The following is a 142,402-nucleotide window of genomic DNA, read 5'->3' as shown; positions in this document are numbered from 1 at the left end:
AATATGAGGAACCTGCAGTCAAAGTGTAAACTTGTTGTAGTGGGTGTTAGAGCTGGGGTTGGGGGGTCAGGCTGGGGAGACTATGGTATGGGGAAGAATACCCACTCCCCGGAGAAATAGCAATAGTAGGGCTTTGATGGATGAGGAGGAGTCTGGAGAGTCTGTATTTAGGGCCTGGGGGGTTTGGGGTAACGGAGGGGGATAGCTTGAGTGGGTAGTGACAAGTCCCTTTTTAAAAAGCATCTATAGGCTTCTTTTTCCACATCCAAGATACAGCTTGAATCTGTAAGGTAGAGCTCATAACTCCCATTATACAGATGGGGACACTGAAGCACACTGTGTTCATCCCGCGAATGCTCATTCTGATACCAGGTGGTCAGGGGCTCAGGGCTGAGAGGGAGGGAAGGAAATGTTCGTGGATTCATTTGAGCTGATGGGAATGTTTTCAAGGGCAGTGGAGGGAAGCAATCAAGGGGACAGATGTGAGAAAGCTTCTATAGAGGCACCCAGTGCTACTGTTACTGGAGAAATGCTGTTGTCGTTATTAACAAGGCAAATGAAGATGTGTAAGGTCCACGTAGGAGCAGCTCAGGGTCACAAGATCCTGGCTGAGATAGGGAAGGAGCCTCCGCTTCCGCCTACCAGTGAGAGTTGAGGTGAGTAGAAGGACGAGGAAGTTGTCTTTTGCTTCTCCCCATTCCAGGTGGGCCCTTTTTCTGCCTCCATCATCCTGTTTGTGGGCCGAGCCTGGGATGCCATCACAGACCCCCTGGTGGGCTTCTGCATCAGCAAATCCTCCTGGACCTGCCTGGGTCGCCTTATGCCTTGGTGAGTAGAAGATGTTCCTTTGAGGTGGCACAAGACAGGACTTCCAGCATATCCTCTCTTTGTTCCTTCTCTCTGTCTTGTCACAGGCTGGGGGGTGAGGAGAAGGAGTTAAAAGTCCAAGGGTGTCGAAACCCCATCCGAGGCATCAGCTACCCTGAGCATGGACACTGGCATGCTCAGCCAGTCCATTTCCAGGCCAGCCAAAGTGCTAGGCTGGGCAGCTCAGGCCTCATTCCTTCCCAGGGTCTACCCATTCCCCTTGGTGAAGCTGGAATTCTGAATTCTCCCACTCTATCACTTCCCACAGTGGCCGAGGTAGTACTTCAGAGTGGTTAAGCAGTTGTACTCTGGAGCCAGCCTGCCTGGGCTTATTTTATTTTCTCTCTTTCTTTCTCTCTCTCTCTCTCTCTCTCTCTCTCTCTCTCTCTCTTTCTCTCTTTCTGTTTTTCTTGAGACAGGATCTCCCTCTGTCACCCAGGCTGGAGTGCAGTGGTGTGATCATAACTCACTGTAGCCTAGAGCTCCTGGGCTCAAGTGATCCTCCCACCTCAGCCTCTCGAGTAGATGGGACTACAGGCATGTGCCACTACACCTGGTTAATCTTTTAAAATTATTAGTGTAAAGACAGCGTCCCACTATGTTGCCTAGGCTGGGCTTGCATTCCTGGGCTCAAGGTGTCCTCCCACCTCAGCCTCCCAAAGTGTTAGGATTACAGGTATGAGCCACTATGCCTGGCCCCTGCCTGGCTTTAAATCCCAATTTCCCTACTTAGAGCTGAGCCACTTCACATCTCTGAGTACCAAGTTTCTTCATCTATAAAATGGGGATATTAATTATGTTTATTTCACAGAGTTGTGCTGAATTATTATTATTATTATTATTATTATTATTATTATTGACATTCTTAGAACAGTACCTGGCTTAATTCTACTTCATAAGGTTGATGTAATTTTGAGACTTAAATAAGTTGATATTAAAATACCAAGCAGTGCTTGGGACGCTAAGCGCTATGATGACCACATCAGGGATGCTCAACAGGAGAGCTGGCATGTGGTCCCTAGTACAGGCCACACCAGGCGAACTGCGGAATCCTGGGCTGGGAGTTAGACTTCAGGCCCAGCCTGCTGCATCTCTGCCTCCCTGTGGCACCGTCCAATAGCACAGTGATATATAATTTGGCCTCCTTCAGGGTGGCTCCTGGCAGAGCAGGGGATGGGGTAATACCTGGAATGGGGTAGCAAACCCATAACCTTTGGCACCTTGGATGACGTAAATTACCTTTTCCCTTGGTACAAAGCCTGTGCTACTCAGTTTCAGGCTGTGGGGCAAAGTAGGGGGAGGTGGTGCCATGGATCAGACGGCAGGGGAGCCGTACAGGATAGGCTGTCAGGCGGGGACTCTGGTTCCCTCCAGGACATCCTGCTTCAGGGCGTGGGGGGGCATACCCCTTTCATCTCCAGCCCATCCAGGCTTAAGTGGGCGCCTTCCTGCCCCAGGGGCGCCCATACCTGGCCTCCGGCCTTCAAAGCTCTTCCCGCAACCCCTTCCCCCACTACAGCTTCCTTTCCCACGAGGCCCCCCACCCACCCCAATCCTGCCAGTCCCTGGCTAAGGCCCAGGTTGGAGCCTTTGATCCAGTCTTCAGGGCCGGGGGCAGGACAGCCTGCCTTACCTGTGTGGGCTGCTCAGGGCTCCCCCGGCGCCAGCCCAGGAGACTTGGCCCTGTGCCCGCCTCCCTGGCAGCCAGTAGAAGGCGAGGCTCTACTGCCACATCGCCTCATGAGGCCCAGCCAATGGGAGGCGGCTACTCCCAGGCATGGTGGCTGAAGGCCGGGTTACTCCCAGTCACACTGGGTTCCTCAGCAGCAGCTGCTCAGCTGCCTATAAGCAGAGGATGGAGTGTTTGACAAAGGCTGATGAGGAGCTCTTGTTCCCTGAGGAGACAGATTCAGGAGAGGTGGAGGTGGGCAGGCCCTCCCTGTGGCGTGTAGGAACTGAGCGACTCTTGCTGGGCAGGTGTGGCAGCCAGCTTGGGGAAGTTGCTGGGGGCCCTTCAGGCCGGTTTCCGATCTAGCAGCTACCTTTGTGCGTGTGCTTCTGTGTCTGGTGGTGCCTGTGTATGCGTGCACGTGGGATGGCTTGTGGGCTGAAGGCTGGTGTGCAAACTTTTTTTCCTTTTTGTGGAGAATGGGGTCTAGCTATGTTGCTCAGGCTAGTCTCAAACTCCTGGGCTCAAGCTATTCTCCTGTCTCTGCCTCCCTAAGTGCTGGAATTAAAGGCAGGAGCCACGATGCCTGGCCAGACCTCCCCATCCATACCACCTGACCCCTCCTCAGGCCAGGCCTGGAGACCTGGAACCCCCTTTCCTTTCAGTATAGGAAGAAACTGGGTCTGTCAGGATTTGTGAGCCATGTAGCCCTCTCTCCTTCTGGGCCTCAGGGCAGCCCTTGTTCTGAGTCTCCATTTAAATCCTCTTCTTGAAACCAGGAAGACTTTTCTTTTCCTTTTCTTTTTTCGAGTTGGAGTCTCGCTCTGTTGCCCAGGCTGGAGTGCAGTGGTGCGATCTCAGCTCACTGCAAGCTCCACCTCGCGGATTCACACCATTCTCCTGCCTCAGCCTCCTGAGTAGCTGGGACTGCAGATACCCACCACCATGTCTGGCTAATTTTTTTACTTTTAATAGAGACGGGGTTTCACCGTGTTAGCCAGGATGGTCTTGATCTCCTGACCTCGTGATCTGCCTGCCTCGGCCTCCCAAAGTGCTGGGATTACAGGCATGAGCCACTGTGCCCGGCCCTTTTCCTTTTTTTTTAAATTAAAACACACACACATGTATAGAGATGGGGTCTTGCTATGTTGCCCAGGCTGGTCTTAAACTCCCAGCCTCAAGCAATATTCCTGCCTCAGCCTCCTGAAGTGCTGGGATTACAGGTGTGAGCCACCATTCCTGGCCAAATCAGAAAGACTTTGACAGTCACTTTCTCTGGAGTTCTCAAGGCCACTGTGTGAGAGACTAGGTGTCAAGCAACAGTTGGGCCTGAGGTCTCCTCCCCAGCCCAGGGCTTTCCGCAGCTCCCCTGGTGTGGCCTGCATTAGTTACACATGCCAACTCTCCTGCTGGGCTTCCCTGATGTGATCATTATAGCACTTAGTGTCCCAAACACTGTTTGACATTTTAGTATCAATCAAGTCTCAAAGTTACTTCGATCCTGTGAACTAAAGCCAAGGCACCTACAATGGCCTTTTGGGAGTTCCATTTCCACTCCCGCCTCATCTCCTAATTCTATCTCCCCGTTCTCTTCACTCCAGCCCTCCTGGCCTTGCTCTTCCTCAGACCTGCTGATACGTACCTATCCGAAGGCCTTTGCACTGACTATTCCCTTTGCCTGGCCCACTCTTGCCTCAGATGTCTAAAAGGCCAATTCTCTCCTTTCATTCTGGCCTTGGCATGGATGCCAACTTCTCAGTAAGGCCTACCCTGTCCATCCAGTTGTGAACTGCATCCTTACTCCAAGCCCCTGGAGCCAGCTTTATTTCTTTTCTTCATAGCACTCATCTCCCAACATGTTATATAACACTTTTGTAAAACTATGATAAAGTATATGTAACATAAAATTTACCATAACCTTAAAAAAATGTTTACGAGACAGAGTCTTGCTATGTTGCACAGGCTGGACTCAAACTCCTGGGGAAAAGCAATCCTCTAGCCTCAGTTTCCCAAGTAGCTGGGACAACAGGCATGTGCCACTGCCATTATAGCCATTTTAAGTGTATAGTTCAGTGGCATTAAGTACATTCATTTCGGTTTTTTGTTTTTGTTTTTGGTACAGCGAGGATACTAACCTGTCGGTTCTCTAATATTTCTTTTTTGGGCAGTGCAGTTTTAACATTCCACATTAAGGATGTAATGATCAAGGAGTTTGTTTGTTTGAGACAGGGCCTCACTCTGTCACCAGGCTGGAGTGCAGTGGCGCGATCTTGGCTCACTGTAACCTCTGCCTCCCAGGTTCAGGTGATTCTCCTGCTTTAGCCTCCTGAGGAGCTGGGACTACAGGTGTGTGCCACCACGCCCGGCTAATTTTTAGTATTTTTAGTAGAGACGGGGGTTTCGCCATGTTGGGCAGGCTGGTCTGGAACTCCTGACCTCAGGTGATCCACTCGCCTCGGTCTCCCAAAGTGCTGGGATTACAGGCATGAGCCACTGCACCCAGCCTAAGTACATTCACTTTGTGACCACCATCCATCCATTACATCCTTCCAAAGTGAAGCTCTGTACCTATTAGACACTAACTCCCCACTCCCCTCTCCCTACATCCCCTAGCAACCACTATTCAACTTTCTTCATGAATTTGACCACTCTAGGTACCTCATGAGTGAAATTATACAATATTTATCTTTTTGTGTCTGGCTGATTTTCCTTGGCTTAATGTCCTCAAGGTTCATCTATGTTGTAGCGTGTGTCAGAATTTTATTCCTTATGAAGGTTGAATGATATATATAACTTTTAAATTATGTTAAATTTCTGTTTGCCAACTAGTATGTAAGTTCCACAAGGGCAATAATTTTATATCTGTTCTCTGGTTATCCTGAGTAATTAGAATAGCGCCCAGCCCATAGTTGGAACTTCTGAGGAAATGAGGCAAGCTTCAGATAATTTAAATAACTCCCAAGACTGAGTTTTATAGTTAGTTGGTGGAGCTAGAATGGAATCCCTGAAGAGTGGCTCAAAGGCCTTTCTCTTTACCATGGCCTGTGCTGCCTTGCTATACTGATGCCATGAAGTTAGTCCATCCTGCGGTCTAACCCCTTGTGATGGTGTGGAACTCACACAGGGAAGACAGACGTTTGCCCACCTAGGACTTCAGTTCTCCTTTGCTTGGAGCTGGCCTCTCCCCATCATGCCAGCTTCCCTGTGTGTGTGTGTGTGTGTGTGTGTGTGTGTGTGTGTGTGTGAATGGGGTACGTGTGTGTGAATGGGTGTGTGTGTGAATGGGGGTGTGTGTAAATGGGGGGTGTGTGTGAGAATGGGATGGGTGTGTGTGTGAATGGGTGTGTGTGTGAATGGGGGTGTGTGCGAATGGGGTGTGTGTGTGAATGTGGGGTGTGTGTGTGAATGTGGGGTGTGTGTGTGAATGTGGGGTGTGTGTTTGAATGATGGGTGTGTGTGAATGGGGTGTGTGTGAGAGAATGGGGTATGGGTGTGTGTGAATGGGGGTGTGTGTGAATGATGGGTGTGTGTGAATGGGGTGTGTGTGTGAATGGGTGTGTGTGTGAATGGGGTATGTGTGTGAATGGGTGTGTGGGTGAATGTGGGGTGTGTGTGAATGTGGGGTGTGTGTGTGAATGGGGTATGTGTGTGAATGGGTGTGTGTGTGAATGTGGGGTGTGTGTGTGAATGATGGGTGTGTGTGAATGGGGGTGTGTGTTTGAATGATGGGTGTGTGTGAATGGGTGTGTGTGAATGGGGTATGTGTGTGAATGGGTGTGTGTGTGAATGTGGGGTGTGTGTGTGAATGTGGGGTGTGTGTTTGAATGATGGGTGTGTGTGAATGGGGGTGTGTGTTTGAATGATGGGTGTGTGTGAATGGGGTATGTGTGAGAGAATGGGGTATGGGTGTGTGTGAATGGGGTGTGTGTGTGTGAATGGGGGTGTGTGTGAATGGGGGGTGTGTGTGTGAATGGGGGTGTGTGTGAATGTGGGGTGTGTGTGAATGTGGGGTATGTGTGTGAATGGGGGTGCGTATTTGAATGATGGGTGTGTGTGAATGGGGTGTGTGTGAGAGAATGGGGTATGGGTGTGTGTGAATGCGGTGTGTGTGTGTGAATGGGGTGTGTGTGTGCGGTTGATGAGTATCTGTGTGAGAACACGGGGGATGGGGCTGTTCCTTCTCTCTGCCTCCTTGCCCAGCCACCTGAGGTCTTGGACTCCCGTCCTACCTCTCAGCCCATTAGATGCTGGTGCCTCTGGAGTAGACTCAGGGTCTGACCTCACACTCCATGCCTAGGATTTTGGTCTGGGGGCCCAAGTTACCATCTGCCATTCTAGGCTTGGCCATCAGCGTCTTCCCAGGATGGGTGGATGGCAGGAGTATGGGGAAGGAAGGAAGAGCACCTTCCTTCCCTGTGGGGACCCTGTGAGGCACAGCAGTCTGGGCTGGCCCTGGCTCCTGGGCTCCAGCCTCCAGCCTCCAGCCTCCAGCCTTTAGCCTCACTCACACCCTCCTCTTCCTCAGGATCATCTTCTCCACGCCCCTGGCCGTCATCTCCTACTTCCTCATCTGGTTCGTGCCCGACTTCCCACACGGCCAGACCTATTGGTACCTGCTTTTCTATTGCCTCTTTGAGACGATGGTCACGGTGAGTGTGGGTACCTCCTCTGGGTGTCTCTGGGGGCCAGGAGGAGGGTGGTACTTGGGGCCCCCAGGGTTGGTACCGGAAGCTACACCGGTGTGTCCCACCTGCCTGACTGCCAATGGCCTGTCTTCCACGCCAGTGTTTCCATGTTCCCTACTCGGCTCTCACCATGTTCATCAGCACCGAGCAGACTGAGCGGGATTCTGCCACCGCCTATCGTGAGTCTCCCCAGCCCACCTGACCCCACCCTCCAGGGACCCTCCAGCCACACTTCTTCCCTTGCGGGTCCAGCTCTTTGCTCTGCTCTAGAGTGTGGGTGTGAAACCATCTTAAAAACAACTCAATCTGCTTATTGCTCAGATGAGACCTGGAGAGGTGCATATGCGTTCGGACCCAGATGTCACCTACTCCACTACCTCTACCCACCCTGCCTGGAGCTACAGCTAGGCTCCCACCCATTTGACCTTCCTCCCTGGGCCCACGACCCATGAGGACCCTCCGAAACACCTCCTTTTCTCCTGCCAGGGATGACTGTGGAAGTGCTGGGCACAGTGCTGGGCACGGCGATCCAGGGGCAAATCGTGGGCCAAGCAGACACGCCTTGTTTCCAGGACCTCAATGGCTCTACAGTGGCTTCACAAAGTGCCAACCATACACATGGCACCACCTCACACAGAGAAACGGTGAGGCCCTGGGCAGGGCAGGGATTTGGGGAGATAAGGAGCAATGAGGTGGTTTGTAGTCATCCTAAAGATAGTAACAGCTAGTGTTTATTAAGTAAATGTTGGGCATTTGATATACATAACAATTGATAGACCCAATATACCTACTTTGCAGAACAGGAAACTGAAGCTTAGAGAGGCTGAATCAGTTGCCCAGAGTCTTAAAGTTGGTGAATTGCAGAGATTTGGGAAGATTTGAATTCTGGGCTGTCAGACTCTGCAGCCTGGTTTCTTTTTTATTATTATTTGTAGAGTTGCCCAGGCTGGTCTCAAACTCCTGGGATTACAGGTGTGAGGGCCGCACTCCACCAGCCTGGTTTCTGAGCATGTTGTGAATCCTAACTGTCCAGTCTTGGGAAGCAACAGCAGGCCTGGGGTGATCCTCCCGTTTCACACATGGAGACAGGAGGCTCCCAGAGGGGAGGGGACTGGCTACTGGCCCAAGATCACTGAATGGGGCTGCTGGAACTGGGGTGCTGGGATGAGCTCAAACTGACCATCCTTGTATGTCGCCTTCACCTCCTTATAGCAAAAGGCATACCTGCTGGCAGCGGGGGTTATTGTCTGTATCTATGTAATCTGTGCTGTCATCCTGACCCTGGGCGTGCGGGAGCAGAGAGGTAAGGGGGTGCCTGGGAAGGCGTGCAGGCCTCAGCATGGACAACTGTGTCTTTCTGCCTGGCCCTCAGGCTTTTGGGAGGGGCCTCTGCTCCTTCCTTACTGTCCCCTCTGGCCCCCAGAACCCTATGAAGCCCAGCAGGCTGAGCCAATCGCCTACTTCCAGGGCCTACGGCTGGTCATGAGCCATGGCCCATACGTCAAGCTTATTACCGGCTTCCTCTTCACCTCCTTGGCTTTCATGGTGAGTGGGGGTGTGACAGGCTTAGCCTGAGAAGGGGTTGTAATGGGAATGGGGTGAGCAGAGGTCTCTGGAGCATGGGGGATGTCTTGGGGAGGCTCAGCCCCAACATCACCTCCTTCCTTGCATTTCCTTCCCTACCTTTCCCCATTCCCAGCTGGTGGAGGGGAACTTTGTCTTGTTTTGCACCTACACCTTGGGCTTCCGCAATGAATTCCAGAATCTACTCCTGGCCATCATGGTGAGTGTGGGACCTGAACAAGGGCAGGCAGCCTGGGCTGAAGTGGCATAGACTGTGGAATGGTTCTTGGAATAGGCAGAGGATGTTTCTCAGGCTGGCCCAAGGTCATGAAAGGATGAGGGAGGCTTCTCAGGATATTTGGTTGGACCTTGCGTAGGTAGGACTGTGAAATAAAGAGTTTAAGGTTAGATGTTTGAATAGCGAGCACAGCAAAAGCAAGGGTGAGGACACCAGGAACTTGGCTCAGAGGTTTCAGAGGGCAGCAGACGAGGTAGGCCTGGACCAGCTCTGAGCTCCCCTGGGGAGCCATCGAAGGTGCCTGTCATCTTGTTGCTGCCCATATGATGTCATCTGGCTGCTCTTGGGCAGGGCCAGGAGCCCCTTTGGGGTTCTGGGAAGGGCAGGAAGGGCTCTGTGGCTCTAAAGCACCTCCCTTTAACCCTCTTTGTCTGCCCACAGCTCTCAGCCACTTTCACCATTCCCATCTGGCAGTGGTTCCTGACCCGGTTTGGCAAGAAGACAGCTGTATATATTGGGATCTCAGTGAGTGGGGTTGAAGAGCAGAGCCTGGGTTGAGTTGGGGATGTCTGGGGGGAACCTCCCAGCTGAGTCATCTTCCTGCACCCCCTTCCCTAGTCAGCAGTGCCATTTCTCGTCTTGGTGGCCCTCATGGAGAGTAACCTCATCATCACATATGTGGTAGCTGTGGCAGCTGGCATCAGTGTGGCAGCTGCCTTCTTACTACCCTGGTAGGTATATACAGGCCCCCTCCTCGGTTATCTCCAGCCCCTAGTCCCCAGTTTTGAAGCTCCTTGGGGAGAGTTCTATGGGGTGTTCTCCCACAGGCCATTCTGTGGGTCTAGGTTAGGAGTGAGGGAGGTCTGTCCTGTACAGTTGTACAGGTAGTGAGCTTTGCAAGAACACCTAGTCAGAGTGAAAAATGGGGGCTATAATATGGCAGGCGCTCCACTTGCCACGCTGAGCACCTCCAGGCAGGGCTACTTCCTCTTAGAGCAAGAGGCCTTTTCTTATTCATGTGAAGGTGCGATCTCCTCACTGAGCTGTGTAGCCATGGTACTGAAGCTTCCAGAAGCTTCCTCTTCTCATTAACACAGAGGCCCGTTAGGTGGGTCGGTCCTCACGGCTGTCACTGCTCTGCGCAGGTCCATGCTGCCTGACGTCATTGACGACTTCCATCTGAAGCAGCCTCACTTCCACGGAACCGAGCCCATCTTCTTCTCCTTCTATGTCTTCTTCACCAAGTTTGCCTCTGGAGTGTCACTGGGCATTTCCACCCTCAGTCTGGAGTGAGTGGGGTGGGGACCTGGGGCGGGACTGGACGGGGCCAGGCCCCAGGTGCCCCATCTTCACCGTTCTCCTGCCCCCTGGGTCCCATAGCTTTGCAGGGTACCAGACCCGTGGCTGCTCGCAGCCAGAACGTGTCAAGTTTACACTGAACATGCTCGTGACCATGGCTCCCATAGTTCTCATCCTGCTGGGCCTGCTGCTCTTCAAACTGTACCCCATCGATGAGGAGAGGCGGCGGCAGAATAAGAAGGCCCTGCAGGCACTGAGGTGAGTGGGGAGAGGACGGGATGCTGGAGGAGGGGACATGGTTGCCTCTAAACCCTCAATTTGTGTCTCCTGTGGCCAAGTCCAGACTCACCCCCCACACATCTTCTCTGGACAGCTCTAACACTTAAGTAAGCACCAGGCACTGTGTTAAGTGGTCTTACCTTTATCCAACGAATGCATACTGGCTGCCTACTATGTGCTAGGCATTGATTGCTCTAGTGAACAAGACAAAAATCTCTGCCCTTAAGGAGCTTGTTATAGGACGCGTGCATCCATGACCTCCCATATCCCTCCAACAACCCTAAATATCAGGTTCTTAGGGTTCCCCCTCTGTAGGTGAAGAAGCTGAGGTTTCAGCAGGAAGAGTGGCTGACCCAGCTGAAAGGGGCAGAGATGGGGTTTGAGCCTCAGCATTCCAACTCCAGAGATTGCACTCTTCATCAGCCTCCTGGCACATAGGACCTCGAGTGTGGCCTGAACCCTGCATCTGGGGAAACCAGAGGGCAGGGTGGAGGGAGTCATGCCAGCCCGTCAACCAGCCCAGGCGAGAGTGTAGTTCTGGGATTTGCAGTACCCTGTGTGCAGCAAGGACAGTAAACAGACCAACCAACAGTTGAAAGTGGGAGTGAGCAAACTGTCCTGTGGTTCACTTTAGTCCGACAGTAGGGCCAAGATCACGTGAGGAAGGAAGCAAGCAGGTGGGGCTGGGGAGGGGTAAGGATGGATGCTTCCTCCAACCCATCTCCTCTGGCTCTTGCAGGGACGAGGCCAGCAGCTCTGGCTGCTCAGAAACAGACTCCACAGAGCTGGCTAGCATCCTCTAGGGCTCGCCACGTTGCCCGAAGCCACAATGCGGAAGGCCACAGGAGGGATCAGGACCTGTCTGCCGGCTTGCTCAGCAGCTGGACTGCAGGTGCTAGGAAGGGAACTGAAGACTCAAGGAGGCGGCCCAGGACCCTTGCTGTGCTCACCGTGGGGCTGGCTGCTCTGTGGCCTCCTGCCTCCCCTCTGCCCGCCCGTGAGGCAAAGCCCTGGGGCTGCCACTGTGAATATGCCAAGGACTGATCGGGCCTAGCCCGGAACACTAATGTAGAAACCTTTTTTTACAGAGCCTAATTAATAACTTAATGACTGTGTACATAGCAATGTGTGTGTATGTATATGTCTGTGAGCTATTAATGTTATTAATTTTCATAAAAGCTGGAAAGCAGCTGCCTGTTTCTGTGTCCTCAGCCACTCACTGAGCCCTTCTGCCTTAAGACTCTGTTAGAGAACACATGGAGCCCCAGGTGCTACTGGGTGGGGGCAAACATGTCTGAAGTTGTGGCTGGAGTGCAGTGGCGCAATTTCGGCTCAGGCAATCCTTCTTTCTGCTTCACCCTCCTGAGTAGCTGGGACTACAGGCATGCACCACCACGCCTGGCTGATTTGTAGATTTTTTTCTAGAGATGGAGTTCTCACTATATTGCCCAGGCCAGTCCTTCCCACTGGACTCAAGCAATCCTCCTGCATTAGCCTCCCAAAGTAGTGGGATTACAGGTGTGAGTCACTGCACCTGGCCTCTTGCTAAGAACACCCTAGTGTAGAGAGGGATTTAGCTAAAGTCACACAGCCTTGAGTGACCTAACTGGAATTTTATCCCAACTCTGTAAAGACTCCAATACCGTAATCACCACCGTCTACTTCCCTGTGTCTGAGAATGACCAGGGGATCGGCAGGCAGACGCTTGCTCTGGGTGTGCCTGTACACTGTGCTTCCTGCCTGGTGCATGCCTGAGCCCGCAGGGCTGGCAGGGCTGGAGGCCTGTGGGGTCCCTGGAGACCTGTGGTTCTTTCTCCACAACTGTTACTGATGGTATTCAAAGGTGAGAATGTACCTGCTGGATGTGTGTATCTGATGAGGGAGGATTCGACCACAGAGGCACTGGTGACAAAAAACAAACACCTCCAGTAGGAAACAGGGTGGTGGGGAAGGCCTAGTTGGGAACGCCTGGCTGACGTCCATGGTATGAATAACTCCTACCATAGCCAATTTCAAGTTATCCATGGTTGTTCTACTTTGAACATTCCCTAAACATTTAGCGGTTGGCTTTTCCAAGCCGGTAGGAGCTTGCCTAACACACCACTGGGTCTCACACTTAGGCCAAGCCCCCGAAATCACAAGAAGGCAAAGTTGGAAGGATTAGGAGCTACCTGTCAAATCTCCTGATTTTACTACTAGATAAATGAGGCCCAGACAAGAGAAGCTCTTAGGCTATTCAGGCTTGGTTCTTTTTTTTTTTTTTTTTTTTTTTTTTTTTTTTTTTTTTTTTTTTTTTGAGACGGAGTCTCGCTCTGTCACCCGGGCTGGAGTGCAGTGGCCGGATCTCAGCTCACTACTACAAGCTCCGCCTCCCGGGTTTACGCCATTCTCCTGCCTCAGCCTCCCGAATAGCTGGGACTACAGGCGCCCGCCAACTCACCCGGCTAGTTTTTTGTATTTTTTAGTAGAGACGGGGTTTCACTGTGTTAGCCAGGATGGTCTCGATCTCCTGACCTTGTGATCCACCCGTCTCGGCCTCCCAAAGTGCTGGGATTACAGGCTTGAGCCACCGCGCCCAGCCGCCAGGCTTGGTTCTTGCCTTGAGTGTGGGGCTCTATTTTGGGTGGGAGGCGGGTCCTCCATTTTTACTGATGAAGTTCTGCCAGGTTACTTTGATAAGTTACATTAAGCATTACTAACAGGCATGGTTGCAGGTGCGTAATAAGTTTGAATTCAGTTAGTCTTCAGATAGTTGTCAGAACTTCCCTATGAGGAAGGTATTATTGTCATCCTCATGTTAGAGATAAGGAAACTGACGCAGGGAAAAGTTAAGTAACCTGCTCAAGGTCATTGGACAGTCACTGGAAGAGCTGATACTTGAATTGAGGTTGGCTATAGTGCCTGTGCTCTTAACCACCACTTAAGGCTGTTAGGTGACCCAGTGGTTTTGTCAACACCAAGGCAAGTCCCATACTGTCTTTCCATCAGCCATCTCATGTCAGGCTGTCTGGGCAAAGCAGGAGCCTAGGGTCTGATCTGGCCTCTGGAGCTAGCCTAATCAGAGACTCTGAGATAATGTTTATAGAAGCCCACTTATACCTTCTCTCTCCCTCCACTCTAACCAGTAACCACCAAGTCCTGTCTTTAAAAAAAATTAAAGTTTTCGGCCAGGCGCAGTGGCTCATGCCTGTAATCCCAGCACTTTGGGAGGCCAAGGCGGGCAGATCACCTGAGATCAGGAGTTCAAGACCAGCCTGGCCAACATGGTGAAACCCCATCTCTACTAAAAATACAAAAATTAGCCAGGTGTGTTGGCGCATGCCTATAAACCCAGCTACTCGGGAGGCAGAGGCAGGAGAATCGCTTGAACCCGGGAGGCAGCAGTTGCAGTGAGCTGAGATTGCGCCACTGCATTCCAACCTGGGGGACAGAAAGAACCCGTCTCAAAAAAATAAAATAAATAAAAGCAAACAAAAAACAAACAAAAACAAAAACTATCCGGGCGTGGTGGCACATGCCTATGATCCCAGCTACTTGGGAGGCTGAGGGCAGGAGAATGGCTTGAACCTGGGAGGCGGAGGTTGCAAAGAGCCGAGACCATGCCATTGCACTCCAGCCTGGGCAACAGAGCAAGACTGCCTCAAAAAAAAAAAAAAAAAAAAAAGTTTTCCAAACCACTCAAGCTTGTTTCTTTCCTGTCCCTACCATTACTTCTCAGGCATTATGCTCTCTTACCTGGGTGAATAGACCAGCATCCTGTCTGGTCTCCTTGACTTTAATTTGATCTCCTCACTTTCTTTCTGCAAACTGTCCAAGATAACTCAGTAGCTCGCCTGTTTAGAAACATTTCTGTAAGCTGGATGTAATGGCTCTGCCTGTAATCCCAGCTACTGGGGAGACTGAAGTGTGAGGATTACGAGGCCAGAAGTTCAAGACCAGCCTGGGCAACATAGTGAGACCCCGACTCTATAAAAGAAAAAACAATTAGTCAGGTGTGGTGGCTTGCAACTTGTAGTTCCAGCTACCCAGGCAGCTGAAGCAGGAGGATCTCTTGCCAGGAATCTGAGGCTGCAGTGACCTATGATTATGCTACTGCACTCCAGCCTGGGGAACAGAGGAAAGAAGACCCTGTCTCAAACAAAACAAAAAGTTTCCTAGAAATCCTGTGAGTTCCTGTCTGAGACCCCTACTGACCTTCCCACACCCAGATCTAGATGCAGCTCTTTTTGCAGGCCATCTACCTGGCCCTAGGACACACCTGTTGCAGCTCCACCTGGCAGACACCCATCCAATGTGTCTTGACTCCAGCAAGCCCCTCTGAAGCAGTCCCTACCCCTCTGCCTTTGGGACATCCCTAAGGGTTCGTCTCTTTCATGGTGGTCTCCCACACTGAGCGGAGGGCCAGGCATGGTGGGGTGGGGCAGGCACGTGGAGCTGAGTGAATGGGAGCTGGGACCAGAGCAGGCTTTGGCTGGGCGTCAGACCCAACTCCCACTGACCCACTGTGACACCTCTCTCCAGGTCACAGTTTCCCCTAAACATCCTATGGGGATTTAGACTTGAACACCCTTGCTTCTCTCCAGTTTCACACTCACAGAAAATTGCTGTCCTCTTCCAAGATCCCCTGTTGAATTCCTGGGGGCTGCTTTGGGGGTGGGACGGGTGAAGAGGGGAAGCAATGTCTCTTGGGTCATTGGCTACTCTAGGTCCCTTCTGGACAGATCATACCTAGTTATTCTTTGGGAGAAGAGCCATATTGACTTCCTCTATGCTTGAATCCAGCATTACTACAACAAACCCTGTCTCTCCCTCTTCACTCGGCCCTGCTGCCCTGTCTTGCCAACCTCACAGCCCATCCACACCTCCGCTAAGGACCAGGTACAGCTTTGGCGCCACCTGCTGGAAGAAAGGAGCAGCACCTCCACATTTCAAAGAAGAAATTCCAGATCCGCCATCGATTCCATGGATCCGAACAGATATTTACAATGGAGTCTACTATATGCCATACACCAACTAGGCTCTGAGGATAAAGTGGTGAACAAAATAGAGCTTACATTCTCGGTGGAGATCAATGATAAATAAATAATTTATATCGTAATAAGCATCATGAAAGAAGCGAGGAGATGTGATGGAGGGAACTGGTACGGAGCTGCTTTTAAGTGCTCAGGAAAGAATGTCCTGAGAAAGTAACATTTGACTGGGCACAGTGGCTCGTGCCTGTAATCCTAGCACTTTGGGAGCCTGAGGTGGAAGGATCACTTGAGCTCAGGAGTTCGAGACCAGCCTAGGCAACATAGCGAGACCTCATCTCTACTAAAAATAAAAAATTAAAAAAAAAAAAAAGAAAGAAAAAGAAAGTGACCTTCATTAAAGATGAGAATTAGCCAAATGTGAAGAGAGCTTAGAGAGAAAGCATTGCAAGTAGAGGACACAACGCAGACCCCAAGGCCTCAAAGAGCTTGGAATATTGGAAGGACAGGAAGGAGACCAGTGTGGCCAGAGTGTAGTGAATGAGGCCAGGCACAATTGCTCACACCTGTAATCCCAGCACTTTGGGAAGCTGAGGGAGATGGATCCCCTGAGGTCAGGAGTTTAAGACCAGCCTGACCAACATGGTGAAACTCCATCTCTACAAAAAATACAAAATTAGCCAGGCCTGGTGGTGCATGCCTGTAATCCTAGCTACTTGGCCAAGAGAATTGCTTGAACCCGGGAGGCGGAGGTTGCAGTGAGCCGAGATCATGCCATTGCACTCCAGCCTGGGCAACAAGAGTGAAATTCTGTTTCAAAAAAAAAAAAAAAGAAAAGAAAAGAGAGAGAGTATTTCAGGGAGAAGGAACAGCATGTGCTAAAGCCCAGAGGCCAGGGAGATCATGGTGGAGTCAAGGAACAGAAAGGCCAGTGTGGCTGGAGCACAAAGATTGAAGGAATGGGATGCAAGATGAGGCTGAGGATGAAGGCAGAGGCAGATGGTCCACAACATGGCTTTGTGGGTTGTGTTAAGCATTTTTGTCCTTATCCTAAGAGGAGAAGGAGGTCTTTGAAGAGTTTTAAGTAGGGAAGCCATATGATAGCTCAAGAGTTTAGAAAGACCTAACAGCTGGCCGGGCGCGGTGGCTCAAGCCTGTAATCCCAGCACTTTGGGAGGCCGAGACAGGCGGATCACGAGGTCAGGAGATCGAGACCATCCTGGCTAACACGGTGAAACCCCAGCTCTACTAAAAAATACAAAAAACTAGCCGGGCAAGGTGACAGGCTACTGCACTCCAGCCTGGGGGACAGAGCGAGACTCCGTCTCAAAAAAAAAAAAAAAAAAAAAAAGAAAGACCTATCAGCTGCTCTGAGGGAGAATTGAAGAAGGTGAAAGGGGAAGCTGGAAGACTAATGAAGAGGCTGTTCATGTAATGTTCCAAGAATGAATGGTACTGATGAGTACAAGATTAGTGGAGGCAGTGGAGATAGAAAAGGACTGATCTGGCAGCTGGTAGGACTGGATATAATTGAGATGGAGAGGGAGACGGGGAGAGAATATGAAAGTGATGTCTATATTTCTTTTTCTTTTCTTTTTTTTTCTTTTCTTTTTTTTTTCTTTTCTCAGCTGGAGTCTCACTCTGTCGTCAGGCTAGAGTGCAGTGGCACAGTCTTGGCTCACTGCAACCTCTGCCTCTTGGGATCAAGCGATTATCCTGCCTCAGCCTCCCAAGTAGCTGGGACTACAAGCGCGTGCCACCATGCTCAGCTAATTTTTGTATTTTTAGTAGAGAAGATGTTTCACCATGTTGGCCAAGATAATCTCTATCTCTTGACCTTGTGATCCACCCGCCTTGGCCTCCCAAAGTGCTGGGATTACAGGCGTGAGCCACTGCACCCAGCCTATATTTATTTTTCATTTGTTCGTTTTTGAGAAAACGTCTCACTGTCGCCCAGGCAGGAGTGTGGTGGCACGATCATGGCTCACTGCAGCCTACACCTCCTGAGCTTCAGCGATCCTCCTGTCTCATTTTTTAATTTTGTTGTAGAGACGAGGTCTCGCTATGTTGCCAAGACTGGTCTCGAACTCCTAGGCTCAAGTGATCCTTCCTCCTCAGCCTCCCAAAATGCTGGGATTACAGGTGTGAGCCACAGAGCCCGGCAATGTCTAGATTTCTATCTTGGGAAACAGTGAGTGCAACTTCTAAACACAGCAAACATGAGCAAGCCTGGGGGCCAAAAAAATTCATTTGCCCCTTGTTTGTAACATTTTCATATAAATAGGGAAGAAATCACACTTAGGAATTCCACTGTCAGGGACAAGCCTACACACTATCACCACTACTACTATACAACATTTCTTTTTTTTTTGAGATTGGAGTTTTGTTCTTGTTGTCCAGGCTGAAGGGCAGTGGTGAGCAATCTCGGCTCACTGCAACCTCCACCTCCTGGGTTCAAGCGATTCTCCTGCCTCAGCCTCCCAGGTAGCTGGGATTACAGGCATGTACCACCATGCCTGGCTAATTTTGTATTTTTAATAGAGATGAGGTTTTTCCATGTTGGTCAGGCTGGTCTCGAACTCCTGACCTCAGGTGATCTGCCCGCCTTGGCCTCCCAAAGTGCTGGGATTACAGGCATGAGCCACCATGCGCAGCCATTATACATTTCATTGGCCGATATAAACAAGCAATATAAATTGCATTAGATAATGTAATTAGACAAGAAAAAGAAATAAAAATTGGAAAGATATATGTAAAATTTTAAATTTAATTTTTAAATTTATATATATATATATATATATATATATATATATATATATTTTTTTTTTTTTTTTTTAAACAGAGTTTCACCGTGTTGCCCAGGTTGGCCTTGAATTGCTGGACTCAAGGGATCCGCCTGCCTTAGCCTCCCCAAAGGCTGGGATTATAAGAGTAAGCCACTGAACCCGGCCTGGTAAAATTATCTTTATTTGTCGATGACATGTTTGTATTCCAAGAGAACCCAAGTGAATCAACTGAAAAACTACTAAAAACAATGAGAAGTCTCAGTAAGGAAAAGGGTATAAAATTATTACACAAAAATCAATCCCCTTTATATATATATATATAAACTACAGTAAGCTGAATTGTTGGGAATAATGTTCAAAATCCTAAGGAAATTGAACACTCAAACAAAGGATTCTTTTTTTTTTTTTTTTGAGACGGAGTCTTGCTCTGTCGCCCAGGCTAGAGTGCAGTGGCCGGATCTCAGCTCACTGCAAGCTCCGCCTCCCGGGTTCACGCCATTCTCCTGCCTCAGCCTCCCGAGTAGCTGGGACTACAGGCGCCCGCCACCACGCCCGGCTAGTTTTTTGTATTTTTTAGTAGAGACGGGTTTCACCGTGTTAGCCAGGATGGTCTCGATCTCCTGACCTTGTGATCCACCTGTCTCGGCCTCCCAAAGTGCTGGGATTACAGGCTTGAGCCACTGCGCCCGGCCTACAAACAAAGGCTTCTTAGCAAAGCAATTTTACTTCTGCACAGAGGGGTGCTTCTCCCTGGTCAGTCACCATGAGAACACACCTGAACAAAGGGGCATGAGAGCCTTTATTCCTGAAGCAAGTCCTGCCCTTGTACCCTTTCCCCATTGGCCAGGGTCGGTTGTACACTCTAATCCCGGTTGGCTAAACATTTGAACTTTTTTTTAGATAAGGTGGGCACGTAAGGGAGAGAGGGGAAAGGGGGAGGAGTATCTGCAATGAGCTAGAGAGCTAGTCTTTTTTCCAAATAAGGAAAGGAATGTGAGCTGGTACTTATAACGCCTGGTACTGTGGCATGTCTGGGCATGTAACAAAGGCAGAAAGGAAGAAAAAAAGAGAAAAAGAAAAAAGGGGTTGGGTGTGGGGTACTATGAATTAAAGAATAAAGGATTGATCAGGCTATTTGAAGAGAAACCTCATCATATCCCACATAATTGAAATCAAATAAATTTAAAAATCAATTCCTCAATCACGCTTATCACATTTTAAAGTCTCATCACCACATATGACTATTGGTTACTTACAGAATTAAGTAACTAATTGGTTACTTACAGAATATGCTGTATCAGAACATTTCAATCATTGTAGAAAGTTCTGTTGTTCAGTGATGACTTAGAAGATACAGTGAAAGAGGTGACCTCATGTATGAGGACAACAAAATGCTTCTGAATAAGAAGGAAATAATTATTTGTCAAACCACATAACTTAGTTTTTGGTCACGGGCCCCCTGCGTGGACCTCCCTGTATTTCAGGACATAGCTAAAGTATTATCTCTCTGGGAGTCTTTCTTGATGCTTCCAACCTGAGTCAAAGATTCCTCCAGGATCTCCTAGAGCAAAACACAGTTAATCTTCATTATTCACAGATTCCATATTTATGAATTTGTCTACTTGCTAACATTTATTTGTGACCCCCATATTTTTTTCATTGCTAGTGTATAGAAATACAATTAATTTTTTTTATTATGAACTTTTTTTTTTTTTTTTTGAGATGGAGTCTCACTCTGTCACCCAGGCTGGAGTTCAGTGGCGTGATCTCAGCTCCCTGCAACCTTCACCTGCCGGGTTCAAGCAATTCTTCTGCCTCAGCCTCCCGAGTAGCTGGGATTACAGGTGCCTGCCACCACGCCTGGATAATTTTTGTGTTTTTAGTAGAGACAGAGTTTCGCTATGTTGGCCAGGCTGGTCTCGAACTCCTGACCTCAAGTTATCCGCCCACCTTGGCCTCCCAAAGTGCTGGGACTATAGGCGTGAGCCACCACGCCTGGCCTGAACTTTTATTTTATTTTATTTTGTTTTATTTTATTTATTTCAGTAGGTTTTTGGGGAACAGATGGTGTTTACATGAATAAGTTCTTTAGTGGTGATTTTAGTGAGATTTTTGTGCACCCATCACCCGAGCAGTGTACACTGTTTCCAATGTGTAGCTTTTATCCCTCACTCCCCTCCCACCCTTTCCCATGAATCCCCAAAGTCCACTGGATTATTCTTATGCCTTTGTGTCCTCATAGCTTAGCTCCCAACTCCCATATTAATACTCATGGTCATTCATAGATATGCACAGAGTGACAAAAATTTCAAGTTGTCTAATGTGCATGTTCCCAGCTGAGGCTGAACAAGGTGATGCCCTTCTTTTTTTCACTTGGTATTGTTAACAAGTGTCCTTTTTGTGGTCTATTTAGAGCCATGTTTTTTCATTTTCATACTTTTTCTTGCCCCAAACAGAGTGCTGAAGTGTTGTCTAGTGTTCCTAAGCACAAGAAGGCTGTTGCTGTGGTTTGAATGTGTCCCCCAAATTTCACATGCTGGAAATTTAGTCTCCAAATTCATATGTTGATTGGAGATGGAGCCTTTGGGATGTAATTGGAATTAGATAAGATAATCGGGATGGGACCTCTATGATGGGACTGGTGGTTTTACATGGAGGGGAGGAGCGACCTGACTCAATACTTTTGCTCTTGCCCTCTTGCATGTGACGTCTTCCACCACGATATGATGTAGCAAGAAGGCCCTCACCAGATGCTGACACTATGCTCCTGGACTTTGCAGTCTCTAGAACTATAAGAAAGAAATTTCTTTTCTCGATAAATTATCCAGTCTCAGGTATTCTGTTATAGCAACAGAAAATAGACTAAGACAGCTGTGATGTGCCTTACAGAGAAAATATGTGTGTTAGATAAGCTTCATTCAGGCATGAGTTATAATGAGTTGAATGTCAACAAATCAACAATACCAATTAAATAAGGTGTCTTTAAACAGAAGCACATGTAAAACATGGTTATGTATTGATCATTTAATAAAAGCGTTGTGATCAAGCCAGGTGCGATGGCTCATGCCTGTAATCCCAGCACTTTGGGAGGCCAAAGCGGGCAGATCAGTTGAGGTCACGAGTTTGAGACTAGCCTGGCCAACATGGCGAAACCCCATCTCCACTAAAAATACAAAATTTAAGCCAGGCATGGTGGCACGCGCCTGTAATAACAACTACTCAGGAGGCTGAGGCAAGAGTATTGCTTGAACCTGGGAGGTGGAGGTTGCAGTGAGCCAGGATTGCATCACTGTGGTAGGAGTTATTAAGAAGTTATTTTAGGCAGACGGAGAGGAAAAGGGGTCCTGGGAGAGTTTTCATTTTTAAAGCAGCTCCAAAAACATTCCTTATCTAGCATGAAAGCCCTGGCTCTTAGACCTGGGCGGCAACCTTTGATATGCACATGCAGGTCATTAGAAGTTGGGTCCACTTCCATCCTGGCTAACACGGTGAAACCCCGTCTCTACTAAAAATACAAAAAACTAGCCGGGCGAGGTGGCGGGCGCCTGTAGTCCCAGCTACTTGGGAAGCTGAGGCAGGAGAATGGCGTGAACCCGGGAGGCAGAGCTTGCAGTGAGCTGAGATCCGGCCACTGCACTCCAGCCTGGGTGACAGAGCGAGACTCCGTCTCAAAAAAAAAAAAAAAAAAAAAAAAAAAAGAAGTTGGGTCCACCCAAACATGGGGATTCCTGCCCTCTGCTTCTAGCCCTTGCCCCATATGTGCCTGGCAAAATAGCCTCCCCCACATATCCCCAAGTGTGTAGAACATCATGGTGCTCTGTATCTGCATATTGAAAAGGCTAGGGTGGGAGGGCCAGTTTTTTTTGTTGGCTACATGAATGACATGAATAATCTCCTGAGCCCTCTGCAAATCAAACACCACCTCCTCCAGCCTCTTCATATACCTGGCTGGTGTCCGTGGCACGTGGAGTCTCCTCTCTCAGCTTTGGAGCCTCCCTCTGTCTCTGTACAGGACAGCTTCTGTCTTCTTTCTTCTCCCTTCCTTCTTGCCTATTAAACCCTCCATATGTGTCCATGTCATTTTATCTAAACTGGCATGAGGACCAAGAGCCCTGGTGTTCTTCCACTCATTGGAGCTGTATCATCACTGCACTCTAGCCTGAGCAACAGAGCGAGACTCCATCTTAAAAAAAAAAAAGTATTATGATCAGAGGCTCTTAGGAACCTAATTTTGTATTTTCCATTTCCCCTAGGAAAAATGGTCTAGTATTTGCTAATTCAGTTTTCACGGTGACTATATGGAATATAACAATTACAAGTCATAAGAACCAACTGTACATGTCTATGTCTTTCCTAGGCTTCGAGTTCCTAGGGCAGGACCCACTTTGGATCACAAGTCTTTGTATACCTAGGATCTAACACAGTGCCTAGCACAAAGTAGGAGTCATAAATATGTTGAAAAGAATGGAGACAGGGAAGAGAGGAGAAGAAAGAGGCAGTGATGACAGGAGGTAGCAGTCAGAGAAGGTTTAGGACTGGGTGTGTTGGATAAAATCTAGAGCCTACTTTTCTCCTCCAGGGCAGCTGGGCAGGGTTGGGTGGGGCTTATATCTCCGGGGCAATCTAGGAAGTCCCTGATTGCTGTGGCTTAAGGCTCTTTCTGGGGTGAGGCCCAAGTCCTAACGAGGCCCAGCCCTGCCTGCTCACCATCCAGGAAATTGTCCTTTGTCTGGCAGAAATCCTGTTAAATTAGCCTGGGCTGAGTGGACTGGATTCCTGCCCCAAGGTGATCCAAGGTGGCCTGGGTGGCTTAGGAGGAGTCTGGGATGTCCTAGGGCTATTGAGGGTCAGAGAAATAGGAAAGGGCAGGACAGTTTGCCCTTACTGTGTTTCATAAGAGATGGGGAATGAGTTCTAAAGTCTCTCTTTTTCCTGTCTGCCACTACAGTTACCACAGTCACTCATCCCAGTACCTTCCCCTTCAGTGACTCCCATCTGGCCCAGGTGGCCATCCGTGTGGCCTCAAAGGATGCCAGTACTAGAGAAGGCCCAAGAACTACCCAGCCTAGCCCCCAGACTCAGAGAGGACAAGGGAGTTGCACAAGGTCACACAGTCAGCCACAGGCAGAAGGAGAGAATCTGTCTTACTCCTAGCTCAGAGTTATTTTTGTTTTCCAACCAATTTTTTTTTTTGAGACAAGTCTCGCTCTGTCGCCCAGGCTGGAGTGCAATGGTAGGATCTCGGCTCACTGCAACCTCAGCCTCCGGGTTCAAGCAATTTCCTGCCTCAGTCTCCCAAGTAGCTGGGATTACAGGTGCGTGCCACCACGCCCGGCTAATTTTTGTATTTTTAATATTGATGGGGTTTTGTCATGTTGGTCAGGCTGGTCTTGAACTCCTGACCTCAGGTAATCTGCCTGTCTTGGCCTCCCAAAGTGCTGGGATTACATGTGTGAGCCACCGCGCCTGGCCATTTTTCCCACCAAATTTATCAGTTTCCTTCCTTCCTTCCTTCCTTCCTTCCTCCCTCCTTCCCTCCCTTCCTCCCTTCCTCTCTTCTTTCTCTCTTTCTTTCTTTCTTTCCTTCTCTTTTTCTTCTCTCTTGGTTTCACTGTCCCCCAGGCTGGAGTACAATAGTGTGATCATGGCTCACTGCAACCTGGAACTCCTGCACTCAACAAATCCTCCTGCCTCAGCCTCCTGAGTAGCTGGGACTAGAGGCGCACCACCTTGCCCAGCTAATTATTTTATTTTTTGTAAAGACAGGGTCTCCCTATGTTGTCCAGGTTGGTCTTAACTCCTGAGCTCAAGTGATCCTCCCTCCTTGGCCTCCCAAAGTGCTGGGATTACAGACGTGAACCACCTTGCTTGGCCTGTCAGTTTCTTAAGAACCAAGACTTTTGTCCTGTGTCCTTCCCTCCCTTTTCACTGCCATCAGGGCTCAGACTCCAGAGCTAGTCCCGCAGCAATCTATGGCTTTCAGCAGATGGACTTGGCCATTTCTGTTAACACAAAGGGACAACTCACAGTGTGGGAGGGGCTGTTCTACTCCTTGCTGTTCCTTGAAGGAGTAGCAGAGGCAGAGGACTAGACCTAGGCTGTCTAATCCAACCCCACCTGATGTGTGGGATTCCTGTGGCTGCCTTCTGCTTGCTCATGCCCTTGGCAGCCAGCTCATTTTGGCTCGAGGCAGCCTGTTTCATTTGTGAAGGGCATAAAAAAAGGTTTCCTTCATCTTGAAAGCTATCTCCTTGTGGCTTGTCCCCACAGATTCTAGATCCTCTCTTTGGCATCTGCACAATACAACCCTTCTCTTTGTCCCATCGAAGATCTGCATAAATTTGAAGACAGATCTTGTCCCTAGAAATGAGATCAAGGCCTGTCATTCTTATTCAGGTCTATGATCCACTCAAATTAATTGTTATGTATAGTGTGAGTTGAGGGTCAGAGTTTATTTTTCTCTGTACTTATCCAATTATTCTGGCACCTTTTAGTAAAAGGATATCCCTCCCCTACTTCATTACAGTGACGTAAATCAAGAGAACCTGTATGTATAGGTCCATTTTTGGACTCTAATTTTTTTTTTTTTTTTTTTTTGAGACAGAATCTTGCTGTCGCCCAAGCTATAGTGCAATGGGGTGATCTCGGCTCACTGCAACCTCCGCCTCCCAGGTTCAAGTGATTCTCCTGCCTCAGCCTCCCGAGTAGCTGAGATTACAGGTACACACCACCACATCTGGCTAATTTTTGTATTTTTAGTAGAGATGGGGTTTCACCATGTTGGTCAGGCTAGTCTCAAACTTCTGACTTCAGGTGATCCACCTGGCTCAGCCCCCCAAAGTGCTGGGATTACAGGCATGAGCCATCGCGGCTGGCCCTGGACTCTTTATTCTGTTCAAGTGATCTACTCAGCTATCCTTACTCCAAGAATCCCCTGTCTTAATTACCATAGATTTATATAGTAAATCTTGAAATCTGGTAGTGTAAGTCTTTCAACTTCAAGGTTTTGTTTTGTCTTGTTTTTGAGATGGAGTCTCACTCTCTCACCCAGGCTGAAGTGCAATGGCGTGATCTTGGCTTATTCCAACCTCCACCTCCCAGGTTCAAGCGATTCTCCTGCCTCAGCCTCCCAAGTAGTTGGGACTACAGATGCACGCCACCACACCCAGCTAATTTTTTTGTACTTTAAGTAGATATGGGGTTTCAGCATGTTGGCTAGGCTGGTCTTGAACCCTGACCTCAGGTGATCTGCCCGCCTTGGCCTCCCAAAGTGCTGGGATTATAGGTGTGAGTCACCACGCCCAGCCAAACTTCAAGGTTTTTTGATTGTCCATACGTATTTTGGAATCAGCTTGTCCATGTTTGCGCATGCACGCACACACACACGCGCGCACACATGCACAGAATGTGCTGGGAATTTGATTGAATTGCACTGAATCTATGGACTAATTTGGAAAAAACTGATATCTTAACAGTATTGAGTCTTCTAATTTATGAACATGAAATATCTGTCCATTTATTTAGGTCATTTTTTTTTTTTTTTTTTTTTTTTTTTGAGGCAGAGTCTCACTCTGTCGCCCAGGCTGGAGTGCAATGGCGTGATCTCAGCTCACTGCAAACTCCACCTCCCAGGTTCACGCCACTCTCCCGCCTCAGCCTCCTGAGTAGCTGGGACTACAGGCGCCCACCACCATACCCGGCTTAATTTTTTGTATTTTTAGTATAGACAGGGTTTCACTGTGTTAGCCAGGATGGTCTCGATCTCCTGACCTCGTGATTCACCCGCCTTGGCCTCCCAAAGTGCAGGGATTACAGGCGTGAGCCACCACGCCTGGCCTAGGTCATGTTTAATTTATCTCAAGAATGTTTTATAGAAACAGGCATGGTGGTGCATGCCCTTAGTCCCAGCTACTTGGGAGGCTGAGGCAGGAAGATCCCCTGAGCCAAGGAGTTTGAGACCAGCCTGGCCAAAATAGTGAGACACTGTCGCTTAAAAAAGAGAGAGAGAATGTTTCAGGTTGAGGTCTTTTTTTTTTTTCTTTGAACATTTATTATGATTCTTTTTACGTTTTTTGTAGAGGTGGTGTCTTGCTCTGTTGCCAGGCTGGTCTCCAACTCCTGGGCTCAAGCAACTCTCCCATCTCAGACTCCCAAAGTGCTGGGATTATAGGCATGAGCCACCACTCCTGGCCACAGGTTGAAATTTCGAACATCTTTCAATAGATTTATTCCTAAGCATTCGATATTTTTGATACTGTTGTAAATAACATTGTTTTTTAAATTTCATTTTCTAATTTTTTGTTGCTAGTATAAACAAATACATGTGTATGTTGATCTCATATCCAGTAGTCTTGCTAAGTTCACATATTAATTCTATGAAACCTCTACATTTTAAATTTTGAAAATATTTGCATTGATCTTGAAGTTCAAGAAGTATTTTGATTATTTTAAAACATCCTAGGCCGATGGGCGCAGTGGCTGATGACTGTTAATTCCAGTGCTTTGGGAGGCCAAGGCAAGAGGACTGCTTGAGTTCGGGAGTTTGAGACCAGCTTGGGCAACATATTGAAACCCCATCTCCACAAAAATACAAAAATTAGCCAGGCATGGTGGTGCATGCCTGTGGTCCCAGTTACCCGGGAGGCTGATGCGGGAGGATTGCTTGAGCTCATGATTGCACCACTGCACTCCAGCCTGAGCGACAGAGTAAGATCCTGTTTCAGAAAAACAAAAACAAAAACATCCTGTTCTTTGACCATCACCTTTTATCTTTCTGGCTCACTCTCTCTAATACTCTGAATCCAATAATTTGTCAACCTCTTCATGACATCCAACCCATTGACCCTATCACCTTTTCATTGCCTTTTAACTTGTCATCTTACATATCTTAGATTCCATAGTCTCATCAGTATTACTTTCTTGTTCCCTTTCCGCGCCACAGATCTCGCCTAGATTCACTCGAGTTTAAATCCAGAGCTCAGGCTCAATCTGATTGCTTTAGTCTATTCAGGCTGCTATAACAAAATGCCAAAGACTGGGTGGCTTAAACAACAAGTATTTACTTTTCAAAGTCCTGAAGGCTGGGAAGTCCAGGATCAAATGCTGGCAGATTTTGTTCCTAGTGAGGACCCCTCTGCCTTGCGTGCAGATGGCCAACTTCTCTCTCTGTCCACACATACTGAAGAAAGAGCACACTCTGGTCTCTCTTACTCTTCTTATGAGGACACTAATACCGTCATAGGGACCCTATCCTCATAATCTCATCTAAACCTCATTACCTCCAAAAAGCCCTGCCTCTAAATACCATTATAATGATGATTAGGGCTTCAGCGTATGAATTTGGGGGGTTCTTAATCCAGTCCATACCAATGGTTGAAAAAAATACATAATATCGACTAGTTTTATCTAAATGGGCCAGTAATGCTGCTCATTTCCCTGATCCGTAGCCAACTCCCACTCTCTTAGTCAACTAGTTCACTCTTACCTCCTCAAGCCCCCAAAGTCGCCTCCCTATTCTCACTCTCAACTGATGATTTGCTTCTTATTTCATTAGAAAAGCAATCAGAAAAGAACCTCTACCATTCTCCCACCACATCTACCTACTCCTGGCGTCTGTGCCCACATGTTCTGTTTTCCTGCTTTTAATAAGAGAGAACTGCCCTGTTTTCATTTAAGGCCAAACCTTCCACCAGTGCACCAGATCCCATTTCCTCTCCTCCATCCAAGCACTTTCCTTCCACAATTATTTATTTATTTTTTCGAGACAGAGTCTTGCTCTGTGGCCCAGGCCGGTGTGCAGTGGCACAATCTCGCCTCACTGCAAACTCTGCCTCCTGTGTTCAAGCGATTCTCCTGCCTCAGCCTCCCAAGTAGCTAAGATTATAGGCGTGCACCACCACACCTGGCTAATTTTTGTATTTTTAGTAGAGACAGGGTTTCACCATGTTGGCCAGGCTGGTCTTGAACTCCTGACCTCATGATCTGCCCATGTCAGCCTCCCAAAGTGCTGAGATTACAGGTGTGAGCCATCGTGCCAGGCCAATTATTTTATTTCTCTCAAATCTTCCATCTTTCCCTCTCTACTGATGCAGTCTTGGGAACTTACAAACATGCTATGATATTTCCTGTCTTAAAGACCAAACCAATCTACACCCTTCCCTTGATAGCACACTCTTTTCTAGATACCATCCCATTTCTATAATCCACTTTAAGAGCAAAACATCTCAAAAGGTTGACTCTATCCTGTCCCCATTTCTTCTTTCTCTCTCTCTCTTTCTCTTTCTTTCTTGACAGGGTTTGGCTCTGTCACCTAGGCCGGAGTGCAATTGCACGATGTGGGCTCACTGCAACCTCTGCCTCCCCATCTCAAGTGATCCTCCCGCCTCAACCTTCCAAGTACGTAGGAGTACAGGTGTGCGCCACCATGCCTGGCTAATTTTTGTATTTCTGGTAGAGACAGGGTTTTGCCATATTGCCCAGGCTGGTCTCAAACTCCTGGACTCAAGCAATCCTCCCGCCTGGGCCTCCCAAAGTTCTGGGATTACAGGCATGAGCCACTGTGCCCAGCTCTGTCTCCACTTTTTCTACTCCCATTCTCCCTTGAGCCCACTCCAATCCACTTACCCTAACCACAGGGAGTGCTGTAAAAGAGAGCGGAGAAATGGGACAGTACCCATAGAGGTTGTATCTGAGAGATTGAGCTCAAACACAAGGAGGTTTGGCCCCCACCATTACATTAAAACTGCTCTTATTGGCTGGGTGTGGTGGCTTATGCCTGTAATCCCTGCAATTTGGGAGGCCGAGGCGGGTGGATCGCTTGAGGTCAGGAGTTCCAGACCAGCCTGGCCAACATAGCAAAACCCCATCTCTACTAAAAATACAAAAAATTAGCTGGGCGTGGTGGCACGTGCCTGTAATCCCAGCTACTTAGGAGTCTGAGGCAGGAAAATCGCTTGAACCTGGGAGGCAGAGGTTGCAGTGAGCTGAGATTGCGTCACTGCACTTCAGCCTAGGTGACAGAGTGCAATTCTGTCTCAAAAAAAGAAAAAAAGAAAAAAGACATGGACCATTTTCTTGCATATCCACAAGGCCATGATTATATCTAATAGAATGTGAAATTGTTTTTTGGTGCTATTTAATACCCAGTCTGTAGTTATACTTTCCCTAATTCTCAGGTATGTCTTATTACAGTGGGTTTATTCAAATTTGGATACAAAAAAGATCTACACATCACATTTTGTTGTGTCCTTAAAACCTTTTTAATCACAAGCAGTTCTCCTCCCCACCCTTTATTTTTTATACCATTGACTTATTGCAGAGACAAGCTCAATTGTCCTGTAGAATGTTCCACATTCTGGATTTACTCTCTTTTTATAACGAAGCTTTTGTAACTTGGCCCTTTCCTGTCCTGAAATGAGATTCGGAGATAATATAACTACTGTGATTGTTAGAGCCTGGCAGGAAACAGATGGAATACTTAAACCAAGTCCAATTGAGGCCAGTTTAATGAAGGGATTATTGCCAAGATGTGGGTAAAGTAAAGGGAACCAACAAGGAACTGTGGAGCACTGGAGAGAGTATCTGCCACCCTTAGGCCTGAGGGGCCAACATGAGGGAATGGTATCTCGCCTTGGCTGAACCCAGCGGGAAGCCACTGGGCAAGACAGCTGGTTGATGCCATCTGTAACAGTCTCCTGGGTCAGGAAGCAAGGTATGGAAGAGCAGAGTGGATCTGGAGGGGCAAATGGAGAATACCCCCTCACAATTATCTGCATACGTAATTTCCCTTTTTTTTTTGGAACAGAGTTTTGCTCTGTTGCCCAGGCTGGAGTGCAATGGTACGATCTTGGCTCATTTCAACCTCTGCTTCCGGGGTTCAAGTGATTCTCCTGCCTCAACCTCTCGAGTAGCTGGGATTACAGACATACGCCATGACGCCCAGTTAATTTTTGTATTTTTAGTAGAGAAGAGGTTTCACCATGTTGGCCCAGCTGGTCTTGAACTCCGGATGTCAGGCGATCCACCTGCCTCAGCCTCCCAAAGTGCTAGGATTACAGACATGAGCCACCACACCCGGTCTACATACATAATTTCAAACAAATGAATTTAATTTCCTAAATGCAATGCAAAGAAAAATAAGAGGAAATTAATGCATACAAATATGTTTGAACATGTAAAAATTACGCACAACTTTATCAGAAGCCCCAGTGTAAACATCAGATACTTGTAGTCATTCCTAGAATCAGTGCGCCTGTCAAAGTTGCTACATGCAGACCAGTCCAGGAGAACTGGACTGGCAGCTTCAGCAAGCAGTGTGTTGTTGATTTTCTGAACAAAACAAAGCACACTCTTTCATCAATTACATGGAAATGGTGTTCCTGGGAAACCCAGTGTATATTAAAACCATACAGAAAATACTTTGGTTCATGTGGAAAACAGAGTTAGATTCTAGGTTGAGATAAATAATAAACATCTTTTTCACCAAATGAATGTCTGATAGGACAATTGAGAGTCATACGGAATGTGAGTCAATTTCTGTAGTGCAGGGTTGCCCTGTGTATTGCAGGATGTTTAGCAGCCCTGGCCCCACCCACTGAACCCCCGTGTAGAGCTCCTTACGCTAATCATCATGACATCCTCCCCCGTCAATGTTGTGCCACATTTCCAGAATTTTCTCTAACGAGTAGGTCATACCAGTAGAGAATCATTGATCTAGGTGATCTCCTCTGGTCCTGCGGATTTATTAATACATTCACTGTCTTCCAAACTATTTATTCAGGCTCATCCTCTCTGCTGAATATACACAGTTATACTTGATGTCTCTATTTACACCACTAACTGGCATCTCAAAATTTATTTATTTATTTTTATTTATTTATTTATTTATTTTTCGAGATGGAATCTTGCTCTGTCGCCTAGGCTGGAGTACAGTGGCGTGATCTCGGCTCACTGCAACCTCAGCCTCCTGGGCTCAAGCGATTCTCCTGTCTCAGCCTCCTGAGTAGCTGAGATTACAGGCATGGGCCACCATGCCCAGCTAATTTTTGTATTTTTAGTAGAGATGGGGCCACTGTGCCCGGCCCTTTATTGTATACATTAACCAAATTTTTTTTTTATTGTATACATTAACCAAATTTTTCCTTTTCTCTTTCTTCACTATCTTAAACAGGAAGTATTGGTAGTGGTTAATTTTGGGATTTAGTCTTCCACTCACAGGATATTGAGGTAGGGTTGTGACTCAATTAGAAGACTTAATAACTACCCTGAGAAGGAACCAGTAACTATGGGGAGAGGGTGCATACCTGCCTCAGTTTGCAAGGGCTGCTGTAATAAAATACCACAGGCCGGGAGCAGTGGCTCACGCCTGTAATCCTAACACTTTGGGAGGCCGAGGCGGGTGGATCACGAGGTCAGGAGTTCAAGACCAGCCTGGCCAAGATGGTGAAACCCCGTCTCTACTAAAAATACAAAAAAATTAGCCAGGCGTGGTGGCACGCACCTGTAATCCCAGCTACTCCAGAGGCTGAGGCAGAGAATTGCTTAAACCTGGAGGGGCGGAGGTTGCAGTGAGCCGAGATCGTGCCACTGCACTCCAGCCTGGGCAACAGAGCGAGACTCCATCTCAAAAAATAAAATAAAATAAAAATAAAATAAAATACCACAGACTGGACCAGGCGTGGTGGCTCACACCTGTAATCCCAGCACTTTGGCAGGCCAAGACAGGCAGATCACTTGAGGTCAGGAGTTCGAGACCAGCCTGGCCAACATGAAATCTCGTCTCTACTAAAAATACAAAAATTAGCTGGGCATGGTGGCACATGCCTGTCATCCCCCCTACTTGGGAGGCTGAGGCAGGAGAATTGCTTGAACCTCGGAGGCAGAGGTTGCAGTGAGTCGAGATCACGCCACTGCACTCCAGCCTGGGCGACAGAGTGAGACTCTATCTCAAAAACAAACAAAAATACCACAGACTGGGTGGTTTAAACAACAGAAATTTATTTCCTCACAGTTCTGGAAACTGGAAGTCTAGGATCAAGGTATCAGCAGGTTTGGTTTGCTCCCAAGGCCTCTCCTCTTGGTCTCAACTTCCTCATCTCAAGTGATCCGCCCGCTTTGGCCTCCCAAAGTGCGGTGATTACAGGTGTAAGTCACTGCACCAAACCCAAATTTCCTCTTCTTACAAGGACACCAGTCAGATTGGGTTAGAGCCCATCATAATGGGCTCATTTTAACATAATCACCTCTTAAAGGCCCTATCTCCAAATATAGTCTGACTCTGAGGAACTGGGGAACTGGGGGTTAGGGCTTCAACATAGGAATTTGGAGGGAATGCAGTTCAGCCGTAACAACACCTTTATTTATATGAGGAATAGACATTCCCAGGTCAAATCAAGGGAAGGGCTGCTTATTCTCATGGCCCAATAACGAGATGCAGATAAACTAGGAAAGGAGGGAGTGGATTTCTGTAACTGGGTACAGGGGAAAGGTCTGGAAAATATCACCAGACCAACTTAAAATTACAGTTTCCAGAGCGTATGTGCCTTCTAAGCTATATGTCTATGTATAACTGTGCATTCATCTAAAGACATAAGTAACTAACTTCTCCTATAACTGAGATCTGAGTCCTGAGGAACTTCCACTGGAGTCTCGGTAAATTTATTTAATCCAAATGGCTCCAGGTGCTGGGGTAATTACCCTTATCTTGTCTTCTGCTAAGTCATGGAGGTTTGGGGAGTTCCTTCAGACTCTCAGTAAACTTATTCGTGGAGGTCTGGGGAGTTTCTTCAGACCCCTAATGAAACTTATTTAATCCTAAATGAGTCCTGTTGAGAATTGCTTCATTATCTTGTCATGATTCAAGGCCCATGAAAGGCCTGGGCAAAGCTCCTGGTGAGCTTTTGTTACATTCCAGCCTTTGTATAAGGACACTGCCTCTATCAGCTTTTAATATGTAACTCAACCCCTCAGTCAGTCAGTGCTGAGACAGTTGTTATGGAGGCCTGGGTTAGTGAGACCTGGTCTGCCACATAGGTGCATCATATTAGCTAGAGTCATTAATACTGTTGTTTGAAAGTTAAACATAGATAAAAGAGTGTATATGAATTTCACCGACTAGCCAAAGGTATAGACCAGGAGTGTCCAATCTTTTAGCTTCCCTGGGCCACATTGGTAGAAGAAGTATCTTGAGCCACATGTAAAATATACTAACACTAATCATAGCTGACGAGCTAAAAAAAAAAAAAAAAAAAAAAAAAAAAAAAATCTCATAATGTTATAAGAAAGTTTACAAATTTGTGTTGGGCCACATTCAAAGCCATCCTGGGCTGCTTGTGGCCCATGGGCCATGGGATAGACAAGCTTGGTGTACACCATACCAGATTGTTGGCATCTCTGCCTCATTCTCACTTCCTCCTATGCTTTCTCCTATATTTTGGGAGCTAGAAGCCTCAGAACTATATTTCTTAGCCTCCCCAAACAGGGTTCTAGCCTATGCTGCAAATGAGAGGTGCTCGTGTGAAATTTGGATGGCAGAAGGAAAGGAGAGGCCATTATAATTCTGTTGGTGGTGAGTAGGCCTGGGGCTTCAGCAGATAGAGGATGAGAGCTTGGGGTGCAGCTTCCAGACATCCTCCTGTGAATCACCCACTTTGATGCCTTTGGCAGGTGGCAGAAGAAACCACCACCATTTGGTGGTGGTTTCTTGTGATTTCTGCACTTCCTCATTTCCTAAACATTAGCAGATATATATTTTTTGCTACAGGATTCTTTGCAAAATACTTCTCAAAATCAAATATTATCACTACTAAGCCTTCTTCCTCTTCATCAATTACATAGGTGTGGAAGCCCCACTGGACAGGCCAAGTTGGAATAGCCTGGTTCCCCAACCAGAAGTAGAGACATGGAGCAGGTTTCCTTTTTTTACTTTTTTTTTTTTTTTTTGAGATGGAGTATTTGCTCTTGTTGCCCAGGCTGGAGTGCAATGGCGTGATCTCGGCTCACCGCAACCTCCGCCTCCCGGGTTCAAGTGATTCTCCTGCCTCAGCTTCCTGAGTAGCTGGGATTACAGGCATGCGCCACTATGCCTAGCTAAGTTTGTATTTTTAGTAAAGACAGGGTTTTTCCATGTTGGTCAGGCTGGTCTTGAACTCTCGACTTCAGGTGATCCACCCGCCTCAGCCTCCCAAAGTGCTGGGATTACAGGTGTTAGCCACCACACCCAGCCCGGAGCAGTTTTCATAATACCCTCTGGGCTTAGGTTTTCACACTCTTCCCAAGGAAACTGCAACTGGTGGTTGGTTGCAGGACATATAGGGTGATAGAACAAGCATTGAACTTAGGATCAGAAGACCTTAGTTCCAGGACCTACTATGTAATTGCTACCTCAAGGATAACACTTTGACTTGTTGGGTCTTGGCCATGTGACCTGATACAGAAATACACTTTTACAACTGTGTATGTTTTCCTCTTTTCTTTCCTTTCTTTCTTTTTTTTTGAGACAGAGTTTTGCTCTTGTTGCCCAGGCTGGAGTGCAATGGCACAATCTCGGCTCACTGCAACCTCTGCCTCCCAGGTTCAAGCGATTCTCCTGCCTCAGCCTCCCGAGTAGCTGGGATTACAGGCATACACCACAATGCCCAGCTAATTTTTTATTTTTTAGTAGAGATAGGGTTTCTCCATGTTGGCCAGGCTGATCTTGAACTCCTGACCTCAGGTGATCTGCCCGCCTCAGCCTCCTAAAGTGTTGGGATTACAGGCGTGAGCCACTGTGCCTGGTCGATTTTCCTCCTTTCTTTGTTGTGTATATGTTTGCATATATTAACCAAAATTTTGCCTCTCCTTTTCTTCACTACCTTATACAGGAAGTATTGGTAGTGGTTAACTTTGTGACATATGAAATAGGAGCAAGGAGGAGAAAACAAATGTGAATAATAGATAACATTTATATACTGCATTCTATGTTTGAGTCATTATTCTGAGACAGATCCACTAATTTAATCATCACAAAAACTGTATGAGAAAGCTACTATTCAGTATTATATTCCTGTCTTTTTTTTTTTTTTTTTTTTTTTTGAAGATGGAGTCTTGCTCTGTCACCCAGGCTTGAGTGCAATGGTGTGATCTTGGCTCACTGCAACCTCCGCCTCTGTTTCAAACAGTTTTCCTGCCTCAGCCTCCTGAGTAGCTGGGACTACAGGTGCCAGCCACCACACCTGGCTAATTTTTGTATTGTTAGTAGAGACGGGGTTTCGCCATGTTGGTCAGACTGGTCTCTAACTCCTGACCTCAAGATCAGCCCGCCTCGGCCCCCTCCAAAGTGGTGGGATTACAGACATGAGCCACCGTGCCCAGCCTATATTCTTGTCTTATAGTTCGGGAAACAGATACTGATAAACTTTCCCTGCTCACCCAAGCAGTCCATGTCCTCATTGGGGCTTTTAATCATTAATCTAACTGGACATGGTGGCTCACGCCTGTAATCTCAGCACTTTGGGAAGCCAAGGCAGGTGGATCACTTGATGTCAGGAGTTTGAGACTAGCCTAGTCAATATGACAAAACCCCATCTCTACTAAAAATACAAAAAGTTAGCTGGGCGTGGTGGCATGCACTTGTAATCCCAGCTACTCGGAGGCTGAGATAGGAGAATAGCTTGAACCCGGGGTAAGGAGGTTGCAGTGTACCGAGATCATGGCACTGCACTCCAGCCTGGGTGACAAAAAAAAATCATTAATCTATATGGCCTCTTGTTACATGAAAACATGTGATAAATTGGTATTGACTTATAGTTTGGAAATGGTTGATTTGGGATGTATTGCTCTCTGTTCCAAGTTCTGTGACTCCCCAAATGAAGTAGAAACCCGGTGGGACCGGGAACTAAAGATATCAGGAATCCCGTCATATTTCCTCCTCTCATAAGTGGTTCTTCCCCTCTCTGCACACCACCACTCAGCTGCTCGTTCCACATGGCAGGTAGAACAGGCCAACCCACAGCTCCCAGGTATGTATCTCCTCTGTTCAACCTTCCCAGATTGAATTGGATACTCCTGATTCTAATTACAGATGTGTGTGTGTGTGTGTGTGTGTGTGAGAGAGAGAGAGAGAGAGAGAGAGAGAGATCACAAGAGTGAGAGTGATATTGCTGGTCCAATCCACTGTGGCAGAGTCATCGAACACACACTTGGTATGTAAGACTGCCCACCTGGGAGTGAAGTGGGCAGACACCTCAGGAGTTGGGTGTTTTGGGTACTTACTTTAACTCTCTTGATTGTAGAAATATTTAGGTCCTATACCATTGTTTTCACCCGCTGAGGGACAGTAATATGTCTCCCCTGAAGGGAAAACATCTTTCTACTCCAGGCTCGGTGGCTAGCTCAGCTATAGCAGGAGGGCCCTACTACACTTGCAGCATGAAGTCCTGGGATTAACTTCCAGTTCGCAATGCACTGGCTGTGTGACTTCAGGCGATCTTTATAACCTCCCTGAGTCTCTGTGTACTGATTTCAGAAGAATCAGAAAATGCAAACAATTGCAACTAGAAAAAGGAAAACACACTCTTGGCTGGGCGCAGTGGCTCACGCCTGTAATCCCAGCACTTTGGGAGGCCTAAGTGGGTGGATCATGAGGTCGGGAGTTCGAGACCAGTCAGGCCAACATAGTGAAACTCCCGTCTCTACTAAAAATACAAAAATTAGCCTATAGTCCCAGCTACTCAGGAGGCTGAGGCAGGAGAATCACTTGAACCCGGGAGGCAGAGGCTGTGGTGAGCTGAGAACCTGCCACTGCACTCCAGCCTGGGCAACAGAGTGAGCCTCTGTCTCAAAACATAAATAAATAAATTAAATAAAAAGGAAACCTCGCTCTGCGTCCCCTTCTTTCTCCCTTTCTCTAGGCTCCTTTTTATGTAGTACACACAAGCACAGACTGCAGGAGTCTAGGTTTAGTTTCAAAGCTTTGGCAGTGCCTTTATGTCTTTGTGTAGAAAAGGGAGAAGCCATTTAAGAGGTACCTGACTCTTCAATAGGCTTGCTTATTATCCCCAGCAGGCCTAAGAGAGCACAGTTTTGAAAGGCCAAGGATCAAAGAAATAAATACAACTTGTTCTGTATTGCAAAAAGAAGTCCCAACTCCATGGTGAGGGAGGCAGCTTTGCAAATTACAGGGGTAGAGGGAGTGAGGTCGCTAGGGCAGGAACAATTTGTAAAACCCAAGGGTAGAGAACTGTTGTAAACCTCCAGGGGAAGGTAGGTGAGGAGGTGTTACAAAGGACCGGTGTGGGAGGGGTAAGTTCCCCTTCCTGTTCTGACAGCTGGAGGCAGCAGGGCTACCTCTATCTCACAGGGCCCCTTGGTGCAAGTTATAAACAGGTGCCCCCTCTCTGAGTGGCGCAGCTCACAGTTTTGATGAGAGGAGTGTCGGCCAGGCACCATGTGCATTGCATGACTCCCAAGGCTATGCCCCATGGCCTGAGTGGCAGGCCTTATTGCGAATCAGTGGGCTGCAGAGGAACATCTGCCAACAGACACGGACCCAAATGGAGATGGAACAAGGGCAGTGCCCAGGACTCTCCCCATCTCCAGACATGCCTTGTAGAATGAGAAAAGGAGAGACAACCACACAGGTTTTATGTGTGGCCCAGCTCTCTACCCTCTGAGATTACTTAAAATTGCTGGTAACCTCCAATCTCAGACCCCATGAAGGAAGCCCATACCCTTTTTAAGGATCCCATGAATTCCCATGGATTCCATTCTCACATGATCCCTCTGCTTTTGGGATTCCTTCCACATATATGATCTCATTGCTTTCTCCAAGTTGTACAAATACTACTCATACTAAGCCTCCATATGGGTAGCATGTATTATGAAAGATTTGGAGGTGGAGGACAGGGAGATGATGAAGGAAGTGTTTAAATTGAAGTGATGTACACTTAAACTTTGCATAAGGATCAACTCAAATCTTAATTTTTTTTTCAGTTGTCCTACTATTCTAAGGGTTTCTCACTAACCTTTAACTCTGTATCTTTTACAATGTTCCTGGCTTCATTCTCTCCCCCTCCCATTTCCTCTTTCCTCTAGAACTACCCTCTGTCCCCCAAAGCTGTTTTCCTCTATTATGCCGAGTAATTTTGCTCTCTCCAGTTCTGAATCTCCAACTTCAATATTTGAACCCATCAGGTAGGGTCTTACATTTAATGGAATCCATCCTCTGTAATACATATGATACAGCTATACAAACCTAAGGAAAAAAAGTTGGCTTTATTTAACCATGCAACTTGCCAGGGAACCTCCTCAGTTATGTGATTTTTTTTTCTTTCTTTCTTTTTTTTTTTTGAGATGGAGACTCGCTCTGTCACCCAGGCTGGAGTGCAGTGGTGCGATCTTGGCTCACTGCAGCCTCTGCCTCTTGGGTTCAAGAGATTCTTCTGCCTCAGCCTCCCAAGTAGCTGGGACTACAGGTGCACGCCACCACACCCAGTTAATTTTTATATTTTTACCAGAGATGGGGTTTCACCATGTTGGCTAGGCTGGTCTCAAACTTCTGACCTCTCAGGTGATTTGCTTGCCTTGGCCTCCCAAAGTGCTGGAATTACAGGTGAGAGCCATCGTGCCCAGCCAGTTATGTGATAATTAATAAGTAGGAGGGAAGCACAGAATATTAGGTAAAATTAGAAGACGAGTGACTTTTAGCCAGACTGGAAACTTGAGTTATCACATTGACTTCCACACTGCTGGGAAACATATAATGTTCTGTGTACCTGTTTAATCACTAATATATTGATATTTTATTAACTTGATCTGTAAGTAGAAACTTCGTAAGCCAGGCGCGATGGCTCATGCCTGTAATCCCAGCACTTTGGGAAGCTGAGGTGGGTGGATCGCGAGATCAAGAGTTCAAGACCAGCCTGGCCAAGATGGTGAAACCCCATCTCTACTAAAAATAAAAATAAAAAAATTAGCCGGGCGCAGTGGCAGGCACCTGTAATCCCAGCTACTTGGAAGGCTAAGGCAGGAGAATTGCTTGAACCTGGAGGGCAGAGCTTGCAGTGAGCCAAGATCGTGCCACTGCGCTCCAGCCTGGGCGACAGAGTGAGACTCTGTCTCAAAAAAAAAAAAAAAGAAATTTTACAAAATCTTCAGTTTGCCAGTCTCTGAAGTATGGAGGAGATGAAGTCGAATTTTGTGCATCTGAAGATTATATCATTTTGGCAGGTGCTTCTTTATGGTGAGTCTTAAACATTAGAAAATTTACTGAAGACATACCTCAGTAAATCTTTAAGGTCCTGCTTTAGAGATGATGAAGGGGAAGCCACTGTTAGCACCTTCGGTGCTAATGCTGGTTAAGTCACTTTGTACAATTTTGCCTAAGAATGGAACTACCTAAGTAACTACAAATCCTGGGATTACAGGCACGTGCCACCACGCCCAGCTAATTTTTTGTATTTTTAGTAGAGACGGGGTTTCACCAGGTTAGCCAGGATGGTCTCGATCTCCTGACGTCGTGATCTGCCCGCCTTGGCCTGCCAAAGTGTTGGGATTACAGGCGTGATCCCCCATGCCCAGCCTTTCTTTCTTTCTTTTTTTTTTTTTAAGACAGAGTTTCACTCTGTTGCCCAGGTTGGAGTGCAGTGGTGCGATCTTGGTTCACTGCAACCTCTCCCTCCCGGGTTCAAGAGATTCTCCTGCCTCAGCCTCCCCTAGTAGCTGGGATTACAGGTACGTGCCACCATGCCTGGCTAATTTTTGTATTTTTAGTACAGACGGAGTTTCACCATGTTGGCCAGGATGGCCTTGAACTCCTGACCTCAGGTGATATGTCTGCCTTGGCCTCCCAAAGTGCTGGGATTACAGGTGTGAGCCACCATACCTGGTCAGTTTTTTGTTTGTTTTGAAATGCAGTCTTGCTCTGTCGCCCTGGCTGGAGTGCAGTGGTGCAATCTCAGTTCACTGGTGCAACCTCCACCTCCCGGGCTCAAGCAATTCTCCTTCCTGCCTCAGCCTCTCAAGTAGCTGGGATTACAGGTGCCTGACACCATGCTCGGGTAATTTTTTGTATTTTTAGTAGAGATGGGGTTTTGTCATTTTGGCCAGTCTTTTCTCAAACTCCTGATCCCAAGTGATCTGCCCACCTTGGCCTCCCAAAGTGCTGGGGTTACAGGCACGGCACCATGCCCCGCCACTTCTAGTTAAGTTCAATAAGCCAAGTTCAGTTTAATAAGCTGCATTTCAAGAAGTTGAAACGCATCATGCCCAGACTTCAGTGGTTCACAGCCCATATCTTCAGTGGCAGAGAGACAAGGCCAAGTGGAACTATCTATTGCAAACTGGTCTCTGTACTGTTCTGTGAAGAAGAGATGATCAAGCGAACATGGAGTTTCACCATCAAGATATTTAGGAAACTCTTTCCCAATGGGGTTTTGCTGATGCGAAACCATGCATTACCATGCAGCTCGTAATCTGTTAGAATTCTTAGGAAGTACTAAGAGCAGTGTTTGCTGTGTTAACGGTATGAATGCTGAGGCTCATGCTTGTAATCCAAGCACTTTGGGAGGCTGAGGTGGGCGGATCACCTGAGGTCAGGAGTTTGAGACCAGCCTGGCCAACATGGTGAAAACCCGTCTCTACTAAAAACACAAAAATTAGCCAGGCGTGGTGGTGCATGCCTGTAATCCCTAGGCAGAGGTTGCAGTGAGCTGAGATGGCGCCACTGCACTCCAGCCTGGGCAACACAGTGAGACTCTCTCTCAAAAAAAAAGGAGTATGGATGCTGATGACATGGGATGGTTAGGACAGAAGATTTCTCATCCCGTCAGCAACCTGATAACCTCATGCCAGCAGAATGGAAGACCATAGGAGCTTTGCATTTGCTGCTCTCCTCCCCCAGTTCTTCATGTCTCCTATTCCTGGTAGTTGTCATAAAACCTAGGAAGAGGAACTGAAAGCTTGCTTTCAAACAGGTGGAGTCCTTTAAGAAAAAGCATATGATCAGTCGCGGTGGCTCATGCCTATAATCCCAGCACTTTGGGAGGCCGAGGCAGGTGGATCATCTGAGGTCAGGAGTTCAAGACCAGCCTAGCCAACATGGTGAAACCCCGTCTCTACTAAAAAATACAAAAATTAGCCAGGCATGGTGGCAGGCGCCTTTATCCCAGCTACTTGGGAGGCAGAGACAGGAGAATCATTTGAACTCGGGAGGCGGAGTTTGCAGTGAGCTGAGATACAGCCATTGCACTCAAACCTGGGGGACAAGAGCAAGAGTTCTCTCAAAAAAAAAAAAAAAAAAAAAAGAAATATGAATATAAAATTAGGTACAAGTCCTTGGAAGGCTGTTTTGCAAGTAAGGGTTCCTAAATTTTAAACTTCCTTAGCTTCATGGTAAATTTGCCTCTAAGCCTGTCTGAGATTTGGGAAACTTCTTTCTGCCTGCTTTATTTCTGGCTGTCATTCCTTCTGGAAGGCAATGTGGAAAAGGACCAAATTCCACCGTATTCATTACTGCTGAATGGGTGGCATAACAGCAGAGCAGGAAGCCTGGATCATCACAGAAACCAGCCTTTCACTAGCTCATTAAAGGTCAACTTTGAAATGAGAGAAACAAGTAGAAATAGCAAGAATCTATCCGGAAAACATCTGGGTTATTATGACTATTTTCTCAGCATTATGCTGATTGTTCAGAGGTTGTTTGCACTGCATTATGAAGTGTGGAAAAGAGCCAAGATGATTAGGCCATGCTCTGCTATTTATAAGTTCCTTTGGCAGTAAGATCTCCCTCCTTTTAAAAAAAAAAAATTAATTTGCTAGGGATGGAATATCACACCATTTTTAATGAGATGGGCCCTGGCTTCCTACAGTATAGCCAGGGATGACACAGAGGCTATGTTTTCCAGCCGTCTTTTTTTTTTGAGACAGAGTTTCACTCTGTCACCCAGGCTAGGTTGCAGTGGCTGATCTTGGCTCACTGCAACCTCGGCCTCCAGGGTTTAAGGGATTCTTCTGTCTCAGCCTCCCGAGTAGCTGGGATTACAGGTGCTTGCCATCACACATAGCTACATTTCATATTTTTAGTAGTGACGAGGTTTTGCCATGTTGGACAGGCTGGAAGCTGTCTTTTAAATTGACCTGTGACTATATATCTGATGTGATCTGATTTGTATTTTGAAAAGTTCTCTCTAGCTGTTGTGTGGAGAGCTGATAGTGGGGACAAGAGTAAAAGCAGGCAAATGAATTAAGGGGGTATTGCAGTGGTATAGGCAGGAGATGATGTGGGTTTAGTGTTGGTAGGTGGGACTTCTGAGAAGTGGTTGGATCCTGGATATCTTTTGAAGGGAGAGACAAGAGGACTGCTAAAGAATTGAACGTGGGGTGGGTGAGGTGGGAGTTGAGAGATGGGAGGAAAAGAGGATTGAAGTTTGCTTCCTAGAGTTTGACCTGACCTAGTAGATGAAATTACAGAAAAAAGAGAGATGACTGGGCGCAGTGGCTCATGCCTGTGATCCCAGCCCTTCGGGAGGCCGAAACGGGAGGATCTCTTGAGGTCAGGAGTTCGAGACCAGCCTGGCCAACATGGCGAAACCCCATCTTTACTAAAAATGCAAAAAATTAGCTGGGTGTGGTGGCACACGCCTGTAATCCTAGCTACTCGGGAGGCTGAGGTAGGAGAATTGCTTGAACCCAGGAGGTGGAGGTTGCAGTGAGCCGAGATTGTGTCACTGCACTCTAGCCTGGGTGACAAGAGCAAAACTCTGTCTCAAAAAAAAAAAAAAAAAAAAAGACAGAAATAAAGAAAAAAGGAAGATGAGGGTAAACACATGTTTGAAAAAAGACAATTGAGAATTCTTTTTTTTTTTTTTAAAGACAGTGAAATAGTTTACTAAATTGAGTCTAATTCAATAACTCTTTTTTGATCATGAAATTGACCAGGGCTATGACTCCACAGTCTAAGGGATACCTATTCTAAACAATGTAAATTTTCAAGTCAATCACTAAAATAGTCATCAATTAAATATTTATCTCTATAAATGCCAATGCAAATAATATATTCACGGAAATAAATTTTATTTATATTACCAGGACATAGAGCAAGCCATGTCTAGTCAGTGTTATAACTAGGTCAGCATAGCCAAATTCCATTTCCTCTGGAGACTTTCAAGGCTTAAAAATAACATATAAGAAGAAGTAAAACACAAATAACCACTGAATTTGTAGGCCAAGCAATAATATGTAAAAGGCAACTCTTGAGGTTTCATTATCAACAGGAGACAATTCTGAAAGAGAATCTTAAATGGGCAAGTCTGATATATCTTCATTAATCAGTTAATTTCTTTATTTTTGTAACTATCTCACATGCAAGCAAAAAATGCACTCAACTCCTTCCAAAAGGAGACAATTCATGTCTGGTTATGGCATTCCTTCCCTGGTTACATTCATTCATTCAACACGTATGTAACAAATGCCTACTAAGTACCAGGCACAGTGCTAGTTTACTTGAGCACGATTATGAGCAAGACAATCTCTATGAAGCTCGTAGTCTTGTTGGAGAGACAGAAAAGTAAACACACAGAACATTCAATTCAGCATCTGCTGACTAGATAATCTGAAGATGTTCTTGTGATAAGTATTTAGAAATGCTGGCCAGGCTGGGCACAGTGGCTCACGTCTGTAATCTCAATACTTGGGGAGGCCAAGGCAGGTGGATCGCCTGAGGTCAGGAGTTTGAGACCAGCCTGGCCAACATGGCAAAACCCCTTCTCTACTAAAAATACAAAAATTAGCCGGATGTGGTGGTGGGTGCCTGTAATCCCAGCTACTTGGGAGGCTGAGGCAGGAGAATTGGTTGAACCTGGGAGGCGGAGGTTGTGGTGAGCCAAGATGGCGCTGCTGCACTCCAGCCTGGGCTACAAGAGTGAGACTCCACCTCAAAAAAAAAAAAAAAAAAAAAAAAAAAAAAGAAATGCTGGCCAAAATTTAAAGAAATGTAGAATGAAGTTGAAAGAAAAAAAAAAAAAAAAAACATCTCCAGGGTCCAAAGTGAAGAAAGAGCCGAAACCAGACAGACAAATAGTTTACCAAAGCGATAGAAACTGATCAATTTAGAGCTGAAAATGTAGCTATGCTGGGGAAGGGCTATAATTCCAACAATGTAAAATATTCTAGGATATACCTAATACGGGAAGGGACTACACAAAGGCATGGACCAAGAGGTGAGAGTCATTTGGTGCTACCTTGAAGGCTGAGTGCCACAACCTACCTGGCAAAGCACTAAACCAACTGATGTGCTGGCCAATCAATGGCAAGAGAATGTAACTGGGTGGGGGATGAGAGAGGTCATAAATACCATGATCAGTTCCATGAATGAGGCCTGTAGCTTCTACCAGTATTCCTTCCTTGCTGCGTCATGGATATTTTTTCTCTTTTATTGAGGTATAACTTACTTATAGTAATATGCCTAAAGTCAGATATATTTTTAAAGTAATTTTCTTTCTCTTTTCTCTTAGAATCGTGTGTGGTGTGGGTTGATGATGGTTAAATTTGTAATTTTGTCCACAAATTGCAAACTATAGAGAGGGGTTGTGATGGAACTTGGAAAGAAATAAATGAACATGGGTTGTCTGCTTTTAGAAGGAGTTGAGTGTATCTTTTGTTTGCATCTGAGATAGTTATGTCAGGCAGAGGCATTTAAAAAATTGTATGTGGTATTTTTAAAAAGTGGGAAGACATTGCTTGGCAACCCATGGTTGGAATGCAGAGGACATCTGTTGTTTTTCTCTATCATCATTCTACCTCTTTCTTTGGAGAACACCCCCTCCCCGACTACACACTGGTTTGGTGGGGCTGTCAATCATCATTCAATGCCCTTCCCTAGTCAGGGGATGATATCCAATCCTAGCTAGATTGGAAGTGATTTCTCTGGAAGAAAATTTTAGTGGGAGACAGGAAGACAGAGAACTTGAAGCTGATTCATTTTGGGGCAGTATCCTGAAGGGATTTTCAATGCATTTCTGTTACCTACATGTCCAGAACTGCCGTGATTCCTGTACATCTTGATACTTGGCTGTTCACACTGTTCTTTCTTTTTTCTTTTCTTTTTTTTTTTTTCCAAATTGTCTTTTGACTCTGTGAATTTTCACATTTTCTTTCAGTAAATTCCTTTATGTTCTTTTTCAAGTTCATCAGAGTTGGCTTCTGTTGCTTGTGGCCAAATAATTTTAATTAGTACTTAATCTCTTGGCATTAACTCAATTAAGAGGGTCCCATTGCAAAGAGGACCCAGAAATGAGATAATATTTAGTGATTCAGTATTTTCAACAAATGCATATTACAATTTTCTCCCCAGGCATAACTCCACAGTATCTGCATTGGAAAAGGTTTTAGGAAGGGTACCAGTAATTCCTGACACATTGTATTCAGGACCACTATCTGAGGTATGGCCTTACAGGCTGTGCACTACAAAAAACTCCTGGAAGGGAAACTTACACAGGTTATGGTGTGAATGGTGCTATTGCTACTGTGCAGTGTAGTGTGCTGTTACAGTTAGTCCCTATTGCTGAATTTGGCTTTTTGTGCTAGCCTCATTCAGCTTCCTCCTCTTGAATTTTCTCTCAAACCCACAGTTGAGTTCCCTGTGATCAGTCAGGGCTGTACCAACCCATCAGATCAGTTTGTATGTGTCTTAATCAGATGGTGGACAGAGATCAGGACTTTGTTTCTTAAGAAGTTCTGAGAAAATCAGTGGATACACTGAATGTTTGTGTACTTCCCAAATTCATATGTCGAAACTGTAACCCACAGTGGTGGTATATGGAGATGAGGCCTCTAAGGAAGTAACTAAGGTTAAATGAAGTCATAAGTATGGGACCCTATCTGATAGGATTAGCGTCCTTATAAGAGACACCAGAGGACTACCCCCACTCCTATTCATGCATGCATTGAGGAATGGCCATGTAAGAACGTAAAGGTGGCTGTCTGCAAGCCAGAAAATGAGCCCCTACCAGGAACCAAATTGGTTGGCACCTTGATCTTAGGGTTTCAAGCCTCTAGAACTATAGGAAAATACCTTTCTGCTGTTTAAACTATTCATTCTGCATTATTTTGTCATGGCAGCTCAAGCAGACTAGATAGATTTAAATAGATATGTAGAGGTGGAGAGAAGGGTATTACTGGATTCACTCATCAAAAGCACTGACTCTCAAGTTATGTTCAATCTAGCCATCTTGCTACATAAAGAAGCGGAAATTAATTGAGGCATTTGTCGAGGGAAGGATAGACAGATGAATGAGAGATATGGAACAGGAAAGAACTGACTTTTTCTGTATTTTATGTTTTTTTTAAACATATAATCCATTACTATCTTGTCATTGAAGCAAGGTAATTATTACACCACCAGCACACACACACATACATAAACACACAAGTATTAAAGTCATTAGGGAAACACAAATTAAAACCACAATGAAATGTCACCCCACACCCACTAAGATGGCTATAATTAAAAAAAAAAAAACAAACAAGAGAGATTGTGGAGAACTTGAAACCCTGATACGCTGATGGTAGGGATGTAAAATGGTGCAGCCACTGTGGAAAATAGTTTGACACTTCCTCAAAAAGTTAAACATAGAATTTCCGTAAGGCCCGTATGACTCAGTCTTTCTTTCTTTTCTTTCTTTCTTTCTTTCCTTCCTTCCTTCCTTCCTTCCTTCCTTCCTTCCTTCCTTCCTTCCTTCCTTCCTTCCTTCCTTCCTTCCTTCTTTCTTTCTTTCTTTCTTTCTTTCTTTCTTTCTTTCTTTCTTTCTTTCTTTCTTTCTTTTTCTTTCTTTCTTTCTCTTCCTTCCTTCCTTCCTTCCTTCCTTCCTTTCTTTCCTTTCTTTCTTTCTTTCTTTCTCTTTCTTTCTTTCTTTCTTTCTTTCTTTCTTTCTTTCTTTCTTTCTTTCTTTCTTTCTTTCTTTCTTTCTTTCTTTCTCTCTTTTTCTTTCTTTCTTTTTCTTTCATTTTTCAGACACGGTTTCCCTCTGTCACCTAGGCTGGAGTGCAGTGGTGTGATCTCAGCTCACTGCGACCTCTGCCACCCAGAGGTTCATGCAATTCTCATGCCTCAGCCTCCCGTGTAGCCAGGATTTCAGGCAAGCACCACCATGCCCAGCTAATTTTAGTATTTTTAGTAGAGATGGGTTTTGCCATATTGGCCAGGCTGGTCTCGAACTCTTGACCTCAAGTGATCTGCCCACCTCAGCCCCCCCAAAGTACTGGGTTTACAGGCATGAGTCACTGCCCCGGCCATGACCCAGTCATTTTACTTCTAGGTATATACTCAAGAAGACTGAAAACAAATGTTCATGCAAAAGCTTATGTACAATATTTGCAAACTATTCATCCAACAAGTGATTAATATCTAGAATATACAAGGAACTCAAACAGCTCAACAATAAAAAACAAATAATCCCATTAAAAAGTGGGTTAAGGATATAAATAGATATTTCAAAAGAAGACATACAAATGACCAACAGGTATATGATATAAATGCTCAGCATCACTAAGCGTCAAGGAAATGCAAATCAAAACCAGAATGGGATATCATTTTATCCAAAAAGGAATGATTGTCATTATGATTATGATTATTATTGGTATTCTAAGAGTCACGGTCTTGCTCCATTGCACAGGCTAGAGTCAATGGCATGACCATAGCTCACTGTAGCCTTTAACTCCTGATTTCAAGCAATCCTCCCACCTCAGCCGCCCCAGTAGCTAGGACTACAGGCATGCACTACCACATCTGGCCAATATTTTAAAATTTTTTCTAGTGATGGGATCTTGCTATGTTGCCCAGCTGCTCTCCAACTTTTGGCCTCAAGTGATCCTCCTGCCTCAGCCTCCCAAAGCACTGGGATTACAGGCATGAGCCACTGCGCCCAGCCGAGACTCCATCTCTACAAAAACATTAAAAATTAGCCAGGTGTGGTGGCTCATGCCCGTAGTCCCAGCTACTTGGGAGGCTAAGGTGGGAGAATCACTTGAGCCAGGGAGGTCAAGGCTGCTGTGAGCTGTGATTGTGCCACTGCACTTCAGCCTGGATGACAGAGCAAGACCCTATCTCAAAAAATAAAATAAAATAAAATAATAGCCATTCTCAGGCATGGTGGCTCACATGTGTAATCCCATGCTTTGGGGGGCTGAGGCAGGAGCATTGCTTGAGGCCAAAAGTTGGAGAGCAGCTGGGCAACATAGCAAGATCCCATCACTAGAAAAAATTTTAAAATATTGTCCAGTTGTGGTCGTGCATGCCTGTAGTCCTAGCTACTGGGGCGGCTGAGGTGGGAGGATTGCTTGAACTATAGTGAGCTATGGTCATGCCATTGACTCTAGCCTGGGAAATAGAGCAAGACCCTGACTCTTAGAATAACAACAATACTTATAATCATAATGACAATCATTCTTTTTTGGATAAAATGATATCTCATTCTGGTTTTGATTTGCATTTCCTTGACGCTTAGTGATGCTGAGCATTTATTTCATGTACCTGTTGGTCATTTGTATGTCTTCTTTTGAAATACCTATTTATATCCTTAGCCCACTTTTTAATGGGATTATTTGTTTTTTATTGTTGAGTTGTTTGAGTTCCTCATGTATTCTGGATATTAATCCCTTGTTGGATGACTGGTTTGCAAATATTGTATATAAACTTTTGTATAGAAGTTTGTTTTCAATTTTCTTGAGTATACACCTAGAAGTAAAATGGCTGGGTCACAGCCGGGGCGGTTGCTCATGCCTATAATCCCACACTTTGGGGGGGTCGAGGTGGGCGGATCACTTGAGGTCAAGAGTTTGAGACCAGCCTGGCCAACATGGCAAAACCCCATCTCTACTAAAAATACTAAAATTAGCTGGGCATGGTGGTTCTTGCCTGAAATCCTGGCTACATGGGAGGCTGAGGCATGAGAATTGCTTGAACCTCTGGGCGGCAGAAGTTGCAGTGAGCTGAGATCACATCACTTCCCTCCAGCCTGGGCGACAGAGGGAAACTCTCAAAAAATAAGAATAATAAAATAATAATAAAGAATGACTGGGTCGTATGGGCCTTATGGAAATTCTATGTTTAACTTTTTGAGGAAGTGCCAAACTATTTTTCACAGTGGCTGCACCATTTTACATCCCTACAATCAACGTATCAGGGTTTCAAGTTCTCCACAATCTCTCCAACACTTGCTATGGTCTGTTTTTTTTAAATTATAACCATCATAGTGGGTATGGGGTGACATTTCACTGTGGTTTTAATTTGCATTTCCCTAATGACTTTAATGCTTGTGTGTTTATGTATGTGTGTGTGTGCTGGTGGTGTAATAATTACGTTGATTCAATAACAAGATATTAATGGATTATATGTTAAAGAAAACATAAAATACAGAAAAAGTCAGTTATTTCCTGTCCCATATCTTTCATTAATCTGTCTATCCTTCCCTCAACAAATTCCCAATCAATTAATTTCCACTTCTTTATGTAACCTATATTTTTAAAATTTTTGTAGAGATGGGATCTTACTATGTTGCCCAGCTTCTCTCCAACTTTTGGCTTCAAGTGATCCTCCTGCCTCAGCCTCCCAAAGCACTGGGATTACAGACGTGGGATTACAGACGGGAGCCACCATGCCTGAGAATGGCTATTTTTTTTTTTTTAATTAAAAAAAAAAGGTTTTTTTAAAGACAGGGTCTCCCACTGTCACCTGGGCTGGACAGTAATGATGTGATCTCGGCTCACTGCAACCTCCACCTCCCGGGCAACTGTCCTGCCTCAGCCTCCTGAGTAACTGGGATTACAGGCAAGTGCCACCAGGCCCGGCGAATTTTTTGTATTTTTTAGTAGAGATGGGGTTTCACCATGTTGGTCATGCTGGTCTTGAACTCCTGACCTCGTGATTTGCCTGACCTCCTGATCCGCCTGCCTCGGCCTCCCAACATACTGGGATTATAGGCGTGAGCCACCGTGCCTCGCCTATTTTTTATTTTATTTTATTTTTTGAGATAGGGTCTCGCTCTGTCACCCAGGCTGAAGTGCAGTGGCACAGTCATAGCTCACAGCAGCCTTGACCTCCTTGGCTGAAGTGATTCTCCTACCTTAGCCTCCCAAGTAGCTGGGACTACAGGTATGAGCCACCACACCTGGCTAATTTTTAATGTTTTTGTAGAGATGGAGTCTCGGCTGGGCGTGGTGGCTCACTCCTGTAATCCCAGCACTTTGGGAGGCCAAGGTGGGCAGATCACCTGAGGTCAGGAGTTCAAGACCAGCCTGGCCAACATGGTGAAACCCCATCTCTACGGAAAATACAAAAAATTAGCCGGGTGTTGTGGCACGTGCCTGTAATCTCAGCTACTTGGGAGGCCAAGGCAGGAGAATTGCTTGAACCTGAGAGATGGAGGTTGTAGTGAGTTGAGATCACACCATTGCACACCAGCCGGGGTGACAGAGTGAGACTCCATCTCAAAACAACAACAACAAAAAGAGATGGAGTCTCGCTGTGTTACCCAGGCTGGTCTCAAAATCCTGGGCTCAAGTGATTCTCTCACCTCAGCCTCCAAATATGCTGGGATTATAGACATGAGCCACCTCGTCTGGCCTATAATGGCTACTATAAAAAGATAAAAAACAATAGATGCTGGCCAAAATATGGAGAAAAGGGATCTCTTATGTAAATTAGTACCACAATTAATGAAAATAGTATGGACATTTCTCAAAAAACTAAAAATATAACTACCATATAATCCAGAAATCACACTACTGGGTATTTATTCAAAGGAAAAGAAATCAGTATATCAAAGGAATACCTGCACTTGCATACTTATTGCAGGACTACTCACAATAGACAAGATACAGAATCAACCTAAGTGTCCATCAGTGGACAACTAGATTTTTAAAAATGGCATATGTACACAATGGAATACTGTATGGCCATAAAAAAGAATGAAATTGTGTCATTTGCAGCAACATGGGTGGAACTGGAGGTTATGATGTTAAACGAAATAGACCAGGCATGGAAAGATAGATGCCACAGGCTCTCGCTCGTATGTGGGAGCTAAAAAATTGGTCTCGGGCGGGCGCGGTGGCTCACGCCTGTAATCCCAGCACTTTGGGAGGCCGAGATGGGTGGATCACGAGGTCAGAAGATCGAGACCATCCTGGCTAACCCAGTGAAACCTCGTCTCTATTGAAAATACAAAAAATTAGCCGGGCGCGGTGGCGGGCGCCTGTAGTCCCAGCTACTCGGGAGGCTGAGACAGGAGAATGGCGTGAACCCGGGAGGCGGAGCTTGCAGTGAGCCGAGATCGTGCCACTGCACTCCAGCCTGGGCTACAGAGCAAGACTCTGTCTCAAAAAAAATAAAATAAAAAAAATTTAAAAAATAAAAAATTGGTCTCAAGGAGATAGGGAATAGAATGATAGATACTAGAGGCTGGGAAGGGTATGTGGGTGGGAAGGGGGAATAAAGAGACATTGATTAGTGGGTGCAAGCATACAGTTAGATAGAACAAATAAGTCCCAATATTTAATAGCAGAATAGGGTGACTATAGTTAGCAACACTGTATAGTGTATCTCAAAGTAGTTAGAAGAGAGGACTTGAAATGTTATCAACACATAGAAATGATAAATGATAAAAGTCAAAGTGATACCTGCCCCCAATACCTTGCCTTGATCATTACATGTTCTTTTTTTTCTTTTTTTTTTTTTGAGACGGAGTCTCGCTCTGTCGCCCAGGCTGGAGTACAGTGTCACGATCTTGGCTCAGTGCAACCCCCACCTCCCGGGTTCAAGCAATTCTCCTGCCTCAGCGTCCCCAGTAACTGGGACTACAGGCGTGTACCACCACGCGCAGCTAATCATAACATGTTCTATGTATGTAACAAATGCTCACATGTACCCCATAAATACATAAGATATTTTGTATCAATAAAAAGCAAACGATCATCTTTTTTTTTTTTCTTTTTCTTTTTTTTTTTTAATTTTATTTGAGATGGAGTCTGGCTCTGTCGCCCAGGCTGGAGTGGGGTGGCGAGATCTCGGCTCACTGCGAGCTCCGCCTCCCGGGTGCATGCCATTCTCCTGTTTCAGCCTCCCCAGCAACTGGGACTACAGGTGCCCGCAGCCACACCCTGCTAATCTTTTGTATTTTTAGTAGAGACGGGGTTTCACTGTGTTAGTCAGGATGGTCTCGATCTCCTGCCCTCGTGATCCACCCGCCTCGGCCTCCCGAAGTGCTGGGGATTACAGGCCTGAGCCACCACGCCCGGCCTACAATCATCTTAAAAAAAAAAAAAAAAGTCTTGTTAAGAATATTCAGGCTGGGTGTAGTGGCTCACGCCTGTAATCCCAGCACTTTGACAAGCCGAGGAGGACAGATCACCTGAGGTCAGGAGTTTAAGACAAGCCGGGCCAACATGGTGAAACCCTGTTTCTACTAAAAATACAAAAATTAGCCGGGTATGGTGGCATGCGTCTGTAATCCCAGCTACTTGGGAGACTGAGGCAAGAGAATCGCTGGAACCTGGGAGAAGGAGATTGCAGTGGGGCCGAGATTGTGCCACTGCACTCCAGCCTGGGCAACAGCAGGATCCCATCTCAAAAAAAAAAAAAGAATGTGCATAGCAGGTTGGGTGCAGTGGCTCACCCCTGTAATCCTAGCACTTTGGAAGGTGGAGGTGTGCAGATAACTTAGGCTCAGGAGTTCAAACCAGCCCGGCCAACATGGCGAAACCCTGTCTCTACTAAAAGCACAAAAATTAGCCAGGCGTGGTGGTGCAAGCTTAATCCCAGTTACTCAGGAGGCTGAGGCATGAAAATCACATGAGCCTGGGAGGTGGAGGTTACAGTGAGCCAAGATGGCACCACTGCACTCCAGTCTGGGCAGCAGAGCAAGACTCTGTCTCAAAGAAAATCAAAGATTATGTAAAAAAAAAAGTTCATAGCAGCATTATTCATAAAACAACCCAAATGTCTATCAACTGATAAATGGATAAACAAAATGTGGTATATCCATAAATAAAATTTTATGCAACCAAAAAGAGAGTACTGATATATGCTGCACCATGAATGAAAGTTGAAGACATTATGCTTAGTGAAAAAGCCAAACACAAAAGGCCACCTTTGAATGATTCCACGTATATGAAATGTACAAAGTGGGCTAACTCATAGAGACAGAAAGTAGATCAGTGCTTGCCAAGTGTGGGGTGAGAGGAACAGGGAATGACTGCTAATGACTATGGATCTTCTTTTTGGGGTAATGAAAAATTTCTGGAATTGGATAGTGGTGATATTTGCACAATCTTGTAAATATACTAAAAACCACTGAATTGTACACTGAAAGGGTGAATTTTATAGTATGAGAATGATAGTTCAATAAAAAACCCAGAAATGATAGCAAATTGATTTCTATATTTACAGACCTTGGGCAACAAGCCTTTTGGTAACACCACCCAGCTTTGCATTTTCCACCAAAATGTTAAGCAAAAGAATTACTCAGAGAACAAGGAGAAAGAGCTGGCTATAAATTTTGAAACACAAACTTTAAAAATCTATATTGCATACAATGCTGATTATAAATGCAATGTAAAGCTCTGCAAAATGCAAACAATATGTAAATGTAAAATGTAGAAAGTTGCAGTTTCCTATAACTCTAATGTAGGGGTTAATGTAATGTTAGCAGTTTAACAGATCAATCCTAACATCTCAAATGCCTAATAAGATAAGATTTTATCTTTTACCAGTGAAATCTAAAACAGAATTTTGCCCCTGTCAACCTAAAAGAATCAAAAGGATCAGAACGCTTTTTTTTTTTTTTTTTGAGACGGACTCTGTCGCCCAGGCTGGAGTGCAGTGGCGCGATCTCGGCTCACTGCAAGCTCCGCCTCCCGGGTTCACGCCATTCTTCTACCTCAGCCTCCTGAGTAGCTGGGACTACAGGCGCCCACCACCATGCCCGGCTAATTTTTGTATTTTTAGTAGAGATGGGGTTTCACCGTGTTAGCCAGGATGGTCTCGATCTCCTGACCTCGTGATCCACCCACCTTGGCCTCCCAAAGTGCTGGGATTACAGGCGTGAGCCACCGTGCCCGGCCCAGAACCCATTTTTAAAGAGTTTATTCAGGCTGGGCACAGTCGCTCACACCTGTAATCCCAGCACTGTGGCAGACCAAGAAGGAGAATTGCTTAAAGCCAGGAGTTCAAGACCAGACTGGGCAAAAAAGTGAGACTCAGTTTCTAAAAAAAAATTTTTTTAAGGCGTTTATTCAGTGAAAATCTGGAAATATCCATTCAGGAAACACAGACTCCAGAGAAATGGGGTCAGTACTCTGAAGTCAAAAGTTAAGGTCTTGTTTATAAAGGAAGAAAACAAAGAAATTTAACAGGAGCATTTTTCATACAAAGCTGGTTTATGAATTAAAACAATTCAATCACTTATTTTTTTTTTTTTTTTTTGAGATGGAGTTTCACTCTTGTTGCCCAGGCTGGAGTACAATGGTGTGAACTTGGCTCACCACAACCTCCGCCTCCCACGTTCAAGTGATTCTCCTACCTCACCCTCCCTAGTAGCTGGGATTATAGGATGTGCCACCACGCCCAGCTAATTTTGTATTTTTAGTAGAGACAGGGTTTCTCCATGTTGGTCAGGCTGGTCTCGAACTCCCAACATCAGGTGATCCTCCCAAAGTGCTGGGATTACAGGTGTGAGCCACCACGCCCGGCCAGTTAATTTGTTTTCTTTTCCTTGTGGCTTGGTTTCATTTATTTTCTAATTGAAAAGAGTATATAATGTGACAGTCATGAAGGTTTTGTGTGACAGAGGTAGGAGGGAAGTTAATCTACAATGAAGATCAACTGTGAAGTGGGACTAAAGGGAAGTACAAGGGAAGTACCTTTAGTCATTTACAACATTTTACAAAATTATGTAGATAATTACATAAGATAATTATGTAATACATTATATAAGATTAACTTCTATCCATAATTTTTAAAAATTTTATAAAATTTTATAAGGTTCCTTCTATCTTCTGTCTTCATCTTGAACACACAGCTTTCAAAGTTGCCACAGAAGGAGAAGGAGCTTAGAGAATTGTCCACAATTCCACTGGCCGGATTTCAGGCACATGGCCATAGTTAACTGCAACAGAGACAGAGAAATGTAAGCTGATGAGTGGCCAGGCAGAAGAGGAAAGAGATTTGTTGAACTTTTGGCCACACACAAAATTTTTTAAAATTTTATAAAATTTGATAAAATTATGTATAGAAGTTAATCTATAATGAAGAGCAACAGTGATGTGGGACTAAAGGGAAGTACCCTTTAGTCATTTACAACATTTTACAAAATTATGTACATAAGAAGACTAATCTATAATCAGAAAAAAAATGTTTACAGCTACCTAGGTTACAGCTGCCTGTCACATGACTCAAGCCTCATAAACACCTTTCTTTTTTTTTTTTTTTTTTTTTTGAGACGGAGTCTCGCTCTGTCACCCAGGCTGGAGTGCAGTGGCCGGATCTCAGCTCACTGCAAGCTCCGCCTCCCGGGTTCACGCCATTCTCCTGCCTCAGCCTCCCGAATAGCTGGGACTACAGGTGCCTGCCACCTCGCCCGGCTAAGTTTTTGTATTTTTAGTAGAGACGGGGTTTCACTGTGTTACCCAGGATGGTCTCGATCTCCTGACCTCGTGATCCGCCCGTCTCGGCCTCCCAAAGTGCTGGGATTACAGGCTTGAGCCACCGCGCCCGGCCAACACCTTTCTTTAAAGCTCAAAATAATTTAATGTTCCAACAGCTTAGATTTTTTCTTTCTTTCTTTCTTTCTTTTTTTTTTGAGACAGTCTTGCTCTCTTGTCCAGGCTGGAATGCAGTGGCGCAATCTTGACTCACTGCAACTTCTGCCTCCTGGGCTTAAGCGTTTCTCGTGCCCCAGCCTCCCAAATAGCTGGGGCTACAGGCATGTACCAGCATGCCTGGCTAATTTTTTTATTTTTTAAATTTTATTTATTTTATTTTTAGTAGCAACAGGGTTTCACTCAGTTGGCCAGGCTGGTCTCGAACTCCTGACCTCAAATGATCCACCTGCCTTGGTCTCCCAAAGTGCTGGGATTACAGGCGTGAGCCACTGCGCCCGGCCCAATAGCTTAGATTTTGAATTACTTATTTTCACACCACTGATCAAATTGCTCTTCTCCAAGCAATGATTCAGAGACCCAGGTTCCTTCTATCTTCTGTCTTCATCTTGAACACACAGCTTTCAAAGTTGCCACAGAAGGAGAAAGAGCTCGGAGAATTGTCCACAATTCCATTGGCCAGATTTCAGGCACATGGCCATAGTTGTCTGCAAGAGAGACTGAGAAATGTAAGCTGATGAGTGGCCAGGCAGAAGAGGAAAGAGATTTGTTGAACTTTTGGCCAGTCTCTGCCACACACATCTCACCAATAACTCTATCAATAGATTATAGCAAAGTCCTCCACCTTTTTTTGGTATGCATATACTAATATATAATAACATTTTTAGGGAATCATGCTATGTATATTGGATACTATGGACTGGGTAGGCTGATTCAGATATGACCTGCGCTTATTTAGTCATCACCCATATACATTCAGAATTTAGAGTACACTGATTCAAACCTTGGTAACTTCAAGGGGGCATTACACACTGTTATTCAGATGTTTCTCATACTGACTCAGATGCTACTCAGCACACTCTTACATGTAAGCCTGTGGAGATGGCCAGTCCCAAGTCTGAAGAATTGAGGAGGGTTTCATAGCCCTGCTGAGGTTTATCTCCCTATAAAGTTGCTTTATTCCTTCAAAAAAAAAATTCATATTCTCTGGCTTTTTATATTATATGTTGTTTTTATTTTAACCTCAGATGTGATTAATCATTGTCTGCATTCCATGGCACATTACCGCCATTGGTTCATGCAATTCTTCCACTTCTCCCTCTCTCTCATATATGTATATATGAGAATTGGGCTATGGAATGAAGGGAATATATATATATATATATAAAATATATACACACACACACGGGGGGGGGGGGAGAGAGAGAGAGAGAGAGAGAAAATAACTGAAACCAATGATGCTGCAATGAAGATTCTAGTTCTTTTCTTTCTTTCTCTGCCTGCCTGCCTGCCTTCCTTCCTTCCTTCCTTCCTTCCTTCCTTCCTTCCTTCCTTCCCTCCCTCCCTCCTTCCCTCTCTCTCTCTTTCTCTCTTTCTTTCTTTCTTTCTTTCTGATGGCATTTTGCTCTTTTTTGCCCAGGCTGGAGTACAATGGCATGATCTTGGCTCACTGCAACCTCTGCCTCCCGGGTTGAAGTGATTCTCCTGTCTCAACCTCCCAAGTAGCTGGGATTACATGTGCATGCCACCAAGTCCGGCTAATTTTGTACTTTTAGTAGAGATGGGGTTTCACCATGTTGGCCAGGCTGGTCTTGAACTCCTGACTTCAGGTCATCCATTGCCTCAGCCTCCCAAAGTGCTGGGATTACAGGATTCTAGTTCATGAACTTTTATGGACTTGGGTAGGAATTTCATTGAGATATTGACTCGGAAGCCAATTTGCTTGACCATTAAGTATACAGACACACTATTTGACTATGTACCACCATACTGCCCTCTAAAGTAGTTGCACCAGTCTTTTTTTTTTTTTTTTTTTTTTGAGACGGAGTCTCGCTGTGTCTCCCAGGCTGGAGTGCAGTGGCGTGATCTCGGCTCACTGCAAGCTCCGCCTCCCGGGTTCACGCCATTCTCCCACCTCAGCCTCCCAAGTAGCTGAGACTACAGGTGCCCGCCACCACGCCCGGCTAGTTTTTTGTATTTTTAGTAGAGACGGGGTTTCACTGTGTTACCCAGGATGGTCTCGATCTCCTGACCTCGTGATCCACCCGCCTCGGCCTCCCAAAGTGCTGGGATTACAGGCTTGAGCCACAGCGCCCGGCCAACACCAGTCTTTATGTCTACTATGGAGTTCCTCTCTCCCCAACAAATCTCACTGTCATATCTCTAATTTTTGCTCTCAGATTAGATCGTTAATTTACATTTTTTTGATTGTAATTGCATTTAAGAATCTCTTCACTTGCTTATTATCCTTCTGAGTTTCCTCTTCTGTGTATTGCCTACTCACGTACCTTTCTATGTTTTTTCTTTTTTGTAATTGGGGTTGCTCTATTTTTCTGCTGTATTATTGGGGTTGATATGCAGAACTTCCTTTTCTTTCTTAGATCAGGGACCAGCAAGCTATGGCCCCCTAGATTAAACCTGGCCTGCCTCCAGTTTTTGTAAATCAAGTTTTATTAGAACACAATCACACCCAGCTAGGCTCCGTGGTTCATGCCTGTAATCCCAGCGCTTTGGGAGGCTGAGGCAGGAGGATCACTTGAGGTTAGGAGTTTGAGACCAGCTTGGCCAACATGGTGAAACCCTGTCTCTACTAAACATACAAAAATTAGGCCGGGTGTGGTGGCTCACGCCTGTAATCCCAGCACTTTGGGAGGCCAAGGTGGGCGGATCATGAGGTCAAGAGATTGAGACCATCCTGGCCAACATGGTGAAACCCCGTCTCTACTAAAAAATACAAAAATTAGCTGGGTGTGGTGGCGCGTGCCTGTAGTCCCAGCTACTCTGGAGGCTGAGGCAGGAGACTCACTTGAACCCAGGAGGTGGAGGTTGCAGTGAGCAGGATTGGGTCCCAATCAAGGACACGGAAATGTGCGTGTGACTGGGATTTCAGAATTACTATGGAACACTGACTGTTATGTACCTCTTCTTCATCCCTTTTGAATGGGAGCATGTATTAGTTTTCCATCCTCATATGACTATTGGATGTTGTGTTTGTGTTACAGATGACTTGACTGTATTTCACAGGTCTTCATATCAAGAGGAACCCACACTCAAGGAGGTACACCTGAAGAGCTTCATCTGCACCTAGACCTCATTTAGGTAATGAGAGCGAACTTCAAGCTGATACCATGTGGGATGAGATTTTGGGGGTCCTGGGAGGTGAGTGAATATATTTTGCACATGGGATGGACATGAATGGTGTTGGCCAGAGGGCAGGCTGGGGTAGACAGTCTTTAAATATGTACATCATAAGTCTCTGCCATACTTGTAGTATGTCCTCTTTTTTACTTCTGTTTTTTTTTTTTTTTTTTGTGTGTGTGTGTGTGTGTGTGTGTGTGTGTGTGTGTGTGTGTGTTCTTTTCTTCATCATTTCACCAGTGGTTTGTCTATTTCATCACTTTTCTCAAAGAACCAACATTTGGTTACATCAATCTCTTTTATCACATATATTTGTTTTCTGCTTAGTTTCTCCTATTGTTTTTTCTCCTCTTGTTTTTATTATCTCATTACTTCTACCTTCTTTCTTTTTTTTTTTTTTTTTTTTTGGTTTTATTTATTTATTTATTTAGAGATGGGTTCTTGCTCTGTTGCCAGGCTAGAGTGCAGTGATGTGATGACGGCTCACTTCAGACTTGATCTCCTGGGCTCAAGTGATCCTCTTGCTTCAGTCTCCTGAGTAGTGGAGACTGAGACACCATGCCTGGCTAATTTTAAATTTTTTTCTAGAGATGGGGGGGGTCTCATTATACTGCCCAGGCTGGTCTCGAACTCCCGGTCTCAAGCAGTTCTCCCGCCTTGGCCTCCAAAGTGGTGAGATTACAGGTGTGAGCCACTGTGCCCTGCCACTTCTGCTTTCTTTGTTGTTTTTTTGTCTAACATCTTGACTTTAAAGATTAGCTCTTTAAATTTCAGCCTATCTTTTTTTCTAATATAAGCACTTAAGGCTATGCATTTCTCCTTAAGTACATCCTATACATTTCAACATAGTGTTCTTAAAATCATTCTAAGTATTTTCTGATACGTTTCTTGTATGGTGTCTTCTTTGATCACTTTAGCAGTAAGTATATTTAAAATTTTTCCAACATACAGGGTATATTAAGGTGTTGCTGTTACTGTTGTTATTATCCTCCAATTATAATGAGACACCCCGTGTGGTAAGTATACTGATTCTTTGGTGTTTGAGACTCATTTTGTAACCTGGAGCACAGTCAACATTTATAAAAGCTCCGTGGAAATTCTTGACAAAAATATATATTTTCTAATATTGGGTAACATTTTCTAAGTATAACCTATTAAGTCAAACCTGTTTTGTTTTGTTTTGTTTTAAACTGCTTCCCTGTCTTGGATCTGCCTGTCAGAATTACATACTATCTGTGACATCTTTGGCAACAGTAACCCAATTTTTCCTTTCTTTGTTAATGTGACCTGAAATATTTGAAAATTCTATGATGCAAGTAGCATGCTTCATATTAAGCTGAATTTGGGGAAGTTTTACACTTAATAGTTTGTTAATATTTTAGGATATTGGTATTTTATATCCTCTTTACATGAACAAATTGACTCTAAATTTTAAGCTGGAAAACCATTGCAAAATCATGTAGAAAATAGGCCAGGCGCGGTGACTCATGCCTGTAATCCCAGCACTTTGGAAGGCCAAGGCAGGTGGATCGCCTGAGGTCAGGAGTGGTCAAGACCAGCCTGGCCAGCGGAGTGAAACCCCACGTCTCCTAAAAATATAAAAATTAGCTGGGTGTGGTGGTGCACGCCTTTAATCTTAGCTCAGTCACTGTAGTTAAAACTCCATTGGTTTGGTCTATTAGGCTGAGTGCAGGAACCTAGTCCAAATCAATGGCCTCCCATAAATTTTAATTAATTTATTTATTTATTGAGATGGAGTCTCACTCTGTTGCCCAGGCTGGAGTGCAGTGGTGCAGTCTCAGCTCACTGCAACCTCTGTCCCCCAGGTTCAAGCGATTCTCGTGTCTCAGCCTCCCAAGTAGCTGGGATTACAGATGCCTGCCACCATGCCCGGCTAATTTTTGTATTTTCAGTAGAGACAGGGTTTCATCATATTGGCCAGGGTGGTCTTGAACTCCTGACCTCAGGTGATCCGCCTGTCTTAGCCTCCCAAAATGCTGGGATTACAGGCGCGAGCCACATGCCACATCTCAAGGTCCTTCCAGCCTCAGTCAGCCAGGTGGTTTCAAAGCCAATTCCACATTTTAGGCTTTCATTATGGTAGCACCCATATCAAACTTTTCCTTAGAAACAGCTAAAAGCTGCATAAATTTGAGTCCTCTCACGAGTTCAAGGCAGATAGTTACTCAAGAGATTGAGGTTGAGGACGGGAGGTGGCTTGAGCCCAGGAGTTCGAGGTTCCGATGAGATATAATCGAGCCACTGCACTCCAGCCTAGGTGACAGAGTGAGGCCCTGTCTCTAAAAAAGAAAAAAGTTCAAGGGGAAAATGACTGTGAAAAGATAAGAAGAAGCAGGAATAGACAGGGAGAATCTTCAGGCCATAGTGCAGGACTGACACCCATGAAAGGAGAGAAGGAAAGAAGGAGAATTGGATAGGAAGAGGCTCCGAGTGTTAGTGCAGCTCTGAAAAAACTCTTGGCCAGGCTGATTGCCCAGTAAAGGAGTCCCACATAAGGCAGAAATGGCCCAGCTGTAGTATGCCCTGGGGCTCGGTCATTGGCTGGGATGAATCCAGGGAAAGCGTGCCTTGGCAAGAATGCTGTGGCAAATCCCAGAGGTATGGCAGTTATCTCCACGCCTCACAGCAGATTCTCTTTGTGAAGGTGGATGTAAGAGGTTGTGCACACTGTCCACCCCTTGCTCACATAGCCCATCCCTTGCACTGCCAAGATCCATCTGCCATACATCATTGGAGAGAAGTTCCTCTACAGCTCTCACAGGCCTCTCTTCCTGAGGAGAAACTTGAATGAGTGAGGTCAGTGGGATGAATCATAGCCCCTATTGTTGCAGATGGTTGAGTTGTCTTTGTTTTTAAAAAATCAATTTATAGGACTGGGTACAGTGGCTCACACCTATAATCCTAGCACTTTGAGAGGCTAAGGTGGGAGGATTGGTTGAGACCAAGACCAGCCGGGGCAACAGTAAGGCCTCATCTCTACAGATAATTAAAAAAATTAGCTGGGTAGGTGAGCCACTGTGCCTGACCATAAATTTTATTTAACATATGAAATGCCCAGAATAGGCAAATCTATAGAGACAAAAGTAGATCAGTGATTGCCTATGGCTGGGCAGGGAGGGTTGTGGGATGCTGTGGTCTGAATGTGTCCCCAAGATTCCTATGTTGATATTGAATCACCAGTGTAATAGTATTAAGAGGTGGGGCCTTTAGGAGATAATTAATAAGGGCCGAGCCCTCATGGATGGCATTAGGGCCCTTATAAAAGGCCTTGAGTTAGTGGGTTCCATCTCTTCTGCCATGTGAGAAGGCCCTCACCTGATGCCAAACACCAGTGCTTTGATCTTGGACTTCCAAGCCTCCAGAACTGTGAGAAATGTCTATTATTTATAAATTATTCAGTCTCATGTATTTTGTTGTAGCAGCACAAACAGAGTAAGACAGAGGTGGCAGGGGCGAGGGGGGACAGAGTATGATCATTAATGGGTACCAGGTCCCTTTTTGGTGTGATAAAAATGTTCTAAGATTGATCATGGAAAAAGTTGTACAACTCTGTGAATATACTAAAAACATTGAACTGTATGTTTTAAATGGGAGACTTTTATGGTATGTGGATTATATCTCAATAAAGCTAAGAGAGATATATATCTAGGACCAGGACTTACTTGGCTTGAACGTAAAACTGTTTTCACTGTCAGCCTCTCCAGATGGCAAATGATTCTAAAATTAAGAAATGGATCTGGGCAGAAGTAAAATCCAAGAAACCGTCAGGAAAATATTATCTAGAAAATAAGTTAAAGGTTAAGACCTTTATCGAATGCTTTATAGGATGCTTTATAGAATTCATCTGATAGAAAAAAGTCTCTCCAAAGGTCTTAAGGACGTTTTGGAGCAGTTTCTCAAGGGAAGGAAGTGCTTGTCTCAAAGAGATTTATGAGAGTAGCTTTGTTGGAGTGGATAATAAATTGATGCATAAGGAACCCACAAAGCTTCTATGAGAATTACTCTGGCAGAAGCATCTATCAGCTAGGACTAATTGGGACATAGACAATACAAAATGGGAAGATGCCCTTTATAGGGAGGAAGCAGGCTGAGAAGGCTACTCATATACAATACAAACTCAATTTTCTTGTAGAAAAGGAAGGATGATTCAGAGAGTGTAAAGAGCCCAGACACTGGAGCTGAAACCACAATGAACAACTCCCTGGCAATTGGACTAAGCTCTAATCAACCTAAATCAGTTGGATTTCAGAGTTGTCTCTGCTGTATGCCTCCCATTTTCCCTTGTTTTGAAGGGGAGCCACTCTAGACCAACTCTAGCAATGGGAGCAACTCTAGAGCAACTCTAGCCTTTCCCACCATTGTATTTAGGATAAGTTCCCTCGTTAGTTCATATATTTGCTATGTAGGAAATGAATGGCAGAGAGAGATCAATTAGATAAATTGAGAGGCTCTTAAGATAGTCCAGGCAAGAGATGATGGTGGCTTGGAGTAGGGAGCAGTGAAGAAAATGAGTAAGTGGAGAGATTCAGAATATATTTTGAAATTAGAGCCAATGGGCTTTGCTGATATATTGGAAAGGGGACATAAGAGGAATAGAAGAGTCAAATCAAATTCAACTCTTCAATCTTTAGCTTGAAGAGCTGGGTTAATAAGTCTCCCTTCAACCCCTTTTGTTTGTCCACTCTCAGAGGAAAATTTTTAAGCGTAACCTACATGCTCTCCCCATTTTCTCACCTCCCACTTCCCATTACACTTTATCTAGTCTCTGCCTACTACCAGTCTGCAAAAAATGCTTCTGAAAATATCACCAAAGGCACCATGTCTTAAAATCCAAGGGATACTTTTTAATCCTTTTTATGTGATCACTCTATTTCATTTAGTACAGGTATCCACTGCCTTTTTGAAATGTTTCTTCCCTTGGCTTTTTTGGACCATGTAGTTTTCTGACTTTCTGCTAACTCTCTAATTGCTCCTTTTCCATCTTCTTTTCTGGCTTCTAACTCTTCATGTAGCTCTGTGAGTAGCTCTGGCTGACCCTTTTCTTGCCTCACTCTGTACTCTTTCAATCTTAGAACTCCACGGCCAGGTGCAGTGCCTCACGCCTGTAATCCCAGCACTTTGGGAGGCCAAGGTGGGCAGATCACTTGAGACCAGGAGTTCAAGACCAGCCTGGCCAACACGGTGAAACCCCGTCTCTACTAAAAATACAAAAATTAGGGCTGGGCGCAGTGGCGGGTGCCTGTAATCCTAGCTACTTGGGAGGCTGAGGCAGGAGAATCGCTTGAATCCAGGAGGCGAAGGTTGCAGTGAGCCAAGATTGCACCACTGCACTGAAGCCTGGGCAATAGGGCAAGACTACATCTCAAAAAAAAAAAAAAAAAAAGGCTGGGCATGATGGCATGCACCTGTAATCCCAGCTCCTGGGGGTGGGAATGGGGCAGCAAAGGCCTGAGAACCACTTGAACCCAGGAAGCAGAGGTTGCAGTGATCCAAGATTGTGCCACTGAACTCCAGTCTGGGTGACAGAGCAAGTCTCTGTCTCAAAAAAAATAAATAAATCTTAGAACTCTTAAGTCTACACCTCCTAGCCAGACTTGCCTTCTGAGCTTCAGTCCTGAATATTCAGGAAATCTCACAGACACCTCAACTTGAACATGTCTTAAACATAACTTACCACCTTTTCCCATCAACTTCCTCATCCTCTAGTGCTCCCAGTGTCTGTAAGGAAATACCATCCACCCAGCTGCTCAAGCCGGAAAACTGAAAGTCCACTTGACTACTCCCTCTTTCTCACATACACACACACACCCATAAAAGATCAGTCACTAGCTTCCGTCATTTCTACCTCCTAGATCACTCACTCTCAAATCTGTCCACTTCTTTTCATCCCGACTGCTGCTACTGCAGTCCAAGCCATCATTAGCTCTTGCCTGGACTTCTTCAACAGCTAAATTCTCTGGCCTCCTTGCATTCACTTTGGCCCTTCTTCATGCTATGGCTAGAATGTTCTTGTTCAAACACAAATAGGACCATGCATGTTCTCAGTTTAAAGTCCTTCAGTGACTTCCCTTGGAATAGATTCCAAAATCTTTAATATAACACACAGGTTGTGCATGATCTGGACCCTGCTAATTTATTTTGCCTCAGTTTCATCTCATTTCCCTTTATTCTCTGTGCTCAATCACACTAATCTTTTCTCAATTCCTTGAACCTACTATGCTGTCTCTCACCTTTGGAACTTATTTTTTCTCTCTGCCCTGTTCTACTGTCTGGCTAATTCATACTCACCCATCAGATCTCATATTAAATAGCATTTCCTCAGGGCATCCTGCCCTAATCCTTCCAGATTAAATCCGCTCACCCTGTCATGTGTTTCCTTATCCTTCTGAACTTCTGTTTGGCAGCACTTTGCTTATGATTCTTGTAATTATTTAGTACAGTATTTGGTGTCTGTCTTCGTTACTAGATTGTTAGCTCCAAGATGACAAACTGTGCCTATTTTATTCACCATTGTATCCATAGTGTTCAGTAGTGCCTGGCTTGCAGTTAGATGCTTACTAAATATTTGCGGTCTTAGGGCACAGCGAGGGAAGACTTAAGTAGCATTAGACTTTGGTCACAGGCTAGAACTGTTTGTGACCACACCCGCCTCCCTGCTCCCCTAAGAAAACTTGTAAGAGTCAGGGGAAGTGGAATTACTTTATGATTTCATGTACTGCCTATGGCAACATAACATATTCATTATAATTTTACTTATTAGAGTGAATAATTAGAAAAAAAAATCCCTAGGGCTGGGCACGGTGGCTCACGCTGTAATCTCAGCACCTTGGGAGGCAGAGACAGGTGGATCACCTGAGGTCAGGGGTTCGAGACCAGTCTGGCAACATGGAGAAACCCCATCTCTAGTAAAAATACAAAAAAATTAACCGGGCATGGTAGCATGTGCCTGTAATGCCAGGTGCTTGGGAAGCTGAGGGAGGAGAATGGCTTAAACCCAGAAGGTGGAGGTTGCAGTGAGCCGAGATAGTGCCACTACACTCCGACCTGGGTGGCAGAGTGAGACTCCGTCTCAAAACAAACAAACAAACAACCCTAACTGTCCAACAATGGGGGAATGCCTTAATATACATGGTTTTTTAAAAAGTATTGTTTAATATAGTGAATCCTTAGGCTGGGCACAGTGGTTCACGCCTGTAATCCCAGCACTTTGGGAGGCTGAGATGAGTGGATTGCTTGAGGCCAAGAGTTCGAGACCAGCCTGGCCAACATGGCGAAACCCCATCTCTACAAAACATACAAAAATTCACCAGGCATGGTGGTGCATGCCTGTAGTTCCAGCTACTTGGAAAGCTGAGGCATGAGAATCGTTTAAATCCAGGAGATGGAGGTTGTAGTGAGACAAGATAGCACCACTGCACTCCAGTCTGGGTGAAAGAGCAAGACTCTGTCTCAATAATAATAATAATAATAATAATAATAATAATGTAATGAATCCTTAATTTTCTTTTTTTTTTTTTTTTTTTTTGAGACGGAGTCTCGCTCTGTCGCCCAGGCTGGAGTGCAGTGGCCGGATCTCAGCTCACTGCAAGCTCCACCTCCCAGGTTCGGGCCATTCTCCTGTCTCAGCCTCCTGAGTAGCTGGGACTACAGGCGCCCGCCACCTCGCCCGGCTAGTTTTTTGTATTTTTTTTAGTAGAGACGGGGTTTCACCGTGTTAGCCAGGATGGTCTCGATCTCCTGACCTAGTGATCCGCCCGTCTCGGCCTCCCAAAGTGCTGGGATTACAGGCTTGAGCCACCGCGCCCGGCCGAATCCTTAATTTTCAAGTAACACATTGCATGGGGCCCTGATATGTAAAATGCATTAAAATGAAGCCAGTCTAGTTGAACGGGGGATGGGACAGAAGTTAATCTCTTGGACCTCCCCAGTTTTTCCTTTCCCTTTCCTTTCCCCATTTTTCTGTCTCTCTTCCCCCACACCTTCAAGCCTTTCCAATCCCTGCCTCTGTTCTCTCTTTTACAGCCAGGGTATCATTTCTGTCCTAAGTTTCCATGAGGTACTGCAAATACTTTGTTGTGTTGTTGCTGTTAAACTGGCTCAAGTTGGTTTTCTGTTACTTGTAATCTTATTTTGTTTTGTTTTGCTTTTTGAGACAGGATCTCACTCTGTCACCCAGGCTGGAGTGCAGTGGCACGGTCTTGGCTTACTGCACTTCAACCTCCACCTCCCAGATTCAAGCAATTCCCCTCCCACCTCAGCCTCCCGAGTAGCTGGGAGTACAGGTGCGTGCCACTGTGCCCGGCTAATTTTTTGTACTTTTTGGTAGAGACAGGGTTTCACCTTGTTGGCCAGGCTGGTCTCAAACTCCTGACCTCAAGTGATCTGCCAGCCTCAGCCTCCCAAAGTGCTGGGATTACAGGCATGAGCCACCAAGCCCAGCTTGTTACTTGTAATTAAAAAAAAAAAACTTTAAACAATACTGCATCTTATGAATCAGTTATGTAATAGAAAGAGCACTGGCTCTGGACTCAGAAAACTCTGGTTTCAAATCCAGGTCCTGACTTTGAACAAGTTAATCATTTTCAACTTCAGTTTTCTAATCTGCAAAGGGAATACCTAGCTTTCTCCATTAAAAGACAACAACACTAATATGTTAAAAGACCCATTATTGAGCAAGCTGTCAAGAAATGCTAAATAAGTAAGATTAAAGTCTTATTCAGAACATCCCCTACCCCTCCAACTTGAAGGAATGAATAACTGAATTCAGTGCAGCCAAAATTAGCAAGGCTGCCATCTTGTGGTGACTCACTGGCATATTGTCCAATGTCATTGAGCGGAGTTGAAGAAAGATGTTTTAGAAACTAAAGCTACATAAAAGGAGAGCAGACATACCAGAGAGGCATTGGAATAAAGATAATAACTAAGACTGGACTTTTAAGAACTGGCATGTGCAGCAGAGAAGTCAGGGAAAGCGACAGAAAGAAATGGCCGATGAAGGAGAAGCAAATAAATATATAATCGTGCAGTGTATCACTCCAGCCAGAGTTGACTTACATAATGGCGTTGATAAGTAACATGATCTTATTTCTTTTTTTTGAGATGGGGTCTCACTGTTACCGAGGCTGGAGTGCAGTAGTGTGATCTCAGCTCACTGCAACCTCTGCATCCTGGATTCAAGAGATTCTCCTGCCTCAGCCTCCCAAGTAGCTGGGATTACAGGCACGTGCTACCACGCCCAGCTAATTTTTGTATTTTTAGTAGAGATGGGGTTTTGCCATGTTGACCTGGCTGCTCTCAAACTCCTGACCTCAGGTGATCCACCCACCTCGGCCTCCCAAAGTGATAGGTTTACAGGAGTGAGCCACCTGTCCCAGCCAGATCTTACTTCTTTTTTCAACACTTCAGATGCCATTAACAAAGCCAGCCGATACCATAATCCTTTTAATACCATTGCCCCCATGCCACAGCTCAACAGTGCTCCTTCTGGAGCCTCTAGGGGAAAATGTGGCCTTGGTCATATCACTGTGACCTCTGCTTTCATTGTACTATCGCTTCTTCTGAGCTTCATCTGATTTCTGAGCTTCGTCTGACTTTTAAGCTTCTTGACTCTGACTTTCCTGTTTCCCTCTTTCCCTTATAAGGATCCATGTGATTACATTGGGCCTACCTGGATAATCTAGGATAATCTCCTCATCTCGGGATTCTTTTTTTTTTTTTTTTTTTTTTTTTTTGAGACGGAGTCTGGCTCTGTCGCCCAGGCTGGAGTGCAGTGGCCGGATCTCAGCTCACTGCAAGCTCCGCCTCCCGGGTTCACGCCATTCTCCTGCCTCAGCCTCCCGAGTAGCTGGGACTACAGGCGCCCGCCACCTCGCCCGGCTAGTTTTTTGTAGTTTTTAGTAGAGACGGGGTTTCACCGGGTTAGCCAGGATGGTCTCGATCTCCTGACCTAGTGATCTGCCCGTCTCGGCCTCCCAAAGTGCTGGGATTACAGGCTTGAGCCACCGCACCTGGCCGGGATTCTTAATTTAATCACATTTGCAAAGTTCCCTTTGCCATTTACAGTAAGATATTCACAGGTCCCTAAGATTAGGATGTGCACATCTTTGAAGCACCATAGTTCTGCATACCACAGTGCATTTTTCTCAACTCTACATTCAGTGACATAACCTTGGTAGCTTACAATTGACTGTAGTGAGAGTATTTACACCACAAAAATTGTCAGTTGCTACAAATCAGGGCTATCCACCATAGAGAGCCTGATGTTAAATTTAACCTGCACCGGTTATCATGGTTAGCTCGGGTATGGGCCTATTTTCAAGGTAAAAGAGAACTGTCACTATACAATAGAGTGTAGAATTATGCACATAACCCAGAGAATACTAGGGGTACCTCCTACTTCTTGTAAATCCAGTGCTAAAAATTAATGGAAAATTGTGAGAATATTATATAGGAATGACCACCAATGTCTCCAATCCCACAAGAAAGAGGGTTTGGTCACCTATAGGAAACTCAGTTACAGCCCCCAACAGAAGCTATATGATTAAGTCCTAGTCAATGAAATGTAAGTGAAATTAGTATGTCCCACTTCTGGATCAGGACGTTTAAGACAGTGGCATGGCTCCTTCATGCCTCTTTCTCTTTCCATCTCTATGACCCTAGTGAACTGAGGTGCTGGCTGAAGACAAAGAGGATATAGAATGGGTAGTGGATATATGAAGTCAAAGATAACTAAATCTTTGTAATCAGTTACAGAAAGTTTTTCACTATGCCAGTTAAATATCTACATGTTGTATCGAATTTTCTTCTCCTTTCATTTACCTTTCTCCCACGAATACATATAGGGTGTGGCATGTTACAGCGGTTAACTTTAAAGTTCAGTCCACGTGGTGGCGCATGCCTGTAATTCCAGCTACTCGGGAGGCTGAGGCAGGAGAATTGCTCAAACCCGGGAGACGGAGGTTGCAGGGAGGTGAAATTGAGCCATAGCACTCCAGCCTGGGCGACAGAGTGAGACTCCATCTCAAGAAAGAAAAGAAAAAAAGAGAGAGAGAGAGCAAAGAAAGAAAGAAAGAAAGGAAAAGAAAAGAGGAAAAAAAGGAAAGAAAAAGAAAAGAAAGAAAGTTCAGTTCATAGGCTACAGAATATTGAGGCAAGATTATTATGAACTGGAGAAAGAATGAACATTATTCAGAGATCCTGGACTTGTTGCTGGATGAAGTTACTGATGAGGATTTGAGATAATTTCCTTTTGGAGGGGTAGGAGGTGGTATAGTGAGTACAATTTAGGTTATAAAAGGGAGGGTTGTATCAGTTTGGAGTTTTGTTTTTTGAAGTGTAAGTATAGAAAAGGGTGTATTTTGATGTCAGGCAGTCACAAGGGTTTATTATAGTGGACATCTATCATTCTTATTGTACACTCAGAATCTGTATCCCCTTTATATGTTTGGACAATATCCCAAACATAAGAGACAGAGAGAGAGAGACAGAGAGTGAGCACGCACCTTAAACACTATCAAAGCTCACTGTCACTTTCCAGGTGTAGCAGACTCAGCCAATTCCATTCTCTTTAATTTGGATTCCCTAACACAAGTAAGTTAGGGAAAGGAGAAAAGCTAACTTGGTTTGTTAATGAGTGGTTACCGCTATGGACAACTGGGCTTAGGCCCTCTAGGGGCCCTCAAAAACACCGTGAAATGCATCTCAGATGTGTTCCTCTCAGGGGCAAAAAAGCTGAAGTATTTGCTGTTAGATCTGGCTATGAGACAGGAAGCAGGATATGCTTTGTGCGTTCCTTAGAAAACGTCAGCTTTCCAGTTTCAAATGCTGCATGTTCCCCTTCCTCTTTCCTTGTCCCTTAAACATGATTTGATGGCACTAGGGCTGCAACAGCCAACTTACAACCACAAGGGTAAGGTGAAGTGAATCGCAGAAATATAAGCTCTGACATTACTGAGCCAGTAAAACTGCCTACCTTCATTTTTCTTGTATGTGAGAAAAACTGACTTTAAAAAAGTGACTACAGTCAAGTTTTCTATTATCTGTGGGCAAAACCATTCACATTCCTAACTGATTTATTTGGTCTCATTTACAGCCAAGGGCACAGGCCCATTTTTGCTTTTGTGGATTTTTTTACTTAATTTTTTTTTTTTTTTCTTTGAGGTGAGGTCTCACTATGTTGCTTAGGCTGGTCCTGAACTCTTGGGCTCAAGTGTTCCTACCGCCCCAGCCTCTCAGAATACTGGGAATACAGGCATGAGCCACTGCACCTGGCCTAACTTTGAGTCCAAAGGTAGCAATACAGGCCAGATGCAGTGGCTCATGCCTGTAATCCCACCACTTTGGGAAGCCAAGGCAGGAGGATTGCTTGAGGCTGGGAGTTCCTGACCAGCCAGAGCAACATAGCAAGATTCCAGCTCTACAAAAAAATATAAAAAGTAACTGGGCATGGTGGCATGCACCTGCAGTCCCAGGTACTCCTCCAGAGGCTGAGGTAGGAGGATCACTTAAATCCAGGAGTTCAAGGCTGCAATGAGTTATGATTACACCACTGCACTCCAGCCTGGATAACAGAGCAAGATTCTGTCTTAAAAAAAGAAAAGAAAAAAAAAAGGCCAGGCACAGTGGCTCACACCTGTAATCCCAGCACTTTGGGAGGCCAAGGCGGGCGGATCACAAGGTCAGGAGTTCAAGACCAGCCTGACCAACATGGTGAAACTCTCTCTTCACTAAAAATACAAAAATTAGCCGGGCATGGTGTGTGCCTATAATCCCAGCTACTCCGGAGGCTGAGGCAGGAGAATTGCTTGAACCCGGGAGGCGGAGGTTGCAGTGAGCTGAGATCGTGCCACTGTACTCCAGTCTGGGCGACAGAGCGAGACTCTGTCTTAAAAAAAAAAAAAAAGTTAGTAATACAAAGAAGCGGGGACTATGGGAAAACTTTCTGGGGATAGCGACAGTTGTAGTTCTGGTGGCACCATCTAGTATGTTGACACTTTAGACCTTATTTTGCTTTCTGGTGGCCTTTGCCAGGGAAACAGACAATAGGTTCTCTATACTTAGTAATAATTGTTACTACTCATTGAGTGTTTACTGTGAGCCAAGTGTTTTATTAGTTTTCTGTCCTAATTCCTATCAACCACTTAAGATGGGTATTAATATCTTCTCTGAGGTTAAATGAGGATAACTCCAAGATCACACAGTTGGCAGAGCTGGGATTCAGTTTCAGAGTGACCCCAAAACCAGATCTTAATCATATTTCTATATTGCAACTATTTCTTTTGCCAACTCCTAATTTTTGGGCCTGATACCCTATCTGAGGTTGAAATCTGGGGCCATACCCTTGGAGGGGAAGAAAGATAGGGTCACACAGATGGTTGTCTGTCATTAGCCCATTTGGCAGGGGGATATAGGATCTGCCCAAACGTTGACAGGCTCTGAGCCAGGTTGCACAGATGCAGGCAGTCCTCTGAGTCAGGCTGGGAGAGGCTCCAGATGAACCGCCAGACTTCTGTGTCTGAAATCCTGAGAGATATAGAGGAAACCTGGGTGGCTCCCTCAGAGACAAAGTGATTCTGCAGGTTCAGAATGCGCTGAACTTACAGGAGAGGAAGATATTAAAAGATAATTGCACAAATGATGAATAAGGATTTTAATACCTGCCAAGAAGGAAAAGCAGTATTGAATGAGAATGTATACATGGTCTTAGTTCATTCCTGCTGCTATAACAAAATACCTAGACTGGGCACTTCATAAATAATACACATTTCTTTATTTCTCTCTCTCTCTCTCTCTCTCTCTCTGTCTTTCGGTCTTGCTGTGTCACCCAGACTGGAATGCAGTGGTGTGATCTCAGCTCACTGCAACCTCTACCTCTCAGGTTCAAGTGATTCTCCTGCCTCAGCAGGAGATTCGAGTAGCTGGGTTTATGGCTGCGTAGCTGGGACTAGAGGCGCCCACCACCACACCTGGCTAATTTTTGGATTTTTAGTAGAGATGAGGTTTTGCCATATTGGCCAGGCTGGTCTCGAACTCCTGACCTCAGGTGATCCACCCGCCTCGGCCTCCCAAAGTGCTGGGATTACATATGTGAGCTGCTGCACCCGGCAATAAAATTATTTCCTATAGTTCTGGAGGCTGGAAGTTCAAGATCAAGATGCCAGCAGGTTCAGTGTCTGGTGGGGGCCTGGTCTCTGCTTCTAAGAGGGCACCTTCTAGCTGCACAGAAAGCAAAAAGGCAAAAGGCCTAGCTAGTTCCCTCAGCCCTTTTAGTGGGCATAATCTCATCCACCAGAGAGGTGCCATCGTGGCCTGCTCACCTCTGAACGGCCTCACCTCTTAATACTATTGCATTAGGGATTAAGTTTCAACATGAATTTTGGAGAGGATGCAAACATTCAAACCATAGGACCTGTACCAGATCTAGTCTGAAGTCTCATATGCAAATTATCCCCTTTTCATTTATTATCTTTTTATCATCACCATCATTTCCCCCTTTATGAGAACAGTATCTTCTGCATTCTCTCCTTGATTGCATCCGCATACCACAGCTTTGATTCAGATTCTGATTAGATCTTTGTGCTTATCTTCTAGCAGTTCTCCCTGCCTCTTTTGTTGCCCACTGAAGGCCATGCCCTACACGGTAGCTAGATTTTTATTTCTAAAATACAGTATGACTAGTGCCTCCTTGCTTTCTCACTAAGGTTTGACCTCTCTGGCCCGGCAGTTTGCTCAACCCCCTTTTCTTTAGCCTTATCTCCTACTCCTCTCCTGCAGGAACCTCTCACCTCAGCCCAGCAGATTCCCATCTCCATTACTGTTCATTCATGTTTGCTCTGCAACGATCTGTCCGTCCATCTCTGCCTAGGAAATTACTATTCTGAATTCAAGGCACTCACTGAACATGTGCTAGATGAGAACTCACCACGGATGAAGCAATGGGTCCTGGACAAGGGGCAAGATCAGTGAGGAGGAAAAAGCTGGAAGACAGAAGGCAGCACATCTTCTGATGACCACTCCAAATGGTAATACTATTTCCAAAATAGACTGTAAGCACCATGAGAGCAGTAACAGGGTCTGACTTGTCCACTGCTGGATCCCCAGTTGTGCTTGGTACAAAATAACATAGCAATTATTGAACTCTTCCAATAATTGCTACTATGTAGCTCAATAATTTTTTTCAGTGCATAAATACATGTTACAGATATTCTTTTATTTATTTTTTTGAGACAGAGTCTCGCTCTGTCGCCAGGCTAGAGTACAGTGGCACAATCTCAGCTCACTGCAACCTCCACCTCCCGGGTTCAAGCGATTCTTCTGCCTCAGCCTCCCAAGTAGCTGGGACTACAGATGCCTGCCACCACGCCCAGCTAATTTTTGTATTTTTTAGTAGAGACAGGGTTTCACCATATTGGCCAGGCTGGTCTTGATCTCTTGACCTCATGATCTGCCTGCTTCGGCCTCCCAAAGTGCTGGGATTACAGATGTGAGCCACTGCGCCCAGCCCTTCATGTGTTGGATGTTCTTCAACTATCTTCCAATCTCTTACTGGAGTTACAAGTGCATGTATCTAGACTTCTTTTTTTTTTTTTTTTTTTTTTGAGACGGAGTCTCGCTGTGTCTCCCAGGCTGGAGTGCAGTGGCGTGATCTCGGCTCACTGCAAGCTCCGCCTCCCGGGTTCACGCCATTCTCCCGCCTCAGCCTCCCAAGTAGCTGAGACTACAGGCGCCCGCCACCACGCCCGGCTAGTTTTTTGTATTTTTAGTAGAGACGGGGTTTCACCATGTTAGCCAGGATAGTCTCGATCTCCTGACCTCGTGATCCACCCGCCTCGGCCTCCCAAAGTGCTGGGATTACAGGCTTGAGCCACCGCGCCCGGCCCATAGACTTCTTAAAAGACCGGACATTCCTTAGGGCAGGGGCTGTAACTTAAGTCGTGTGTACATTCTTTATAATGAAGCATTTTACAAAGTGGTTTCACATACATTACTGCTTCTGTTTCTCATTACAGCCCCATGAATATTCCCCATTTGATAGATGAGGAAACTTTCTTCCTTCTCCTTCCTGCTTCCTCTTCTCTCTCCTCTTCCTCTAGAATGCATGTATGGTCTATGTTCCTTCTGTCCCTAATCCAGAAAGAGATTTAGAAGAACCAAATGCAGAGTCAAAGACTATATCCAAATAAAGTTAGAGTTTGTGTGAGAGACAGTGTTTTTAGTTAAATGTCAATATTTAAAATATACTATGACTTTTATACCATATTTTTTCATGTTGTCATGTTCTTTTAAACATGCTGGGAGCCATATAGTTAGGAAGAGGCTCAGTAACCCGTCCAAAGTAACCTGACCAAAGTCTGACCCCTAGTAGAGGGCCTATGCCAGCACTGGAACCCAGTGTGTCTCCAGATCCAGAGGCATTCACCGCCTCAAAACTGCCTCAAATGACTGCAGTGTGGTCTATCACAGGGGCTAATTAAGCTCCTGGGATTTAGAGTCAGACAGATGTGTTTCCTTCAGTTTCAACAGTTATTTTCTGACCTTGGCAAGTTATTCAGCTTCCTCATTTGAAAACCAGAGGACATAATGGTACCAACCACCAAGAGTTGCTATTAGGAGTAAATGAAAATACGCTTGAAGAACTCAGCATAGGTCTGGCAAGTAGTCAGCGTGCAATAAATGGTAGCTGTTATTATAAGAACTTTAGTTGTTGAATGATTGACTCTGGCATATAACTCCTGCATTCAACTTGAAACACGGAGCTGTCACAGTCTTTCAGCCGAAGGGGCGGGAACTGTGGCACTCGCCAGTTTTTTCTAGAAATAAATCTTTGTGGGAGGATAATGACCGGTTGGAGAGCGTGAGTCTTGAGGGAACAAATATCGGATCTCCCAGCCCAAGGAGCAAGGAAGTGAATCCTCCCCTGCGCGCGGCAGCCACCGTGCGGAACCTCCCCCTGAAGCGAGTAGCAGCCGCCTGGGCCCGCGCAGCCCAGGGCGAGGCTGCCTCAGAAGCCGGATTTCAGCATGGTGGGTGCAGGATCTGCTTTAATTTTGCTCATCTTATTCTCGGGGACCACACCCTGCGCGCCGGGAGGAAGGGCTCCAAAACCACAAGGGCGGAGGCTCTCGCGCGGCCCCAGACCTGACCATCTATGGTCACAAAACACACCGACCAAACAGGAAGTGGGGTGAGAGCGGAGGGTTTCTTACCTTCCCAGTCCCGGGACTGCCAGCCGGGCTGAGGCTGACCCACAGCGCCCTCACTGACCCCCACACCCTGCGCCCAGTCTCCGCAAGTCCTCCCACAACAATGTCCAGACTAATTGCCTTCCCACGTCACAAACGGGGAAACCGAGGTATGCACGCCCAGAGACAGGGGGAGCTTGGCCTCGATCCCCACCAAGAGCTGACGGCCGACCGGATTCCTGCCCTCAGAGAATCCTGGACCCCAGTCGTTCCAAGACCCTTTCCGGACTGCAGCGGAAAGGAACCGGCCTCTGCCACTGAGACCAAACTGACAGAGAACTGGCCACTCTTCTGTTCCTTCCAGAGAGGAGCTTAGCCAGGGACTTCTGCCCTTCCTGCGCCCGGGTCTCGGGGACGATTCCGGGTAGGTAAAGCGGGACGAGGGCGTGACCTCGCTTGTGAGCCCGCCCTCCTCGCGCCGCTCCCGCCTTGAGGGCGGGGCTCTTCCCCAAGTGCCCTCTGTGCGAGCTGGGCCGCTTTCTCCGGGGCGTGGCAAAGGGGGGCGGAGTCACGAGCGGGGCCGTGAGACTTCCTGCCCAGTCGCGGGCCAGCCTAGCGCTTCAGCCGGCGGCTCATTTCCGGTGGGGGTGCCGCGCCCAGTGAGGGCCCGGAAGTGGGTCGCGCGGAGATTGCTGGGCGGTTCTTGCCGGAAGCGGAGAGCGGCTGATCGTAGTCCGGAGGTGAGGCAGAACTCTGAGGTGAGGGTGTGCAGCTTGGTAGGGACTGGGGTCTCCTCCGTGGCCCATGGGCCCCTGGTGTTGTTAATGGCCCTTCTGGCCTGCGCGCGTGTCGTGAACCCTGCCGAGAGGGCCGGGGCTGAGGCCCTCAGGCCGACCCGGACTCCTGGGCGCGGTCTCTTGAGGTGGGGCCGGGGTGAGCAGCTGAGTCCGGTTGCCCGAGGGAGGCCCCTCTGCCCGATTTCGCAGTGCCGCCCATCATTTTCAGCGGAGGCCTGATTCCTGAGGTGCTCTGACTGGAAGGAACCTCCGAGATCGGAGAGTCTTTCTTGTTCCCTGTTGATGCTCCCATTGCACTGATGGGTAAATTGATCCCTAGAGAAGAGGCTAGTCCGAGATATATAGCGAGTGAGGAAAATAATCAGAATCATGGTCCTGGTTCCTAAGATGACCAGCCCCGGTTCCTTCCCTTGTTGCTCGGAACCTCTCTAACTTGGGATGGTCTTCCGGTCGGTGTTGCCCCTAAGGCTGCTGCAGGTCAAAGGCCATCGCTGCGTGGAACTTTTTTTTCCCCTCTTCCCAAATTGAGCCGTTTGAAATGCCTAGGGAGTTTTTAAAAGAGAGGCGGGCAAATCCTTGTATTTACGGGCAGATATCCTCCTTTTCCTCCTCGGCTGCTGCTCTTGTTTTGAAAAGCCAGGCTAACTTTATTGAAGGTGTGTACTTCTGGACCTGAAACCAGACGGCTCAGGTTTGGTCTGGCCGCAGTGCCAAGTGTCTATGGCCATAGGTGCCTTATTTAACTTCTTTGAGCCTCCTTTTTTTCATCATTTAAGTGGAGATCTCTGCTGACCCCACAGGATTAAATTCAGCGTAACAAATTGTGTTTATTCTGTGCCAGCATTTTCCCAGATGCGGGGAATGCAGCTTTAAAACAAAACAATGTAGACCCTGCCCGCATGGAGCTAGCACTGTTTGCAGGGATGTTTAAGAAATAATTATGTTGATGAGAGTTAGGAAAGAACACGGTGCTCTGAAAGTATGTAACAAGGGGTTCAGGAAAAGCCCTTCTGAAGAAGCAGAGTTTTTAAGATGAATTTTGAAGGATAAATAGGAATGTGTTCGAAGAGGGGAATGAGAACATTTGAGACAGGTTAGCATCAGAACTGTGTCAGTTGAAGCTCTTTGTGGGATCTCTCTTCAAGTGAAAATCCTTGAGCAGATCAGCACATTTATCATTTACCAGACTTTAATTAATTAATTTATTTGTATTTTTAGTAGAGATGGGGTTTCCCCATGAAGGCCAGGCTGCTCTCAAACTCCTGACCTCAGGTGATCCCCCACCTCGGCCTCCCAAAGTGCTGGGATTATGGGCGTGAGCCGCCGTGCCGGGCCCCACCAGATATTTGTTAAGACCTTAGCATGTATGAGGCACATTTTAATGAGACAGCCTTTGTGGCAAAGAATACAGTTCTTCTGGAGTTTACAGTGGGAGAGGAAATAGACAAGTAAATGAGGGATGGCTTACAGTTTCATAGCGCATAGCACAGGGCTACAAGAGCACAGAGGAGAAATACCTGAGCCAGTTGTCCAGGCTTCCAGGAGGAAATGGGAGGCTAACTCTTGAAATATTTATTTAACTATATAGGGAATCTGGAAAAGGGATTTCCAGGCAGAGACTACTACAGGTGCAAGGACCTGGAGAACTGGACAGCTGAAAGACCACGACTAGTTCAGTGTCACTGGAATTCTAGTAATGGTTGGGGAAGTGGAGGAAGTGAGATGTGGTCAGGTCAGTCATATGTGGAGGACATTGTAAGTCATGCTAAAGAATTTGGATTTTTACCCTGAAAGCTATAGAGATGCTTTGAAGGGTTTTATGTAGGAAAATGATGTCATCAGATTTATATTTTAGAAAGTTCATTCTGTCAAGTAGGAGGGGACCAGGCCTATGGGGGAAGTAAACCAGTGTTTGGAAGCTCTTGCTGTAGACATGAACTAAGACGGTGGAAATGGGAAAGTAGAGGGATCATATGTGAGCAATATTAAGAAGATAGAATCCGTAGAATTGGAGGCTGATTATGGGAATGAAGAAGTAAGAGTAGCACAATTGCCTGGCTTTCTGTCTTAGGGAACTGGGTAGTACCATTCAGATAAAGAGTATGAGAGGTAAATTAGGGAAGTGACATGGGGAAAAAATGCATTTTGAATGTTTTTAGTTTGAGGTGTTTGTAGCACATCCAGGCAAAGATGTCTAATAAGGTGGGTCAGCTAAAGGAAACAGCAAGAGTAAAGATAACGGAGACAGGAGAGGGCCTGAATTGTTTAGTGAAATACTGGGGCCTGGAGTTTTGCAGAAGACCAGACTGCAAAAAAGGTTAGATGTCAGCCAAGTTGTGAAGGGCTTTTGTTTGTTTGTTTGTTTGTTTGTTTTGAGACGGAGTCTTGCTCTGTTGCCCAGGCTGGTGTGCAGTGGCGCCATCTCGGCTCACTGAAACCTCCATCTCCCAAGTTCAAGCAATTCTCCTGCCTCAGCCTCCCGAGTAACTGGGATTACAGGTGCACGCCACCATGCCCTGCTAATTTTTGTCTTTTTAGTAGAGACAGGGTTTTACCATGCTGGCCAGGCTGGTCTTGAACTCTTGACCTCGTGATCCGCCCGCCTTGGCCTCCCAAAGTGTTGTGATTACAGGTGTGAGCCACCGCGCCCGGGGTAAAGGGCTTTTAATACCTTGTTGAATTTGTTTGGATTTGATTTTGTGGTTGGCAGTTTGCTGATTGATTTGCCCAGGTCCAGCATAAATACATTTCTGGGCCTGGCACAGTGACTCACATCTGTAATCCTGGCGGCACTCTGGGAGGCTGAGGTGGGCAAATCACTTGATATCAGGAGTTCAAGACCAACCTGGCCAACATGGTGAAACACCCTCTCTACTAAAAATACAAAAATTAGCTGGGCGTGGTGGCGCACACCTGTAGTCCCAGCTGCTCGGGAGGCTGAGGCAGGAGAATCGCTTGAACCCGGAAGGTGGAGGTTGCAGTGAGCTGAGATTGTACCACTGCCCTCCAGCCTGGGTGACAATGAGACTCTGTCTCAAAAAAAAAGAAAAAAAGGAGTTTCTCGCTTTTTCCAGAAATACTTCCTCAATTAGGTGGGCATAATTGATATCTCAGAGAAGTTTAAATAAAATGGTAGCAGTGAAAGTACTTTGTAGAATACAGCCTGATGTGCAAACCAAAGGTGGTGATATTGTTAAGATTCAGTGAGTATATTTTTGCTTTGGAGGTTAGCTATTGAGTCTGTAAAATGTTTTGTTTCCAACCTACAGATGATCTTTTATTCTCACGGATGATCTCTTATTCTCACCCTTTTTCCTGGTTGCAGTTATTTTTTTTTTAGCTTTTAAAAAGTTACTTTCTTTTTTTTTTTTTTTTTGAGATGGAGTCTTGCTGTGTCTCCCAGGCTGGAGTGCAGTGGCGTGATCTCGGCTCACTGCAAGCTCCGCCTCCTGGGTTCACGCCATTCTCCTGCCTCAGCCTCCCAAGTAGCTGGGACTACAGGCGCCCGCCACCACGCCCAGCTAGTTTTTTGTATTTTTAGTAGAGACGGGGTTTCACCATGTTAGACAGGATAGTCTCGATCTCCTGACCTCGTGATCCACCCGCCTCGGCCTCCCAAAGTGCTGGGATTACAGGCTTGAACCACCACGCCCGGCTAAAAAGTTACTTTCTTGAGGCTGAATTGGAGACTAACCTGGTCAACATAGTGAGACCCCTGTCTCTACAAGAAAAAAAAAAGGTGACTTCCTCCTTTCAGTTTTTTGTGAAGTATTGTGAATCAAAGATTTTTCTTTTAACTTAAGCAAATGTAAAGTGTCACTGGAAGCTGAACCTCTGGTTTGAAATTTAATGCTGAGATTTGAAATCTGAGAGTTCTTGAGCGGTATCTTACCCAATCCTAGTGATTATTCCTTTGAAATGTTGCCATCAGTTTCTTTCTTTATTTGTGCTAACCTGGCATTCATGACCTATACTTCAGCTTCTCTGTGACAACCAGACTAATCTTTAATTTAAAGTTCTCTAAGAAGAAGCATTTTTCATCTTGTTACTCTTCACTGACTTCATATTTGCAAAGAATCAATTCTAGACTCTTGTCCATCTTACAGAGTTCTCCACAGTTTAGGCCCTTATCTTAATTTTTATTAGATGGTACACGTTGACTTTCTAATTTAGAAAGTCCTGAACTAGCATTTACTTAACCTTTCGCACCTCCCTATGCTCCTTGTTAAATTAGAACAGGGTTTCTCAACGTTGGCCCAATTGACATTTTGGGCCATATAATTCTTTATTATGGAGTTGTCCTGTGTATTGTAGGATATTAAGCAGCATCTGTCTCTACCCAGTAGATGCCAATAACACTTCCTCAGTTGTGACAATCAAAAATGTCTTCAGACATTGCCATATGTCTCCTGGAGGACAAAATTGCCCCTGGTTGAGAATTGCTGCGTTAGACAGTATCGTAGCTATGATTGTACAATGTCCCCAACTAAATTCTGTGAGGGCAGGCCCCATAGCCATACTTAGCACAGTCAATGGTACATGATAAGCACTCAGTACCCTGCAATGAATGAATCATTTGTTTTTGTTGAAGCCTCAAGAAATTACCCTTCAAGGAATTTCTGGGTGTGCAGGTTGGAGTACAATGTTGCAGTCATGGCTCACTGCAACCTCCAACTTCTGGGTTCAAGTAATCTTCTCACCTCAGCCTCCTGAGTAGCTGGGACTACAGTGTTTTTTCTTTCTTTTGTTTTTTGTTTTTTTGAGATGGAGTTTTGCTCCGTTGCCCAGGCTGGAGTGCAGTGGCGCGATCTAGGCTCACTGCAGCTTCCCCCTCCCGGGTTCAAGCAGTTCTCCCGCCTCAGCCTCCCGAGTAGCTGGGACTACAGGCACACACCACCACACTCAGCTAATTTTTGTATTTTCAGTAGGGACAAGGTTTTGCCATGTTGGGCAGGCTGATCTCAAACTCCTCAACGGAACCACCCACCTCAGCCTCCCAAAGTGCTGGAATTGCAGGCATGAGCCACTGCACGCTTGGCCAAAAGTTTGATTTTTTTCAGAGATAGGGTCTCACTATGTTGTCTGGGCTGATCTCAAACCCCTGGCCTCAGGTGATTCTCTGGCCTCAGTCTCCTGAGTCACTGGGATTACAGGCGTGAGCCACCACACCTGGCAGATGTGATCTTAGAGAAATGCCATTGATTTAAGTACTAGAAGCAAGCTTCTTTGTTTGCAGTGTAAGTCAGCAGATTTCCCTCTCTATTGAAAATTATGTAAATTCCTGTTTTGTTCGCGTTGCTTGTATTCAGAGTGCTTGGTTTTAGTGGACAGGGACTATTTATTTTATTTTTTATTTTTTATTTTTGAGATGGAGTTTCACTCTTGTTGCCTAGGCTGGAGTGCAGTGGCACGATCTCGGCTCACCTCAATCTCCGCCTCCTGGGTTCAAGCAATTCTCCTGTCTTGGCCTCCCGAGTAGCTGGGATTACAGGCATACGCCACCACGCCCAGCTAATTTTGTATTTTTTTTTAGTGAAGATGGGGTTTCTCCTTGTTGGTCAGACTGGTCTCGAACTCCCAACCTCAGGTGATCCACCCACCTCAGCCTCCCAAAGTGCTGGGATTACAGGTGTGAGTCACCGCGCCAGGCCGGGACTATTTATTTTAAAGTTGCGTATATGCTAGGCGTGGTGATTCATGCCTGTAATCCCAGCACTTTGGGAGGCCAAGGTGGGCAGATCACCTGAGGTCAGGAGTTCGAGACCAGCCTGGCCAACATGGTGAAACCCCGTCCCTACGAAAAATACAGAAATTAGCCAGGTTTGGTGGCGTATACCTGTAATCCCAACTACTGGGGAGGTGGAGGTTGCAGTGAGCTAAGATCGCACCACTGCATGATCTGCACCAGCCTGAGTGACAGAGCAAGACTCTGTCTCAAAACAACAACAACAACAACAAAAAACAAACACTAAAGTTGCATATAGTTTATCGAGTATTCACATTTATTTTAGTTGATAAAATTATACAGTCATGTGTTGCTTAATGACAGGGATACATCCTGAGAAATTTGTCATTAGGTGATTTCATCATTGTGGGAACATCGTAGAGTGTACTTGCACAAATTTAGATGGTACTGCACATCTAGACTATATGGTGTAACTTATTGCTCCTGGGCTACAAACCTGTATAGTATGTTACTGTATCTAATACTGTAGGCAGTTTGTAACACAGTGTAAGTATTTGTTTATCTAAACTGGTGTTTTTTTTTTTTTTTTGAGACTGAGTCTCACTCTGCCACCCAGGCTGGAGTGCAGTGGCATGATCTTGGCTCACTGCTCACTGCAACCTCTGTCTCCCGGGTTCAAGCAATTCTTCTGCTTCAGCCTCCCGAGTAGCTGGGACTACAGGTGTGCAATAACACGCCCGGCTAATTTTTGTATTTCTAGTAGAGATGGGGTTTAACTATATTGGCCAGGCTGGTCTCAAACTCCTGACCTTCCTCCAGCCTCAGCCTCCCAAAGGGCTAGGATTATAGGCATGAGCCACCGTTCCTGGCCACATTTTTAAAGTACAGTAAAGATAGGGTATTGTAATCTTATGGGACCACTGTTGTATATGTGGTCCATCATTGACCAAAATGTCATTACGTAATGCATGACTGTAGTTTCGTAACCTTAAATTAATGCAGCTACAGCATTCACCATGCAATTTCTTCTTGATGTACTGTATGTTAACCTGATAAAAACAAAGTTCTAAAAATATGCCTCAGCTACAGTGCTGCTTTGTTTGCCTTGTATTACCAGACCTTTTGTGCCAAACTTTCCCATTTGGCTGGAAAATAGTTGAAATGTTTAATGGAAGGAGCAGGCTTGCTTTGTTTTGTTTTGTTTTGTTTTGTTTTCCTCCAGAGGGCATTTTTTTCCCTCCAGAGGGCATTGAAATTCCTATACTTTAGTTAATTATAGACTTACAATATTTCCATATTTCTACTTGTAGATGAATCATGGCTAAGGACAAATGTCATCCTTGAATCCATCTTTAAATATGAGAGTGGGAAATGCTGTTCTTTTAAAGCAACTATTCAAGCTGAAATCAGTCAATACGGTTTTCCCTTATACGCTATAACACATGTAGAAGTAGAAAGGGACTGCTGAATGCTCTGTGCAGTTAGTCTTCATAATATTCTTTGAATGTAGGAGAGAAGAGAACCCATGACCACACAAAGTTACCTGTTTGCCCCAGACATTGAAACAGCTAGTTCCCAAGTCTAATTTCACTTTATACAGTAACTTTACTCACTCCTGGAGTTTCAGATAAAGGACATGCGTAAGGAGGAAACAGGAGGCAGGTGTTGATAATGGGTTGGATTCCTTTTCTCCCTAGAAGATAGACCATTCTTTTTAAATCTAAACCTTGGGTGGCAGTGACTCAGGCACTAAATGTCATTGGTTTAATCAGTGAAACCAAATGCTTAGAGGAGAACAGTGGCTCCTGATTTGGGTTAGATTTAGATGGCATCTTTTTTTTTTTTTTTTTTTTTGAGATGGTGTCTTGTTCTGTCCAGGCTGGAGTACAGTGGCCTGACCTCGGCTCACTGCAACCTCTACCTCCCAGGCTCAAGCAATTCTCCTGCCTCAGTCTCTTGAGTAACTGGGATTACAGGTGCCCACCACCATGCCTGGCTAAAGAGACAGGGTTTTGCCACGTTGGCCAGGCTGGTCTCGAACTCCTTACCTCAGGTGATCTGCCCTTCTCGGCCTCCCATAGTGCTGGGATTACAGGCATGAACCATTGTACCTGGCCTAACTGGCATCTTTACTGGGGCAAAGTGGTTCCTGTTATTTGGTTTCTGTGATAAGCCAACTTGTATCTTCTGGTAGCATGTGTAGGTTTTACTTTGTGACCTGTTAAAACCTAGTGATAAGAATTTATTAGAAGTAGAACTAACTAATATATAGTTTAGTGGTAATTTAGAAGAGATACCCAAGTAGAGATTTTTATTATCATTATAAAAGATTATATGTTAAAACAAAGTTTGGAACACTGAGGTAGAAATTGTCAAAAAGCCCATCACCCACATGTAACAAATATTGTAAATTTTGTGTTCAAGTTTTTTTTCCACACTCCATTTAGCTGTTCCCCTATAATTAGAAGTCCAAGATAGATACAGATAGATCGATAGATCTAACATTGCAGCAAACATCTCCATGCTTATCACTTTCCTCACATTATGATTTACTTTCTTAGGATAAAACCTCAGGAACAGGATTACAAAATTAAGGGCAAGAGAAGCATTTTGAAGCAAATCAATTGGGCTACCATAGTAGACAGGCTGATTTGTACGGTTGCTTTCTTTTCAATTTTACTTAAGGATGATGACTTAGAAAAACAACTATGGGACAAAGTAGAAAACATTTCAAGCATAGCAACTTCCTACTCAAGTGGAAATTCATGCTACTGGCTTCATTGCCTGGTGGGATGTGACAAGAACTGCACGAGTAACCTGGTTCCATTTACTTCTGAATGACTTCCTTGAATAGGCAGAAGGAATTGGGTTAAGTTGTTAGAAGTATGAGAGTGTGAAGCAGCTTTGGCAGGAATCACTAGCCATTTCTGATTTTTTTTTGAGACAGGGTGTCTCTCTGTCGCCCAGGCTGGAGTGCAGTGGCGCGATCTCGGGTCACTGCAACCTCAGCCTCCTGGGTTCAAGAGATTCTTGTGCCTCAGTTCTGGCATAAGATGGTATTTTTACAAGATGATTTCTAGGATTACAGGCGTGCACCACCATGCCTGGCTAATTTTTGTATTTTTAGTTGAGACGAGGTTTCGCCATTTTAGCCAGGCTGGTCTCAAACTCTTGACCTCAGGTTATCCACCTGCCTCAGCCTCCCAAAGTGCTGGGATTACAGGCATGAGCCACTGCGCCCGGCCTGGTTGTTTGGTTTCAAACCACAATACACATTGCTGGAGAATCAAGCTCATAGTTTCTTTTTGCTCTGCATGATATCCCTCCAAGAGCTGGTCTATTCTCATGACTTCATGATAGTTCTTTGCCAATGATTTGCAAACATTATCTCCAGTCTTGATTGTTTCCCAGGTTTCATTTCTAAATACTTGCTAGTCATTTCCACTTAGAAGCTTTGTCTTCTTTTCAAACCCAGCATTTCCAAAACTGACCTCATCTTGTTGCCCTAACTAGAACTTGCCACAACCCATTTCTGCCCATAATGTCATTATTCTCTTAAGGCCCCCATATTTGCAAATCTGGAGTCATCTTTGTCTCCCTTCTCTGAATGCTACTGTGCTCACAGTCAGTACCATACAGTTAGTACTTGTTCTCAGTTTAATGCACACTTGTTTCATGTGACCTCCAAGGGCAGAACCAAGATTCGTGGGTGGAAGTTGCAGGGAGGCAGATTTGCCTCCATATAAGGAAGAACTTTTTAATACTTTGAGCTGTCTGAATGGAATGGGCTGCCTCCAGAAGTCTTGGGTTCTCCATCACTGAAGGTGTTTGAGCAGAGGCTGCCTGACTAATTGCTAATTGAAAGGACTGTTCTGGCATAAGGTGATATTTTTACAAGATGATTTCTAGAATCCCTCTAATCCTGAGAACCAGTGAGTCAATAGCTTTGTCTCTCCTGCTCTCCTGTCTCTCTTTGACTCCCTTAGGACAGGGAAACTATTTTACCTTTCTTTTCTATTTTTACCTTTCTTTTATATTCCGTACAGCACTTAATTCAGGTGCTGGTCTCTTAATTGCCTAAAGATGATTATTTACAGGTTAATTGATTCTTTTCATTTTGTTCCAATATTTGGTTAGACACCAGATGTTGTGGATTTTTTTCCTTTGAAACATCTTTTGTAGGCTGGGCACCGTAGTTCATGCCTGTCATCCCAGCACTTTGGGAGACCAAGGTGGGTGGATCACCTGAGATCAGGAGTTTGAGACCAGCCAGGCCAACATGGTGAAACCCTGTCTCTACTAAAAATACAAAAATTTACAGGGCATGGTGGTGCATGCATGCCTGTAGTTCCAGCTACTCAAGAGGCTGAGGCAGGAGAATCACTAGAACCTGGGAGGTGGAGGTTGCAGTGAGCTGAGATCATGCCATTGCACTCCAGCCTGGGCAACAGAATGAGACTCCACCTCAAAAAATAACAATAATAATAAATAAATACAAATATCTTTTGTAGTAGCCTTATTTTACAGCTAGATGAATAACAGCTTTTGATCTAACTTTCTAGACCCTAATATCATCACTTGTCTCCACATCCCATTCTGTTTATCAGAGTACTTGTAAGCACTTTGCTTTCCTCATATTATTCGTTCACTCTCAAAACGCTTGAGTGACTTCACATTTATCACAACATCAAATTTAAATTTTCCCTGGCTTTCAGTGCCCTCCATAATCTGGCCCAGCTTGCTCATGCATCCTTGTTTTCTATAATACTCCATGTTCTATACAGGCTAACCCACTCACATTTTCTGTGCATAGCCTGCTTGGTCTCCTTTTTTGCTTTTGACTTGCTCTGGAATGGCTTCCCTTTTTTCTCTTACCTCTTCAAGATGCCTCATTTCCTTCCTGAAACCAAACTACCGCCAGTCCTCATTGATTTCCTCTGAACTCTCAGAGCATGTAGTAATATTTATGTAATTCAGAACCATAGCAACAACATTCTGTGAAGAAAAATCTACAAGAATAGGCTGATAATTTAACTTTCCCTAATCCAACTGGATATTCCCTTAAAACCTTTAAAAATATAGGCTGGGTGTGGTGGTTCACATCTGTAATCCTAGCACTTTGGGAGGCTGAGGCAAGAGGACTGTTTGAGCCCAGGAGTTTGAGACTAGCCTGAGCAACATAGTGAAACTCTGTCTTTACCACACACATACACACACGCATACACACACACACAAAAAGCAAGGCATGGTGGCATGTAGTTATAGTCCTAGTAGTCCCAGCTACTCAGGAGGTCAAGGCCTGCAGTGAGCTGTGAACACACCACTGCACTCCAGTCTGGTCAGTAGAGCCAGACCCTGTTTATTTGTTTGTTTGTTTGTTTGTTTTGAGACAGAGTCTTGCTTTGTTGCCCAGGCTGGAGTGCAGTGGAGTGATCTTGGCTCACCGCAAGCTCTGCCTGCTGGGTTCATGCATGCCATTCTCCTGCCTCAGCCTCTCAAATAGCTGGGACTACAGGTGCCCACAACCACACCCAGCTATTTTTGTATTTTTTTTTTAGTAGAGACAGGGTTTCACCATGTTAGCCGGGATGGTCTCGATCTCGTGACCTCGTGATCCGCCCGCCTTGGCCCAGCTGGTTTTTTTTTTTCTTTAAATAAAAACCAAAAAATGTTAACAAATATAATCTACAGTATTTATTCCATTCACATTTTATTTTGTTGTCCTAACCAATATGTGTGCTTCTGGAAGGGACGGACCATGTGTCGTCTGTTTCTTCAGTAGGCCCACAATGCTAAGCACTTTGATTTTATTAGCATCTTCTATATGCCTAGTTTTTCTAGGTACTGGAAGATACAGTCAGTGCAGGAGGTAGAATGGACGAATTCCCATCCTTGAGCCTATATTCCAGTACGTAATATGTAGTGCTCACATTTTACATTTGAATTGCATTTTTTTTTTTTTGAGACGGAGTCTTGCTGTGTTGCCCAGGCTGGAGTGCAGTGGCCGGATCTCAGCTCACTGCAAGCTCCGCCTCCCGGGTTCACGCCATTCTCCTGCCTCAGCCTCCCGAGTAACTGGGACTACAGGCGCCCGCCACCTCGCCCGGCTAGTTTTTTGTAGTTTTTAGTAGAGATGGGGTTTCACCGTGTTAGCCAGGATGGTCTCGATCTCCTGACCTCGTGATCCGCCCATCTCGGCCTCCCAAAGTGCTGGGATTACAGGCTTGAGCCACCGCGCCCGGCCGGTGAAGTCTTGATATCCTTTTTTTTTTTTTTTGAGACAAGATCTTGCTTTGTTGCCCAGACTGGAGTGCAGTGGTACAATCATGGCTTACTGAAGCCTCTACCTTCTGGGCCTAAGCCGTCCTCCCACCTCAGCGTCCGAGGTAGCTGAGACCACAGTTGTACACCACCATGCTTAGAAAAAATTTTAAATTATTTTTGTAGCGACGAGGTCTCCCTATGTTGCCCAGGCTAGTCTTGAACTCCTGACCTCAAGCAACCCTCCTGCCTTGGCCTCCCAAAGTGCTGGGATTAGAGGAGTGAGCCACTGTGCCTGGCCACTATCCTAACTCTTATCAGTCAGGATGGAGGCAAGGGGCATCTATTCATAAGCCTATGGATTTTGATGACTGATAAGATGTTGTGGGGGAGTTTGTGGAATCCTTACTATTTTCCAGGACTGTGCCAAGCACTTCTACATGAATTCCTTCATTTATTCTCACTGAAGCCATTTGGATTTTTGTACTATTATTGTCTTCATTATAAAGATAAGGAAATTGAGTCTCAGAAAGTTTGATAACTCCTTATAGTCACAAAGCCAGTGCATATTGTTATTCAAACCTCCAATCTCTCTGATTTCTCTAAAGAACACTCTTTTTTTTTTTTTTTTTGAGATGGAGTCTCGCTCCATCACCCAGGCTGGAGTGCAGTGGCGCAATCTTGGCTTACTGCAAGCTCTGCCTCCCCGATTCATGCCATTCTCCTGCCTCAGCCTCCCAAGTAGTTGGGACTACAGGCGCCCACCACCACACACGCCCAGCCAATTTTTTGTATTTTTAGTAGAGACGGGGTTTCACTGTGTTAGCCAGGATGGTCTCGATCTCCTAACCTGGTGATCCGCCTGCCTCGGCCTCCCAAAGTGCTGGGATTACAGGTGTGAGCCACCGCGCCCAGCCTAAAGAACACTCTTACCTACTATATAATACTGCCTAACAGTTTCCAGTTACTGACTTGATCAATCAGGTGATTGATGGCAGTGCTAGAGCAACGTTAGGGAAGATGATTTCTGGTTTTGGACATTTCAGGTTGCCTTTGGGACATCCAGGTAGAGATGTCTAGGTGAAAGCTGGATTTTTATTATTTTTTTATTTTTATTTTTATTTTTATTTTTGGAGACAGGGTCTCACTCTGTCACCCAGGCTGGAGTGCAGTGGAATGCAGTGGTACAATCACTACTCATTGCATCCTCGACCTCCTGGGCTCAGGTAATTCTCCCACCTCAGCCTCCTGGGTAGCTGGGACTACAGGTGTGTACCATCATGCCTGGCTAATTTTTTTATTTTTTGTAGAGATGGAATTTTGCCATGTTGTCCAGGCTGGTCTTGGACTCCTGGGCTTAAACACTTCCTCCCCCCTTGGCATTCCAGAGTGTTGGGATTATAGTTGTGAGCCACAGTACTTGACCTGAATCTAAAATTTAATCCAGATGAATGGCCTGAGCTAGATGGATATGCTGCTGTGGTAGTCTTTAGCCTATAGGTGGTTATGGTAGTCTTTAGTCTATAGGTGGTTATGGTGGTACCACCTGGCAAATAGGCTGGCATTACTACAATGAGGGTAGTCAGAGGTTTAGGAGTGTACATGACCACCTGAAGAATGTACATGTGTGTAGGGAATGAGAAAAGGTGTATCTTTCACATTACAATGTCACGCTTCAATTCTGGACATTGTTTTCCATAACATCTCAAATCTCATCTTACTCCCACCAAGAACAAAAAAACAGTTTCTGTTCTTTTGTATTTGGTTAGTGGTAAAATGAGATTAGCTATAAATGGTAGCTGTATTGTCCTTTTTCATTCTGCTTAAGTCAGACAGCAGACTGTAGATTGTTTAGCAGCGAAAGCCTACAAATACAAGTGAAATATGGAAAAAATGTGGCAGGGCGCGGTGGCTCAAGCCTGTAATCCCAGCACTTTGGGAGGCCGAGACGGGCGGATCGCGAGGTCAGGAGATCGAGACCATCCTGGCTAACACGGTGAAACCCCGTCTCTACTGAAAAATACGAAAAACTAGCCGGGCGAGGTGGCGGGCGCCTGTAGTCCCAGCTACTCGCGAGGCTGAGGCAGGAGAATGGCGTGAACCCGGGAGGCGGAGCTTGCAGTGAGCTGAGATCCAGTCACTGCACTCCAGCCTGGGCGGCAGAGCGAGACTCCGTCTCAAAAAAAAAAAAAAAAAAAAAGGCCGGGCGCGGTGGCTCAAGCCTGTAATCCCAGCACTTTGAGAGGCCGAGACGGGCGGATCACGAGGTCAGGAGATCGAGACCATCCTGGCGAACACGGTGAAACCCCGTCTCTACTAAAAAATACAAAAAAAAAAAAAACTAGCCGGGCGAGGTGGCGGGCGCCTGTAGTCCCAGCTACTCAGGAGGCTGAGGCAGGAGAATGGTGTAAACCCGGGAGGCGGAGCTTGCAGTGAGCTGAGATCCGGCCACTGCACTCCAGCCTGGGCGACAGAGCCAGACTCCATCTCAAAAAAAAAAAAAAAAAAAAAAAAGGAAAAAGGGAGCCAAAGTCCCATGAAGCTCTATTATTCAGCATTTAAGATTGGTAAATGTTCACAAACTCTGGCAGCCTCTAGCAACACATGTACTGTGTCTTCATGTTAACAGTGGTCTCAACCTGAAACATCCATGTATGAAGGAACTTGTTTTATAACAGAACCGAGTGGTATCTGTTCATGGAAGGTAGCATAGGAGTTTATTGCATTCCTTGCCTTTTCTCCTGGATTTATAGCGTGGTGGATTGTATATATATGTGAGTCTGTGCCTTGATCAGTATGCATAATGGAACAGGGCAGGAATTCAGATATCAGTTGATAGTGTCATAACATCAGGGAAAGTATGTTGACTGTTTATGGTCTTCTCTATTTGAGAGTAGACATAGACCTGGAGGCTTCTGCTGCTGCTGCAGGCCAGGGAATGGAAAGGTTTGTTTGGTTCTCATTCTCATTTTTTTCCTTTGCTTCTCTTTTAAACAACACTTTCTGACAAGTGATTGGGTCCATAGAGACCAGAGCTTGTACACAGAGAAGAATGGACAGAGATTATATTGTTTTCCTTACTTTATCTTGTGAGCTGCTTATCTCTTCCACAGGGAGGACAATGTGTTAAATTGAGATAATTCTGGCATGCTGTCATCTTTGGGGGAATCATAATTGCTCTGGTCATTTTAGGCAGCTTCAAGGGAGTTGAGTTCATTCAGCTTCAGTTACTTGAACTGAATTCAGTTACCTGAATCGATGCTTTCATGAAATGGAATCTTTTCCAAGTCAAAGCTTGGATTGACATTTCACTGACTGGTTTTTATGAGATCACTTAGGGTCTCAAATACTTTATGTAGCAGTGCATTGATCATATTTTACTCTTATGTGTGACTTATGGGCAACTTTTAGCACCCTTGTCCCTCTGGAGTTTTGGAATGCTATTTGTGAGGTTCATAACTTCATAAATATTTATTGAACATCTACTACCTGCCAGGTAGTAGTCTAGATGGTAGAGTATACAATAAGGAACAAGCTATATAAGGTCCTTTCTCTCTTGGAGCTTACTTTCTTTGGGATATTAGACATTGAGTTAGGCTAGTTCAGATAAGATAGTACTTGTGAAAGATCTATAACAAGTTCTTTTGGATGTGTCTAGTGTCCTTCCCTACTGCATGTCCAGATCTTTCTCATCTTCATTTGAAGGCTGGCTCAAATGGCAGCTTCTCCATCATATCCTTATCTGATCCTTCCAGCTGATATATTCCTCCCGTCTTTGAAATCTCATGCCTCTCTATCAGCAACTTTCTTATGTCACCTTAACATTTTTTTTCTATTTGTTTCCTAGCTGTTAGTGCATATGTTAAGTCTCCCCATTAGACTATAAATTATTGAGGGCAGACTGGGCACAGTGGCTCACGCCTGCAATTCGAGCACTTTGGGAGGCCAGGGCAGGTGGATTACTTGAGGTCAAGAGTTCGAGACCAGCCTAGCCAACATAGTGAAACCCTGTCACTACTAAAACTACAAAAAATTAGCCGGGCATGGTGGTGTGCACCTATAACCCCAGCTACTTGGGAGACTGAGGCAGGAGAATCCCTTGAACCCGGGGGGGCGGAGCTTGCAGTGAGCTGAGATCCTGCCACTGCACTCCAGCCTGGGTGACAGAACGAGACTTTGTCTGAAAAAAAAAATTATTGAGGGAAGAGTAAATATCCTGTTCATCTTGGTTTGGGATATTTCACATTCAGGCAGAGGATGTTGTGGGAAAAAACACACTGAACTTAGAGCCAGAAGATGAATTGAGTACTGGCTTCTCTATTCACTGGCTGTGTGACTAGGCAAGTCATTTAACTTCACTGAAACTAAGTTTTCTATCACTAAGCATGTAGTAATCATCCTTCTGTTCCTGAATAGTTGTTGGGAGGCTCAAACTGAGATAATATATATGACTATCCTTTGCAAATTCTAACTTTCCACACACAGTATCATAGTAAATATTGAGTAAGTATTTGAATGAGTAAGCATTTACTTCAGTGAACACCTTTTCCTGAGCAGTTCTCTTGCTTACTGAGGTCTTTTGATTTTGTAAATATACTAGACTACTTTTTTATCTGATTTTTTGTATTGTTCCATTTTGCAGATGACATCTTAATTTTATTAAACTATTATGTTCCTGAGAATTGGCATCTTCTTCATCCACCTGGGGGTGACCAGTAATTTTCTGTTTTTCTCTCTGTAGGTGCTATTTAATATTTAAATAACAAATGACATTTGATCTGTTTCAGCAGGTGGTCCATTATGGCTGACATGCAAAATCTGGTAGAAAGATTGGAGAGGGCAGTGGGCCGCCTGGAGGCAGTGTCCCATACCTCTGACATGCACCGTGGGTATGGAGACAGTCCTTCAAAAGGTAAGCAGTCCACAGCCCAGCAGAATGCTTTCTTTGAGTGTCTTGGCCTGAAAATTTTCTATTATTCTCTCCTTTGGAGCTAACTTCCCAAAACTTAATCTAGATAGTTTATCTTTTGTAATTTGTATTGCTGTGAACAGATAAGAGAGGAAAGGAAATGACTTGTACAGGGAGGCCTGTGGTTAAGTTATTTTAACACAAGAACTTCCTGCTTGTGTGATATTTCCTGTTCTTTCTTTAGCAGAATGACTCCAATATAAGTCAAATGACAAGTGATAATAAAATTCCTGTCTCCAAACAATTGGCAAATTGGACATTTTGCACATGCAGCAATTGAAACATAGAATGTTAGCACTAAAAGAAACCTTGGAGGATCATTTTGTTTATTTTCATTTTATAGATAAAGAAAATTAAGCTCAGAGAGGAAAAGGGATTTAGTCAAGGTCACACACCAGTTAGTGGTGATACTGAACCTAGAACCCAGGTTTCCTTACTCCTGTTCCAGTATCCTGTTGACTGTATTACCTTGCCTCCTCACTTCCATATAGAAGCACATTTTAAAGAAGCCTCCTTCTGATGCACGGCTGATTCTTCGTGGTGTGTTTGTCTTTAGCAGGAGCAGCTCCGTATGTGCAGGCATTTGACTCACTGCTTGCTGGTCCTGTGGCAGAGTACTTGAAGATCAGTAAAGAGATTGGGGGAGACGTGCAGAAACATGTAAGGATGTTTTGCCTTTTTCTCCTTCTTTTAAGGACTGACAGCTTTCTTCAGTCAGCCAAGGTCCTCATCCTTGGTTTAAGAGCTCCTTGAGAAGTGCCTCTTGGTTTGAGGCATTACACATGTTATTTTTCTTTTACCTGTACTGAGGAGTTCAGTCCAGCCACAGAAACGATTCCTCCTATTTTTCTAGGCCCCTTGCTTTTATCACATATTTGTACAGAAAGCTTGCTTGGTACATAAAATATGGTTCTGTTCATCTTTGTAGCGAAGAACATGCACTCGTTTGATCCCAACATATTATATAATCAAACTTACAGTGGCTTATTTAAAGGAGTCATTATCATGACTTAGCATTTATAAAACTATGCTTGATAGTTATTAGTTATGCTAATGTGGGTTATTTTCACACTTAACCCACAGCAAGAATATGAAGTAGGCAGTGACAGGTGCCTTTCCTCCCACCTTCCTTTATGCCTCCTACGTCATCACCACCACTGCCTACTCCCACCCCACACTCACATATACATTCTACCTCTATTTTTGGGACCCAAAAAACCTTCCTGCTAGCTCACCGAATGATCCTTTATAAACAGTAACCATGCTCGGGATCTTCTTCACCTAAACCTTTCTCCAAGACTGGTTGCTTGGGTTTTGGAAAATCTATTTTGAGCCTCTCAAATACCATCTGTTGCCAATGGTTTTGGCTCTAGAGAGTGGGACTGGGACTTTAATAAGGGTGTGGAGGCTTGCATTTTTACTTTATACAGTTCTGTAACATTTGAAAAAACTTTAAAACATTTATCATTTGTGTTTTAAAAATGCAAATCCAGAAAAAAATAGATTGCTTTCTTTGAATTTTTGTATTTTAATAGTGCTTATAGTCTCATGCTTCTTAAATTCTTTTGACTACGAATGACCCTTAGAAATAAAGAACATATTCGTAACTGAGATAAAAGTTTCACAAAATGATATTTGTACTACTTCTGCTATACTTTTTTTTTTTTTTAACTTTTTATTTGGAAATAACTTGAAGTTGGTGTGCTGCACTCATACTTTTGCTGTATTAAGCTCACTAAATTTATTTATTTATTTATTAATGGGTCATGGTATCTAGCATTTGAGAGATAGCTTTAACCTAAAGGAGTAAATACCTTGAGAATTTTTGGCATAAATTTAGGCCTTTGCCTTTACTCCTGTCTCCAATTTTTGAGAAAAGAAAGGTGTTTTTTTGGTTGCCGTTTTATTTTGCTGATGTGAAATAGGAAGGATTTTTCAGTGCACAGTATCACAATGCATGTGTAAGGTGCTAACATGACTTCATTTAAGGCTAGGTGATTATTCATTTAACTTCACTTCCAACTCTGGATGTGTGTCCCTGATGAGTTCCAGTAGGAACAGTAGTATATGTAATTCTGCTATCAGTCCCTGGAATCCGGAATACATGAGGAGGATAACATGAAGTGCCTGGGTTGCTATCAGAGTACATGGAAGTAGAGGTTTCAGGTTATTCTTATCAAGACTTCTCCAGTTATAATGTGTCATCAATAGCTGATTCTTCTTTCTGGCAGGCGGAGATGGTCCACACAGGTTTGAAGTTGGAGCGAGCTCTGTTGGTTACAGCTTCTCAGTGTCAACAGCCAGCAGATGTAAGTTCACTACTAGCTGGTTTCATTTTGGTTTGATGCTCAGGACGAGTTGAGAGATTTCTGTCAAGCTATTATAACATTTTAAAATAGACCTACTAGGCTTTTGATAATATATATTCATACCAAGTCCCAGAGGTAGAGCCATACTTCAAGTGCCTTAATGGGAAGGTACTATTGAGTACTTAATGGTCTCTACTGACTTTTTCTCTGTCATTTTGCATAGGCCCGTGGTTATTCCTGGGACTTTGCTTGCCTCCCTCTTTGCTGAGTCCACATTCGTCATAGTGTCTCCAAAGCCCTTTAAAGATAATTCTTTTGCTTCACTGTGGATGGGCTTTAGTAGTGCTCCTGTGGAGATCTTAAAACTCCTGTAGTATTGCTTCTCCCTTCATCCTTCACTGGTTGGGAGAATCTCCCTTTAATTTTACTCCCACCTCAGAATTTTATGGTGCAAGATGTGAAAAGCTGAATTAGAGAAAATTTAGATTTCTCTTGGAGTCAAAGAAAATAGGTTTCCTTCTTTTGCATTTGGCTTTCCTACAGAGGAATAATAAAGCAAGTTGTCCTAAATGCTGTATTAAAACCCTTGACTCTCAGCATGCCTAGATAATATAAAAATAATGTCATATATATTAGATTCTGGTTAAGCATACTGGCTTACTTCTGTAATCCCAGCACTTTAGCAAGACCTTGTCTCTACTAAAAAATTAAAAAAAAAAAAAAAAAGTAGCCAGGCAAGGTGGTACATGCCTATAGTCCCACCTACTTGAGAGGCTGAAATGGGAGGAACATTTGGGACTGAAAGTTTGAGGTTGCAGTGAGCCCTGAACACACCATTGCACTCCAGCCTGGGCGACAGAACAGGACCTTCTCTCAAAAAACAATGTGTGTGTATGTATATATAGATACCATCTAATTCTAATCTGTCGAATTAGATTCTAATTCTTAATCTGTCCTGAATGGTTAAGATCTGAGAATTGAGATGTTCAGGAAATGGAGCTTTGGAGGAAGGGTGCAAACAAACAAAATTCATCCATTTTGCCAAGGTGCCTACTTGAATGCTAAGCCCCTAATTGTTTTTTATTTTATTATTTTTTTAAAAAATCTGTTTTTTGAGACAGGGTGTTGTTTTGTCACCCAGACTGGAGTGCAGTAGTGCAATCACAGCTCACTGAAGCCTTGACCTCCCAGGCGTAAATGATCCTCCCACCTCAGCCTCCTGAGTAGCCTTGACTACAGTGTGCGCCACCACGCCTGGCTTGCTTATTTATTTATTTATTTATTTATTTATTTATTTATTTTTGAGATGAAGTCTTACTCTGTTGCCCAGACTGGAGTGCAGTGGCAGGATCTCGGCTCACTGAAACCTCCACCTCCCAGGCTCAAATGATTCTCCCACCTTAGCCTCCTGAATAGCTGGGACTACAGGCATGTGCCACCATGCCCAGCTGATTTTTGTATTTTTATAGAGATGGGGTTTCGCCATGTTGCCCAGGCTGATCTTGAACTCCTGGACTCAAGCGATCTGTCTACCTTGGCCTCCCAAAGTGCTGGGATTACAGGCGTGAGCCACCATGCCTGGCCCTAATTCTTTCTATTATTTGTAGAGACAAAGTCGTGCTGTGTTGTCCAGTTTGGTCTCGAACTCCTTGTCTCAAGCATCTCTCCTGCCTTAGCCTCGCAAAGTGCTGAGATTATAGGCGTGAGCCACCATGCCCAGACTAAGCCCCCTAATTGCATTTGATTCATCAGTTCTTTATTCAGCAGCTACTACATGACTAGCAATGCATTGAGGGCTTTAATGATGATAAAAGAGCTCATCTTTGAAGAATTAATGAGAAAGTAAAACATATTCACATGGGTCCATTAATAGTTTGTATTGGTGAGTGATAAAATGCCAAAATTGGTTATTCTGACAACAAATGCTGTAGGAGGCTGGTGTGGCTGGGTTGGAGGACCCTCATGAAGCATGAGGAAAATGTGGATTCATGGAAAAAGAAGAGAACATCATGAGTAAGGCACAGGAATGATGTCCTGAGTGTATGTCCTCTAAGTGGAACAGAAAAGAGACAAGTGGCTGAAATGGAGGTATTGTGGTATAGCTGAAGTATGGATCCTGATCATGAAGAACCATCAGGTACAGCCTGAAGAGTTGGAACTCTATGAGGAGAGTGAGATGATGAGCAGTATTTTAGCCTTAGGAATCAGGACAGGACTAATGCAGTTTATTTGGGTACTCACTAGAGTCCATAGAGAATTCTTACCTTCAGGATCAGAAGGCATAGACACCTTTGTGGAAAGATGTTAACCTGAATCTTTTCTTGTATCTTTTCCTAGAATAAGCTTTCCGATTTGTTGGCACCCATCTCAGAGCAGATCAAAGAAGTGATAACCTTTCGGGAGAAGAACCGAGGCAGCAAGTTGTTTAATCACCTGTCAGCTGTCAGCGAAAGTATCCAGGCCCTGGGCTGGGTGGCTATGGTGAGCAGTGCAGATTCCAGGGCTGGGGGTGTGGGTATAGATTCTAAGAGGCAAGGCAATATAGTTGGAGAGGTCCTGAGTCACTGACAGCTTGTTTCTCTCTAGGCTCCCAAGCCTGGCCCTTATGTGAAAGAAATGAATGATGCTGCCATGTTTTATACAAACCGAGTCCTCAAAGAGTACAAAGATGTGTAAGTTCAGCCTTTTCTTTTCTTTCTTTTTTTCTTTTCTGAGACAGTGTCTCGTGTTGTCACCCAGGCTGAAGTACAGTGGCACAATCACAGCTCACTGCAGCCTCAACCTCCCAGCTCAAACAGTCCTCCCACCTCAGTCCCCCAAGTAGCTGGGACTTCAGGCATGCTGCACCATGCCTGGCTAATTTTTTAATTTTTTCGTAGAGATGAGATCTCACTGTTTCCCAGGCAGGTCTCTAATGATTCTCCTGCCTTGGCCTCCCAAAATGCTGGGGTTACAGATATGAGCCACTGTGCCCAGCCAAGTTCAGCCTTTTCTCAAGGGGTAAAGGATAAACCCATTTGGTTACTTGCTGGAGTAGCACTTTGGAGTTACTGAAGGCTGCCCTTAGCTACTGTGCTGGTTTTATCTCAGGGCTGCTTTCTGGAGAGCTTTATAGATACTGTCTCACAGCTGCATTTGCAAACAGGAAATGTTTCTGCTTCCACTTCTGCTTTCTCTCCTTTGTTGGTAGAGGCCCTTTTAGCCTTCTCGGTTTAGGTAGTTTTGCTGACAGTAACATGGACTAATGCCCTTTATATAAGATTTTGTTTCTTTGTTGAGAATTTGTTATCTGGCCCAATGGCAAAGGGTTCAATAGGACTTAATAGAAATTCTTCATGCAGTCAGTTAAAGTGAGAGTAAGGCTGCCTAGCCAATGCAGGTATTACATAAGGCAGTCCTTGTATGTCTAACCACATACGTCTACCAGTTCTGACTTCTCCATTGCTGGTTTTGAACTGGAATGATTGCAGGCAAAATTTATTAAGTTGCATGTCTACGCAAACCCTTCCTTTCTTCCATCCTTCATCAATCAACAAACATTTATTAACTACTCTTTTTAAAGAATACTGCACCTTCCTGTGAGTGAAATGTGTCCCAGAACAACAGGCACTTCTTTATCCTTCTAGCAACATGGAATTAAGCATGACAGTGTTTTGATATATCCCACCATTATCCCATCACTTTACAGTTGAGGAAACTAAGTCTCAGGCTAAATAACCTTCCCAGCTAATATACAAGAAGAGAGGGGACTTGGACCATAGGTACAATGCTATTTCTATAATTTAGTGCTGTTTCCTCCTAAAGGAAAGTTTAAGTTTGCTTTTGGTGGGGGTGGGCATATTTTGACATAAGGCATTGTCTCGTAAGGCAGTTAAGTTTCTTAGAGTTCCACAGTGATACTTAAGAGCTCTCCTCTCTACCATGGTTTTATGTACAGAATGTCTGCTTGTCTTATTTTATCAGTTTTACATATTAGATTGTGTTTAGGTTCTACTTTGGAAAAAGTTTCAATAAGCAAATGGTCAAAAGAAAAAAAGTTTTGGTACTTAAAACAGTTTGAGAAACATTGCTATGAGAGATAGAGATAGAATCCAGAGTCTCTATCTTAGTGGAGTTTGGTCTGATTAGGGTAATAGACTAGGTTGTGTATACATAGAAGTTTGGTGATGACAGAAAAGCTGCCATTGAGCAGAGCCTAAGAAACACCACAGGTAGGAGAATGTGAGCCCATAGGAAAGAAGGGTTCTGGAATCACCATTGTTATGTACCTGGACCACCTGTGACAAGTTCTTCTTTAATCCTCCCAGGGATAAGAAGCATGTAGACTGGGTCAAAGCTTATTTAAGTATATGGACAGAGCTGCAGGCTTACATTAAGGAGTTCCATACCACCGGACTGGCCTGGAGCAAAACGGTTAGTGAATCCTTCCTTCCTCCCTCCCTCCCTCCCTCCCTCCCTCCCGCTTTCTCTCTCCAGCGTGGGGTCCACAGGTTTCTTAGACTTCAGCACTACCAAAGTCTGTGAGGGAATGCTAGTTTTTTCAGTGGAAGGGAGGAAGAAAAGGGGGAGAAAGAAAGGGAAAAAAGAGTAAAGGAAGCAAGGATCATAGGAGAAGGAATACTTGGTGGTATTCAATTTCAATAAACATGTCAGGGACAGTGATTGGTGCTGGAGTGGGAGACACACACAAATGAGTTACACTGTCCCAGCCTTTAAGGCGCTTAAAAATAGGAACGCAAAACCCCAGTACAATAGTACAAATCACTAAGCCAAATGCTATAATAAAGATACAGACTCTAGAATATGAGGAAAAGAAGAGTGCTTCTCACTAGAAGAGATTATGCTTTGAAGGTATATACTCTTCTGTGAGACTTGAAAGAAGTATAGGGCAGTGAGAAGTGGGATACTACAAAAGGCACAGCTTAAACAAAATAAATGCAGAGTAAATGTAGAGATTGGTCATCTCTGGCTTCAATAAGGGGAAATGGTCAGATTTTTAGGAGAAAAGGCTGGAAAGGAAGGTAGGCTGAGACTTTGGGATGAGATATTTGAGCAAGGGAGTGATAATGATCCAATTTGTCTTTAAGAGTCTCAGTGTATAGGTTAGGGATAAGGACTCATGCTCGGATTATGAAAGTAGTCATGGTGTTTGGGAGATAGTAGAAAAACATTTGCAGGAGATAGCACCAAGATAATAGAAAGAGATTTGATAAGGTTGAAGAAGTTGGAATCCTCAAAGAAGATTGAATAGTCAGCCTTGGATGGTAACATCTTTCACTGAAACAGGGACAAGGGGATGATTATACAGGGAGGGGAGCAGGCAGGAAATGATGAAATCAGTTTTGAACTTGTTGAATCTGAGGTACTGGTAACACACTAAGGAAGATGTCAAATAGATTTGTGGAAAGAGTTTTTAAAGCTGGAATCAGGTGAGGTCAAAGGCAAAATGTGATGGTCAAGAAATAGAACTGAGAGCTGGATCTTCGGGAAAGGGTGAGAAGGCATAAAGCCAAGTTGGGTATGGGTAGGACGCATTAATCATTGCCTCAAAGGCTGTAGTGGGGACCCCATGTGCACTGGCCACATATAGGGTGCTACTGGGAATGGTACAGTGGGGAAGAGAGAGGATGACGATGTTACCTTCTCTTATTGTTTCAGGGGCCTGTGGCAAAAGAACTGAGTGGACTGCCATCTGGACCCTCTGCTGGATCAGGTCCTCCTCCCCCTCCGCCAGGCCCCCCTCCTCCCCCAGTCTCTACCAGTTCAGGCTCAGATGAGTCCGCTTCCCGCTCAGCACTGTTTGCGCAAATTAATCAGGGGGAGAGCATCACACATGGTGAGTGAACACTTTGACACAAACAGTCAGTACAACAAGTTGTGTGGGCCAGACCCCACCAACCAGAACCCAACAACTAGTCTGTAAACCACAACCCTGACTTGTGTGGGAGTCATTGTGTCCTGTTCCTTTAAGGGACAGCAAAGCTGGCTTAAATGGAAATTGAAAATGATGATCACAGTTGGAGGAAGCCCTCTGCCCCATGGGAAAGTGACTTAATATTAGGTAGCATATATAGAGTACCCTCTTGTGCCAAGGCACAGAGCTGGCGGTTTTCCCCAGAGCTTTTTCCGTAGCACCACATGGCCTCTGGGAAGGCACTGTGTTAGGGGTTAACTTCCTTAGAAGATGCATACTGGTTACATGGAAAATTTGCATGAGAGTGACCTAATGTTGGTATAGAGAAAGTAGATACCCTTAACACAGCTGGTGGAAGTCTGAGTTGTCCAGCCACTTCTAGGAATCATAGTAGCTAAAAATGGTGTAACAACCTAAATCCAACAGTAAGAGAAATGGTTAGTTAACTACCACATGTCCTGTTGATGAAATGTATGCCATCATTACATGTTTTTCTACAGTGAACCACGTAATGTTTAAGAAAAAAAAATCTAGTATGTAAGTTACAACCACGAGGAATAGTGGAGATAAAGGCCATTCAGTATTTGTTATACAGTTAACATAGATCAGGCCATGTAAGGCGTGTGTCAGCCTGCTGTGGGAGATCATGAATTATTTTTCCCTTAAAACATAAAAGAAATATATTTTTACTTTTATTTTTATTTTATTTTATTTTATTTTTTTGAGACAGAGTCTCACTTTTTTGCCCAGGCTGGAATGCAGTGATGTGATCTTGGCTCACTGCAACCTCTGCCTCTCAGGTTCAAGCAGTTCTCCTGCCTCAGCCTCCTAAGTAGCTGGGACTACAGGCACCTGCCACCATATCCAACTAATTTTTTTGTACTTTTAGTAGAGACTAAAAATACACCATGTTAGCCAGCCTGGTCTCCAACTCCTAACTTCAGGTGATCCACCTGCCTTGGCCTCCCAGCGAGCTGGGATTACAGGCATGAGCCACAGCGCCTGGCCTAGAAAGATACTAAACTACAGGTTAACATGAGAAAGTTTTTAAGTGTCAATAGTTGAACTAAATGTATTAACAATGTGTATGATCATAACCAACAAAACCATATATATATAGAGAGAGAAAACTATTGTAGAGTCGCAAATGCCAACACTGACTGAGGAGGTAGGGGAAGTAGGGTTAGTTAGCTGTGGGGAGTGAGGGTTTTTTGTTTTGTTTTGTTTTTTCCTTTTACCAAATTTTCTTTACTGCCACTTATTTTTCTTCCTTTATTGCTTTAAAAACTACATATTTGTGCATATATATTTGATATGTCTTTCTAGGTCTTTTTCTGTGCATTTACTCCCTATTGCCAACCACAGTATATACACATTCCATGTTGTTATTGTTAATGGAACCATATAATTTAACCTTGGGGAGAAGAGAAATGATAAAAGTACTTCTTCAAAACTGCTTGCAAGAGAACACCTCAAAGGCTCTGGTTTTTGGCTTTGAATTTTCTGTTAAGGATGTTTAACGTGATGATAGCAGCTCAGAGGTCTGGTATGAAGGACAGGAACAAGGTAGCTGTTGTTCTTACAGCCCTGAAGCACGTATCTGATGACATGAAGACTCACAAGAACCCTGCCCTGAAGGCTCAGAGTGGTCCAGTACGCAGTGGCCCCAAGCCATTCTCTGCACCTAAACCCCAAACCAGCCCGTCCCCCAAACCAGCCACAAAGAAGGAGCCAGCTGTACTTGAACTGGAGGGCAAGAAATGGAGAGTGGTAAGTTAAAAATACCTAGACAGGGGCAGGTATTTTTATTACATTTTTTTGAGATGGAGTCTCACTTTGTCGCCCAGGCTGGAGTGCAGTGGCGCGATTTTGGCTCACTGCAACCTCCGCCTCCCGGGGAAAAGGAGTAGGGACGGGGTTAAATGGAGCTTAGCTAGATGAGGGCAGAGTTCTGGCTTCAATTGCAATAACAAAAAGTTTGGGATAGCCTGGGTTTTTTTTGTTTGGTGTGTGCTTTATGATGAGAATCCTGGGCTCTCTCTCTAATAGGAAAATCAGGAAAATGTTTCCAACCTGGTGATTGATGACACAGAGCTGAAACAGGTGGCTTACATATACAAGTGTGTCAACACGACATTGCAAATCAAGGGCAAAATTAACTCCATTACAGTAGGTGAGTCTTTGTCACTGTCCCATGCAAGCCCCGTCCCAGAGCCCGAGAAGGCTAATATCATTTTACCTACCCTATCTTAAAGATTCCTAAATGTATATTACTTTCCTTTAAAGTTATACTGTTGACAAACTCCTTTTCTTCTCCTAGATAACTGTAAGAAACTTGGTCTGGTATTCGATGACGTGGTGGGCATTGTGGAGATAATCAACAGTAGGGATGTCAAAGTTCAGGTAACTCGATATTTTGGCTCCTTCTTTTTGTCCCTGAGGAATTAATTGAAAGAGACATGGTAGACCCACAGATGTTGCTTTCGTGGGAATCTGATTCTACAAAGTCTGTAAGCTGAGATGCTTTGGACGTGGCAGAAGAGGGGTTGGCTCTTCAGGAGAGTTCTTTTCAGGACCCATCCCAACCCACCCAAGTATCCAGTGTCTTGCGCACCTGTGAGCTTTTCATGTAGTTGCTGAGTCACGTGAAACAGGAAAGCTTTTCCTGCAACTTACTCTTGTCCTCCCCAACTGCTGGGACTCAGTTCTCTTGGTTTACTCTGCAGGTAATGGGTAAAGTGCCAACCATATCCATCAACAAAACAGATGGCTGCCATGCTTACCTGAGCAAGAATTCCCTGGATTGTGAAATAGTCAGTGCCAAATCTTCCGAGATGAATGTCCTCATTCCTACAGAAGGCGGTGACTTTGTAAGTTTCTTGATCTCTTTAGTATGATGTTAAAAACAGAAGGGACTGAAGATTTCTTGCATTGGAGAAAGCTGTTTCATGAACATTCTGCACTGAGCAGCTAAAAACCCAATAATGCACACCAAAAACACACAGAAATGAGGTAGTCCAGTGTAGTGGAGCTCCAAAGGAAGGTGCTTTCTGCCTAAATGGAGCTCAAGGTAGCAAAAAAGAATGGGGATGAGCCATGGCACCTTGTCAAGCTGGTGCTATAAAGCCATATGTACTGTTATTTACACCCCATAGACTATTGTCTGTCCAGGATCGCTGAACACTAGAACACAGCATGGCTCTATGATTTGTCTCTTGCTACATCCTCCCGTGCTCCTGGGGTTAAGTGGAAGCAAGCATTGGGAGAAATGTGTGAGATTTAGCCCCAGCTCTTCTTTAGCTCAGATTTAAACCTGCTGTCTCTTCTTTATTTGCAGAATGAATTCCCAGTTCCTGAGCAGTTCAAGACCCTCTGGAATGGGCAGAAGTTGGTCACCACAGTGACAGAAATTGCTGGATAAGCGAAGTGCCACTGGGTTCTTTGCCCTCCCTTCACACCATGGGATAAATCTGTATCAAGACGGTTCTTTTCTAGATTTCCTCTACCTTTCTGCTCTTAAAACTGCTTCTCTGCTCTGAGAAGCACAGCTACCTGCCTTCACTGAAATATACCTCAGGCTGAAATTTGGGGTGGGATAGCAGGTCAGTTGATCTTCTGCAGGAAGGTGCAGCTTTTCCATATCAGCTCAACCACGCCGCCAGTCCATTCTTAAGGAACTGCCGACTAGGACTGATGATGCATTTTAGCTTTGAGCTTTTGGGGGTTATTCTACCAACAAACAAACAGTCCATTGGAAAGAAAACAGTCCCAGGAATTAACAGATCAGAATGTTCACACTGGTTAATCTTTTTCTAACAGTGAGCATGAAGGTAGCAGAAGCTGGTGTGTTTCCAGATGGTTCTTCTAACCAAACTAATTTTCACTGTTGACAAGTGAGGCAAGGGTTGCACTGGACCGAAGGCTGAGGCTTGGCCATCTAGCGTTCCATGCAGAATGGTTTCCCATAAGCATTCCTTTTATTCTCTGTTCTATCCTGGGTCTGCCTCAACCATGAGATAGGAGAGTCTCCGGTACTAGCTGCTATCCAGGGCAGTTAATGGAGTCTTGAACCCTTTCTTTCTCTGGGATCCCTGACTAGCACCTTCCTATAGAGATGACTTTAAAAGGAAAAAAAAAAAAAAGGAAAAACAACACACCATTTCAAGGAGTCTGGCATTCCTGAATCCTCCTTCCCTGCTAGGTGCCTGTCACCTGTCTTCACTGCCTGCTTTTCCCTGTCATGCTCATCAGCTTATGGCTTCTGTCCAAGCACCTGAACAGAGGACTAAAACCTCCACTGCAGGCTGGTTTTAGGTCTTGATTTATGTAAGAATCTTGCACAGCACTGCTAATGTAAATTTCAGTTTTTCCCCTCTAGGACAAACACTTACCAAAATATGCAACTTTTTTTTGGTGGGAAGAGAGATTGTCCTGTGATTTCTACCCATTTCCTGAGGCCTGTGGAAATAAACCTTTATGTACTTAAAGTTATACAGAAAATAGAATAAAGTTAATACCAAACTTGCTTAGTTGTTTACCTGTGATACTTGCTGTACAGGAATGTAAAAAATACTGAAAACACCAAGCATAAGAAACTACTCTTTATTTTAGACAACCTCATAAAATTATTTTCACATCCCCCCCACTTCTTGCTCTTAATCCTCATCTTTTAGTTGAAGAATAAGGCTTGAGAGAGAGAAAGGAAAAACCATAATGGGTAAACTTAGCAGCACCAACACGGTTCTTTCATCAAGGCGTAGCTCATCATTTCTCCAAACTGACATTCTACAGAAATGTCTTCCAAAAAGCGTTAAGTTTTCACAGAGTGGGGACTATGATTTCCATGCTCAAGTAGTGTAGGAAATGGGAGATTGTTAGTTTTGTTTACTGTAACACGAATTCTCAGAGTCCTCAGACCCTCTAATGTGGGTGATCTCCAGAAGGAGAAAGGGAGTGTGTAGTATTTTCCAAGCTTTTTGAGCAAAGAATCCTTTTCTCACAGAACCCATCAGAAACAGTTTGGAGTATGCTGGTAAATATGTTTTGGGGATTGAAGTCAGAAAGGCTGATCTTTTCATATGGTTCCTCCTATTCTCTGCTAAAGCCAGCAACAGAGTAAGTTGACTCTAGCATCAAGACCACTAGTCATATTAAGAAAGGGCAGGTTGGTCAAGAATGGAATAGGAAGAACTAGCTGCCTCACTTTTCATTTTCGTGCCTACATTTTCTTCACTCCCTAAGTTATACAAGATGTACATTTCCTCTCTTAAGCAACTTAATTGGATGCTACTTCCCTCCTTTTGTGACAGAGCAACTAATTCATCACTACCTGAGGAGACAAAGTGGGTGCCACAGAAGCAAGACTAGGCCAGTGGGATTTGCCTAATAATAAGATGATAGCACAGAGGGTAACGTATTCAGAGAGGAAGGCAGCCTTAAGAAATGCAGAAATAGCCAAGCAAGATTTTTCCAAGCACTGGTTAAATCACCAGCAAAACAAAGCATTTATGTGAGTACCTCAGGCCTGGGTACCTCTTTGCTTGAAATCCGGCAAGATCTTGGAAAAACGTTTGCCCTCAGAATCTATCTCATTGCTTTAATTAGTTGTCTCCTTTGGGCCTGGGCACAGTTCTGGCACTGATCTGCAACAGACTCCCTTTCTAAAACTGAGCTTGACCACATCAAAAGTTTATAAAACAATCGCCATGGTAATTAAACTTGCATTCAACACCATATGGTAACAGAAGATGGCAAAGGATAAGCTTCAGATCTTAGATCTTTCCAAGTAGGGCATGTTAGATAAGGATAGAAGGATTAGTTGCAAGCTGGATCTGAGCTCAGGCTTGGCATGAAGGAAACTGTCTCCCATGTGGTTTGGAAGAGTTAGGGGCTCCCTGAGCTCTATTGTGAACTGTACGGGTTTCATCCAAGGAATGGTATAATGTGGGCATAAAACCATTCTTCAGACAACTGAAGATGGTCCCCTTCTGTAGCCAGAAACACTAGCTGTCCTGCATTGTCCATTTCTTTTAGCCCCAGGCGGTCCTGCAGAGGGAAAGCCATAATTAATCAAAAAGCTTAATGAAGTTTTGGAGTAAAATGGTAAATATGTTAACTCGAGATATATTGTCAAAATAAATTTGAGGTATATTTTCAAAAATGCCAAAAAGAATATCTCCTAGTTTTTTTTTCTTTCTTTTCTTTTCTTTTTTTTTTTTTTTTTTTTTTTTGAGATGGAGTCTTGCTCTGTCACCCAGGCTGGAGTGCAGTGGCACAATCTTGGCTTATTGCAACCTCCACTTCCCGGGTTCAAGCGATTCTCCTGCCTCCACCTCGCGAGTAGCTGGAATTACAGGCGTGTGCCACCACGCCCAGGTAATTTCTTGTATTTTTAGTAGAGATGGGGTTTCACCGTGTTAGGATGGTCTTGATCTCCTGACCTCAGGTGATCAACCCGCCTCGGCCTCCCAAAGTGCTGGGATTACAGGCGTGAGCCACCACACCCGGCCAGTTTTTTCTAAGTATTAAAAATGTATATGTAATTGAGACTGCACTATATAGAGTTCTAGATTCTGCTTTTTGAAAAGCTTCTCAGAGTCAGAGGACTACCTATAGGTGGGCAAGCCATGGACAACACTGCCTCAGCATGCCATAGGTAAGTGGGACTGAGCCAAAGACAGGAGAACATTAGCTAGGTAACTTAAAAAACATCCAACCCAGGCCAGGCGCGGTGGCTCACGCCTGTAATACCAGCACTTTGGGTGGCCAAGGCAGGCGGATCACCTGCGGTCAGGAGTTCAAGACCAGCCTGACCAATATGATAAAACCTCATCTCTAATAAAAATACAAAAATTAGCTGGGCATGGTGGCGGGCACCTGTAATCCCAGCTACTTGGGAGGCTGAGACAGGAGAATTTGCTTGAACCCGGGAAGTGGAGGTTGCAGTGAGCTGAGATCACGCCATTGCACTATAGCCTGGGCAATAAGAGCAAAACTTCATCTCAAAGAACAAAACAAAAAAACCATATGCAAGCCTTAGGTAACAAACCCTGGACACTTCCATATTCTGGAGTTGAAAATGTCATTACCCATAGCCTAGGTGCTGGAGAACAACCCCTGGTTGGGAAGATAAGCAGTTACAACAGTGCCAGAATGGCGCTTCTGCCATGGCCACCATTATTTTGAGTTTCACAATAGGGAAGTTCTTAGCTGTAATTTCTCAAGCCTTTTTTTTTTTTTAAATCAGACTCTAGCTTCCCTTTTTACCTCACCACTGAAGTTGAGGCACCCAATGCAAAAGAAAAGCCAAGAGGAGACAAATGACCTCTGAAATAACATGGAGGAATTCTAGTAGAAGGTGACTGGTTCAGGTGTAGTACTTATGCATTTTGGAGAGTCTGTCTCCAATATAAAATCCTTAGGGCTGGGCATGGTGGCTCACGCCTGTAATCCCAACACTCTTGGAGGCTGAGGCAGGTGGATCACCTGAGGTAAGGAGTTCAAGACCAGCCTGGCCAACATGGTAAAACCCTGTCTCTACTAAAAATACAAAATATTAGGCATGGTGGCGTGTGCCTGTAATCCCAGCTACTAGTGAGGCTGAGGCAGGAGAATCGCTTGAACCCAGGAAGTGGAGGTTGCAGTCAGCTGAGACCACACCATTGCACTCCAGCCTAGGTGACAAAGCAAGACTCTGTCTCAAAAAAGAAAAAATCCTTAAAGTGTAGAAGGCCCCAGAACTGGAGGTGGTAAATTACTGCAACTTCTGCTTAAGATACAGGACCTACTGCTAAACAAAATTCACAACTCTAGTCCCAATCGGTCTCCTGCAGGAGCTTCCCTTGTAGTGTGTAATTTAGAAACAGGATTTCACATCTGTTAATGTTTAAAAGTAATGTTCCTTGGCCAGGCACAGTGGCTCACACCTGTAATCCCAGCACTTTGGGAGGCCGAGATGGGTGGATCACCTGAGGTCAGGAGTTCGAGACCAGCCTGGCCAACATGGCGAAACCCCATCTCTCCTAAAAATATAAAAATTAGCCGGGCATGGTGGCACACACCTGTAATCCCAGCTACTAAGGGGGCTGAGGCAGGAGAACTGCTTGAACCCGGGAGGCAGAGGTTGCAGTGAGCAAAGATTGCTCCACTGCACTCCAGCCTGGGAGACAGAGTGAGACTCCATCTCAAAAAAAAAAAAAAGAATGCCCCTCATCATGCCTGGAGGCTTCCTGGATTTGTAGCAGACGCACCTCAGCAAAGGCAGCTAGTTTTAAAACCTTTTTATCAAAAAAAGGGAATCAGACATGAGGTTTCTCCTGTTCTTCCTTGGAAACCGTAAGGTTTCAAGATGTAGTGAATTTCTGTAACGCAGTGCCGGATAAGCTAGAGCAATAATCAAGAGCCTAACAAGCTTCACCCATATTGGACATAAGTCAGGTGTTTCAGGAGTACCTAGTGCTCTGAGGTGTACAGGGCAGGGCTCCAGCACCAAAGAACCTAGCAGCTTCAAGAACTGGGAGCTGAAAAAGACAGCACAACCTCCCAAGATAGATTCCCCACCAGTTACCTGTGTGTACAGGGAGGTCTCCTGTAAGGGAATGGTTTCCTTGGCTTGGCCACTTCTGTAAAATCCAAACCACTGCAGAAGAAGCAAAAGAAATAAGGTCAGATATGACACACAGCACATACTGCCAAACTAATTTGAGACTGGTTAGAAGCCAAAACTGCCAACAAAGTGAACATCATAAAGCTGTAGCAAGAAGGAAAAATGGATAGGGTGCATCTGAGTCATCTTAAGGGTGGAGCCCGAGGGATGAGTTAAATCTTTCTGAGGGGCTGCTTTCCACTTCCCCAGAATTTCTGCTTCCTACATTTATTAAGCAATAAATGTGAAAAATTCCTGGGCTGAGCTCTAGACATTCAAGGATGAATCTATCATCTGTTTCCAAAAACCTCCCAGTCTTGCAAGGCACAGAAACAATTCACTGTTGAGCACAGAGGTCAGCAAATGTTTTTGTAAAGGCCAGATATAAAATATTTTAGGCTTTAAGGGCCATATGGTTGCAACTACTCACTGCTGCCACTGTAACAAAAGCAGCCACAGACAGTATGTAAAAAGTAAAACTGTTCCAATGAGGACACTGAATTTAAATTTTACATAATCTTTATATGTCAAAATACTTTCTATGTCTAAATAAATTTTACATAATCTTTATATGTCAAATTCTTTCCCCCAACCATTAAAAAATGTAAAAACCATTCTTCACGTGTGGGGAACACCAAAACAGGTAGCAGGATGGACTGGGCCTGTGGGCCACAATCAGCCAATCCCTGGTGGTGTGACATAACGTGAGGAGTGTCCTAACACAGGCTGATGATCTACAAAAGGGATCACATTCTGCTTGGAAGGGGGATGGCATCCTGTCCTTGACAGACGAATAGGAACTGTCAGGTGGAGAAGCCAAGAAAGTACATTCTAGAGACAGAAAAACATGAACAAAGTTTGCGTACGAGAGAAAAAGCACAAGTAGTACAATATGGCTTGATCAAGAGTGTATGAAGTGTGCAGACAAGGAGGATCAGGCTGGAAAACAGGGTGAAGCCAGATCAAGGCAGACCTTGGAGGCCAAGCTTAGGAACTGATATATTTTGGGCTGCTGATTCTGAACACTTTTTGGGCCTCTGGTCTCTGGAAAATGGATTAAAATTATAGACCCTTCCCCAGAGAATGCAATTACATAATTTTGCATAGAATTTTGGGGTTGGGGGGTAGATTACAATCTTCAGTGTCCCGCTTATGGACCTGAGGTGAAGAACTGTTCTATACAAAAGTTGGTGGAAGGGACTGCAGGTTTTTTCCCCCAGCAGGCAGCTGTATTTTTTCATTTCATTTCATTTCAATTTCATTTTATTTTCTTTTTGAGACAGAGTCTTACTCTGTCAACCAGGCTGGAGTGCAGTGGCACGATCTTGGCTCACTGCAAGCTCTGCCTCCTGGGTTCAAGCGATTCTCCTGCCTCAGCTTCCTAAGCAGCGGGGATTACAGATGGCTGCCACCACGCCTGGTTAATTTCTTTGTGTATTTTGAGTAGCGATGGGGTTTCACCAAGTTGGCCAGGCTGGTCTTGAACTCCTGACCTCAGGTGATCTGCCTACCTTGGCCTCCCAGAGTGCTGGGATTACAGGCATGAGCCACTATGCCCGGCTGGCAGCTCTATTTTAATGCCATTTACTCTCCTGGCATGTGGCCTAAGTAGTGTCTCACCTCCGAATCTACAGGGTCCACAATGGAATCATTGAGGAATTTCACCATCACAAACTTCTTCAGGGCCATCAGGTTTTTCTTGTAGGACTCATTGATACCCTGAAAGAAAGGCCAGCAACACCTAAGGTCATTACCATCAGATACCAGCAGGGGGAGTAAAGCCTTCCAGTTCTCTGGTCTCCCTGACCCTGTGCCACCATGTTTCTTCCCCATGGATATGGGCTGTTTTCCAGCTTCCTGCCTAGGATATACCTGTACAGCTTTTTTTTTTTTTTTTTTTTTTTTCCCTCTAAAACACAAAACAAAAAAAAAACCTTTATGTTATTTTAGATTCAGGGGGGTACATGTGCAGTTTTGTTACAAGGGTATATTGTGTGCTGCTGAGGTTTGGAGTTCTGTTGATCCTTTCACCCAAATAGTGAACACAGTGCCCAACAGGAAGTTTTTCAGCCCTAGCCCCTCCCTCCCAGCTTTTGGAGTCTCCAGTGTCTATTGCTCCCATCTTTATATCCACGTGTACCCAATGTTTAGCTCCCAATAATAAGTGAGAGCATGTGATATTTGGTCTTCTGTTTCTGTGTTCATTTGCTTAGGATAATGGCCTCCAGCTGCATCCACGTTGCTGCAAAGAACAGGATTTCATTCTCTTTTATGACTGTGCAATATTCCATGGTGTATATGTACCACATTTTCTTTATCCAGTCCACCGCTGATGGGCACCTAGGTTGGTTTCATGTCTTTGCTATGGTGAACAGTGCTGCAATAAACATGAGTGCAAGTGTCTTTTTGGTAGGACAATTTGTTTTCCTTTGGGTATATACCCAGTCATGGGATTGCTTATACAGCCCTTTTTTTTTTTTTTTTTTTTTTTGAGATGGAGTCTCGCTCTGTCGCCCAGGCCCGAGTGCAGTGGCACCATCTCAGCTCACTGCAACCTCTGCCTCCCAGGTTCAAGCAATTCTCCTGCCTCAGCCTCCCGAGTAGCTGGGATTACAGGTGGCCGCCACCATGTCCAGCTAATTTTGTATTTTTAGTAGAGGTGGGGTTTCACTATGTCGGCCAGGCTGGTCTCAAACTCCTGACCTCAAGTGATCTGCCCACCTCGGCCTCCCAAAATGCTAGGATTACAGGCGTAAGACACCGCGCCTGGCCTTCCTATCTGACTGACATGCCACCGGCCATGGCATAGAGGTACAAGTATGAATTTACACCACACTCCATAGGTGTCCATCACATAGGTGAGAGGCTTCTAGTCAGAGAAAGCCAAGACAAAATAAGAAACTGCAAATTCTGGATGGTTCTGCAAATTCTGGGTGGTTCTGCAAATTCTGGGTGGTTCTGTGTTGTTTTTTGTTTGGTTTGTTTTTCCCTTCAAACTTTCTGTTTAAAAACAAAAAAACCAAAAGACTCTCCAGATGAGTCTAATATAAACTGAGCCATCTAGTTTACCAGAACCTACCAAACCATGTTTGTGTCTGGGACATACTCAGTGCCTACTGTATCTCTCGTCTAGGTAAATCTCTAGAGAAAAATCCACCCCCAAACTGATCCATCAGGAAAGCTTCCCTCATTGAGACAGCAGCTGTGAATTTCCACCTAGCCCAGTCAGCAACCTACTGAGCTTATCCTGTGTGTTTCAACGCTGGGAGAGGGAAAGAACTTAAGGGAAGAAAGGCAATTGAATTTCAACCTCGCTAAAAGGAACTGAATCTCAAAGGCACTGCCTCCCAAAAAAACAGAACTTCTGTTTCCTAGGATCTGCCCAGGACAGTTTGGGTAGTCACCACTGATTTGTTTATGAGGACCTAAACAGGAAAAAGAACGCACACCTATGGGAACAGGGTTTGGGTGCTTACCCGCTCCTGATTTATATCTGCCAAGAAGATGCTGTGGTTGCGATATACATCCTCTTTTATGGGGTCATGCCAGTATTCAGCTTGCACGAGGCTGTAGGAAGAAAAAAGAATGAGATGATCAAGCTGCAGGTCAGTCAGTATGCCTCGGGCACGCTCAGTGCAAAGGCCACCAAGAGACTTTAAAAGGACAAAAGGCCGGCCAGGAGCAGTGGCTCATGCCTGTAATCCCAGCACTTTGGGAGGCTGAGGCAGGTGGATCACAAGGTCAGGAGTTCAAGACCAGCCTGACCAAGATGGTGAAACCCCGTCTATACTAAAACTACAAAAATTAGCTGGGCGCGGTGGCAGGCGCCTATAATCCCAGCTACTCAGGAGGCTGAGGCCGGAGAATTGCTTGAACCCCGGCGGCAGAGGTTGCAATGAGCCGAGATCGCGTCACTGCACTTCAGTCTGGGCGACGGAGTGAGACTCCGTCTCAAAAAACAAGGACAAAAGGCCAAAGCCCTCAAGTCCCAGGCCTTACCCTTTAATACAGAAGACAAGACTTGCACCTATAAAACAGTCTGTCAACAAGACACCTTGTTGAGACAAGGACTATTCAGCATAGTACAGAAATTGTAAAAGATGCAGGCAAAGGACTCATCAATATTTGCTTCCCCTGTGACACTGGGGTTTGTCGTACTTATCATGCTGATATAGTTTGGCTGTGTCCTCACCCAAATCTCACATTGAATTGTAACTCCCACAATTCCCATATGTCACGGGAGGTGACTGAATTATAGGGGTGGGTCTTTCCTGTGCTGTTCTCTTGATAGAGAATAAGTCTCGGCCGGGCGCGGTGGCTCACGCCTGTAATCCCAGCACTTTGGGAGGCCGAGGCGGGCGGATCACAAGGTCAGGAGATCGAGACCACGGTGAAACCCCGTCTCTACTAAAAATACAAAAAATTAGCCGGGCGCGGTTGTGGGCGCCTGTAGTCCCAGCTACTCGGGAGGCTGAGGCAGGAGAATGGCGTGAACCCGGGAGGCGGAGCTTGCAGTGAGCCGAGATCGCGCCACTGCACTCCAGCCTGGGCGACAGAGCGAGACTCCGTCTCAAAAAAAAAAAAAAAAAAAAAAAAAAAGAGAATAAGTCTCATGAGATCTGATGGTTTCAAAGAGGGGAGCTGGGCTGGGTTCCGTGGCTCATGCCTATAATCTCAGCACTCTGAGAGGCCAAGGAGGGCAGATCACCTGAGGTCAGGAGTTTGAGACCAACCTGGCCAACATGAGGAAACCCGGTCTCTACCAAAAATACAAAAAATTAGCCAGGCATGGTGACATGTGCCTGTAATCCCAGCTACTCGGGAGGGTGAGGGAGGGAGAATCGCTTGAACCTGGGAAGAATAGGTTGCAGTGAGCCAAGATCACGCCATTGCACTCCAGCCTGGGAGACAGAGCGAGATTCCATCTCAAAAAAATAACAAATAAAAAATAAAATTAAGAGGGGAGTTTCCCTGCCCAAGCTCTCTTCTTTTGTCTGCTGTCATGTGAGATGTGCCTTTCACCTTCCGCCATGATTGTGAGGCTTCCCCAGCCACATGGAACTGTAAGTCCACTATAAACCTCTATTTGCCCAGTCTCGGGTGTGTCTTTATCAATAGCGTGAAAACAGACTAATATAGTAAATAAGTACCAGCAGAATGGGGTGCTACTGAAAAGTTACCCAAAAATGTGGAAGCGACTTTGGAACTGGGTACCAGGCAGAGGTTGGCACAGTTTGGAGGCCTCAGAAGAAGACAGGAAAATGTGGGAAAGCTTGGAACTTTCTAGAGACTTGTCGAATGGCTTTGACCAAAAGCCTGATAGTGATATAGACAATAAGGTCCAGGCTAAGGTGGTTTCAGATGGAGATGAGGAACTTGTTGGGAACTGGAGCAAAGGGGACTCTTTATACTTCTTTCCAATCTCTCTCCACTTTCCCTTCCCTTCCAGCCTCCTCAAAACGGGCACTGTTACCACAAGGCCTCACATGGGGAAATTCGAACAAACTCTATCCCAGGTTGGCAGGGAGAGAAACACAAATTTCTACAACATAAGCTCCCCAGCCAGAGTGGAAGAGCTGCCCAGAGGCAGTGGTCCTGAAAACCCTACTCAGCGGGGCAGGGCGGCGTACAGCCCAACGGAGCCAGCTACGTCAGAGGAGCAGATAAGACTGAAGTGAAAGGAAGCAACAGTCAGAGTGACATTCTAGAATGTGTTTATACATGTATTTGAAACCTTTTAAAGGTTTAGAACTCTGAACATTTATAGAATGCAAAAAAAAAAAAAAAGTTCTTGAGGAAAATTAGAAGTGTTACTTCAGTGAACACACAAATAATAAGGAAGCAAAACAGTCTTATTGCGGATATGGAGAAAATGTGAGTGGTCGGCCGGGCGCGGTGGCTCAAGCCTGTAATCCCAGCACTTTGGGAGGCCGAGACGGGTGGATCACGAGGTCAGGAGATCGAGACTGTCCTGGCTAACACGGTGAAACCCCGTCTCTACTAAAAAATACAAAAAAAAAAAAAAAAACTAGCCGGGCGAGGTGGCGGGCGCCTGTGGTCCCAGCTACTCGGGAGGCTGAGGCAGGAGAATGGCGTGAACCCGGGAGGCGGAGCTTGCAGTGAGCTGAGATCCGGCCACCACACTCCAGCCTGGGTGACAGAGCGAGACTCCGTCTCAAAAAAAAAAAAGAAAATGTGAGTGGTCTAGATAGAAGATCAAACCAGCCACAACATTCCCTTAAGCCAAAGCCTAATCCAGAGCAACGACCTAACTCTCTTCAATTTAATGAAGGCTGAGAGAGGTGAGGAAGCTGCAGAAAAAAAAAAGTGTGAAGCTAGCAGAGGTTGGTTTATAAGGTTCAAGGAAAGAAACCATCTCCATAACGTGAGAGTGCAAGACGGGGCAGCAAGTGCTGATGTAGACGCTGCAGTAAGTTATCCAGGAGATCTAGCTGAGATACTTAATGAAGGTGGCTACCATGAACAACGAATTTTCAGTGTAGATGAGACAGTCTTATATTGGAAGAAGATGCCATCTAGGACTTTCACAGCTATAGAGGAGAAGTCAATGCCTGGCTTCAAAACGTCAAAGGACCGGCTGACTCTCTTGTGAGTGCCGAATGGAGCTGATGACTTTAAGTTGAAGCCAATGCTTGGTTTTTAAATTCTAGGGCCCTTAAGAACTATGCTAAATGACTATGCCTGTGCTCTATAAGTGGAACACAAAGCCTGGATGACAGCAGATCTGTTTACAGTGTGGTTTGCTGACTATTTTAAGCCCACTGTTGAGACCTATTGCTCAGAAAAAAAGATTCCTTTCAAAACATTACCACGCAGCTGGGCATGGTGGCTCACACCTGTAATGCCAGCACTTTGGGAGGCCAAGGTAGGAGGACTGTTTGAGGCCAGGAGTTCAAGACTAGCTTGGGCAACATAGCAAGACCCCACCTCTACGAAAGAAAATTCTTTCTAAAATTAGCCGAGCATGGTGGTGCATGCCTGCAGTCCTAGCTATTCAGGAGGCTGAAGTGGGACGATGGCTTGAGTCCAGAAGGGGAAGGCTGCAGTGAGCTGTGATCACACCACTGCACTCTAATCTGGGCAACAGAGCACAACCCTGTCTCAAAAACTATGTTTTTTAATTTAAAAAAAGTTTAAAAACAAACTTAAAAAACAAACAAATATTACAGCTCATTAAAAAGCACCTGGTCACCCAAGAGCTCTGATGGAGAGGGACAAAGACATTAACGTGTCTTCACGCCTGCCATAGCACATCCATTCTACAGCCCATGGATCAAGCAGTAATTTCAACTTTCAAGTCTTATTATTTAAGAAATACATTTACAAGGTTGTAGCTGCATAGACAGTGATTCCTTTGATACATCTGGGCAAAGTAAATGGAAGACCTCATGGAAATGATGTATCATTCTAGATGCCATTAAGAACATTAATGGGCTGGGTACCATTCACTTTGGGAGGGTGAGGAGGGAACATCAATGGAGCCCAGGAGTTTGAGACTAGCCTGGGCAACATAAACGAGATCCCATCTCTACAAAAAAATTTAAAAATTAGTGGGGTGTAGTGGCTAACACCTGTAGTCCCAGCTGCTCAGGAGGCTGAAGTGTGAGGATCACTTGAGCCTGGGAGGTTGAGGCTGGGTTGCAGTGAGCTGTAATGGCACCACTGCACTCCAACTTGGGTGACAGGGTGAGACTTTGTCTCAAAAACAAACAAAAATTCATGATTCACAGGAAGAGGTCAAAATATCAATAGTAACAGGAGTTTAAAAGTTGATTCCAACCCTCATGAGTGGCTGAGGGATTCAAGACTTCAATGAAGGAAGTAACTGCAGATGTGGAAATAGCAAGAGAACTAGAATTAGAAGTGGAACCTGACGATGTGACTGAATTGCTGCAATCTCATACAACAGATAAGGAATTGCTTCTTACGGATGAGCAAAAAAGTGGCTTCTTTTTTTTTTTTTTTGAGACGGAGTCTCGCTCTGTCGCCCAGGCTGGAGTGCAATGGCCGGATCTCAGCTCACTGCAAGCTCCGCCTCCCGGGTTCACGCCATTCTCCTGCCTCAGCCTCCCGAGTAGCTGGGACTACAGGCGCCCACCACCTCGCCCGGCTAGTTTTTTGTATTTTTTTAAGTAGAGACGAGGTTTCACCGGGTTAGCCAGGATGGTCTCAATCTCCTGACCTCGTGATCCACCCGTCTCGGCCTCCCAAAGTGCTGGGATTACAGGCTTGAGCCACCGCGCCCGGCCAAAAAGTGGCTTCTTGAGATGGAATCTATTCCTGGTGAAGATGCTATGAACACTGATGAAATGACAACAAAGGATTTAGAATAAATATTACATAAGCTTACATAAAAGCAGTGGCAGGGTTTGAGGACTGAGTCCAGTTCTGAAAGATGTTCTACTGTGGCCAAAATGCTACCAAATAGCATCGTAGGCTACAAAGAAATCTTTCATGAAAGGAAGAGTCAATTGATACAAAGTTCATCATTGTCTCACTTTAAGAAATTAGCACAGCCATCCCCACCTTCAGCAACCACCACCCTGATCAGTCAGCAGCCATCAACATCCAGGCAAGACCCTCCACCAGCAAAAAGATCACTTGCTGAAGACTCAAATGATCATTAGCATTTTTTAGCATTACAGTATTTTCTAATTAAGGCATGTACTTTTTTTAGGCATAATGCTACTGCACACTTAACAGCCTTCAGTATAGTGTAAACATAGCTTTTATATGCACTGGGAAACCAATAAATTTGTGTGACTTGCTGTATTCTAGTATTTACTTTATCGTGGTGGTCTAGAACCGAATCCTCAGTATCTCTGAGGTATGCCTGTAGTTTGGTACATTACTCTATAACTTTTCTGAATGGCTGAAAAGTCTCTGAGACAGCCTGAGTAGATGCCTCAATATTTCCAGAAAACAAAGTTGCAAGTTCATCAGCTGAGGACAAAGACGTGGGGAAAACGGGACAACTGGGGACAAGCACTCTGAGATCCACTGCGGGTGGGGTGCAAACTGGGAGCAGGGCCCCGAGCAGACCTGGGGAGGGCAAGTTGCTATGAAAATTAAACAGGATAGGCCGGGCGCGGTGGCTCACGCCTGTAATCCCAGCACTTTGGGAGGCCGAGACGGGCAGATCACGAGGTCAGGAGATCGAGACCATCCTGGCTAACACGGTGAAACCCCGTCTCTACTAAAAAAAAAAATACAAAAAACTAGCCAGGTGAGGTGGCGGGCGCCTATAGTCCCAGCTACTCGGGAGGCTGAGGCAGGAGAATGGCGTGAACCCGGGAGGCGGAGCTTGCAGTGAGCTGAGATCCGGCCACCGCACTCCAGCCTGGGTGACAGAGCGAGACTCCGTCTCAAAAAAAAAAAAAAAAAAAAAAGAAAATTAAACAGGATATGTAAAGCTCTAGCTTCCCCCGAGCTGGAACAGGGGAAGATGGAGGCCAAGGCCGAGGCCAGGGCAACACTGAAGTATTCATTGTGGCAGGGAGTGTAGGGGTGGGAGGGTACAGCATGGGGCGGGGCATGGCAGAGAGCAAACTGGAGGAAGGAGAAGGCTAGGAAGGGCTGACAGCACCTGCGAAGGCAAAAGGGAACTAGAGGGTAGATTTTACATCCAGGAAGGAGAGCGAGAACTGTTACACCATTCCTCGTTGCCCTCATCATGCCAAGCCAGGAGCTTCCTCACCAGTTACTGTGCGGATTAGGATATCACGTTTGCTTTGCTAAGGTTAAGTTATCTGAAGAATGTGGAAGACCTCTTTTGGGGTCTCTGCCTAAGGCCCACTCTTGCACTCTTCCTGCCCCGCCTACTGGTTTACAGGGAGGTGGGTATGGGGAGTATGCATGGTTCCACTTTTCTGGCCACAGTTAATGAGAGCAGAGGTGGACACCTGACCTGAGCCGGGGCATGGTCCCTTCCTGAAGAATCTGAATCAGGACAGAGAGATTCTAGCCTCAAACTGAGACAATCTCCTAACAGAAGATTAAACATTTGGAAGCTGTGCGAGGCCACCTTCCATCATGTGGGTGGCAGGGGAAGCTGGTCTGCATGGAGAGAAGCAGCAGCGACACAGAAAGAGAAGCAACAATGGCAATGGAGAGAGAATACCCTGGCTCCTCGTGGCTCCCAATTCTTGATTCCAGGCCCTGTGAGGCCTTAGGCACCAACAGAGTATTACTTTCTTTTAAAATTTACTTTGGCTTGATATGGTTTCCTTCTTGCAACCAGAATTAATCTTCCCTAATACCAGGGGCAACCTAGGACAGTATCACAAAGACAAAATGATTTCTCCTTGTTACTTTAAGCCTTCACCATCTGCTCTGCTAAAACAGTTCTCACACTCATTCATCTGCTTGCTTGCTTTCAAAAACATGTTGGCATTTTTTATGGTCTCTTACCTCCTTTCTCCCTGTTCTCTCTGCTCTTGTGGGTTTATCACTTTTTATTCTTCTGCTATCACTTCATTAAAATTTAAGGAGGAAGATAAACACATCAATCTACTGCTTTTAATCAGTATCTTTTATTTTTATTTTTTGAGACACAGTCTCACTCTGTCACCTAGGCTGGGGTGCAGAGGCGCAATCTCAGCTCACTGCAACTTCTGCCTCCTGGGTGCAAGTGATTCTCTAGCCTCAGCCTCCAGAGTAGCTGAGACTACAGGTGTGCGCCACCACACCTAGCTAATTTTTGTATTTTTAGTAGAGATGGAGTTTCGTCATGTTGGCCAGGCTGGTCTCGAACTCCAGGCCTCAAGTGATCTGCCTACCAAGGCCTCCCAAAGTGCTGGGATAACAGGCATGAGCCACCGCACCCACCTTAATCAGTATTTACGTGTCACTTGTCACCCCCGATGGACTGCTTACTTAGCATCACTAACAGAATTCTGATTGCCAAGAGCTGTTTTGGTTCACACAAAGAAAGAAAAGTATAGGCTTTTTGGAGGCAACTGGGCAAGAGTGAGAATCAAGAGTAAAGGAGGAAGAATGAAGTCTAAATACCATGCAAATCCATGAGAGCAAAGAATATGTAGGATATAAATAATTAAGTTGTGATTAGCCACAGCCAATCAAACCAGGCAAAGGGGAGAGCCTGGTGTAGCATGAGGGTAAAAAAAGGAGACAGAGGTACAGAGTATCTTAGTTTTCTATAAAAACCATCAGGTGGTACTGTTGACCCAAAACAGCTTTGTGGCTATTTGTGTAGCCAATGAGTGGGAAGAGAAAAGACAGCTAGCTGTAGGTTGTTCCAACATGAGTCAGTCACAAGGCTGTATCTTGGAAAATGGCTTCAAGAATATACTGTAATAAAAAGTTGTTATTTGACAAGAATGAGACACTTGGAAAACCCACAGGATATTAGTTGATCCCAAACTCCAGCTATCATCTAGAGAACATCAGACCTACCATCACAACTTCTTTTTTTTTTTTTTTTTTTTGAGACAGAGTCTCCCTCTGTCACCCAGGCTAGAGTGCGATGCGCAATCTCGGCTCACTGCAAGCTCCGCCTCCTGGGTTTTTTAAGCGATTCTCCTGCCTCAGCCTCCTGAGTAGCTGAGATTACAGGCACCACCGTGCTCAGCTAATTTTTGTATTTGTAGTAGAGACAGGGTTTCACCATGTTGGTCAGGCTGGTCTCAAACTCCTGACCTCATGATCCACCCGCCTCTGCCTCCCAAAGTGCTGGGATTACAGGCGTGAGCCACCATGCCCGGCCTACAACTTCTAAGGATAGAGCCCGGGAATCCATTTTTAATGAATTTCCCTGTGGTTCTGATATACAATTAAGTTTGGAAACAAATGAACAAGCACACACTACAAAAGTAATTCTGCATCTTTTTTTTTTTTTTTTTAAATAGATTTTAATAGAGACAGGGGTCTCACTAAGTTGCTCAGACTTGTCTTGAACTTCTGGCTTCAAGCAATCCTCCTGCCTTGGCCTCTTAAAGAGTTGGGGTTACAAGTGTGAGCCATCGTGCCAGGCTGGCCATGCTAAATACCCAAACACATTTGAGGAGTCAGGGACAGTGATGTAGGGAGTAGCTACCAACATAAAGAATCTGTCCTCTAAATACCAACAATAATTCCTTGAGCTTAGTATTTTCTAAAGGCTTTCTGTTTGTTTTTTAAAGATGGAAATTCATTCTGTTATAATTACATTCTTCTTACATAGAAAAATGCCCTTGTTTGTCTTTCTTTGTTTTTTAATTAATAGACTTTTTGGAGCAAGTTCAGGTTTACAATGAAATTGAGCAGATGGTACAAAAAGATCTCATTTGAAGTCCGGGCGCGGTGGCTCACGCCTGTAATCCCAGCACTTTGGGAGGCCAAGGCGGGTGGATCACCTTAGGTCAGGAGTTGGAGACCAGCCTGACCAACATGGAGAAACCCTGTCTCTTCTGAAAATACAAAATTAGCCAGGCGTGGTGGCACATGCCTGTAACCCCAGCTACTTGGAGGCTGAGGCAGGAGACTTGCTTGAACCTGGGAGGTGGAGACTTCAGTGAGCCAAAATCACGCCACTGCACTCCAGCCTGGGCAAAAAGAGCGAAACTCTGTTTCAATAAAAAAAAGATCTCATTTGAATGTCATAAGGAACTACTGCTGGAATCACTGTGAGCATGAAAGTCAGCATGGTATTTTCACACGGTGACAGGTGTGTAATCTTTTCAGCTAACTATACATACCGTTCCTGAACAACTTTGGAGTACGCGCCAGCATTCAGTGTTTTTCTGATAAAGTCACAGATGTGAGAGCTCTCTCCTGGGCATCGAGGGAGTCCAAAAACACCTACAGAGGTAGATGACAAATATTCATTCCTTCAGTAATCATGTATCCAATACCCACTATGCACAAGGCGCTGTGAGAAACAAAACGAACAGGACCAAACTCTGATCTCATTCACTTGTTCCTCATGAAAATAAAGTGCAGAGAACGAATACCATCACCAGCTTCCTCCTGGTGCTGCTTACACTCCTTCCCGCCTAAGGATCTTTGTACCTGCTCATCCCTGGAGGATGTGCTGCATCACATGGCTGGACTCATTTTCAGCTCTCAGGTCTTGGTCCTAGGCAAGTCATATCTGACCAGCTTACCTCAAATAGTACCCATCCTCATTTCCTTCCCCTCCCCAAGTTATACTTCATCCTTAGCATCCTCATCAATAACACTGTTTTGAGTACCACGAATAGTTCTGAGCAAAATACTGGCAATAATTAATGTAATCCCCACAACCAGCCTGTGGAGTAGATATCATTATTTTCCCCATAACACAGATAGAAAACTGTAAAACTGAGAGGTTAAATACCTTGTCCAAGGTTAGACAATAAGGGATAAGGATCAGACACAGGCAGTTTGGCCCCAGAGCCCACTCCTTTAAGTGCTACAACCATTAGTGTGTCCTTCACACAGTATCCTGTTGTTCTTGTTTTTTTCCAAGAGATTGGGTCTTGCTATGTTGCCCAGACTAAAGTGCAATGGCTATTCACAGGCACAATCATAGCATGCCACAGTGCCTCGAACTCCTGGCTTCAAATGATCCTCCAGCCTCAACCTCCCAAGTAGCAGGGACTACAGGTATACATCACCTCGTGCCCGGCTATCCTCTATTTTATCGTGTACATATATATATGTGTGTATATATATGTGTGTATATAAGTGCATGTATGTGCATATATACGTCTATGTATGTGTGTATATATGTGCATATGTCTATGTATGTATGTGTATATATGTGCACATGCGTGTGTGTATATATTTCATGAACGTAAGGACCTTGTCTGTCTTGTTCCTGGCATATAGTAGGTTTTCAATAAATATTTGTTGAATGAATAATAAAGCTTGTTTTACCAACTTGTGTTTGTATAATCCTTATACTTTTAAAAAGTGTTTTCCTACCTATTATTTCACTTTATCCTCTGAAAAATTCCTATAAGACAGGCAGGACCATATTTTGGTTTCCTCTGTGAGTGGAACCTAAGATACCAAATTACTTGCCTATGACTAATAGTTAATTGGGTGAGTCCAGGTTTCCTGATTATATGGAGAATCATTCTGCTCCCACATTATACCAGCTAATAGCTATACCCATCGCAACAGAGATGAAATTCCATTCTAAAGACACATCCTTCCCCAAAAGTATGGAATTCTGTCTAAACAGAAAACCTGCTGTTTCTCAAAGGGTTTAAATTTAAAGACAAAAGAGCTTACACACTATTCTTTGCCTAAGCCTAAATTCAAGAGGATATCACCAAGTCAGAGAACAGGAAAGGTCACTCGATTTTCCTAACTCCTCAACCACCGCCTGCCATGTGGCTGGCTATAACCATCTCACTTCCATGCAATCGTGTCAACAAAATTGGAGAGAAGTAGATGTCAACCTAGTGATACAGGCCTCTGGAATCCTACGTCTCTTCCTATGTCTCCAGCAATGCTGGCTAGTTTGTTAAAAGCTAGAGAAACAGGATTTTGCAAGGATGGCTGATGTCTTGTGCAAATACAGTTCCTAGATTTTTTTAAAATCACATGGTCATGTGGGTTAGAACAGAGAAAAAAGAAAGCAAAGAGGCAAAGTTACCTTGATGTTGTCCCCCAACTGAGATCAGATTGATCATGGGAGGTGAAGGGCATCTCTGAGCCACTGCCCTCCTATGGAATAAAAGGGAGTTTCAGCTCCGACTGTCAGATGGAAAGGTATCATCCACAATTGGCATCACAGATTAAGCTGGTCATCCTCTGTGGTTCCCCAAACCCACAGAGTTTCAGGATTTTCCTCTGATATAGGCGAATGCAAATCTTTCTTTCAACTTTCATAGAAAATAAATTAAGCTCTGGCCGGGCACGGTGGCTCACACCTGTAATTCCAGCACTTTGGGAGGCCAAGGTGGGTGGATCGCATGAGGTCAGGAGTTTGAGACCAGCCTAGACAACATGGTTAAACCCCATCTCAACTAAAAATACAAAAAATTAGCTAGGTATGGTGGTGAGCACCTGTAGTCCCAGCTACTCGGGAGGCTGAGGCAGGAGAATCGCTTGAACCTAGGACGTGGAGGTTGCAGTGAACCAAGATCACACCACTGCACTCCAGCCTGGGCAACAAGAGCAAAACTCCGTCTCAAAAAAAAAGAAAAGAAATTAAGTTCCATAAAGCTTCATACACGGGAACGTTTTAGGAAATTTCCCTTCCAAGATAGGTGACAATCTTGAATTGTGAAGGAGTGGATTTATCTGAATAAAAGAAAAAAAAAAATCCATTCCATATAAGTGGTACAATGTAACAAAAAGGAACTTACAGAAATTGGCCTCCCTGGGAGAATCCCATAGCATTGTAGCCTTGCTGCAATTTAGGATCCTTAGCAAGTGTCTGACACACTGTTGTTACTTGGGAATTGACATTCAAGAAGAAGCTGTTTTCCACGTCCTAAAAAAGAAGCCAGAGACAAGTGACAGGATGGGACTGAAAACAACCACTGACATCTTCTCTAAGAGGTAAACTCCTTTAGGTTGGTATCCTCACATGAGCCACTCAAGGGTGAAAGTATCATTGTATGATTTGCTGCTAAAAACACAAGGCAAAGCATTTCAACAGTATATGCTATGAAAGCAGTCAGCAACTCCTCAAAGGAACAGCTGTGAAGCGCCTTACCTCCATCAAGGTCTTCCCAATCTCTAAAGATAAGACGTAAATTCCAGGTATTTTCTTCTCAACCATTTTTTTAATAGCACCCATGCTTAAGGGATTGCAACAGCTGTCTCCTAGCCAACAAAAAACAATGATGGAAACTGATAAGTCAAAATATTATTTACTCTTTAAAAACTTTGAGGCCTCAAAGAGCATTATCAAGAATGTGAAAACAATGTACAGAATGGAAGAAAATATTTGCAAAACATTTATCCAATAAGGGCTTAATATCCAGAATATACTAGGAATTTATAACTCACTTACAACTCAAGGATAACCTAATTTAAAAACGGGAAAAGGGCCGGGCGCGGTGGCTCACGCCTGTAATCCCAGCACTTTGGGAGGCCGAGGCGGGCGGATCACAAGGTCAGGAGATCGAGACCACGGTGAAACCCCGTCTCTACAAAAAATACAAAAAAATTAGCCGGGCGCGGTGGCGGGTGCCTGTAGTCCCAGCTACTTGGGAGGCTGAGGCAGGAGAATGGCAGGAACCCGGGAGGCGGAGCGTGCAGTGAGCCGAGATCGCGCCACTGCACTCCAGCCGGGGGACAGAGCGAGACTCTGTCTCAAAAAAAAAAAAAAAAAAAAAAAAAAAAACGGGAAAAGGAATTAAACAGATATTTTTCCAAAGAAGACATACAAATGTCTAACAACTAGCATGTGAAAAGCATGTGAAATGCAAACCAAAACCACAATGAGATACCATTTCGCACAGACTAGGATGTCTTTAATAATACTTTTTTTTTTTTTTTTTTTTTTTTTTTTGAGACGGAGTCTCACGCTGTTGCCCAGGCTGGAGTGCAGTGGCGCGATCTCGGCTCACTGCAAGCTCCGCCTCCCGGGTTCCCGCCATTCTCCTGCCTCAGCCTCCTGAGTAGCTGGGACTACAGGCGCCCGCCACCGCGCCCGGCTAATTTTTTGTATTTTTAGTAGAGACGGGGTTTCACTGTGGTCTCGATCTCCTGACCTTGTGATCCGCCCGCCTCGGCCTCCCAAAGTGCTGGGATTACAGGCTTGAGCCACCGCGCCCGGCCAATAATACTTTTTAATAGAAACCAACAAGTATTGTCAAGGATGTAGAAAAACGGGATCCCTTGGACATTGCTGGTGGGAATGTAATAAGCAGCCACTGTGAAAAACAGTTTGGTGGTTTCTCAAAAAGTTAAACATACAATTACTAAATGACTCAGCAATTCAACTCCTAGTTATACACCCAAAAGAAATAAAAACACACGTCTACACAGAAGCTTGCATATAGATGTTAACAGCAGCAATATTTGTAATAGTCAAAAGGGAGAAACCATCCAGAAGGCCATGAATGAATGACTGAACAAAATGTGGTATATTCACACAATGGAATATTACTCAGTTATAAAAAGGAAGAAAGTGCTGACACATGCTACAACTTGAATGAACCTCAAAAACATTACACTAAGTGAAACAAGCCAGACTCAAAAGGTCACAGAATGCATGATTCCTTTTATATGATCAAAAAGAATAGGCAGATCCACTGATATACAGAAAACTAAGTTGGAGATTATCAAGAAGTAGTAGGAGGGGAGAACAGGGAGTGATTGCTTAATGGCTATGTGTGTTTTCCTGGGGCGTTGAAAAAGAGAGAAGTGTTAGTTGCACAACATAGCAAATACACTAAATGCCACTGAATTGCACAATTTAAAATGGTTAAATTTATATGAATTTTTACCTCAATTTTAAAAAATAGAAGAAAGAACATTTTTTGCTTAGCTCCTGTTCATTAAGTAATAACAAGCTTCAAAAGTCCATACAGTAAGCCGGGCGCGGTGGCTCAAGCCTGTAATCCCAGCACTTTGGGAGGCCGAGACGGGCGGATCACGAGGTCAGGAGATCGAGACCATCCTGGCTAACACGGTGAAACCCCGTCTCTACTTAAAATACAAAAAAATTAGCCGGGCGAGGTGGCGGCGCCTGTAGTCCCAGCTACTCGGGAGGCTGAGGCAGGAGAATGGCGCGAACCCGGGAGCCGGAGCTTGAAGTGAGCGGAGATCGCGCCACTGTACTCCAGCCTGGGCGACAGAGCGAGACTCCATCTCAAAAAAAAAAAAAAGTCCATACAGGAGCTGGGTGTCGTGGCTCACGTCTGTAATCCCAGCACTTTGGGAGGCCGAGGTGGGTGGATCACGAGGTCAGGAGCTCGAGACCAGCCTGGGCAACATGGTGAAACCCCATCTCTACTAAAAATACAAAAATTAGCCGGGTGTGGAGGCGCATGTCTGTAGTCCCAGTAACCTGGGGGGCTGAGGCAGAAGAATCACTTGAACCTGAAGGGTGGAGGTTTCAGTGAGCCAAGATCATGCCACTGCACTCCAGCCTGGGCAACAGAGCAAGGCTCCATCTCAAAAAAAAAAAAAAAAAAAAAAAAAAAATTCCATATAGGCCAAGCATGGTGGCTCATACCTATCATCCCAGCGCTTTGGTAAGACGAGGCAGGAGGGTTGCTTGAGGCCAAGAGTTTGAGACCAGTTTGGGCAACAAAATGAGACCCTGTCTCAAAAAACCCAAAAAGCCCATATAGGATAATTAAGACACCATATTTACAAATGAAAAATAAGCACAGGTACACATTCCCTTCCCCTATCACACAGGATATTTGGGGTGAAGAGATGCAAAGTTTTGTCTTCAGGGCCAGGACTAGGGTGAGGCAAATGAAGCATCTAGGACAGCGGTCCTCAACTTTTGGCACCAGGGACCAGTTTCATGGAAGACAATTTTTCAAAACTGTTCCACCTCAGATCATCAGGCATTCGTTATTTTCTGATAAGGAGCATGCAACCCAGATCCCTCACATGCGCAGTTCACAACAGGATTTGAGCACCTATGAGAATCTAATGCCACTGCTGACCTGAGAGGAGGTAGAGCTCATGGCCGTAAGGCTCCAGGCTCACTCACCTCCTGCTGTGTGGCCTAGTTCCTAACAGGTCACAGACCCGACCCAGGGAGTTGGGGACCCCTGCTCTAGGGCACAAAATTTAAGGAGGCACTCATTCTCAGGTTTATGTAAGTGCTGACCCTGAATTTGAGAGTGAGTGCCTCCTTAAAATTTGCATTTCAGGAGCCTCTTCATCTTGTCCTAATCCCAGACTTGTTTCTTCTATTTCAAGGAACTAGAACTAGGAACAGGAAGCAAACTGGCTACTGAGTAGGAGAAGTGGAGTGAGATCATTTCCCATTTCGAACTTACTCATTCCATTTTCAACCTGCAAGAAAGCTTAAGCACCAATTTTAGAAGAAGAAAAGGCTATTGCCTAGAGAATCGTCTATTCCTTTTATTTCTCTGAAAACAATGTTCTCCACACTGAGCTGTAATTGTAGGTTACTTAACTGCCTCTGCCTCCCCTGCAACTGACTGTGAGCTCTGGGAAAACACAAAGCTCCTAACTTGTGTCCTCTTTTGACCCCACAGTAGTAGCCCCAGGGCCTGGTGCAGAACCTTGAAAGTGTTTGTATTTGCTCACTCTAATTACTCTGAATATTTTTCTGTAACCCATCCCAATGAAGCTCTCACTGTCACCACTCTCCCAAAACTGCTTTTGTCAAGATTAGTCATCTTTATATTGCTAAATCCAATAATCAGTTGTCAGCCTTTATCTTCCTTGACCCATTAACATTTGATACAGTTACTCAGGACCTATCAACATTTGATGCAGTTGATCATGCCCTTCCTCCTGAAACACTTTCTTCACTTGGCGTCAAGGACACTGAGCTTTCCTGACCCCTCCACTTCACTGGTTGTTCGGATATAGTCTCCTTTGCTAGTTTCTCCTCATTTCCTCCACCTCCAAAGGGAATGGAGTACCTCAGGGCTCAGTCCTCTGTGTACCCTCATTTCCTAGGTGATCTCACCAGGCCTTTAACTACTAGCTGTATGCCGAAGACTCCCTACTTAAATCTCCAGCCGGTATCTCTGTCCTAGACTCCACGCTCCATGCCTCTACAACACTTCCTGGATGTCTCATGAGGATTTCGAGTTTAGTAAGCCCAAAAGCAGACTCTTGATCTTTCCCCCACCCTAAGTCAGCTTGTCCTACAGGCTTCCCCATCTTGGTAAAATGAAAACTTCACCCTTCCAATTGTCCAGGCCAAAACTTGTGGAGTCATCCTTGGCTCCTTTCTTTCTCTCTTATTCCAAGTCTGATCTGTTAGCGATCCACCTTCAAAATCTATCCAAACTTTGACCACTTCTCAACATCTCTATTGTTACTCTACAGTTTCAAGCCATCATCATCTCTTGTTTAAATTATTGCAATAGTTTCCTAACCTGTCTCCCTGTGACTATCCATGAACCCCTACAATCTATTCTCAATACAGCAACTAAAGTGATTCTTTAAAAATGTGTCAGATCGGCCGGGCGCGGTGGCTCAAGCCTGTAATCCCAGCACTTTGGGAGGCCGCGACGGGTGGATCACGAGGTCAGGAGATCGAGACCATCCTGGCTAACACGGTGAAACCCCGTCTCTACTAAAAATACAAAAAAATAAGCCGGGCGAGGTGGCGGGCGCCTGTAGTCCCAGCTGCTCGGGAGGCTGAGGCAGGAGAATTGCGCAAACCCGGGAGGCGGAGCTTGCAGTGAGCAGAGATCTGGCCACTGCACTCCAGCCTGGGCGACAGAGCGAGACTCCGTCTCAAAAAAAAAAAAAAAGAAAAAAAAAATGTGTCAGATCATGTCACTCATGTGGTCACAAAGTTCCCCATGACACTCTAGCCAAAGTCCCTGCATTAGTCTTACTAGGCCCAATAACTTCTGTAACTGCCCCTCCCTTCCAAACTAAACTCCTAACTTCTTCCCCTTGCTCACTCATTTCCAGCCACACTGACCTGAATGCTGTCTGTTGAATATACCAGACATACTTCTGCATCAGGACTTTCCCATTTACTGTTCCTTCTACCAGATAGCCAAATGGCAACTGTCCTCATCCACCTGTTTTGCATTCAGATGTCACTTTTTTAATGAATTCTTTCCCAACTTTGCTTTATTAAAAGTGCAAGCCCCCACCTCATCTTTATCCTACACCCTACTATACTTTTCTCCATTGCACTTATCACCATTTGATATGTTATGTTTTACTTATTAATTTCTTTTTTTTTTTTTTTTTTTGAGACGGAGTCTCGCTCTGTCACCCAAGCTGGAGTGCAGTGGCCGGATCTCAGCTCACTGCAAGCTCCACCTCCCGGGTTCACGCCATTCTCCTGCCTCAGCCTCCCGAGTAGCTGGGACTACGGGCGTCCGCCACCTCGCCCAGCTAGTTTTTTGTATTTTTTTAGTAGAGACGGGGTTTCACCGTGTTAGCCAGGATGGTCTCGATCTCCTGACCTTGTGATCCGCCCGTCTCGGCCTCCCAAAGTGCTGGGATTACAGGCTTGAGCCACCGCGCCCGGCCTATTAATTTCTTTATAATCTGCTCCTCCTACTGGAGAGTAGGTTCCAAAAGAACAAAGACTTTAGCCTGTTTAGTTCCCTACTGTATCCTCAGCACCTAGTAGGTGCTCAATAACTGTGTTAAATTAATATAGGTTGAGCATCCTAATCTGAAAATGCGAAATCCAAAATCTGAAAGTTTTTCAGAGCAGACATAATGCCACAATTGGAAATTTCCACGCCTGACCTCATGTGACAGGTTGCACAAAATTTTTTTTTTTTTTTTTTTTTTTTTTTTTTTTTTTTTGAGACGTAGTCTCGCTCTGTAGCCCAGGCTGGAGTGCAGTGGCCGGATCTCAGCTCACTGCAAGCTCCGCCTCCCGGGTTCACGCCATTCTCCGGCCTCAGCCTCCCGAGTAGCTGGGACTACAGGCGCCCGCCACCTCGCCCGGCTAGTTTTTTGTATTTCTTAGTAGAGACGGGGTTTCACCGTGTTATCCAGGATGGTCTCGATCTCCTGACCTTGTGATCCCCCCGTCTCGGCCTCCCAAAGTGCTGGGATTACAGGCTTGAGCCACCGCGCCCGGCCTGCTGGAAGTGAATTTTATGCAATATTTTAAATAATTTTGGCTGGGCGCGGTGGCTCAAGCCTGTAATCGCAGCACTTTGGGAGGCCGAGACGGGTGGATCACGAGGTCAGGAGATCGAGACCATCCTGCCTAACACAGTGAAACCCCGTCTCTACTAAAAAAAAAAATACAAAAAACTAGCCGGGCGAGGTGGCGGGCGCCTGTAGTCCCAGCTACTCGGGAGGCTGAGGCAGGAGAATGGCATAAACCCGGGAGGCGGAGCTTGCAGTGAGCTGAGATCCGGCCACTGCACTCCAGCCTGGGCGACAGAGCGAGACTCTGTCTCAGGGAAAAAAAAAAAATTAACTTCCAGGTATGTGTATAAGGTGTATACGAAAAATAAATGAATTTCCTTGGGTCCAACCCCCAAGATATCTTGTTGTATATATGCAAACATTTTTTAAAAAATCCGAAATACTTCTCAGTCCCAAGCATTTCAGATAAGGGTTACTCAACTTGTAAATGAACTGTAGGTGCCTAACAAAGCTCTGTTCAATGTGTGAAGGAATAAATAAAAGGGTAGATGCGCCAGTCATGTAGCCAGCCGCAGCTCACCTAGCCTGATCAAGTGCGAGATGCCGCATCCTGACGCCACTACTGTAAGGATTAATCAAGGACAGCATGTAAAACCTCAACGCCGTGCGCGGCTCTCTTTGAGCTCATCAAAGGACGGCTCCTTCCCCTTCTCTCTTTCCAATGCAGATCCTTCAAATCCTTCAAATCCTAAAATGTCGAGGCAGCCGCGAGCTGTGGGGCCAGGTCCTCGCCCTCTACACCCGCATTTTGCAGATGCGAACCGAGGCTAGGAGGAGAGAGAATCGCCAAACCCTTTTCAGCTTCTCACTCACTCACCCATCCCATGCCAGATCACCAACGGCAGCGGCGCCGGCGGGTCCAGATGATGCAACGCCCGGGCAGCGCAGGTCCATGGCAGGAGGGCGACAGCCAAGAGCCACAGGCAGCTGGGCGACGCCATCTTCACTGTGTCACATGACCGCGGGCTCGCGCCTCCCGGAGCCGCGCTCCGCCCGCCTGGGCGTGACGCCGCCGGCTGCAGACTGCAACCTGCGCATCCCGAACGGATGCGCAGCCTGATGGGCGTTGGCCCTACCCTAGAGCTTTCAGCGCAACAGGTCCCCCGCCAGGCCCCGCTGGCCGAGTGGGGCTCCGCGCTCTCGTAGACCGCCCTCTGCGGTGAATCAAAACAATTGCTAACATTTATTCAGCGCTGATCAGATACTATCAGGCACTATTCTTACAAACTTTAACTGATTTGCTCCTCATAACAACGCTGTATGCACTCCTCCCCCTCTGACAGGTGAGGACACTGAGGCACTGAGAACTGGCATTGAGTAAGGTGCCCAAGGGCAGAGATAGCAAATTGGTGGGTCCAAAGTCGTTGCTCTTCACCACTGCCCTGTACTGCCTTTGGAAGAAACATGCACAAAGGAAGGAAGAAAGGGAGGAGGGACAATTTCCAGCCAGGACCAATCATGGCAGGGTGTGGGGTTTGTTCTGGATATTGAAGGAGAGGTAGGATTTCAACAAGCAAAGATGAAATTCAGAAGGACTGAGATGAGCTAAGGTAGAGAGGAGAAAGACAACTGTGTTTTCTAGAAATGTCGGGACTTCAAGACGGACGAAAGCATATGTTGGATGCATAAGAGTGAGGGGAAAACCCATGGCCACTAACTGGCCTAATCTCAGCTGGATTATTTCAAGGGTCTCTCATCAATCATTTCCTTTTCCATTCTCTCCTCTTTAATCCATTTTATGCTCTATTGCCAGATTCATCCCTCAGTCCACCTTCATAATCTCAGTTCTCTGCTCAAGTTTTTTCAACAAAACATCAAAAAAATAGTGTAAAGAATTTGTAAAGAAATTAGAGTGTATCCACTATACAATGGAATAATATGAGGCCAGTTTTATAAAAAGTGAGTATAGGGCCAGGAGCGGTGGCTCACACCTATAATCCCAGCACTTTCGGAGGCCGAGGTGGGCAGATCACCTGAGGTCGGGAGTTCAAGACCAGCCTGACCAATATGGAGAAATCCCGTCTCTACTAAAAATACCAAATTAGCCAGGCGTGGTGGTGCATGCCTGTAATCCCAGCTACTCAGGAGGCTGAGGCAGGAGAATTGCTTGAACCTGGAGGCAGACGTTGCGGTGAGCTGAGATCATGCCATTGTACTCCAGCCTGGGCAACAAGAGCGAAACTCTGTCTCAAAATAAATAAATAAATAAATAAATAAATAAATAAATAAATAAATAAATAAAAAGTGAATACAGCCCAGGCAACATAGCAAGACCCCATCTCCACCCAAAAAAAAAAAAAAATTTTTTTTTTTTAATTAGCCAGGGGTAGTGGTATGTGCCTGTAATCCTAGCTACTAGGGAAGCCGAGGTGGGAGGATCACTTGAGCCCAGGAGTTCAAGGCTGCATTGAGCTATGATCTTGCCATTGCACTACCCTCTGGGCAACAGGGGGTTGTTGTTTCTTTTTTGTCTCTCTCAAAAAAGAAAAATGAGGTACATTTGCATAAAATGATATGAAAAATGTCTTTAGTATGTTGTAAAATAAAAGTTGATTACAAACCCACGGGATTTATTGCTCCAGTTTAAAGAAACCTTTAAAGAAATTATAAATAGTTCGGCCGGGCGCGGTGGCTCAAGCCTGTAATCCCAGCACTTTGGGAGGCCGAGACGGGCGGATCACGAGGTCAGGAGATCGAGACCATACTGGCTAACACGGTGAAACCCCGTCTCTACTAAAAAAAATACAAAAAACTAGCCGGGTGAGGTGGCGGCGCCTGTAGTCCCAGCTACTCGGGAGGCTGAGGCAGGAGAATGGCGGGAACCCGGGAGGCGGAGCTTGTGGTGAGCTGAGATCCGGCCACTGCACTCCAGCCTGGGCAACAGAGTGAGACTCCGTCTCAAAAAAAAAAAAAAAAAAAAGAAATTATAAATAGTTCATTAAAGGCAGGAAACTTCATTCAGACGGCTATATTCATGGAAAAATCCTGAAGCTACTTCAATTTGTAAGTCTTTTTTTTTTTTTTTTTTTTTTTTTTTTTTTTTTTTTTTTGAGACGGAGTCTCGCTCTGTCACCCAGGCTGGAGTGCAGTGGCCGGATCTCAGCTCACTGCAAGCTCCGCCTCCCGGGTTCACGCCATTCTCCTGCCTCAGCCTCCCGAGTAGCTGGGACTACAGGCGCCTGCCACCTCGCCCAGCTAAGTTTTTTTTGTATTTTTAGTAGAGACGGGGTTTCACCGTGTTAGCCAGGATGGTCTCGATCTCCTGACCTCGTGATCCACCCGTCTCGGCCTCCCAAAGTGCTGGGATTACAGGCTTGAGCCACCGCGCCCGGCCAATTTGTAAGTCTTAAGTTAAAAGAAAATGCTTATACAATAAGCTTATTTTTCTTAAGACAAAACTGTATACTGTATTGTATAATGCTTTATGATTCTGCATTGTTTTTCTTTGAGACAGAGTTTCGCTCTTGTCGCCCAGGCTGGAGTACAGTGGCGTGATCTCGGCTCACTGTAACCTCCACCTCCCGGGTTCAAGTGATTCTCATGCCTCTGCCTCCCGAGTAGCTGGGATTACAGGCATGCCACCACCATGCTCGGCTAATTTTTTGTATTTTTAGTAGAGATGGGGTTTTGCCATGTTGCCCAGGCTGGTCTCGAACTCCTGAGCTCAGGCAATCTGCCCCACTCAGCCTCCAAAATTCTAGGATTACAGGTGTGAGCCACTGTGCCAGGCCAAAACTCTTTTTGTTTTTTACTTTTATTTTCGATTCAGGGTTACATATGTAGGTTTGCTATATAAGTAAATTGTGTGTCAAGGAGGTTGGGTGTACGCTTTATTTTGTCACCACCGTAATGAACATAGTACCCAATAAGTAACTTTTCGATCCTCTCTCTCTTCCCCCTTCCACCCTCACGTAGGCCCCAGTGTCTATTGTTCCCTTCTTTGTGTCCATGTGTACTTAATGTTTAGCTCCCACTTATAAGTGAGAACATGTGGTATTTGGTTTTCTGTTCCTGCATTAGTTTGCTTAGGATCATGACCTCCAGTTCCATCTATGTTGCTGCAGACGGCATTATCTCATTCCTTTTTTGGCTGTGTAGTATTCCATGGTGTATACCTACCACATTTTCTTTATCCAGTCTACTGTTGATGGGCACTTAGGTTAATTCCATGTCTTTGCTATGATGAATAGTGCTATGATGACATTTTTTTTTTTTTCCGACAGGGTCTTGCTCTATTCCCCAAGTTGGAGTACAGTGACACAATCATAGCTTACTGCAGCCTGGAACTCCTGGGCTCAAGGGATCCTCCCGCCTCAGCCTCTCAAAGTGCTGGGATTACAGGTGTGAGCTACAGTGTTTGGATGTGAAATTATTCTAGGTGGAAGAATTTCCACTCTCAGATTTCTGACCCAGAGTTACTTTAACAATCTTTTTTAACAACTTGCCTTTAATAAGCCTTTCCAGTGCATTCAACTTGGTTTTCACAGCAACATCTCTTTTCTCTTTATGCTCATAGTTCATGTTTTCAAAAATTTAACTAAATTATGATAGCAAATATCACTGATATATTAATAAATAAGTAAGCCCAAAGTCATTTAGTAGGCAAGTAGCTCAATTGACAGGAACAGAACTATCCAAGAGTTCTGAAAAGCTGCCTCTAGTCATGTTGGCTTGCAGTAGGCATAGGTAAGTAGGTAAATACATTTTAGAACTGGGAGAGTAAGTTAAATAGGGCCTAAGAAAATAACTATGTATAGGCCGGGCGCGGTGGCTCACGCCTGTAATCCCAGCACTTTGGGAGGCCGAGGCGGGCAGATCACAAGGTCAGGAGATCGAGACCACGGTGAAACCCCATCTCTACTAAAAATACAAAAAATTAGCCGGGCGCGGTGGCGGGCGCCTGTAGTCCCAGCTACTCAGGAGGCTGAGGCAGGAGAATGGCGTAAACCCAGGAGGCGGAGCTTGCAGTGAGCCGAGATCGCGCCACTGCACTCCAGCCTGGGCGACAGAGCGAGACTCCGTCTCAAAAAAAAAACAAAAAAACAAAAAAAAAAAACAAAAAAAAACACAAAAATAACTATGTATTTATGTACATATATATATGATGGCTGTACAACTCTATAAATTTGCTAAAAATCATTGGTTTGTACACATAAAATGAGTGTACTCCAGCCTGGGCAACAGAGCAAGACCCTGTCTCTAAAAAAAAAAAAAGAGAAGAAAATGAGCTTAATAGAATAAGAACTCAAAACCAAGATAATAAAACAACTGAAGAAGATGAATAGGGAAATTGCACATTTGAGAATCCAAAGACTAATAAATACCTCAAAACAAGGAACCAATAGACATGGCTAGAAGTGGAATTAGTTTTTTCTTTTCTTTTTTTAAGACGTTTACACCCCATAAATGAAATTATTGATATGTAAAAAGATTTTAAATAATCAAAATAATGGTAGATGAAAACACAAAGATATTAAAACAATCAGGTAGAAATCAGTAGATATGGAAGACAGCAGTTATTGGTGTCCCTGAAATTGAGAACTCATTAAATGGAACAGAAGTATTCAAAAATATAAAAACAAAAGTTTGCACCAAAATGAAGTACTAATCTACAGCTTGAAAGGTCAAGACAGAAAGCACTTGATACAGAATATTCTGTCTTGAAAAATATTGTAATTAACTTATTGAACTTCAGATATCCAGGCAGAAAAAGTAGAATGCCTACAAGGAGAAAAACTCAGGCTATCCTTACATTTCTCAACAACAACATTCCAGAGACAGAAGCCAATGGAGCACAGGCTACAGAATTCTGAAAGAACAAAAGTGTGGTCCAAGAATATTATACCCAGCCAAGATGTCATTTGGAAATGAAGATACTAGGCAGATTCCCACAAATACAAAAGAGCAGAGAAAAGAGCTCTCTCTGGCCGGGCACGGTGGCTCACGCCTGTAATCACAGCACTTTGGGAGGACAAGGTGGGCAGCTCACCTGAGGCTGGGAATTTGAGACCAGCCTGACCAACATGGAGAAATCCTGTCTCTATTAAAAATGCAAAATTAGCTGGGCATGGTGGAACATGCCTATGATCCCAGATACTCGGGAGGCTGAGGCAGGAGAATCACTTGAACCTGGGAGGCGGAGGTTGCGGTGAGCCAAGATCATGCTGTTGCACTCCAGCCTGGGCAACAAGAGTGAAAATCTGTCTCAAAAAAAAAAAAAAAAGAGCTCTCTCAAATTCTTCTTGAGGAAATGCTTGAAAGTGAAATTCAGCCAATTAAGAAATAGGGCAAAATTAAGACTTCAAGAATTAAGAAGTCTTGGTACAAGGATTTGTGATGATCATTGAATCTGTTTAAATACGGAATTAATACTGAATACCTGTGTGCATCATTGCTTTATACCATGTACATATTATATGAATTAACAGTGTAAAATAGTATGACTAAGAAACACTGGGCCCTGTCGGGGGGGTAATGGAAGATAGTATAGTACAAGTGTGCTCTCTTTGGGCTCACAGTAGATTCTAATTTAAAATGTATTCTTTTTTTTTTTTTTTTTTTTTTTTTTTTTTTGAGATGGAGTCTCGCTCTGTAGCCCAGGCTGGAGTGCAGTGGCCGGATCTCAGCTCACTGCAAGCTCCGCCTCCCGGGTTCACGCCATTCTCTGGCCTCAGCCTCCCGAGTAGCTGGGACTACAGGCGCTGCCACCTCGCCCGGCTATTTTTTGTATTTCTTAGTAGAGATGGGGTTTCACCGTGTTAGCCAGGATGGTCTCGATCTCCTGACCTCGTGATCTGCCCATCTCGGCCTCCCAAAGTGCTGGGATTACAGGCTTGAGCCACTGCGCCCGGCCTAAAATGTATTCTTAACTAGAGCTGGGCAGTTGCCTGTAATCCCAGCAACTAGGGAAGCTGTAGCAGAAGGATTTACTTGAGCTCAGGAGTTCAAGACCAGTATGGGCATATTGCAAGACCCCATTCCTAAAAAACAAAAATAAAAAAATTAGCTGGGTGTAGTGGCGCATGCCTGTGGTCCCAGCTACTTGGGAGGTTGGGGTGGGAGGAGTTCAAGGCTGCAATGCCACTGCATTGCTGTCTGGGTGACAGAGCACGACCCTGTCTCATAAAATAAAATTAAAATTAAATTAAATTCAAATAAACAAAACAACATAATGTCAAAATCACTTTTCCTAACCCTTATTTGAAGTCCAAATTTTTTTTTTTTTTTTTTTTTTTTTTTTTTTTTTTTTTTTTGAGACAGAGTCTCGCTCTGTCGCCCAGGCTGGAGTGCAGTGGCGCAATCTCGGCTCACTGCAAGCTCCGCCTCCCGGGTTCACGCCATTCTCCTGCCTCAGCCTCCTGAGTAGCTGGGACTACAGGCGCCCGCCACCGCGCCTGGCTAATTTTTTTTGTATTTTTAGTAGAAACGGGGTTTCACCGTGGTCTCGATCTCCTGACCTTGTGATCCGCCCGCCTCGGCCTCCCAAAGTGCTGGGATTACAGGCGTGAGCCACCGCGCCCGGCCTGAAGTCCAAATTTTTAAAGTTTCTTCTTATACTTATTGCTTTTTTCCTTTTTATTCCTTTTAGCTTCTTTAATTCAAGTAAACTTGAATTTTTGAATTCTTTAATTCAATTAACTTAAATTAGAATTCAGGATTAACAGAATTCAATTAACTGTAACTCAATTCTGTTAAATTCAAGTAAACTTGAATATAATACTTTTTATTTTTTAATAACACACCTTATGATACCATTTTGAAGTACCTTTGTCTATATACCTATTTATCTATCATTCTATTCATATAAAGGCATAAAAAGATATTTAGAATGATGTTAATCAAATGTTAATAATGACTATTTTTAGATGGTGGGACTTGGGAGTTGTTTTTTTAAAAAAATATTTTCCCCCAGCTTTACTGATGTATAATTGTCAAACAATGAGATTTCAGGGAGGTTTTCCTTTTTCTTTTGCATTGCTTAAATGATTTGCAATGAAAATATATTATTTTCACAAGAACAATAAGTTGATTTTTCTTACAACAAAGCATAAAACAAACCTTCAACACTTCTCCCTAGTCTTCAGGATGTAGTTCAAGCTTTTGTATTCAAAATAAGAACCCAAACTATCTTCCCAAACCTACTTCCCACATTTAATAATAACACAATTAATCTGTTAATATAAAGAGTATTCCCTGAAAATTCCTGCTGCTGTTCCTTTGCCCAAATCATTTTACCATCTGGAAATGCCCAAATCATTTTACCATCTGGAACAGGCTTGCCATCTTTATCTGTATTAAACAAATGCAACCCATCCCACAAAGCTCAAGTCTTGGTCCATCTCTTCCATTGACCTCCTCAGAGCCCCACAACATTTTCCAATCAAACAGTTAAAAGTATCCATGTAGAAAAATACCTACAGAGTTCCTACTTCCTCTGGATTTGGTTTAAAGAGGAACCATTCAGTGAGAGACAAATAAGTTCTCCCAGTGTAAGTCAATTCTTGACTGTCATTTTAGTAAACAGCCACTGAAGCTTATTACTATAGTAACAAGAAGTGAGAAATTGCAAAGCCTGAATTTCAACCTAACTAGTACTGAAAGTTAATAAGGTGCATATTCTTCCCTGAATAGACTATAATTCAAGGAACAATGGGAACATAGAGAAGTATCTGAATGCTCATCGGTTTCAGTTTTCTTTTTTGACATGAGAAATGAAAACACTTTTTACAGATTAAAATTTTTAATAAAGCTGCTTGCTATTAAAAAGCATACTTATGAATAAGCAAGATCTAGAGACTTACTGGCTTTTCAACAAAATGAGCAGAAATTTCACCAAGTGACTAAATATATTAATACTAAATACTTTTGGACTGAAAAACAACCTAATTCTATTATCTGGGCCATGAAAAAAGACAATGATGCCGTTACCTAGTGGCAGCAATGGATAAAAGCAACATTAAGATTTCTTGGTTTGTTAGCTGTTGAGGGCTACAAAACTGATCATAAAAGTGAGTAAATTATATTAGACATGCCATCTATAGTAAAATCTTTTGAGAAAATGCTTTTTATATTTTCTTCCTTCCTTCCTCCCTTCCCTTCCCTTCCCTTCCTTTCTTTTTTATTTTTGAGACAGAGTCTCACTCTGTCGCCCAGGCTGGAATATAGTGGCTTAATCTTGGCTCACTGCAACCTCTGCCTCCTGAGTTCAAGGGATGCTCCTGCCTCAGCCTCCCGAGTAGCTGGGACTACAGGTGCACACCACCACGCCCAGCTAATTTTTTTTTGTTTTGTTTTGTTTTTTTTTTTGAGACGGAGTCTCGCTCTGTCGCCCAGACTGGAGTGCAGTGGCGCGATCTCCACTCACTGCAAGCTCCGCCTTCCCGGGTTCCCGCCATTCTCCTGCCTCAGCCTCCCGAGTAGCTGGGACTACAGGCGCCCGCCACCGCGCCCGGCTAATTTTTGTATTTTTAGTAGAGACGGGGTTTCACCGTGTTAGTCAGGATGGTCTCGATCTCCT

General features: G+C 44.9%; 3 protein-coding genes and 2 long non-coding RNA genes across 19 annotated transcripts in view; 2 read left to right on the top strand and 3 right to left on the bottom strand.

The window, feature by feature from the left end:
• Window positions 1-11,797, top strand: part of LOC105494794 (MFSD2 lysolipid transporter A, lysophospholipid) — a 14,627-nt gene extending 2,830 nt beyond the window's left edge. For both annotated transcript variants that reach the window (XM_011763624.2, XM_011763623.2), the window contains exons 3-14: window positions 704-828; window positions 7,062-7,185; window positions 7,322-7,400; window positions 7,708-7,865; window positions 8,434-8,524; window positions 8,645-8,766; window positions 8,921-9,004; window positions 9,464-9,547; window positions 9,641-9,753; window positions 10,168-10,311; window positions 10,403-10,579; window positions 11,340-11,797. In XM_011763624.2, coding sequence (XP_011761926.1) covers window positions 704-828; window positions 7,062-7,185; window positions 7,322-7,400; window positions 7,708-7,865; window positions 8,434-8,524; window positions 8,645-8,766; window positions 8,921-9,004; window positions 9,464-9,547; window positions 9,641-9,753; window positions 10,168-10,311; window positions 10,403-10,579; window positions 11,340-11,403 — 1,365 coding nt within the window. In that variant the 3' untranslated portion in view covers window positions 11,404-11,797. The remainder of the gene's footprint in view (window positions 1-703; window positions 829-7,061; window positions 7,186-7,321; window positions 7,401-7,707; window positions 7,866-8,433; window positions 8,525-8,644; window positions 8,767-8,920; window positions 9,005-9,463; window positions 9,548-9,640; window positions 9,754-10,167; window positions 10,312-10,402; window positions 10,580-11,339) is intronic.
• Window positions 11,798-54,783: 42,986 nt separating this feature from the next.
• LOC105494799 (uncharacterized) lies at window positions 54,784-76,687 on the bottom strand. Of its 3 annotated transcripts, none has more exons than XR_011622680.1 (3): window positions 76,562-76,687; window positions 75,339-75,479; window positions 54,784-56,698 (listed from the first exon to the last, which is right to left on the bottom strand). It is a non-coding gene; the product is annotated as an uncharacterized lncRNA (long non-coding RNA). The 3 variants fall into 3 exon arrangements; XR_011622685.1 differs by lacking the exon at window positions 76,562-76,687 and having other exon boundaries at window positions 54,784-55,486; window positions 56,518-56,698; window positions 75,339-76,520; XR_011622681.1 differs by lacking the exon at window positions 76,562-76,687 and having other exon boundaries at window positions 54,784-56,686; window positions 75,339-76,520.
• Window positions 76,688-76,734: 47 nt separating this feature from the next.
• On the top strand, window positions 76,735-106,998 carry LOC105494798 (cyclase associated actin cytoskeleton regulatory protein 1). Of its 12 annotated transcripts, none has more exons than XM_011763634.3 (13): window positions 76,735-76,961; window positions 94,072-94,193; window positions 94,807-94,910; window positions 96,482-96,559; window positions 98,897-99,040; window positions 99,146-99,231; window positions 100,867-100,972; window positions 102,218-102,395; window positions 104,059-104,243; window positions 104,523-104,646; window positions 104,794-104,876; window positions 105,200-105,343; window positions 105,811-106,998. In XM_011763634.3, the coding sequence occupies exons 2-13, from the start codon at window positions 94,082-94,084 to the stop codon at window positions 105,892-105,894; spliced, it is 1,428 nt and encodes a 475-aa protein (XP_011761936.1). In that variant the 5' UTR covers window positions 76,735-76,961; window positions 94,072-94,081; the 3' UTR covers window positions 105,895-106,998. The 12 variants fall into 12 exon arrangements, with proteins under 12 accessions (XP_011761936.1, XP_011761935.1, XP_070951588.1 ...); XM_011763633.2 differs by having other exon boundaries at window positions 94,069-94,193; XM_071095487.1 differs by having other exon boundaries at window positions 76,820-76,961; window positions 94,810-94,910.
• On the bottom strand, window positions 95,891-98,910 carry LOC139362975 (uncharacterized). Its single transcript, XR_011622694.1, has 2 exons — window positions 98,824-98,910; window positions 95,891-97,096 (listed from the first exon to the last, which is right to left on the bottom strand). It is a non-coding gene; the product is annotated as an uncharacterized lncRNA (long non-coding RNA).
• Window positions 106,999-107,061: 63 nt separating the features above from the next.
• Window positions 107,062-133,857, bottom strand: LOC105494797 (palmitoyl-protein thioesterase 1). Its single transcript, XM_011763627.2, has 9 exons — window positions 133,703-133,857; window positions 126,791-126,900; window positions 126,438-126,565; window positions 125,723-125,793; window positions 123,834-123,936; window positions 114,594-114,684; window positions 112,738-112,836; window positions 111,040-111,111; window positions 107,062-108,518 (listed from the first exon to the last, which is right to left on the bottom strand). The coding sequence occupies exons 1-9, from the start codon at window positions 133,824-133,826 to the stop codon at window positions 108,396-108,398; spliced, it is 921 nt and encodes a 306-aa protein (XP_011761929.1). The 5' UTR covers window positions 133,827-133,857; the 3' UTR covers window positions 107,062-108,395.
• Window positions 133,858-142,402: the final 8,545 nt, after the last annotated feature.

Source organism: Macaca nemestrina, chromosome 1, assembly GCF_043159975.1.
Source record: "Macaca nemestrina isolate mMacNem1 chromosome 1, mMacNem.hap1, whole genome shotgun sequence".
NCBI classification, from domain to species: Eukaryota; Metazoa; Chordata; class Mammalia; order Primates; family Cercopithecidae; genus Macaca; species Macaca nemestrina.
Note: the sequence above shows the minus strand (reverse complement) of the source record. Positions and strands in the feature narration are given on the sequence as shown.

Bases quoted from the DNA above. Each gene is read 5' to 3' on its own strand.
- LOC105494798 (XM_011763634.3), top strand. From the start codon at position 94,082: ATGGCTGACATGCAAAATCTGGTAGAAAGATTGGAGAGGGCAGTGGGC. The intron at 102,396-104,058 runs GTGAGTGAACAC...TTGTTCTTACAG, and splicing joins GGGGGAGAGCATCACACATG to CCCTGAAGCACGTATCTGAT. The intron at 104,877-105,199 runs GTAACTCGATAT...TTTACTCTGCAG, and splicing joins GTAGGGATGTCAAAGTTCAG to GTAATGGGTAAAGTGCCAAC.
- LOC105494797 (XM_011763627.2), bottom strand. From the start codon at position 133,826: ATGGCGTCGCCCAGCTGCCTGTGGCTCTTGGCTGTCGCCCTCCTGCCA. The intron at 125,794-126,437 runs GTAAGTTCCTTT...TTTATTCCATAG, and splicing joins TCCCAGGGAGGCCAATTTCT to GAGGGCAGTGGCTCAGAGAT. The intron at 112,837-114,593 runs GTAAGCACCCAA...CCTTTCTTTCAG, and splicing joins CAGATATAAATCAGGAGCGG to GGTATCAATGAGTCCTACAA.